The sequence below is a fragment of the Centroberyx affinis genome, unplaced genomic scaffold (assembly GCF_046629955.1).
Source record: "Centroberyx affinis isolate AG114_WGS23_722 - 3 ecotype Tasmania unplaced genomic scaffold, CSIRO-AGI_Caff_v1 ptg002234l_1, whole genome shotgun sequence".
Lineage (NCBI taxonomy): Eukaryota > Metazoa > Chordata > Actinopteri > Beryciformes > Berycidae > Centroberyx > Centroberyx affinis.
Window position 1 is genome coordinate 260474 of NW_027280531.1, and position 144179 is coordinate 404652.

At 43.5% G+C, this 144179-nt stretch overlaps 5 protein-coding genes across 10 annotated transcripts; 3 read left to right on the forward strand and 2 right to left on the reverse strand.

Annotated features, from left to right (window-relative positions):
• Nucleotides 1–12378: 12378 nt before the first annotated feature.
• Nucleotides 12379–54096, forward strand: ctbp2a (C-terminal binding protein 2a). 4 transcript variants are annotated; one of them, XM_071532694.1, is made up of 10 exons: nt 12379–12436; nt 19108–19119; nt 41572–41726; nt 45562–45706; nt 46698–46904; nt 48115–48329; nt 48949–49079; nt 49644–49771; nt 49905–50025; nt 52272–54096. In XM_071532694.1, the coding sequence occupies exons 1-10, from the start codon at nt 12379–12381 to the stop codon at nt 52453–52455; spliced, it is 1356 nt and encodes a 451-aa protein (XP_071388795.1). In that variant the 3' UTR covers nt 52456–54096. The 4 variants fall into 4 exon arrangements, with proteins under 4 accessions (XP_071388795.1, XP_071388794.1, XP_071388793.1 ...); XM_071532692.1 differs by lacking the exons at nt 12379–12436; nt 19108–19119 and adding exons at nt 20914–21753; nt 35778–35793; XM_071532693.1 differs by lacking the exon at nt 19108–19119.
• A 506-nt stretch (nt 54097–54602) lies between these two features.
• On the reverse strand, nt 54603–74675 carry zranb1b (zinc finger, RAN-binding domain containing 1b). Its single transcript, XM_071532697.1, has 10 exons — nt 74428–74675; nt 71758–72825; nt 66940–67127; nt 64511–64664; nt 63205–63276; nt 62180–62378; nt 60542–60662; nt 59894–60023; nt 57155–57384; nt 54603–56581 (listed from the first exon to the last, which is right to left on the reverse strand). Exons 2-10 carry the CDS (start codon nt 72728–72730, stop codon nt 56363–56365), a joined length of 2286 nt encoding a protein of 761 aa, XP_071388798.1. The 5' UTR covers nt 72731–72825; nt 74428–74675; the 3' UTR covers nt 54603–56362.
• A 760-nt stretch (nt 74676–75435) lies between these two features.
• Nucleotides 75436–85737, reverse strand: abraxas2 (abraxas 2, BRISC complex subunit). 2 transcript variants are annotated; one of them, XM_071532701.1, is made up of 10 exons: nt 85728–85737; nt 85157–85245; nt 83852–83942; nt 82630–82666; nt 82191–82257; nt 81095–81285; nt 80443–80562; nt 79816–79900; nt 79553–79670; nt 75436–79071 (listed from the first exon to the last, which is right to left on the reverse strand). In XM_071532701.1, exons 1-10 carry the CDS (start codon nt 85735–85737, stop codon nt 78491–78493), a joined length of 1389 nt encoding a protein of 462 aa, XP_071388802.1. In that variant the 3' UTR covers nt 75436–78490. The 2 variants fall into 2 exon arrangements, with proteins under 2 accessions (XP_071388802.1, XP_071388803.1); XM_071532702.1 differs by lacking the exons at nt 82630–82666; nt 83852–83942; nt 85728–85737 and having other exon boundaries at nt 80443–80565.
• eef1akmt2 (EEF1A lysine methyltransferase 2) lies at nt 85215–90658 on the forward strand. 2 transcript variants are annotated; one of them, XM_071532703.1, is made up of 6 exons: nt 85215–85441; nt 86224–86289; nt 86482–86596; nt 87141–87248; nt 88717–88933; nt 90314–90656. In XM_071532703.1, the coding sequence occupies exons 1-6, from the start codon at nt 85215–85217 to the stop codon at nt 90409–90411; spliced, it is 831 nt and encodes a 276-aa protein (XP_071388804.1). In that variant the 3' UTR covers nt 90412–90656. The 2 variants fall into 2 exon arrangements, with proteins under 2 accessions (XP_071388804.1, XP_071388805.1); XM_071532704.1 differs by having other exon boundaries at nt 85288–85441; nt 86224–86275; nt 90314–90658.
• A 3471-nt stretch (nt 90659–94129) lies between these two features.
• Nucleotides 94130–117563, forward strand: LOC139655322 (protein FAM53B-like). The gene is made up of 5 exons (XM_071532700.1): nt 94130–94257; nt 103927–104146; nt 106096–106150; nt 108450–109315; nt 116247–117563. Exons 2-5 carry the CDS (start codon nt 104066–104068, stop codon nt 116598–116600), a joined length of 1356 nt encoding a protein of 451 aa, XP_071388801.1. The 5' UTR covers nt 94130–94257; nt 103927–104065; the 3' UTR covers nt 116601–117563.
• The last annotated feature ends 26616 nt before the right edge of the window (nt 117564–144179 follow it).

The following is a 144179-nucleotide window of genomic DNA, read 5'->3' on the forward strand; positions in this document are numbered from 1 at the left end:
CCCCGTGTGTTGTTGCTCACAGGTGGCTGAGGGGTGTGCCTGCTGTCTTTAGCCGGCTATCTGTGTTTCTTCTGTTTGGTATCCACTGAATACCAGCTGCTGTCCTTGGTCAGGGAAGCATGCCAGTGTAATTAACCTGCCTGATCTACACACACGTATGCATGGGAGCAGGCGAACACACACACATACCGGCACCCAGGCAAGCAAAAACACACATGGACAGAAAGGTGCGCACACATACAGAAACACACACGCACATGCACACACTGATAAATCGGCCTTATTATAACCAAGCTATTAATTCACCAAGGAGCCTGAAAAGCGAAGTACTCTCACACAGGTGCGGTACAGAGACAAAACCTGCTCTCGCTGAATAGAGCTCCTTTCAGGTTGTACTGAGCTGAGACAAAACGCTGTGTGCAGTCGGTGTTCATAGCTTTCAGTTGGACTCAAACCATAATGCCTTGTAAACGAGCACTGCCTTGCAAGACGGTTTACCGTGAATAAACTTCTGTGCCCCATCGCAACCACAGCCTCTTTTCTCGAGGCTTGCTCCCCAGCCTTGCTCCCCAGCCTTGAACCTTTCATGCTGGGCAAGTTTCTCAGACTAAAGGCCCATTCACGTGTAGAACGATAACTATAAAGATAACTGTAAACTACTGTATAATAATACATTTTTGCTCCAGCATTCACACTACAACGATATCTGTGATAAGTGATAAGTGCATCGCTGCACTGAGCTACCAAATGCTCCCGCCCCCTTCTTTCTTAGAACTTTAATTCGATTAGTTGAAAATGTTTCATCGTTGTCTCTGCATCCAAAAAAATCACTCTCAAATCAAGCCAAAAATAGTTATACTTTTAGTTTTGGAAGCGGAAGGAGTGGGAAAACTGACTGTGTTTACTGAGAATGATTTAAATCTTTTTATAGTTATAGTTATCTTTATAGTTATGGTTCTAGATGTGAATGGGCCTTTACCCCCCTCCCTCCCTGGAGGCTGGATGCAGCCAGACGCCTGCCTTGGCCCTAGCTCCCAGCCGACACGTCTGTGTTTTTTGGTGTCCGTCTGTGTCTGTGTGTGTGTGTGTGTGTGGGCAGCAGCATTCAGCGGTGTTCTCACAGCCCAGCTGAACCTGACAGATGGAATCATTTCACACACAGACAGAAAGGCAGGATACAGGAAACCGGGGTGTGTTGAATAGTCCTGGCGCTGCTGCGGTTGGTATTAATCTAGGTCAGTGGTGTTCGGCTCATGGCTGGTCGGCGTCAGTGGCCAAGTTTGGACTTTCCTGAACCCTACTAACTCTAACTGATGATCTCCTTTTAGTCTAGTTTGGTGCTGAAGGAACAGTCTTGAGATTTCCTTGCTGCTGTTTAGCGTAGTGTGTTGGGCAGATTAATACTACATAGGGCTGGGCGATATGGTTGAAATCAATAACACGATAATCATAAGGATTTTTCTCAATATCAATATATATCACGATATGGTTCATGTATGCAAAATTACGTTAAATAATCAAATTAATGTTCATCTCATTGAATCGAATGGTAATGTTAGGTGTGATGTCAAACAAAACTGAAATATTCAAATAATATTCCTACCATACCATTTTATGAGAGTTTATAAGTAAAATTTGCTTGTCATCATCAATTTAGATAGCAGAAATGTGTGTCATGATATCAAAATATCTTCATATCATCATGATATGATTCCACTGAAAGACGATAAACGATAATATTGGATTATCGCCCAGCCCTAATACTACACCTGGTTCAGCTGGACTTGTGCAGTCAGCACTCAGTGGCTCCCACTAGCAGCTCCATTGGTTGGTCCCTCATAGTCTCCTGGGGACAATCCCTTGGGGACTATGAGGGACTAACCCCCGGGACCTTGATAACACACTCCAAGGTGTGACCGAGTGACCAAGTGTTTTGTGACAAGGTGACAAGTGACATTCACCTTGTCACCTTGTTCAAGTGACATTCACTTTCCTAGGCCCTATGGTCTGAAACCTCTGCCACTAGACGTGTGATGCTTGAAATTGAATTCTATAATTTGTACCTGATTTTTTTGATAAGTGAAATGGTGTCTGTTTGTTTGTAATTAAGTATCTCAATATTCGGTTTCAATTTGCTTGAAAAATAATTTCAAAATGACCATTATTTGATTTGGGAAATGAAAAAATACTTGATAAAAAACATTTCCTGTGTATTTGACCCCGGATGACAGCACAAGACAAAATAACAATAACTTGACACACAACACAAAACGCAATAAAAATATAATCAAATGATCATAGAATATACATGTCACTATCTAAATCATTGAAATTACCATTTCAAATTAATTCAGTTATCTCAAAAAAGATTAGATTGCAGATATAATCAAACTGGCCTCAAGCCTTCAGGAAAAAGAGCTACTGTCAAGTCTGTTGCATTTTGTGTTTCTGATCAGCCAAATCATAAGAGTCTCTCTCAAGCAATGGCTAAACAAATGCCCCAACAACCATGAGTAAATGTATTATGACAGTTGTCATATTCACTTGTTATTAATTAATTAGTTGCTGCTGGAGCAGAAGATAGTAGAAAAAAATAGTAGAAACACTTAGTGTATGAAACTGTACTTTACGACACAAAGTGATTGAAAACAGGGCTGTGGAAACTCTGTTATAGTGAGGAATACATTTTCCTGGCATGATTTGGTTCCTCTAAAACCTTTTGAGGGTTTTAAGTGACGGTGTCGGAGAGAGCATTGAAATGTAGCGAAACTCTGAAGCAAAGCTCATTCAAAATATAACGCATGCACTCACTTGGAAATGGTCTCTACAGTTTAATTTGCAGTTTAATTGCTTTTACAGTTGTTGCATATGCATCAGGTCCTCGCATTAGGTCCTCAGTAGCTAATTGGTGGGAATGGAGGATCATGGAGTTCAACAATGAAAATGTGCACTATCCAACCTCAAGGCACAAAGATGTACAAGTGGATCTAATTGGACTACAACTATTCTGAGAGTGTTTCATGGAAACGCTTTAAGATTATGTATCTAATACTATATGGAGACAGTGACTAAATGTGTCCAGTTATTATGTCTTACCTGATGGTTAATATTCAAATAGACATTTATTGTGGAAGCAGTCTATTGTCCATTGGGCAGGTGATAAGGGTGACACGGAAAGCAAGTATTCGTGGTTATCTGTCTTCTTCTCCTTCATGTTGTACCCTCATGTACCCTCACTTTACTCTTTAGTCCCAGAAGCAGTCGTTTTATAATCTCTCCTCGTTAGTCATGCTCAATGTTTCTTTGAGAATCCTAAATTTACTCCTGAAATGGGACTCTGGCATCCTCAGTCTTCAATCAGCCATTGGTTGAAGGAGTTTTTAAGAGTTTGGCCTTATTCCAGCACTTTCATTTCTTCATTACATTTTTTTTTTTGAAGTAAGGATTTGAAGTGCCATCTCCCCGATGCATAATTATGCCATAGCCCTAAAATATAATTGCATTTTTGTCAGTAGTCTTAGCTCTTTCCTTGGGGTTTCTATCATGCTAGGGCTAATTGGTTTGAAACATTTCATTCTTCGGAGGTGTAAGGAATCAATGAGGATATGGCTAGATATTATTTGGTAAATGGGAATAAATTGTTTAGTGGTGCCTTTGCTGGATGATGAGGTGTTGGTCTTTTTGCTCAGGCCTTGTGTTAATGAGCTGTTTGCAGAGGAATGGAGAGGTGTTAAAGAGCTGAGAAAGACAAGGTGAGATGGCAAAGACACTGGCTGACAACAGTTTCACACAGGCTGTGGGCTGTAATATATCACTGGAAAGACTGTGCGCCCTGGTTTTTTTTTTTTTTTTTTTTTTTTTTTCTCATTTATTAAAGCCGGTACACATGATCGCTGCCAAAATTGCTTTGTGCTGGCTGAGCCATTGTATTTCCAATGGAGCGAGCGGTGGCAACCACCTCAGAGGCAGCGCTACCTTTGGTGTTGCACTCCACTCAAAATTTCCACTCAGTTGCTGCACTGGGAAAAAAAAATCAAATTTAAATTTTGACCCAGTTTGCAGGTGACCTTTCAAAGTGCTTCCAATCAGATAAGAGCTTTATGTGATGTATGTGTCAATTTACAAAGATGGAGAAACATTGTGTGTCAGTTTCCAGAACTGTACAATACAACGTTAAAAAGCTACCACGATCTTGACTTAAAAAATAAGTAAAACAATATTGCATGGTGATGTCAGCAATCAGACGGTCTACCAGTTCAGTAAATTAGGCAGGTAGAAGAGATGATCTGGCGTCACCTTATCTTTTTATACTCTTATCTATGCTACTTGCGTGATTACATATCTACACCAATCTTACCTTCGACCTACTTAGCAGTGAACACAGTGCAGAATGATCATAATGTGTGGACGTCCTTAATTTGCTCTCATTTTCTTGCCTGGCACTTGTCCCAAATCAACATTAAGTGGGCGTGGCTAGTGAACGATTCAGGGACTTCGATCCAGACATTTCATATTCAACAAAGGCAGCGTACTGCAGCAGTGTTTCTTAAAATGTGAGTCGGGTCCCAAAAACTGGGCTGCCAGCTTGCTTCTGGTGGATTCCACCGTGGCAAGAGGACTGGATTTTAAAAATTTTTAATCGGTTCCAGGGAGAAACAGAATTTGCGTCCCTGGCTGAAAAGGCTTTAGATCCCCTGAACCACAGCTGTGTGCTGTAATGCTGAGACTAGGGACAACTGAGTTTTTTGTCTCTCGGTCCCGGGGTGACCTTGAAGAGATTTTGGCCCAAATCTCACCAGTGTTCAGTTCACATGTGCAAGGTCAGCCTGTGTATAGAGTTTACCCCTCAGCTGGTCTCTGTCCCTCAGAGAGAGAAAGGTCTGAGGTTAGTCCCCACCCAGGGAAGATGTTGAACGTCAAAAGGAAAGTGGAACAGGCAGATTTATAACCGCAATAAAGACATCACTGCCTTTTACCTGTCAGCTCAAGTACCGCAGGTTTTGGTGTGATTAGTGTGTATGTGTGCGTGTGTGCATGTGTTCTTGCATATACTGTATGTGTGCTAAGGGTGGGACGATATGCTAATCTCACGATACAATTCGATCCGCGATATGAGGTTCACAATTCAATACAAACACGATACAATGTAATAAATAAAAGTTCAATGACAACAAAGTCTGACAGAATTATGTTTATTTCTGAGCCACAAATCTTTCTAGCAATGGCATTGACTTGCTAGAATGTAAACAACAACTTAAAAATGTCATTTCAAAGAGCAAATAATATACTTTCGATGGAGAGCATGTGAAATTGTGATGGGCAAGCTGTCTCATTTGGCATTACAGTAGAATAAAATGGAGCTAATATTGCAATACATTTTTCATATTGTCACATTTTTTATTGCGATATATTGAATTTCAATATATATTGTCACATCCCTTATGTGTGCTTTGTGAATTTAGGAGTTTTTTTGTTTGGGTTTCTAGCCTTCTATCATACTTTGATAAAGTTAATGAAAAAAAAAACATACCAGCCTCATTTGTAGAGATGTGTGTTTATAATGCTTGCTATTTAATTCAAATATAGCCTCTCTATTGTTCCTCTCCTGCAGTAGTTTGTGTTGTGTAGGGGTTTTGTGAAGAATAAATTGCCCATTATCCCAGTGGAGATTTTATACCAGACTTTGTTTTAGTTCATTAGATGTAAGGAGCTGGAGAGAAGGAATGCAGGCCATGTCCAAAGCCTCAGTGGGTTAGGCTAACAGGCTGCCACGCACAATAATGCCACCATTATGCATTTCCTGAGTGACTTAAACAAATAGGCATTATTACAAAATTGTGCATTAGCCCAAGTCAGCAGTTAGTACTGCTGCAGTCCCATTTCGTTTAGAGTTGAGAGAAGAGGAGAGAAAAATGGAGAGCAGAGGAGGGGTGGAGAGGGAAGAGGGGAGGAGGAGGAGGAGGAGGAGGAGGAGGAGGAGGAGCGAGGGATGCTTCACAAAACAGGCGATGTAGAGGAGAAAAGTGGAATCAAAAGGAAGCTCTCTGCCAGAGGCGGGCAGAACGAGGAGGGAAGGGGATGGATGGAGAGACGCAGATGGACAGACGGAAAACCGGGGGATGATGAGGGGATGATGATGATGATGATGATGATGATGAAGAGAGGCAGTAAGAGGAGAGCTGTAATTGTCAGCAACCAGTGTACTTATGCAGTGGAGATATGGGCATGGGAGAAAGAGAGAGGCAGGCAGGGAGGAGGAAGGTGTAAATCAGCGGTCTGAGCGACAGCTTTACGTGGCCCTCAGAGCCCCAACTATCCGATTAATGAGAGAAGAGAAACCTTAACCGCCTTTCTCTCTCTCCCACTATTTTTTTCTGCTATCTTGCACTTTCAGGGACATAAATCAATGACTTTTAAGTAGTCACTCTGGGTAGCTGGTAGATTCCCGCTGTACAATTCCTCCTCGATTTTGAAACGTTCACTGTGGACTATAAGGTATCCCTGCTCAGTGATTTGCAGCATTAGAGGGTTTTTACTGCAGCTAACGAATACTGTCCATCATAACTGCATCTCCCACAAATAAGCCTAGCTTCTACAACTACAAACCGCAGTTAATTGCACTTAAATAAGGTAAGACACAAGGTGGGATTCAAAAAGGAATATTCAAACTGCAAGAGAGAAAGGAAAACAAACTGACTCCGATCTCTAAATTCTAGCAGAAGGCAAGAAGTAGGATTTTTTTATACACTACAAGTAAACAGGTTATTTCCATATTATCAAAAGGTCATCAGGTTTCCCTCCAAGTAGTTCCTACTTCTAGAAACCATATTTAGACAAGGCCACTTGTCCTTCAGCTGTGGGTTTGTTTGTTTGTGTGTGTGTGGTTGTGGTCATCAGGTTCACAGAGTTGAGCCAGTTCACTGAGGTCAAGGACTGGAAGCTTGGTTGATGATCTAAAAAAAAAAAAAGAGAGACTTTGTTCTCTTTCTGCAGGCAACATGAAAAGTCCTCCGTGTAGTAAATGCCTCCTCAGATATGTCAGGTATGTCTGAAATATGTTACAAGAAAGTCAGCGCTGTATAGCTTCACTTCATTCTGTGCTTTCTCACTTTTAGCCAAACCCACAGGTTTCTTACTCTGGAAACGGGCTCCCATGAGAGACGGCTTCAGTCAGTAAAAGACATCTCTCTCTCTCTCTCTCTCTCTCTCTCTGTCTCTCTCTCTCTCTCTCTCTCTCTCTCTCGTGCTATTACCAAACTAAACAAGATCTCCTGGGTTGCCCGGCTCTCACGTATTTTTCTTCACAAAAGGAGAGAAGAATGAGAAGCGAGAGAAAAGAGATGTAACATGAGAGCCCCGATAGAGAGAGATGCTCTCGAAAGTGAAGAACTTGCTCTCTGTGCTTGTTAAAAGTCTTGCTGTACAGAGTATCAGACATCAGACTGAGAGCCATAACATAATCATATAATGACTTGGGATGGATGCAACAGCTGCAACAATACGAGGTAATGCCCGCCACAGCAGTCAGACTTGTTTGTGGCATCTTAAAGCAAAGTGGACGGCCCTCTGTCTGTCTGCTGGACTGTCTGAATGAATGCAAAGTGAGACACAGTGGAGCGCTGTGGGACGACTCATGGGCTCTGAAACCGCTGCTTTATATGGGTAGCCAACATCTGTGTCTCATTTCACAAGTGTTATGAAGCTCTTTACTTTGAGCACCTCTCAGCTCCACGCTGATAATCTATGAACAGCGCTCAGCCGTAGTAACACTCTTTTGTGCCGCTGTCACTTGCAGTGTTCAAACCATAATAGCGAATCCACTGTAAAAAAGTATTTGAAGAGCTTTGTTCTTAAATGAAAGGTCCACCATTTGAAAAAGTTGGCGACTACTGCTATGAAATCTGAATTCATTGTTCAGTGTTATTGAAATTTTTAACTGTTTTAAGGCTGTATGAGGCAACTTAACAGTTTGGCAGCGAGAGGAATCATGTAATGTGACGTCAGTAAACTGCACACTCCTCAGACCTGCGTTTCTTCTTTTTAGCGGCTAGTAGAGGTGGAGCTGGTGGGGAAAAAACTCCTTTTGGCAGCAGCTTCAGACATCGTTGTTGAGCCCATCTTTTGATGTAGCGCGCTCGCTCGCTGCTGCTTAGGAGACAGCTTTGTATTTTACTCTTAAGTTTTGTTTTGTCACTTGCTGTGCGCCAAGAAGGTTTACTACCCAACACCAGAATTTCATTTGGGCAAACAGGGTGAATCTGCGGGTCTCAATCAGGGGATGTGACGCTCTTCTCAGCTCGAGAATCAGACTTTAAAATGTACCTAAATTTGTCTTGGTGTAGAGACACACACTGAGCACTTACTGGCACATGTGGCACAGGGACAACAGAACCTCATATTCAGTGCAAGATATAGTATAACAGACAGATGAATATATATATCACTAAACAGTGAGAATTGTATCACTTTGTGGATTCAGGCCTTGATGCATGCTGCAAGTTGCAGTCACAGGGGAGAGACCAGTAGTGCATGAAATACATGCATTTCAAAGGCAGGACGCAAATTCTGTTTCTCCCTGGAACCGATTAAAAACCATTTTTAAAAATCCAGTCCTCTTGCCACAGTGGAATCCACCAGAAGCAGGCTGGCAACCCACTTTTTGGGCCTAGACTCAATAGTTTAAGAATAATAATAATAGACTTTATTTATATAGCACTTCTCTAAACTGAGTTACAAATGGCATGCAAGTTCCAGCGGCTGAAGTGGTGTGGCGTGCGAAGACTGGATTTCAAAATGGCAACATTCGTGAGGATGGAATCGGCTGTATTGAAGAAATGAATGTCAGGATTTCTTGTAGTTAGAATGAAATGGAATGAATGAAATCCTATGGACTCCACACCAAGCCCACCAAGTCCAATTCCTGGTAGATGTGGATTTATTAGACAGAACAACTTCAGATTTTCCATCTGACTGTATTGTTACCTGTTGAAAAGAGCTTTGTTAGGTGGGCATCACTAATCAGAGATTCAATTCAATTCAATTCAAACTTTATTTCAGACTCACAAAGGGTCCATAGCATATAAAAAGAAAGAAAACAAGACATACAAAATAAAACCACAACAATACATCACTCAATTTAAAAAACAGTTCATATGTAGGCTTAATGTAGTCATGATCTGACTGGGTAACATTCACAGACTCATGAGGGAGCCTGCCAATACAAACTGTCCAGCCATAAGGAAGACTGTGTGTGTGTGTGTGTGTGTGTGTGTGTGTGTGTGTGTGTGTGTGTGTGTGTGTTGAGGTGAGCACCTGCCTTCTGGTCATTGAGCTAGACAGTCCCTAAGGTTGTGTTTTTCTGGTGTGTGTGTGTGTCTTTTTCCTCTCTTTTTCTTTTTCTTTTTCCTCCGCTGCAGCTCTGAGCATGTATTTTTCTCTCAGGTCAATCCCCTTATTGTTTAGTTACATAACAGCACTTAGTAAAGCTATCCAATAGCGATGTGCTCAGGGCTGCAGGATAACTGTACTTCCTATCCAGCGCTCCTCTGGCTAAGAGCTCCGCTGAAAGTTGTTGTTGACTTTTCAACCTGCTTAGTGGAGTCGACTTTTTATCCTGCGAAATGGAGTGGATCTCCTTGTCATATGGGTCATGTCAAGTCTCTGGAATTAATTTATGGAAATGAAGGCGCGCATACTGCAGCTTCGGCTCGCTGATAGAATTCAGTTTGCGATCTGCTGAGCGAGCCGTTTTCAAGCCAGCAGGGGTTTTGCCGTCCCATCAGCCTTTTTGTTGAGACCAGTAGTGAGGTCAGAAATGATTGGCTGTAATGTTGTGAACTAGATGTAAGATGGAAGTGTTGTAGATGAGTGTAGTTCTGATCAGTGTTGAGTGTGGGTGTGTGTGTATGTGTGTGTGTGTGTGTGGGTGGGGTGTGTGTGTCCCCAGTGACGTGTACCATCACTCCCACACCTCTTTTCTCCAACATTCAAGCTAGGTTTCCACAGAAGTGATAACCCAAAATAGTACAAGGAACATCCTATGTATTAATAAATGTTGTGTATTTTCAGTTGAGCAATGGGAATGACATAATTTTCATTAATATGTTCAGTGTGTTCATCAGATTCAGTGAATCATAGACACTGTAATAAGATGTAATAATCATAATCACAATAATAATCAATTTTATTTGTATTGTTTTCAAGATACTCAGACACTTTACATCAAATAGTATGAGCACAGATATAAACAGTGTACAATCCATACCAAATAGACCTAAGTATGTGATCTTATCTTATTATTCCCAGTCCTCATATAGTATAATCAACATTACTGTACATTATGATGTTGAAAATTTTTTATCCTTTTTGCAGCCACCTGTCTATTACCATGTATTACCATCGAGCCAGTGCTCAATGATTATGACAAGTGTATGTTAGGATGAAAAGAAGAGCCGTCGTTTATTTTTTAATATCAAAGTGGTCAGGTGCATTCCTAGTCATGACCTATCCTCTCTCTGCTCCACAGCACAGAGGCAGACATGCCCATGCATATCTCCTATCGTCTATTCATAGCCGAGGCGGCGTGACTCCCCCCGCCCTCGCTGTTGTTTCCTGCTTTCCTTCTTGCTCAATTACTTCTCCTCTGACTCCCACATGTGTGTCTTTGGCTGAAAGGTTTACCTTGTGGAGGAGTGGAAGGAAGCTGAAGCACAACTGATGGTGAAGGAGGCCGTAGCAAGAAATACACACAGTGTCATTCTTAAAGTCAGAGGAAAACATGAGTTCACAGCGGGGCGGGTGCAGTATAAATTTAGCACCCAGCGTTTCCTTTAAATTCATCATTTGACCATATTACTCAGCTTGCCTCCCACCCACAAGAAATGACAGTTATAATTGCAATTGCAGCACAAATGTCAATATATCATGATATAAATATCTGAATCCATTCTTCAAGTGCAACTCTTACTGGAACTGATTCTGGCTTGGGCCCACCCAGGGGTGAACCTGGGAAGAAACACTGGCACCCATCTATTCCTGTCTTATACTGTAGAATAAGCTACTACTGATACTTTTTTTTCTTTGTTGGCTGACTAGTGCAGAGCTGGTCTTGGTATTGGATGGAGAGATAATAGGAAGGTGAGATGGAAGTCATAAACATCAAGAAAGGTTGTGATGGGGTTATAAATGCTAGCCAAAGTGCTAGAAGAGAGAAAAAGGTAGGAGGAGGATGGCATTGAAGCACTGTACTCCATCCTGTTAGATGATGTTTTTCTAGTACTTTCCTCTCCCCCTTATCCCCCCCCCTCCCCCCCTTGTGTCTTTATTTTGCTGATACAACCTCCTCCCATCTGCTGACTAACTGACCCACATTCCTCTGTGTGACTTGCTGCCCTTAGGGTGTGTGTGTGTGTGTGTGTGTGTGTGTGTGTGTGTGTGTGAGAGTGCGTGTGTCTTGGTGTGTGGCTACAGCATGTGTCTATGTATTTGTGTATGTCTGCTTGTCATCTGGTGTGCCTGTGTGTGTGTGTGTGTGTGTGCGTGTGTGTGCGCATGCTTCTGTCTGTCTCTGTCTATCTCCGTCCGCCTGCCTTTCCCCCAAAAATCTGTGTCGTCTCCCTCCGGCTTCAGCAGGAACCAATTAGAAGATTGCTCTTTAGAAGAGCATCAGACACCGAGCAACACAAACGATTGGTGAAACGCCTCATTTACTCCTTTACTCCGTGTTTGTCTGTTTTCGCTGTGTTCCATTCACTTTGGGGGCTTCCAGAAGTGACAATCCCCAGCAGCTGCTCTCTGAGACGAGGCTCCCTCTAGTGGAGAGTAGTCTCCCTGCAAGCCAAATGTCTCCCCTGTGGATCAGATTTTGTAAGGCAGGACTCATGTTTTTAGTGGTCAACTTTTCCGGAAGTCAGGGAAACATGATTCACCACCTGGTATTTCATGTATTTATTTATTTACTTAAATCACAGAAGTTTTGAAGAGGTTTTGTGGGACCGAGGGTGATCAAACTTTCTCAGCCTATAAATGAGCATTGAATTGAATGAGCATTGAACTTAAAATTGTAAACTAAAAATTACAAACTGAAAAAAAATTGATGTTCCAAGGATTTCACACAGCAAGAATAATGGATAGACCAATTAATATGATATCTAGTGAGTATCCGTTACTGCCAACACCAGCTATGAAAATAATCTCTGTCCCTGTGTCTCTGCTTTTTTTTAAATTGCTATTTCAGGTGTGAAACGTCCACGTGGGCCCTGTAGGGCATTCTGGGTCGGCCAGCTAACATCCTGTGGATTTTGAGAATTTGGGAGTGTGAGGAGGTGGAGAGGAGGACAGAACATCAGGAGAGGACAGCGCACCTCGAGCTGCAACAGGATGGCTCTGGCCGACAAACACAAAGTGAAGCGCCAGCGGCTGGACAGGATCTGCGAGGGTGAGACAGACTTTTTCTCCTTTTCTCTTCTGTTTTCTCTTCCTTTTTTTGTTTTACTCCCAGTTTAGTTTTTCCCTGGGTTTTAATGTACAGTACCATGTGGAATTGAGATGCTGGTTCCACGTTTTCAGGTCACTGGACATTGTTTGTGGGAGTTGAGGGATGCTTGTGTCTCCCTCTGTGTGTGTATGTGTGTGTGTGTGTGTGTGTGTGTGTGTATGTATGTGTGTGTATAAGTCTCACAAGCTTATGCCTTTCCCCTGACCAAACAAAAAAGAAGCTGTGCAATGATGATTATGTGCTATGATGTTAGTATGTGACATGCTGCTGTTTCCTACAATAGCAGCACAACTCAGACATCACTGTTGTGACAGGCAGACAGGAGGGGTAATTACTCATGACACACACATTCACCCAGTCTCTCTCTCTCTCCCTCCCTCCCTCCCTCCTCTCACACACACACACACACACACACACACACACACACACACACACACACACAATGTGTGTTTATCTGATTAATCACATACTGTCCGGCACCTTTTATTTTTAAGGACTGACTCAGTCCACTGTTATGGAGGTGGCCACTAACACAATGCAGTTTCCAGCAGTACTTAAGCTTTGCACCCCACTGCTGCAACCTCAGTGAAAAGCCAGTGGGATTGTGTGTGTGTGTGTGTGTGTGTGTGTGTGTGTGTTTGTATGTCAAAGGGAGCCTTGGGACCAGCAAAGGCTCCAAACTGCTGCTTTGAAGGCTCTGTGAGAGAGCGAGAGAGAGGGAGGGAGAGAGAGAGAGAGAGAGAGCAAAGCTTGCTATGGTGTGAGTGTGTGTGAGTGTAGAGGGGTGACAGATGAGGTTGGGAGTGGGCTGATGGTTGTATGAGAGACTCGATCTTCGATGTTTCCAGATTGCTGGAGAGATGAAGTAGGGAGTTTGTAATAAAGTGAAGCACTCCTCAGAGCCCTGGGATTGATTATAGTGGGATTGATTTGTGAGTGTGTTTGTGTGTGTGTGAGAGAGACAGAGAGAGAGAGACAAAGGAAGAGATTTCTTTTCCTTCTTTTCCTCACTCATTTTTTACTTTGACAGGACCCACTGAATCACTGAATGTTTGTGTGTGTGACTGTGTGTGTGTGTGTGTGTGTGTGTGTGTGTGTGTGTGTGCGTGTGTGTGTGTTCAAATGCATACTCGCCCCTTGCTCATTCCAATAGTGCCTGTACGTAGTGCAAGTGTCCTCTTTTGTATTCTGCTCTTGCGTAATGGAAACAAGAGGAACCACAGGGTTTATTTTATAACCTGCAATTATTGTCATATTGCAATACATCATCGTTCTTCTCTGTTCTCTCAGGATAATCCCATTGAGATTACAGAATGCAGTATAGCTGATTCCCAAACGAAGCAGTGATGGCGTCTCATTCTCCGCCACATGTGGCATCTCAACCCTCTCCAAACCACCAACCCTTTTTGCTGGGAAACATATATTCTTTTAACACGAGGGGAATGGCTATGCTAAGAGGCCAGTAAAATAAACATCATAAAACGGCATGTTCTGATCCACCCCACTCATCCCACCGACAGCTTCGGCAGCGTCCGCGTCTCTTCTGCTTATAAACAATTAAGTCATTCCGCCAAGGATGATGGGGGATTTTTTTCTGGAGCAGTTAGTCACCACTGCTGCTCTTAAAAAATGTGAAGAAGTGGGTGATTCATATCGAGGAAGTTAAAAGATCAGAGGGTGGTGAATCACGCCGTTTTCACGGCAGCACTAAATCTGTTCAACCGTATAAAAAAGGGTATTTTAAAACCAGAGGCATGGAGCGTTCTCAACATAATGTTGAAGCCACCCACTATTATCTATAAACGGAGTGGTGGGACCGAGGCGTGAAATAGAAATCAAAGTTCATATCATTTGTAATAACAAAAACAAGAATGTTACAGAATAATTATGATTGCGATGTGGTCGTGTGTTGCACTTGACGAGAGAGGGAGAGAGGTTTTCCCCATCTCCATTTATCTTCGGAGGATAACTGTGTCAATCCAATACTTGCTTCACAGTGGAGTGCATTGATTACATCTTTACTCATCGTGATGAGTAGCTAACTGAGCCGTACCCGTGGCCCCAATTGAATTCGAAATGGTTGTCATTTCGTGTGTGCCTGTTTACTCCCATCCGAAGCAGTCACGGCCCTGGAATGTAGATTTTACTGGAACGCTGACTGTTACCACCGGGGACATCTGATGCTCTGTGATTCACTGTCCTTGGCTTTCAAGTTGTATTTCTGTGGTTTCGAAATGAGACGTGTAAGGTCAAAGCCACAAGGATGTGCTTATAGTCAAATAATCGTTGTTTGGATTGGTAAACTAGATGTAATTGCTCACCGGGTTGAATCGGTCCGCACAAATTACTACATGTATTCCTAGTTTAACAACATTGTTTGGGTTAGACGTCGGCTTTCAAAACGTATACGGTGCAATTGGCCCTTCTGTTGTGTGTTTGATAAAGGGCCAAAAAGTGTGTAACCGCAATAAGGGAACTGTGGCAAACATCTGTTGCGAGCATCAGTTCCCTTCTCTCTCTCTCTTTCTCTCTCTTTCTCTCTCTCTCTCCCACCCTATCTCTCCCTCTCTCTCTCTCTCTCTCTCTCTCCTTCTGTCTGCTCCATCTGTGTACCCAGCACGCATTGGCTTGGGCAGCAGCAGAAGTCGTTGCCACCGTCGTTTAGCCAGAGCTAACTGACTGATCTGGGCAGGGACGGGATGTGAGCGGCGCTGCACCGTGAACTAGGTCGCGGTGACAGCCAGTCCCTGAATGTTGATTTACAAGCTGTAAATCTGTGCTTGGATGCAAACACCACAAGGTGGGGTAGTGGAATTTGTCATCGTGATTCACAAAGTGTTTCAGTCGCTAGTTCAATAAATATGTTGTTTTTTGTTAATTCGTCTGTTCGTCATGTGTGTTCCTGTGAAGAAGCGGAACAGGAGGAAAGTGGCGAGGAGTGCAGCAGCACAGTAAATAATGTGCCCAGTCAAACTAAAATAGTGTTAACATTTAGACTGTAAATAATTCATATTGCCACATTTAACTGACCAGTGAGTGCACATTTCTGCAGCTACTCTAACAAAACGCTTCATATTAAACAGAGAGGGAGGCTGTGGAGGAAAGGGAGGGGTGTCCTGATGTCATCCTCCCCAGCAGGGGGGCGTCGTGTCCTGGGCTTTTCAACACACACCCAGGATCCTGATGCATCCACCTCTCCGCTTCTATCCCTCCCCCCCCAGCCCTCCCCAGGCTCTGGCATCCAGCTCCGGTATGAAGTCATCGGAGCAGTCTCTGGGTCTGGCCCCCCCCTGGGTGTGCTCCAGGCTCCTCGCCAAAACCCACGACCCCTTTATAGGCTTTGTGGAGAGGCAGGGAGGGGCATGAAGAAAAGGGGAGGAAAGGAAAAGAGCGGATAGAAAATGGGTATGAAGTGTTGTGTTTGGAGGGATGGACTGTTGTGGGGGCTGCGGGGTCGATAGGAGAATCAAATTCTCATAATCGTGCGTCACGTGAAGCTGTGTTTGGATGTGTTATTGAGAGTGTGTGTCTGCCTCTTGTGCACACTTTGAAGCGTTATATCCTTTCTTTTTCTTTTACAATTTCTTAGCCGTTTGTGTTTATCGTCTGCCTTGTTTGAGCTGGCGTGAGAGCGTGTAGCTAAAGCCGTAGCGGTCATCGAATCTTGGGAGTGAGTTTCTTGAAAAATCAAATTACAAAGTGAAATTTTCCGCTACAGACACTAAATATTAGAATGACCTGTAGCATGTCTGTATCGGGACAGAGACTGCAGAAGCAGGGGTTTGAGTTGGGATGATGGGATGCACTCGAAGGAGATGCATTGTGGGTAGAGGGATCTCTCCATAACACAGCTGACTTGGAGGAAATTCTTAGGTATTCTTAGTTACAGCTGTTGGGTTTTTCCAGCACAAGGCCCTTGCTGCTGGGTACACGGTATTGCGTTGTATACTAGGAACCTGGGTAAAACTTTGCGTGTTTATTCATAATGTTTCACTAGCTCAGTAATATGATTGTCATTTAGATAAGTACTCGCTTCATTGCCATCAACCTCCATTTTACAACCCATTTAGTCCCCATGGAGATCCGCTCAGAGAAGAATAATCCTATTGGAATCACATAACAGCCAGCGATGTACATTATATCTGTTTAGTGTGCCTTATAATGCATCTGACAGCCATATTCTTTACAGTGTACAGGCATTGTAATTCCATTTCCAGTTAGTGCCTCCTGCCCCGAGCTCATGCATAAGTCAATGTGTGTTTAACATTCAAATCATGCCTTGAATACGTGACGTGTCCGACTACTGGAGGCAGTTGTTTTTATTTCTGTTGCAGTGCGGTATTCCTTTCAAGTTGGCGTGTCATTTATGTCAGATCAAGGCTGTGGCTTTAGTGGCGGTTGGCGTGTCTGAATGAAAATGGACATTAACGAAGCGCCGGAGCCGCTGCTGTCACTGTTGCATGTCAGAAGATGAACAGAACAGGGTCAGAAGGCTCAGTGGGGATCCAGGGCCATGCAGGCCGAATATGTGCGAGTGTGTGTGTGTGTGTGAGTGGGCGGATGGATGGATGAGTGAACAGCGAGAACAAATTTCAAATGGGCTCATCGCATGTGAACCCTCCACCTCAAACACAAAGCACTAGCACAAGCACAAGCACATTACAAGCATGCACACATGTTACACAGTTAAAACATGTGCACACATGCATGCACACACACGCACACGTACGTATATCCATAAAGTGACCCACACATCTAACCTCTGGTTCTGTCTCACTGACTTAGCTGCATTATTAATGTGGAGGCAGAGACTGAGGGGCTGAGTGACGGGGAGATGTGGGGGGTTCATTAAACGTCAGCGTCTTTTCTGACAGATTAGCCACAGATCTGACTAATTGTGTCTTTTACTTGTGTCCATCATGTTGCTGCTAAACACAGACTGGTCACACCTCGATCTTCTCTCTGTACAGCTGAACACAGGGAGAGATGTGTAATCCTATAAAACAAAAAGCTATGTTACACCAGACTGTGATAAATGGGTGGTGTTTTCTTTAGTAGAAATTACAATAAAAATGTGTGTTGCTGCAGAAGTCTAGTAGCGGTTAAAAGAATATTGCGCTACGTTATTGCTGCTCTGCTGGGGCTTATCGCCTGTTTCTATATGTTGCAGTCCTTTCTGAATGTTTCACCAGTAAAATCTTGTTCAATGTAAGGTCTTTATAAGCTTCTGCTGGGGCGGTATTATATTTGTTCTAAAATCCCCAGCTTAATTCCTAAATCCCTCTGTTACAGTGAATCTGGCTTTGTGTGCATAGTCTGGCAAGTGTGGCAAATCGAGGAACATTAGAATTTGAAAGTCAAACAGTGTTTAGTTTTAGACAAACGGAACGGCGTGATTTACTTCCGTGTTAGGATTAGATCTGCAAACCCTGAGCACACACCTCTGCCCCTATCTCTATGTTTGAGGTTGTCTTTATGGGAATGTGTGATCTGGTACACTGAGAGCCAATCTCTCTTGAGAGCCAGGCTACAGGTAATGAGAGGAGAGGATGAGGTTAGGGAAAAGAAGAGAGGAGATCACATATACAGGCTGTTGCCCTCCCTTGACATGGATGTGTGTGCACTAATGTCTATGTGTGGGTGTGGGTGTGTGTGTGTGTGTGTGTGTGTGTGTGTGTGTGTGTGTGTGTGCGTGTATATGGTGGCAGAAAGGTCAGAGCAATTTCTCCTCAAAGTAACTAGGAAGCTACTTTCAAGTCTCACGAAGAGAGTCTATTAAACCGAGGACAGAGTTCATGCTAACCTCACTGCCATACAGACTAAGGAAGCCTTCACACCAAAGAATGATACAAGTCTATTTCATGTTAAGAAATGAGTGATGTTTTCAGTGGTTGGGTAAATTCAGAATTAATGACTGGAGAGATTGTACACTTACAGGTGATGTATTGCATAACATCTACACTAGAAATTACTATAAAATTGCATTCACTGTATAACAACAAAAACATTGTCTGTTTAATCAGTTTCAAAATGGACTTAAATGGGATTTTTTTCCCCCTGAGCTCTCAGCTTTTTATTTAATAGCTAATCTTTACTGGCTTTACATCTCCATGATGGCTTGCTCCTGCCTCCCTCCCTCTCTTCTTCCCATTTTCATTTCCTTATGTCAAGCCTATTTCAGTTCCCCTGACCTTACCAAAAAAGTGCTCAGTCATCTGCACAATTGGTTTGGAGCCACTGTCAATCCCTCTTTTCCTGTCATCCCGTGCAAACAGCAGAGGTGGCGCTTCAATACTCCGCTCCCTCTCTGATCTCTTCCTACTCTAATTACGCAGCTGTGATTAAGTAAGATATCAGTGCCAGCTGCTGACAATCCTGCACAGTTTCCCACAGGCCCACTATAAGCTATACAGTAACATTTCTACAATACAACTGAGAGGTTCATCGCAGCCTAAAACACATATTTCTACCTCTTGCTATGGACTGTTCTAAGATTAGGGCTGGATGGAAGTGGACACTTCCTCACCGTACATCAGTATTCATGCATTAGTAAGCAGGGATCCTCTATGGCAGGGATAAGGTGTCAGACACAGTGACATGAAGTGAGACAGGAAAATGGGTAGGTACATCTTCAGAGCCATGTATTGAACATAACTCCAAGTTCATGTATGGCTCTAGGCTTAGGAGTCTTCCCAGAATTTACAAAATGTGTTGGCATTGTAGAAAATGGCTTATTTCGCTATGGCATTGTGTTTGACTCAGGTGGAATGAGGTCCTGTTGTGGCTCCTGTTGTGGCTCAGCTCATTAAGCACAGAGTTTTTTTGTAAGGCAAAGGTTGTAGGTGCTTAGGATTAACTGCTGTTACAAAAAGTGTTGTTTTTTTCCCCCCAGTGTTTTACTCTTCTCTCCAAAGGGGTAAATCCAGATTATGGAGCCTCTCTGAGTGAAGGGGATCAGAGGAGCTTTGGGGGAAAACGGGGAAGGTATTTTGCTGACAGCAAGAAGCAAGCGGGAATACATATGGTTACACAAATGGCAAATAAAAGAATGTGGAAGCTCTAACTTTTTGTACAAATCATTGGTGCATTAAATCATAGATTCATGTCCATGACCTAGTTCTTAATCACACAGTTTTATTCAGTGTTTTACATCCTCTCCTTAAAATATACATGCCAGACGGTGATCTAATACTTCTGCTGATGATGCAGCCAATTTATATTTTTCAATTTTCTGCTTGACATGGCAATACTTTTCTGTGTGTGGGGGGGAAGAAATATTGCATGTTTCTTTTCTTATGCCTCCTACAATCTCCATGTGATCCGTGTCTCTTAATGTCCAATGTCTGACAGTTAACTTTTACAATTAGCAGGTTTAAGTGATTAGAGGAGAGTGGGGCAGTGACAGTGACCGTTACAGAAGCATCAAGGACATTTTAGAGTAAGTTGGGCGGCAGTTGCGTGGCCCTGCCACTAGCATGGGGCCTGGAGGATTAGTGTCCAATCAGAGTGGATTTGATGTTTACTGACAGCACATGGGACTTAGCTGTGAGAACTGTATTCATTTGTATTCAATGGACCTGTCCGCCTTTGCCTTTGCCTCCCCTCCCCGTGGCCTTCCGCTGCTGTGAATCTGGGAAATGAGACCGAGCGCTGAAACCACATTGACAACACCGTACTCAGGCTCAGGTAAGTGACTTCTCAGGATGGGATGGGTGGGGGCGGGGGGGTGCTCTCTTAATCATTGGCATCATCATCATCATCATTGTGGACGATACGCTGTTATCTGGTTCACATGACGTCACAGTGGGCAGTGGAATTAAACAGGCTTTATTTAGACGTAATCCCTCATAGCAATCGGCAGAGCGAGTAAAATGTCCCAGAGAAGGGAGAGATAAACCCGACTGGATTAGTACAAGCCCCTGCCCACCCCAACCTCTAACCCAACCTATCCCCTTCTTTTCCTTTTTTTTTTTTTTTATGAGTGAACGGTTGGTAGCCATCTCAATCAAGCACCGTGTTACTGTGTCTCCCATGGAGTGGTTGGGCTACCTTTGCTGTGGACGTGTGTGTGTTTGGTGTGGTGTGTTTGTGTGTGGTTTCCTCTTTCCTTGCGCACAACGAGCCGGCGTGACCAGAGATTAATTATTCAAGGATTGCCAGCCGAGGGGGGAGTCACCTGATAGCACGGACCTCAGGAGAGCCCAGAAAATATTACAACCTGATATCAGGTGAAACGATATACCCTGCTTCATCCTTTTTCTTCTCCTCCTTCCTCCTTCCATTCCATTTTTTGATGTTACTGTATCTGAAGACTTGAAAGAGAACACCTGCCAACACTGCCACAAGCTCAGCTTTTCTTCCTGTTTTTTGTTTTTTTTTGCGCTGTAAACGCTGTCTTCTTTTTTCTCTTTTCGCCAATGCTCGTCACCAGTAAGCAGTTGAGTCTCGGTCGCTCCCACAGTTGGGACACGTTGGGTGGGAATGAGGGTCAGTGGGACAGGGCTGAGAGTCTCTACGAGCAGCAAGCGAGAGTAGCGGGCCGGCGGAACTCTCTGTCATACGGAGAGGGAGGAGGGTGGTACGAGCCTCCACCAGGGGTGCGTCCCCCTGACCTGGATTTGAAACGCGACCCATATTCCTACCAAGACTCCCTGTACGGACAGGGTTACGCCGAGCGACACGACACACGGGGGATGAGAAAGGGCTCTGTGCCGGAGCTCAACCACTACGAACGTGCGCCCATGGCTCACCGGGGATCCATCCCACATCAGGACTATTATTCCCACGACCCAGCCATGACTCCCCGCCCGCCAGAGGGCTTTTACCGAGCAGAGCACCAGCCCCCGCCTCCCCAGCACCCGCTCAGCAGGTCAGGCTCCCATTTTGGGATGAGCCCTGGGGCTCGTGCTGCATGGGATCAGGGTCAGGGAGGGAGAGTGGGACCTCAAGCCCCTTCATCCCCTCTCCCTCCCCCTCCCCCTCCTCCAACCGCTCACGAGATGAACCGGGCTTATAGAGAGCCTGGTGCCGTAGCTGCTGCCACTGCTGCCAAGATGATGCCAGATGGCCAACAACGCATACCCACCCGAGACCCGTCTCCTGCTCACTATGGCATGGAGCATGCGTCTCCTCGGTATGCCAGCGAGCCTCCACCTTTGACTGGTCAACCGGTCTACACCGATGTTAATGGCCGTCCATTGGATCCACAGCAGCAGGCTGCTACCTGTCTAGTGGTGGACCCTGCCAGTCAGGGCATTATTATGAGGCACGAGACAGGGACACCCTATACCATCCAACAACAGCAGCAATTACAACAGCAACAACAGATTCAGCAGCAACAATTACAACAGCAGCAACTTCAACAGCAGCAATTACAGCAACAGCAACTTCAGCAACAACAGTTGCAGCAGCAACAACAATTGCAACAGCAGCTGCAACAGCAACAGTCCCTACCACCTCCACCCACCATGCCTGTCTATGACCCCAACCTTGGCATGGCGTCTCCACTTCCTCCTCCACCCGCTCCAGTTCAGACCCCAGCAGCTGTCCTAGGCCCCGCCCCTGCCCCTGTCCAGGCCGTTCCAACCCAGGCTCCCCCTCCCCCCACCTCTCCACTTCCCGCTCCTCCCCCCACTGTCCCTCAGACACCTGCGCCTGTGGACCCCAAAAAGACGGCTGACCCGGAGTTCCTGGCTCTGCTGCGAAACGAGGGTCTGTCAGAGAGTACCATCTCCTCACTTATCCAGCAGGGGTTTGACTCCACCAGCATGCTGGCCGTCATGGAGGAGAATGATGTTCGCACGGTAGCCCCCAACCTCGGCCAGGCTCGCGTGTTGTCCCGCTTGGCCCTCAGCTGCAAGCGGCCTATTGAAGCTCCGCCGCTCCCCTCCCAGCCACAGACACCCATGAGGGGCCGTTCCAATAGCTTTAGCCACCGCTCAGACATCTACCACCACCAGCTGCACCAACACCAACCACACCCTCCGCAGGCTTTGGGCATGGACCCTCAGCTGATTCCTCCACCGACCCCCGGGGCCATGCAGACCATCTCCCCCAGGATGGGAGAGGTGATGGGTAGGAGGCCCAACAGTGCCCCCTCGCAGCACCTCCTGGAAGCCTCTGTAGGATACCCTGGGCAACCACCTCGTACCCCGGGGCCCTATGGTGGAGCCATGATGCCTATTCAGTCAAGACCCATGTCAGCCTATTCCCAGCACCCCGGGGTGACCATGCCAGGGATGTCCATGCAGGGTATGCATATAATGCCGCAGCAGATGACCGGGTCGATGTCCGGCATGCCAGGATCTATTCACCCTATGCCAGGTATGCCACAGCAGATGCCTGTGCCCATGCCAGCTTTACCGCAGCCGCCACAACAGGTACCGAAAGCATACTCCACCAATTACACAGTTCCCATGGAGCTGATGAAGAGGGACAGGAACTTGCCTCCACTGTCGCCCATGCACAGTCCTCACCCCAGTCCTCAGCTGATGCGTAAGGCTGGAGGACCTGCAGCAGACAATTCCCTGGTCCCTGTAGGGGCCCCCATTCAAGGCCAGGGGGCCCTGGCTGCTAACCAGAAGCTCAGTCGACGCACTGGTCCACCCGTCATCGTGTCCAGTATGGCTTCTCCAGATACAAGTAAATCCTTCTTCTTTTCCCCTTCCTTCCTTATCCTCTGCTCTTTGTCTGGTTTGTCAATCTAGTTTAGTCTTGCTCTCTCTTGGCTGTTGGCCTTTGACAGATAAGAAAATAGCTTGGTGCTGCAGCTCATCTTTTTTATATGATTTGTGTTAGACACTATTTTCCATGCTCTCACTATTTTCCATTGTTCCACAAAGCAATGTTGCTGCATAGGCAAGAGTAATAACATGTTATTTGAAATTTGGCCATCATATGAGCAGCTTGGGCATTTAGATGCATTTTTTTTTCTTTGAAAAAAGATGTATTGTGAATCTATTTTTCATCCATCCTTGTGATGTGTGGTTGGTATATGAATACCATTTCTGTCAAATAAGTGGAGTGCCCTCTATTGTGTTTTGTGCAACCATTATTCAGTGAGGGGCTTTGTGTGTGAGATCTATTTAGCTGAGTGTGGTTACTGCTGTGTGTTGCACGGTGCTTAAACAAAGACCTGAAGAAGGGCCATACACACTCAGAATGTTGTTAATTGATCAAGATGTTTATTATTTTTTCTTTTTGGGCAGTACTATCCATTTGTTTGCTGTGCTATGTTTGTTTTCACTGCATCAACAGTAGATAAAAGATATCTCTTTTATTGTTATTATGTAGGTCAGTGGAGCGAAATCTAATGTTGTTGCCCATCTCTTTTCCAAAAAATGTTGTCAGGATTAGGATTTAATGCCCTAAAAGGATAACTTTTGCGATGACATTCTGGTAATCCATCCCCTGCCCTACTTTTTCTGTTTTGGCATTTGCCATGATCCTAAAATGATACTTATATTCCTGCTTTCTTGCTTGCTTATCTCTGACTTGTCAGAAATTCTTGTTCTTTATGTCAACTGTTTTTCATTTCCGTAATCTCCTGCAGTCTTATGTCAGAATGACGTAGCACACTATTAATTACAACACAGAATGGCATTGATGAGGCACAATACAGAGGATTTGGGTGGAACGGCTGTCAGTATCCATTCTGAAACCTCTTTAATTTTAACAACAGTGCACTGTCTTTGTGTCACAGGCAGTCTGACAGTAGCTTTATTCATGCAATGCAACCGTGAACAGTTTGCATTAAATCTGCTTACTCTTGTCGGGAAAAGTCAGATCTTGAGTGCAGTAGTGTCTGCTGTCTAGAAACATCAAACTAGAACAAGGTGTGCAGGTGTGTGTATGTGTATGTTCGCTTTTGCATGGGTGTGCTTGTGTGCACAGCATGTGTGTTTGTGTGTGCCTGTGTCTCTTTGGATAGATGCGTGTTTGTATCTACATTTGTAGCTCTTTTCAAGCCTGTGTTTCCCTTTACCCCTTGATAAGTAAATTGAAACAAGCGCAACAGCACAGGCTACTTGTTTAAATCACATTATCTGCCACAACCACAACATTCTGAGAGTTGCATAACGGTGATTGCAGCATTAATCTTCTGTAGCTATAGCAATGGTATCATTTTATCTGCAGCTGTATGCCGCGGAGACCCTCTCTGCTCTGCCACGCACCATCTCACCACAGCCCCCGAGCCCCTGTTGTTGTAAACATGGATGTCTTATTGCATTATGGTAATAAGGGCGCATCAGAGTAGCCTGGAGAGGCTTTAGAGCGGATCGGGCTACACAGCCTTCCTTCAGTCCTGCTGCTGTCAAGGTGCACCACTGACCTGTATAGAATAGCAATTAGCTGTTTCTAGTTCTTCTTGCACAGATTTTCCCCACAGGCAGCAGACTTTAAATGTGAACTGAAAGAACAGAGTTAAATTCAGTGAAATTAAAAGAAAATGGAATTTGAAGTTTGAATGAAAGCCAGACATTTTCGTTGGGTTTATTTCTAGCTTTAGAAAAGCTTCTAGTTTTCTGAAAATGTATTGAATTTAAATTCTTCTGCCAAATTATACTTCTTATTTTGATCTCAAATTGAAATGTATTCAATTGATGTTAACAGAATCCATAAACACTGAATTGACCCTTTGATAGTTTGCATCCATTTTGTGTGATCCACTGAATCATTATAATTTTGACACCCATATTAGATTGAAGCATTAATTCAGAATGTCGCTATATAAAATAATTTTTTTTCACCCACGGCCTGATAGAAGTGTATCTCAGACATCTCAGGCAATATGAGCTGATTTTTTCATCTGCACCAGCTCACCAGAGTCTGACTAGCAGCATCACTGGACAGATGAAATCGAATTACACTGCTGATGGCCGATGTGTGATTGTGTCATTTTCTCCAAGCCGGGTGTAATGAGAAGAGAGATGGGGTCTTTAATCCTTTAGATCCTCCTTTTCCGATGCTGCGCTAATCCATGGATTCTCTCATTCTCTACAGACCGGCCTCCTGGCTTGGTGTGAGCCTCTGAAGACTACATAGCCAGTAGGTTGCAATGGACTTTAATGGGGGCCGAGACAGACTGGGAACAAATGACTTAACTGAGGCAGTTTTGTTGTGCGTCTCTCTGTGATATTTAGGCCCAAGAGAGCAGATATTAAAGGATCCCCACTGCTTGGCTGTCAAAACAGGCTGCTGCCATTAGCACAGATGGACACGTGCTTTGGAAGGGATTTCTTTGAGTCTGCCACATACACATACGTGTACATTTGCACTGTTAACTCACACACACGTAGAAACACGCTCGCACAAATGTACACACACAGTCAGCAGAATAAGACCTCATTTGCATGTGGCTGACATTTGTTGCTTTGGTAATTTCATCTGTTAATGGACAGCACTGCAAAGCCGCTCTGAAAGCATATTCCTTAATTGTATGTTGCTAGGCAACCTGGGTTTCGGTGGTAATCACGGACAGATTTTCTACTGGTTAAAAGGTTGGTCCACTGGCAGACATCGCTGCAAATTTACATGTTACATTTTTTTTTCTTCCACGAAATGGTTGGCTGAGCTAATGCATCTAGAAGAAAGTATTAATTAATCGTATTTATTCACCTCCTTTCAAGTGGGATAAAGTAATAATTACGAGGTTTTAGTCACCGCTTTTCAAAGGGGGACATAGTTATTTACATTTTAGACCCAACCAATTATAATTCAACCTTCCAGCAAAATTTTCATGTTGATATTTTGTCAGGTAGAGAAATTACATTGCAACGGCAGCAATAATACATAATGATTTCACATTCCTCAAAATCCAATTAGTTGGGAGCTTATGATACCTCCTGATATGCTAACAACCTCAGACAATTCATTAGTTACACCCACAAGCAGACAGAATTTCCCTCTGCGTTAATAGCCGTGGTGTAAACGCAGTCGGCTTGTCCTTTCAATATATGATACTACGTGGAACACCCTCCGGCTAAACCCCGCCCATATATGGCCGGCTAGGACTCACTCCCCACCCCCCACACCCACATAATCACCATATATGGTAGTGTGGGACTCCCACTCCTTCAGTTCCACCCTGTGGAGTGCGTTGGCTCACATCCATGGACTCTGGCCAAGCGACCAGATGCCATCCCAGGTCAGTATGCTCTGCGTGACACACTAGCCGCTATTTCCTCCTGCTCAGGCCTAGTGTGATGATGGGGGGCGAGGTTTTGACATATTAGTTCTGGAGATGGCAGATTATGTATTGAAGGGGTTCAGGTCAGTTGTTACAGGGAGTGAGGGATTAAAGGAGAGAGAGAGAGAGAGAGAGAGAGAGAGAGAGTCCTACTACCGCGGCTGTGGTCTTGTAGTTGATGCTGATTGCTGGTTGCAGGGTGGGGGAGGGGCAATGGGGCGTAGTCAGCTGTCAGTCAACGGTGGACTCACCATGGAGATGAGGCTAGCTGTCAATATGGCATCCAGACTTTGTCAGGGTCAAAGTTTGGCCTTAATCTGGATTGACAGTCAAAGGTTCTTTTCTTTATTATGCTGCTGCGGTCAGTTTGTTTGAGAGCCTGAGAGCTTGGATGCAGCGGTGTGTATTTTCTTTCTGATCCGAGAGAATGGCATGACCTTGAGCACTGTAGGCACTGGATTAAATGGGTGTGTTGTAGGTCAAAACAACAAGCGACAAAAACATTATCTTAATTGTGTCTTTGAGCATGTGAAAGGCCCATGTTGTTTGTCTAGCTTTCTGTAAAATTCTGTCTACTTGCTCTACCTGCATTCTCAGATATGCAGGGTGTATGTATTTGCAGGTTGGTGTGTGTGTGTGTGTGTGTGTGTGTGTGTGTGTGTGTGTGTGTACACAAGCATATGTGAACTGGTGCTGGCAGGTGGCAGTGGTGAAGCCTGTTAAGGCACAGTGCAGAGTTCCTCTCCCCACCAGATGTTCCTCTTAATATCAGGAAGTGATTTTCCTCCTCACTAATGGCTGCATAAAGTCAATCTCTTTCTCTCTCTGCCTGTCTCTTGCTCCCAGTCTCTCTCTTTCTCTCTCCCTCTCTCTGCCAGGATTAGATCTATACAAACCATCACCACTCATTTTCTCTTCATCTCTTTCTCTGTAGCTCGCTTGCTGTTTTTCTCTTCGTTTAAATTGATCCCAATTTCTCTTTCTTTTTTTTTTCTCTCTCTCTCTCTCGTTCTTTCTTTTCTCTTGGTCTCTCCCTTTCCCCCTCTGGTAGAAAATGATTCTTTGTAGAAAATGATTCTACCCTGACTGTCCTGACACTCCTCCAATTCAAGGGAGGGAGAAAAAGAAGTGAAAGAGGTAATGGGAGAAATATGTTTCTAAACAAACTCCATATCCAGCTCAGCACATTCATTCATGACTGTGGTTGTGGGTTAGAGCCCGTCTGCAGGAAAGGGAGGAGAGCGAGGGAAGGGAGGATGGGAGGTGATTGAACCCGACCAAAGACGGCAGAACAGAGGGGCGCGAAGAGAAGATCGAGTGAGAAACACAGAGGAATGAAGAGAAGAGAGACACCGAGGGTCGGGTTAGACGAGAGAGAGAGAGAAAGAGAGACACATCGAGTGCTTTAGGGACAATGACAGAGGAGTGCCGGACGAGAAGTGTATGAGCAAACAGGAGATTAGAAAAATGGAAACTCTCTGATGCCATCTGTGAGCAAGTGAAGGCGGGGGGGGAGGGGGGAGGAGGACACATCCAATCCACGCAGTGCTGCGTAATCCCACAGAAATGAATGAATGAATGAATGATTATCGTGCCACTTATCCAAAGTGAATGGTTACACATAGTCACTTTTTCCCTTAGGTTTTTTTTATTGGAAGAAAACATAATATACTGTTTTTTTTTTGTTCACCACTGAACCATTGTAATGTCATATGAAAAACATCTTTAATTTTTGTGTGTGGTTCAGTAAACACACACCACACACACACACACACACACACACACACACACACACACACACACACACACACACACACACACACAATAAAAGATAAATGCACTCCCTATATTGCGAATGAGTCCAACTCACAACCTGCCTTTACCCTTTCTCTCTCTCCTGTAATTTTGTGTGAGAAACACTCCCAAGCAATGCCGTATTGAAATGCATCTCATTTAAAAAAAATACAATATTAAACACTCACATTGCCTCTGAGAGTGAGTGAAGGTACAGTGCAGCGATACCTATCTGGCACGTATCTAGACAAAATTATTGGCAGATGTAGCGGCGACTGTGTGTGCAGCGTACAGATAGCGATCAAAAAGAAACTAGTTCTTGAAAGGCAAAAACTCGGACCGCTCGGGCAGAAATCTCTTTCTCTGCATCCTTTCAGAGAGACTTGAAGTGATTAACTGCCGGTTCTGAGAGCAGACGTGAAGGAAGGACAAACAGAAGGGTCACACGCCTAAACATTTGCTGCTCCAAAAAAACAAAAATGAAAACAGAAAAGGAAAGCGAGGGAAATGAGAAGTTGAAAGCCCTAACTCACCCCCCCCTTCCCCTCCCCTCCCCAAACCTCCTCAACCATGCCACCCTCTTCTCTTCTCTTCTCTTCTCTCCTCTTCTCTCCTCTTCTCTTCTCCTCTCTTCTCTCCTCTCCTCTTCTCGCAGGGAGCCACCCTGAATTATTCATTCTGAGAAAATTGAAATCTTCATGGGCATTAAATTGCAGCGGGGAAGTGGCAGGGCTGACCGTGTTTTTGGGTACGCAGTGTGTGAGACTCCGTGAGAAAGCAGGCGTTGCGGGACAGAGCTTGGCACTCTGCTGGCTGTGTTTTATCAGAGGGAGGGGAGACATTTTTAGAGGTGCAGATGAATCTCATTTGCACCCAAGAAAGGTCTTATACATTTCTCAGCAGGCGCGTCAGTGGTGTTCGAGATCACATGGGCTGTCTTTGTGCTCCAGGTTTTTTTTGTTTTGTGTAGTCGAACACTGCATTTTTTTAATTTGATACCAAGTTCATAGTATGTTTTAGATGTTTTCCAAAAGACGTGTTTCTGAACAAGCTGAAGTTAATGCGCTAATACAAAAGCTCTGCTGGTTGAGTGAATATCCAGCATATAACAGGCTTTGCATTTGACTTTTCTTCAGTGGGGATTAGTCAACTCAGGTATGCAAGAGTGTGTGTGAGTGTGTGTGTTTGTGTGTGTGTGTGTGTGGGTGTGTGGGTGGGGTGTGTGTATGTGTGAGCCCATGGATAACAGAGTAAGCGGTATTTATGTTTTGCTGTAGGTAAATCCATTTCTAGCGTTTTGTGCTGACATCTCTGTGGAGAAGCATCCTTCCTTCAATTAGGATAGAGCCGTGTGTGTGTGTGTGTGTGTGTGTGAATTCATTTGTACACTGCGTTGGCATTTTTCATGCATGTCTGTTCACACCATATTTATCAAAGCCAGCAGCGCACATGAGGGGTGTAATAAGCAACACCTCTCCCCTCCCTCCCCCTCTCTTTCCCTCTCTCTCTCTCTCTCTCTCTCTCTCTCTCTCTCTCTCTCACTCTCTCACTCACACACACACACACACCCTTTTGCTCACTCACATTTCTCTTAACATTTTGCTCTTTCTTTATAATCAGGCCAGTTGGCTCATGTCACACAGAGAAAGGTGGAGGAGAGAGTGATGGTGATGGAGAGGTGGAGGGATGGACAGACTGGCTATGAATGGGAAAATGAGAATTTATGTGCTGAGGTCCCCTCCCTAAGAAACTCAACATCTGTTGTCCACCTGCAGCTGTGCCATCTCTCTCTCTCTCTGTCTCTCTCTCTCACCCTCTCATCTCACCCTTCTCTCCCAGAAGAACCTCGCTCGTGCTTCAATCAATTGGCAACAGCATGCCCTGTAGATCACAGGAGGCAGATGGGATGGTGGATTTTAGAGGTCAAATTATACAGTAGGCCCTTCTCTCTGCTGCGCTCTCTTTCATGAATGAGGCTTTTTACTACCAGCCTGGTTTGTGGCTCTGGTTACATGCTGTAACCAAACCTACTCAATGAAGCCATTTAAACGCTCTACGCTCCTATTGAGCTTCAAACGCGTAAAAAAAAAAAAAGAAACACTTCTGAAACAGAGGGCAATGATATGGCAAATATATACTTACAGCCTCAATAATTAAAAACTCTTAATTGCAGTTGGTTTACTATTGCAGCCCTTAGTATTTATAAACCTGGCTAAGTACATTGGTGCTCAATTTTATCAGCATATGAGTTTGGCACGCTCATTTTTGGGCAGATCTGTGCCCAATTTATGCTTTTTAATATGAATAATTGTAAAGTGCATGGTAAGTATGGTAGTTTCAAGGCTGCCTCCCCCTTCCTCATAGGTCGTATTGTGTTGTGGCTACAGGATGACCTGGAAGCCAAGACAGACTTCTTAACCTGCATCGCTAAATCCTGTTAAGGCATCTGTCAGGGAAGCCCCCGGTGCTAAAGCGGCTGGGTGTTAGGCTGCTCTCTCAGACTTGTGTAGTAGTAAACACGCTAATCTGTTAGTCCTTTGTTGGGGTTCAGACCTCAGGCTCAATTAGACTCCTGGAAGGATTTTCCCGAGTTGCCGCCGTAAGTTCACTTGCGGGAATGTGCTGTGTTTGTTTCTGCAAGCGCACACAAACACACAAACATGCGTGTGATGAGAGAGAAGCAGACTTGTCCCACAGAGCTCAGCGGCAGGTCTGTGTGTCTGCTTGTCTGTAGATTACGTTTGGGAATTGTTTTTGCGGCTGCAGGCTTTTCTACCAAAAAAAAAAAAAGAGCTTTTCTAGCAAAGCTTTTTGCATAAAAATGGTGTCATGCCCAAAGATTTTGTCATTCATTGCATATTTTTGTCTCCACTGTGTATGTCTGAATGTTTGCCTGTTTGTCCTTGTCAGTCATTATCTGTGTCTTTGTGTTTGCATGGAAGTGTCAGTCCTTTGTGCAACGTTGGCAGGTATTGATGTCAATATTGAGCCACATTCTTGCGTTGAACCCTAGAAATGAGGTACATAATGGCTCGTTGAATGGGAAAATCAATATATTTCTACTCATGTTAAAGAGAAAGGAGGCGACAGCGAGAGGGTGTTGTTAGCGCAGTGGGAGAGAGAGGGATGAAAACTGTAGAGGGAAATCACGAAGGAGAGTGAGTGTGAGAGTGAGAGGGGAAAAGGGGCTGGCGCTCTTAAAGGACCGTGAAGGCCAGATCACAAATAATAAAACAGAAAGCCAGGGTGGGAGGGAGAGCGAGCGCAAGAGAGAGAGGGGTGGGTGAAACGAAGGGAGGGAGGAGGAAAAAAAAAAAGAGCGAAGGAAAATATGTTGAGAGAGAGAGGGAGGACGGAGCGAATGGAAGAGGGAGTCGTACGTGTGCCAGGACCGCTGCACCTCTCTTTTTGACTGGTGCTCGTCAAGGGATTTTTTTCTCTTCCCTTCTCCTTTTTTTTTTTGCCTCTCTCTTTCTTTTCTGCTGCGTAGCTGTGGCTCCCGTTTTCTGTTTTCTCTGTCTTTTCGTCTGTTCCATTTTTCTGCCCCCCTTCTCTCTCTCTCTCTCTGACTCGCAACAAAGGCTGACGGAGTGAGCCTGACGTCTGTATGAATAGCCCAAACCCGGCGTGAAGGGAGAGACGAGAGGCAGAGCGGGGAAGAGAAGAGCAGGCTGAGGAGAAGAGATACAAGTGATCCGGCCGGAGAAGAGGAGAGAGGAGAGGAGAGGGAGAGAGAGAGCACAGAGAAGTGGCAAGCGGCAAGAAGCGATCGGCGGCTGAAGACAAATCAGGAGCCAATTTTTATTTTTTCCTTCTGGAGATTAAAGGGAGTTGAAGGCACCGCTTTCCCTTCAGGGTGACAATCAAAGCTCTCACTCCCCCCCCCCCCTCCCCTCCACATCCCCCCACCCCCCTCCCCCCTCGTCCCTTACCCCCTTTGCCACCTTCCATTTTGCCTTCACCAGTGCCAACGTCTTAGAAAAAAAATGGAGCTTCTGGGAGTAAGGTGACGAAGGAGGACAGATTTGGAAACAAGCAGTGAGAGAAGAGAGAGCGAGAGAAGGAAGACAGGGAAGAGAGAGAGAGAGAGGGAGGGAGGCTGGAGGAGGAGAGGATAACCCCAGGGCATACTGTGTGAGAATCCCCCCCCCTCTCCCCCCCAACGCCCACTTTTCTTCTTCTTTTTTTTTTTGTCTCTCCAACCACTTTGCCTCTGCCATGTGCAGCTCCTAATCTGAAGAATGTGGAGACAGCATTTCCCAGGCAAGGAGCATGTTTCATGTTGTCTCTTCTGTGTGTGTGTGTGTGTGTGTATGTGTGTGTGTGTGTGTGTGTGTGCGTGTGTGTGTGTGTGTACGTACGTACTAAGAATGGGTAATAATAAAGGGTGTCACGTGCGTGTGTGTGGTGGGGAAGGGGGGGGTTTGGCTTTAAGGCTAATGAGCCTCTTATGTTTTTGCAATGAAGTGTGTCACGAAAACAGTGTGTGTGTGCACCCATGTGTGTGTGTGTGTGTGTACCCATGTGTGTGTGTGTGTGTGTGTGTGTGTACCCGTGTGTGTGTGTGTGTGTGTGTGTGTGTGTGTGCATGAGGGCAAGCACCCCTGTGAGTGTGTGTTGCGCCTCAGTGTGTCAGTGTTTCCTCTGCAAATCAACATGGGGTAAGATTAGGCTTGTTGTTGTATGGAGGGCCGGAGGTCACTGAAGAATGGGCATACACACAAAGTTCATGTTTGCTATTGGGAAATGGCCCAAGTTCGGGAAGCTGGTGTGTGTGTACGTGAATGACATCAGTGTCAAGGTGTGTATTTGTGTATTTAAATATGGATCACATGGCTATTAGTTGATTTGGTTTGAGTCTACAGTCTCTCTCTCTCTCTCTCTCTCTCTCTTGCCTGTGTGTAGATAACAGTGCTTACATTCTTCCTTTCCTTCTGCTTCCAGTCGTGTGTGTGTGTGTGTGTGAGCTTGTGTGTGTGTGTGTGTGTGTGAGCTTGTGTGTGTGTGTGTGTGTGAGCTTGCGTGCTAGTGTGAATTAAAGCTGAAGTGACTGTCCACTGTTCATCTCCGGTGACAGCTGCTTTTGTCTCCGGCCCACCGATTGTTTCGAGCAGTGCGAGCCTCGCTGGTGAAGCACAAAGGACAACGTTTAGAGACGAACCTCTTGTCTTTTCTCTCTCTCTTTCTCTCTCTCTCTCTCTCTCTCTCTCTCTCTCTCTCTGCCTCTTGTGTGTTTTCCTCTATGATATCACTGTCTTTCTCTGCTCTCACTGTCCCATTCTTGCTGAGTTACTCTTTTTTTTACCATCATATCCTGATCTTTCTCCTCTTTTGTCGCAGCATGTTTTCCTCTGCTTTCCCTCTCTCTCTCTTTCACTTTTACTTGTTTTTTTTCTTTCTCTCCTCTTCTCTATCTCAGTTCCCCCCCCCCCCCACCCCTCTTGGCTGGACGTTTGGGTGGTGATAAGTTTGGAGGAGGGAGGCAGAGTGAGGACAAGCAGGGTCTTTGTGTGTCCACAGAGTGGAACAAGAGAGAGGCTGGGGTGGTGGTGGTGGTTTGGGGTGAGGGGGGGGGGGGTAGCTGGGCGCTGATAGGGTCCAGTGGGGGCCTGGAAAAGGCAAGTCTGCCAACAAAAGGAGATTACACCTCCCCTCTTTCTCTCTACACACACACACACATGCAAGAGGACATGAACACGCTCAAGAACACACACACACACACAAACAGACACTGGACTCTTGTTCACATGTACAGACAGAGCCACAGAAGATGGGGAATGTAGCTAATGTTCTCTGAGTCCTTGCTGTTTTGTACTGTACACAATAGTGTGCAGGTGGACATGCTGTCAAATAGTGATCCTTTACAATAGAGCTTTACAGTAGAAGAGAGCATTGGCATTGAGAGGCATGGGTTTGCTTGAACGTTTTTTTCAGCAGTATGTGCAACATCCATTGTGATCATTAATGTTTAACGTCTATGGGTGTGTGTGAAACCGAGTGTAGACAAACTGTGTATGTGTGTGTGTGTGTGTGTGTGTGTGTGTGTGCCGAGCTGTGTGTTGGCCTGCAGTAAGCCAGTTTGTGCTCCAGTGCCTTGGCCTCTCCCTGGAACCCTCCAGAGAGAAAACCCCCTCGCCGACTGACTGACCATGCTAGTTATACTTGGACGTCGTTCTGCGGGCCTCTCACTCCTGTGGGTTGCCAGGTTGGGTGGGCTGTTGCAAGTTGTCATTTCACGGCAGGATTTGATATCACGAACTGTATGATGGTGATGTGTGTGTGTCTGTGTAAATCCAGCTTTTCCTTTCTCACTCCTGCACTTGCCAGAAAGAAAGCCCCCGCAGGGTTATCGGCTCGGCCAATGAGAGGAGTTTGCCCCTCGCTCTCGGCCTATCCCGTCGCTGTGGCCCCCAGCTTGGGAGTTGCTAGGTAACCAGAACCAGCTGTTGGTCCTAAGCCCGTTGAGCCCATTTTGGCTCGGTGTCAGCTGCAGGGAAGCGGAGTAGTTTCTCTGAAAGCTCGCTGTGAACCCAGCGACCGCGGCGGTGGCCCTGACATCACCGTGCCATGGAAAATCCTCCTCACTTCCTTTTGTTTTCCCATTTTTATTGTTCCACTGACGGAGGGACTTGTGTGGGAGCGACCGTGGCATGTATCACACCAGCTTGAGTAATTCGGGGCTGTAGCTGGCCTGTGTTTCATCACCTCTCACACTCAAGTAAAGGGGAAGGAGGAGATGGGAAACGGAGAGAGAGAGAGAGAGGACAAGGGGAGAGTGAAAAGAAGGGGGCGGCGGGTGGTGAGGGTTTGCCAGAAGAAGTCGGCTAATAATGTATAGTCAGTTGAAAATTAGATCAGGAGATAAAGGAGAGTCTCCAAAGTGTCTCTCTCCTCTGTTAGTGAGGATACTAAACTGTTTCAGAACGCTATTAATGGAGATTCGAGACGGCAGAGTACACAGTGTAATTATTCAGGAAATAACAATAGAGTAGGTAAGTTAATACAACTCTGGAGTCCCAAAGCGGACCATTTCCCTCTCAAAGCCCAGGCTTCTGTCTGTTTCTGCCTCACAAACAACCCACAGCTAAATCTGAGGGGAGTACATTAACTTCCAAATGAAATCGTCTTCGTAGTCCAAATGAGGCATGTTGGAAAACCATGAAACTATAGCACACGATCCATTAGAATACATTGCAGGGAAATAGAGCCTGGTTTTACGGAGAAAGAAAGATAACCGATGTACTGTGACATTATTAAAGACAAATTTAAAGATCGGTTTCCAAACCCGAGGGGAGAAACCCTGGTTTGAGCAGGGGTTTATTTTGTTTCGTTGATTGTTTGCGCTCTATTTAGGAAACAATCCCTCTCCCTCTGAAAACTCTGACTCAGAGAGTCTGGCAGCCGAGCTTTTTTAGATCAGCCCGTCCAAACGAGAGAATTAGACACCACATCGTATTCACTGAGGAGAGACACTTTTCTAGGAGTGCTGGGTTTTTTTTTTTACATTTAAAAAGATCACTTCCATTTATTTTGTCAGAATCCAAAAAAGCTTTTTAGTTGTGGAACATCTGTAATCCATTTGTGGTTGAGAACGCTCTTGCCAGCTCTGCCAAAAGTTTTCATACTCGGCGGAGAATCATCCAGATTGTGATTAGCGTTGGCTAAAGCTTGGTACATCAACCTTAGTCCCTTCAGCTTGTCTTGAGGGACGACACCGCACATGACCTCTGCGGACCTGCACCGCACAAGACTGTCCGCTGCTCCGGAGCCATCGCACTCAGCAGGGTTCGCGTGTACCGGTTTGCCAAGCTGCTGGCTTTGTTTCTTTATTACTTACTGGCATGCGGACAATGCTGGCTGTTGTGCTATGATAAATACTTTGGGTACAATAACAGGAAATTGGCACAAGCCATTTGCGTTTCCATCTGAAAGACTATCAGCCAAAATATCCTACTGCCTAATGTAAACCATCTTTAGCGTTGTTTTTTCTGCTGCTCACAGAAGTGTATGTAGCAGCAAAAACAGCTATGTGGTACATTTGTCCATTTTCGCCCCCCCCCCTCCTAAGAGTGAATGCAGTGCTTTTGTCTGGTGTGGAGAGGGAGTCTTGTGTTTGGACAGGGCGAGTTCTGCCTCTGCTTTCATTTCCTATGGCCCAGGTTCTGGGTCTGGCTGGGTGGGGCTGTGGACTGGCTGCCAAACTAGCCGTAGTGGTGCCGACCCAGCCTGGGAGGTAGAGAGGGAAGCGGAGAGAGAGAGAGATGAGAGGGAGACCGACATAGACGAAGCGAGATTGTCGAGACACAAATTAAGTGGAGAAATCGAAGCGGATAGGCAGGAAGACAGGGGAGAGAGGAAGAAATAGAGAGACAAAGAAGTAACGGGACGGAGAGACACAGGCGGACAGAATGGCAGATCCAGAGTGTGAAGCGGTCCTGGGACCAGCTGTGACACGCATCCTCCAGGAGGCTAAATCAGTTTTCTCATGCCCTAGTAGCTGCTGGACAGGAAGCCTAGAAGCGCGGCCATGAGACCAGCTGTGGTGTGATGGGTGGCAGTGGGGGGTGGGGGAGAGAGAGCCACCCAAAACCTCATCAGCTACATCGTGATGGAGGATCCCCTTGAGGGGTGGGGAGGGTGAGGGGTGCGGGGTGGGTGGGTTGAGGGGGGTTAGGGGCATAACAGAGTCAACAGTCAACAAGAACAGCTGGCCAACTGGGCTGGGTCTGCTCCAACACAACATGTTTCTGTGTGTGTGTGTGTGTGTGTGTGTGTGTGTCTGAGAGAGATGTATTAAAAGAGAGAGCAAGAGCGAGAGAGAGCGAGCATCACAGCTGTTTGGTTACTTTGTGAATATATGGTCCGCCTAGCATTAGTGTTTTTCTGGACCTTTCAGGAGATTGTGTATACATGCAGCGCATCACATTGGGGTTATATAAATACATTAGCTCATGTACGGTAAACATACTGTCATTTTGTGTTTGCAGATGGCTTATTTTGCTTGGCCGAGCGACTTAGGGAAGATGCGGCGCTTGATGTCGAAAACCAATGAGCTCCTCAAATTCAGTGGCCAGGTACCGGAGTCATTAAGACCCTCATTAAGGGCCTCGTTAGGAGTTAATTAGCCGCTGATTCATCATGTATTTAGCGCAGTGCCACGTTCTGCCTTATTAGGCTGGAGAAAGGCTATTAGCCACCAGGAAATAATTAATCAACAGTATTTTGACCTAGTTCCTACAAGTGACGCCGCTTTTTTCCGCCAACTGCTCGTTGTTTGTCTGTGTATGTGTTTCTGTGTGTGTGTGTCTCTCTGTGTCGTACTCTCATTTTCTCTCTCTGTGAGTGCCTGCATGTGTTTGAGTGACAGTATGTTCCCGTGTGTGTGTGACTGATAGACTTGAAAGTATTTTCTTTCTCGGCCAGTCTGTGCTGTGATAATGAACTCGGCAGGAGTGTGAGGAGGAGAGGGAGGGAGGGAGCCACAGGTGTGTTTGGCTTACGGCCCCCTGCTCCCCAGAACGCCCACATACACACACACACACACACACACACACACACACACACACACACACACACACACACACACTATTCCCTCCAATGTGAAGAATGCATCCTTTCAGCTTCTCCATCTCTTCTCCTCCACCTATCTCCTCTACTCATCATTCTTCTCTTTCAGTGTGGCATTTTTGCTTTTATCAAATAGTATCTAAAAGAGTGACAGGATCGATGGGAAGGAGAGAATGAGGGAAGTACTACTAATACTTAATACTAATACCACTACTACTAATTATAATAATATTTACTTCTACAGCACTTTACAAAACACAGCTACAAAGCGCTTCACTGAGTCGTAATAAAACCCCCCAAAAGATAAAATCAGCACTAAAAAGTAAAGAGCAATGTAAGCAAAACAAGAAACATAAAAGCAGAGCAAGAACGTAAAATCAACACATAAAAAAGGGAGCTCAGGAACAACTAATGGAACACCATTACATAAAAGCAAGTCTGTAAAAGTGAGTTTTAAGAGGTGATTTAAAAGATGATACTGATTCTGCCAGTTTAATCTCCTCAATGTTCCAAAAATCTAGGAGCCTTGATCACCTCTAGTTTTTACGCTTTGGTTCAGCCAATATGAATCTGAGGCTGTTTATAGGATTAAAGGTTTGTGATATAGCTCAGCGCCAGACCCATCCGTGCTTTTAAAAGTGAAAACCTTACAATCAATTCAACACCTACTAGGCATCCAACTTGAGACGTTAAAACTGGGGGGAAAATGATGATACAAATGCGTTTCAGCTCACTGAGCCGCCGAACACCTCCGCTTTCTTCTGTCTCACTTTTTCCTCGTCTTTCTCTTGTTTTTCCCAACCATCATCCTCCTCCTTCTCACCCTCTCCTCCCTTCCCTCTTCATCCTGTTTCGCACCGCTCCCCTCCTCTGGGTTTCGCATTTCTTCATCTGTAATTCCCTGACTGGTTAACCCGACTCCAATATGTCACCTCTGCTTGTTGAGACTTTTGTACGACACACTTTTCCACCTCAATTCCTGTTTGTTTCCTCTGAGATATCAGGCTGTGGTTTGTCTCCCTGCATGGTTTGACAGACAGACAGAGAGTGAGGGAGACCCCCCCCCCACCACCACCACCACCACCACCACCACCACCACCACCACCACCACCACCACCATGTTATCAGATGACAGGAGGAATGGATTAAGGCTGAAAAAATACAGTGTGCCTGTCAGTTTGTCATAGCGATGGTATTGTAGACACGCTAGTTGTGCTTGATATTATAATACTCTTTTCTAATCATCCCCTCCTTCGTTTTTTTTTAATGTTTTTTTTCTGGGTTTTTTTTTTTTCGGATGGTGGACAGGCAGGGGTGGTCTGTAGTTCTGTGTGTGTGTGTGTGTGTGTGTGTGTGTGTGTGTGTTACTTCTAAAAGGTATAGATGGAAAATGTACAGTTTGTGTCATCCATAGTCTCAACTAAAATGTGTTTTTAGCAGGAAAAAGAACAAATAGCAAATAGAAAATTGTGATAATGGTACATTGTTGGTACTAATAGTGCCATATAGTGTCATTTTATTTTGAGTATATGCAAAGACTGGTGTAATTTCCATATAGACCTACATTATATTGACCAAAAACACATCTTGCAGCTGTTATGCTAAATATTGCAATTGCGGACATGGTTTTTTATACATAATTTGGTTTTTCTGCACTTGAGAAAATACAGTTTTGGTTGAAAAATGAGATGCTAATGCCATGCTAAGATTTACTTGGTTTTGCATATAATGAAAGATTTATCAAACATGGAATTTAAATTGTAAGTCAGCACCAGAAAATATCATTATAGGGGGGCCATCTAAAATACCTTTCCCTCTTGCAATTTGGATGGTGCAGTAATCTTGCTTTTTTCGATTAATTGCGCAGCACAGAAAAATTAACCTGCTGGTGTGGAATTTGCATTTGATAGTCCTTTGAATGCTGAATTGGGGAAGACATTTAACATGCACTTCTTATTTTTCCTATCATATCGATCCTACAATGACATTTGAAGTTCTATAAGTGTGTTGTGGACGTATAGTTTACAACATTGTCTTTACTCCCTGAAATTGGAAGAGGGAAGAGAGATGGAGAGAGAGATAGAAAGAGAGATGGAGGAAGAGAGAGAGAGAGAGAGATGGAGAAAGAGAGAAAGATGGAGAGAGAGAGATGGAGAGAGTGAGAGAGAGAGATGGAGAGAGAGGGAGAGAGAGAGAGAGCTTGGATGTCCTCTCCAGCAGCACAGATGCCACTAAATAAAATATTTCATAATCCTGCCCAAATCCTCTAATCACCATGACAACAGGCAGCAGGGAGCCAGGGAGTGGTGGTGTGTAGAACCCCCCCCCCTCCTTTTTTCTTTTCCTTTCCCTCTTTTTTTTTTCTCTTTTTTTAGTGGAATTTGGGTCCACACTGACTACTTTTTCTCATCATTATAGTAGTCTTTTCTAGTCATTTCTATTTTGTCTCTTACCTGATGAGTACATAATGTTGGGGAATGAGTCACTGGCAGAGTCAGTTGATTAACTGAATTGATGGAATCAATCAATCAATCATTCCGTCGGTCGAAGAAGATGCTCCAATTGAATCAGTTTTGAACACGTTTCTAGTTTCCACCAGTTACTGTTGTACCTTGAGATTTTGCTGTATTTTAAAGTGTGCTATATAAATACAATTTATTATTATTATTCGTAGTAGTAGTAGTAGTAGTAGTAGTAATATTGTCGCCAAAGGGAAGCCATACTGTAACCCAGTCTGAGAGCAAGCAGACAAGATGGTAGCAAAGACAAAGACAGAAAGCTGTGATAAGAAACCTGGAGAACTTTGAGCTTCATTTAATTATTAAAGAGCTGCTGCTGATTTTCTTTGGTATCGGAACTAGGTGGGTTTTGCTAAGTGAAGGATGGAACTGCAGTGTGTAAAGCAGGCACACACACACACACACACACACACACACACACACACACACACACACACACACACACACACACACACAAACACACACACATTGTAGGCCTGCCGGCTCCTGTATGGTGATAGGATAATGGAGGCAATGACCTCATGGGGTGAAAGGACCTGTTGCCTGGTAACAGTGTGGATAACAGCAAGAGAGAGGCCTAGTCATATCACCAACGGTGTGTGTGTGTGTGTGTGTGTGTGTGTGTGTGTGTGTGTGTGTGTGTGTGGGTGTGTGTGTGTGTGTGTGGGTGTGTGTGTGTGTGTGTGATGTCGACCAGTGTTGCCAGGTGAGGGAGATGATGATAGTGGTTGAAAAGTAGAAAGCAGGTCAATCTATTTCAGAGTATTGATTCTATTGAGGTGTGTGGGTGTGCGCGTCATTGTGTTCATGCGTGTGTGTGTGTGTGTGCGCGCGTGTGTGTGTGTGCGCGTGTGTGTGTGTGCATGGCAAAACACACAATACCGGCCCGTATAAAACCGCCCGCTGTGTCCTGCATTCCCTACCTACATATTACTGCTACTTCTGCTGCTCACTTGACTGTGTGTGCCACACATAAATAATTAACTCCCTCTCATCTCTCTCTGCAGGTATCCGGCCCCAGATTATGAATGGGCCCATGCACCCGCGCCCCCTGGTGGCGCTGCTGGACGGGCGCGACTGCACCGTGGAGATGCCCATCCTCAAAGACCTGGCCACCGTGGCTTTCTGCGACGCCCAGTCCACACAGGAGATCCACGAGAAGGTACGGACAGCGCTGGGGTCTTCAAAGCTCCCTCTGTCCTCTGCAGCTCGTATATAAAACTCAGCAGTTAGGATTCTTACTGGAAGAGAAAGGCGAAATCTCCTCACCTCCATTTTAGTGTCTTTACAGTGGTTTACCTGTTCGTTTCACAATGGGCACCAAGCTATTTAACCCCATATGAGCTGGATTGCAGCCTGAGGTGCAAGGGCTGCAATCCAGTAAAATAAGAAGTGATGGGTCTTTACCATTAAGGCTCCTAGACTTTAAACTGTGTTTGCGTTTATGTACTTGGCTTTTATTTATTGCTTTTGACTTCCCTTTCTTTGGTTTCGATTTTTTGTTTCTTGTCTTGCTTTGATATCTCTTTTTATATTTCTTACTTGGCTTTCATTTCTTTGCTGTCAGTTTTATGTTTTGTAGCTTAAAACAATCTGGAGCTCAGAGACTGTCAGTCCCAGAGCCACTGAATTTGGTGGATAGGTTTCAGATCTCCCCCTACTCGGACAGAAATAACAAAATAAATAAACAAAATAAAATGTAAAAATCGATTGGCCAAATGGTGGCACAATAACAAACAACTTTACATATTTGCCAATAACCTCTGAACCATATGGCATAGAATAATTTTTTTTCCTCAGATTCCTTCACTCATCATGAATTCACTGCACATACCGATTCATTTCTGCCTTGATAGTTTTCTGCCATTTTGAATGCAAAGCCTATTTTTCCCACAAAGTGCACCCAATCTCCTTGAAATTTTGCACACAGCATATAGCCTGTAGACTCGGCAGATTACAGCTATTACAGATTTTTGAAATTCCAAAGTGTTTGACTGTGACGCACAAACCAAGTTGATGGCGAAGATGTGCAAACAGGAAGTGAAGCATCAGTTTTATACGCTTTATTGGGATGGGCTCCAAAGTATGTCAGACCACATATGGTTGTGTTTGTGCTCCATAACGCCACCATCAGGCCATCCTTGCAATAAGGCCAAATTTTACACACAGCATATTTCAACTGTCTACATCGTGGCTATTGCATTTGGCAAAGACACACAAATGACAGCAAAGATGGACAAAGCTAAACATTTAAGGCAAGAGCAATCAAACTTCACAAACATATCTATGAAGAGGTTCCAACGTGTGTCAGATCACATTTGGTCGTGCTCTATAATGCTGCTGTGAGGACAAATTGGCAATTTTGAAAACTGTGATATCTCTCACATCATCATGCACACAGTTTGAGGTAGCAGGACTTTGACAGAAAGGATTCTTGATAATCTGTCTTCAGCTCAGAGAAAGAGAAACATCATCTCTTTCCTCCTCCCCCTCCTCCATCCTCTCCCTCCTCCTGCGTCTCCTCTGTTAGGTGTTAATAATATTGCAGCCCATTGGCTTGTCCCGCTCTCCCAGTTCATGTATGGTTTCATCACTGGCTCTAATTCCGCTGGGTGCTGAAGTGCTGCTTTGTTAAATAAAGAGGAGGGGGCCAGTAATGGAAATGCAGTGTAATTGTACTGAGCCAGAGTGCCGTGAAACATCCTTTTTAGTTTACTGCCTATACACTGAAGCTAGTCCGTAGCAATTTTACAATACAAGATCATGCACAAGCTGGAGGGTTTGGATTTGTGTCTTTACAGCCGAAGAGAGAATAGAAAGCGTTTGATTCCAAAACGCTTCAGGCTATATCCATTTTGAGAAAAATGTTAGCTTGTGTTCTTTGCTCAATATTTTGAAATACAGACACTAATATCCCCTAAAATGTCACTTTTTTGCAGGATTCTGCCAAAATAACAATTTTAGCAATATACAATAATACTTTATTTACATAGCACTTTTCAAAACAAATGTTACAAAGTGATTCACACAAACAAATAAAAAAAAAGCTGATAAAAGCAAAGCGAAGATAAAACATAAAACCATAGTCACACCAAGTGCATCAGATAAAATGTCAGATAATAGAAGTTTACATTAGGTTATATTGTTAATGTAATAATTAACAGTATAGTGAGTTTTACTTTTTTTCACATGGTGGATGCGTCATTCTGAAATAAACCTCATCAATTAAAGAGGGAACAGTCAGGTTAAAAGGAGGTTGACTGAAGCTAGAGGGCAAATGGGAAAAAATGCAAAAGAAATATTTTTTTATATATATATATATATATATCGCTCCAGTCTTGCTTGAAACATGACTTTGCCCCCCTGCTCCCCGCCTCACACACACCAAGCCATCTCTGTCCAATAAGATGTTCTCCGACTGAATACATTACACACACAGGAGCCATCTGGGAGTATGGATGTTGGCAGTGTTCCCACAACTATAACTGCACAGCAGAGGGTACAGAGGGGGCACTGCACACACACACACACACACACACACACACACACACACACATACAACCGCATTGGAAGTTTCAGTTAAGTACTGTACACACACACACACATGTGCATATACAAACTCACAGAGAGCAAGTAAACAAAAGGACATTCTGCTGTCTTTTTACATGCATTATCTGGAAGTGAGCATACACAGGAGTCAGGAGGGTCAGTATCTGTGTATATATATCCAGTATATCCATGTAGATCCAGTATCAGTATAGAACATCCCATTCCAGTTTTCTGGTCCTTTAATGAGAGGCATGGAAATGCAAAGAGAAGCTGAACAAAGCTCTAACACGCTTAAACCACAAAAAACCGTGTTGTGTTTTAATGAAACTGATGAGAACATTTAGTTTGTTAGTCTTTGTTTCACCATTTGAGCATCATTTTAAAGCTGATCTGACCCCACCAGAATTTGTGAGCGGCCATTGTTAACGCCTTTGTGTGCTTTGGATATTTATGATTCCCCGCTGTTGGCAATATCCTTGTACAAAACAAATGACAAGGAAAGTGACAGGGTTTTGCATCACGGCACACAAGCTCATTTTTTATTAACACAACAGAAACAAACCACTTGCTCACTTTTTCCACTTGATGTAAACCGACATATTGGTCAGCAAATGTCCCTGTTTCTGAACAATCCCCTACGTTGCCATGTCATTTTCCGTGGGCAGCACTGTGTCCAGCCAAGCCTGCTATTGGCTAGGGTAGTGCTTAGCCCAAGTAATGAGATGAATGCATGAGGAGAGCTTTAACCTTGAATTTAGCACCCAGCGCTGACTCCAGCTCGCTCCAATAAAAATGTTATATGGAAATTCACGGCTATGCTAATCCGGCTTGGTTAGGTTAATGCAGTTAGCGGGATGTGAATTTAAACCTGTTATTTACCCACAGCGGCTTCCAGGGGCTACTTGCTATGCTTTCTGGGTATCTGAGCAGCTGTCACTCTACTTTATGGTCCTGCCTGAATCCTCTCTAACCTTGTTTGCATATAGTCAGAATGAATGGATTGTGACAAAAACCAGCTTTGGCGAGCATTCATTATAAACACACACACAACCACTCATATTTTAGGGCACATAAACAATCCATTTGCATTTAGATGAAGAATAGCATACATAACCTTAGGTCGGGCAACATGGGGAAAAGAGAAGATGCATATACAGTCTCATCCATATTGACCACAACAGGTACATTAAAAGTTGCCCATACATAACGTTATGGAAGACTCATCTGAATATGATGATGTGTAATCATAATATGAATCCTAATTATAGTCATAAACAACATGAGGGACTGCGCAATAAGGCCAGATGATGAAAATATATTGCATTTACATTTCTAGACAGGTGGGCAATTTTCCAGCATCCACTGCTAAATGAATGTGAAGGAAATACTGACATCATGTGACAGTGATGATGATGCTGAAGGTGTCTGCCCCGTCCTTTTTCCCTCAGGTGCTGAATGAGGCAGTCGGGGCCATGATGTACCACACCATCACCCTGACCAGAGAGGACCTGGAGAAGTTCAAAGCCCTCCGCATCATCATCCGCATCGGCAGCGGCTACGACAACATCGACATCAAGGCTGCCGGAGAACTGGGTGAGACGGAGAGACGGAGACAGACGCAGAAAAAAAGAGAGGAAGACAGACGTGTAGAAAGCAAGGTCGTCCAGAAAGAGATAGAAATCATATGCTGAGGATGATGAGCAGAGAAGGTCGCATTTGCCCTTATGTCTTTCATTCTTTGAGCGTAGTGTGAAGTCTAAATGTTTTAGTAGTTCTGTTTCACCTGAGTCTTTGCCTACTCTCTCTCAGCCAAAGAACCACTTCACTATAACATGAGAAAAGAAAACAAAAAAAAACACTAAGAAAAAACAGGAATCATGCATTACAGATAAAGATAGTGGCAGTGGACAGAGTAGAGCTTTGGAGGGAGGCCAGACCAAACTCTGCTTGCTATATTGACTGTACATAAATAACATATGTAACGGGAATTATTACATAAACAACATATGTATTGCAAGCGATTACATATGCAGAGCAGATGCTGGAACTGATATGAAAGTCTCCCTCTCAGAGTCCCATTTGGCCCCTTCGGCATATGTTTGCTATGAGTGCAGGATTGAGTGTGATATCCTCATTATTGTCGTTTGCGTTAATAAATTTCAGTGCACTGACAAGGATTTTTACAGAAATGTACTTTTCATGGGCATAATTAGCAGTTATTATCCTCTTCTCCTTCACAGTATTATTCTTCACACAATGCATCTTTAGTCAGTTGAAATATACTGTAGTTACAGTATTTGGATTCAAAATATAGCATTATTTTTTTAAAGAAAAGACATTCCCCAACAATTATTAAGTGACATTATAGAAAATACAGATGAATCCATCTTACAAAAAGCTACACTAATTATAGCAAATAGTTACACCCAATAACTAAATCAATATTCCATCAAGTAGTCATTTCATAAGAGTAGCTTCCACTTGGAGAATGGAGAATATAATCATTGCTGAATGAATAAAACTCTCCATCTGACCTTCACTGTTTCTCCGTCTCTCTCTCTCTCTCCCTCCCTCTCTTTCCCAGGCATCGCGGTGTGTAACATCCCCTCAGCGGCTGTAGAAGAAACAGCGGACTCGACGCTTTGTCACATCCTCAACCTGTACCGGCGGAACACCTGGCTGTACCAGGCTCTCCGGGAGGGCACGCGGGTCCAGAGCGTGGAGCAGATCCGCGAGGTGGCGTCGGGCGCCGCCAGGATCCGGGGGGAGACGCTCGGCCTCATCGGCTTCGGTGAGCTCTGACTTTTTCCCGTGGGTTTTTTTTTTTTTTTTTTTTTTTTACTGCGGGGAACGCTGCCACATTCAGTGATTTGAAACTTCAACGTTAAGTGGTGTTCGGAAGAGCTTCGGCGGCTCCTGGGAGCAAGTGTCAGCATATGTGGGAGTGTTTGTGCTGGAGGCAGAACTTCAAAATTGATGACTGAAGTTGACCCAGTTATTGTTTTTTTCTTTTTTCTTTTTTTTACTTTAAGGAGAGTGGGCAGACATCATTCAGCAGTAGATTAGTTTAGAGCTGCAACGATTAATCGATTAATTGATTAGTTGTCAACTATTACATTAATCGCCAACTATTTTGATAATCGATTAATCGGTTTGAGTAATTTTTTAAGAAAAATAAGTCAAAATTCTCTGATTCCAGCTTCTTAAATGTGAATATTTTCTGGTTTCTTTACTCCTCTATGACAGTAAACTGAATATCTTTGGGTTGTGGACAAAACAAGACATTTGAGGACGCCATCTTGGGCTTTGGGAAACACTGATCAACATTTTTCACCATTTTCTGACATTTTGTAGACCAAACAACTAATCGATTAATCGAGAAAATAATCGACAGATTAATCGACAATGAAAATAATCGTTAGTTGCAGCCCTAGATTAGTTTTTGTGACAGTAAAGTTTGTATGTGATACATGTACAAGGCAACTTGAGCCACCAGGGTCTGTTTCAGCCACCATTTGAGTTTCTTATCTTATCTTATCTTAAGCTTACCTTATGGATTTATAGTCACATTTATTCATCTCATCTGTCTCGTGGTTTGTAGCAAAAGTATTAAACATTATCACAAGATGGTCTGAATGAAAGGGACACCTTGATTTAGGGATTTCAAATTTTTGTTTTTCTTCACCTGGCCCTTTTCACAATGTGCGGTGAAAGATTATTCAGCGGAGCTTCATGTTTGCAAGGCATCTCTTTGGTTTGGAGCTAGCAGCACCTATTGATTCTGCTTAGGAATGCTAAAAATGCTTTAATGTAAGCTGTGTTTCAGATCATCAGAATTTACTACACACTTCAGTCGATACACGTATGCATTCTTGCTCAAGGACACCTCAACAGGGATGGATGCATCAGCTGAGGATTGAATAGTACAAAGGTTTGGTGAAGGAAAACTACTCTAAATGTCTCCTAATCCCTGCTGTTGTTCTGCCCTGTGTCTCCCCCAGGTCGCTCGGGCCAGGCGGTGGCGGTGCGGGCCAAGGTGTTTGGCTTCAACGTGATCTTCTACGACCCCTATCTGCAGGACGGCCTGGAGCGCTCGCTGGGTGTCCAGCGCGTCTACACCCTGCAGGACCTGCTGTACCAGAGCGACTGCGTCTCCCTGCACTGCAACCTGAACGAACACAACCACCACCTCATCAACGACTTCACCATTAAACAGGTAGGGCACCCGGGCATTCATGTAAACATATGCAGACTCACACTTTCACACTCAGGCACAAAGTGAGTTTTGCAAATTTGTGTGCACAGCCTCCTAGTCTTCTGTTGATCGCTACTGCCACCTACAGTGCATTTAATGAACTGCAGGCTCTGTTGCACTCAAACATCAGTGTTTCAAGTCTTTGAATCATGAGCAGCTGTTGAAACGTGCACAGGGCCTGTTCAAAAAGAATTGTGCTATCTGCTTTTGAAAGAAAATCAAGCTGAGCAGAGCTCGTGTGTCTGCATCTGTTTCGTCAATTTTTTACTAGTTTCTTCTATGCCCTGAATAATAACAGGTTCTGTGAAGATGAATGGATTACTGTCATCTAAATCCTCCACTTCTTTGAAAAGTATTTTGTTCTCTCCTCTTTATTTATTTCCTTCTTTGAAAATAATTTGTTCTCCCTTCGCTGCGTCTTTGAAAAGCAGTTTTGCTCCATGTCTCCTGGAACATGCAGCTGACAGTGGCACTTCAGGATGGAATATCTCAAAGCCACACTTATGTTGAAGGATATGTCGCAAATGAAGCCTCTTATTCCCAGGAGGTTATATTAAGTGTTCTGTGTCTGTGTGTGTAGATGCGTCAAGGCGCTTTCCTGGTCAACTCGGCGCGGGGGGGCCTGGTGGATGAGAAAGCCTTGGCTCAGGCCCTGAAAGAGGGCAGGATACGGGGGGCCGCCTTGGACGTCCACGAGTCCGAGCCTTTCAGGTGGATATGATCATAGTTGATTCAGTGGTTGAATTCAGTGATTTAACACAGTTTAACTTTGGCATACATGAGAAGAATCACAACTTGAACAAAGACAGTGTTAATCCATGTAAATAATTTAAGAAGATACATGGCTAAATCCCATTTTGATCTAAAGGCTTATGCTTAAATGTTTGAAATTTGTTTCTTAGACAAATATAAATAATGAAGTTGATGCCTATGTATGAATTTCTTTCCAAAGCCTTTGCCTTTCCATCAAGGCAAACGGTGGCTACTGTAAAGAATCTAAAATATAAGATAGTTTTGATTTGTATAACACTTTTTTTTGGTAACTGCATAATTCTATTTGTGCTATTTCATAGTTTTGATGTCTTGACTGTTATTCTAAAATGTGGAAAATAGTAAAAAAAAAAATAAAGAGAAATGTGGTGTGTCCAAACTTTTGACTGGTAGTGTAGAGGATAACTGAACAGAAATCAATTGTCTATTCATTCTCTCTCTCTCTCTCTCTGTCCCTCTCTCTCTCTCTCTCGCTCTCGCTCTCTCTCGTTCTCTGGTGAACAGTTTTACCCAGGGTCCTCTGAAAGACGCCCCCAACCTGATCTGTACGCCCCACACCGCCTGGTACAGCGAACAGGCCTCGCTGGAGATGAGAGAGGCAGCTGCCACCGAAATACGCCGAGCCATCACTGGTACGCAGACATGACACACACACACACACACACACACACACACACTATACTGATTCATAGTCACACATGAATCCACGCTGACATATGCAGACGATTACTCACCTCGCTGACCGCTTCCTCTCGCCCGATGCAGGCCGTATCCCCGACAGTCTACGAAACTGCGTCAACAAAGAGTTCTTCGTCACCACAGCACCCTGGGGCATGATGGAGCAGCAGCAGCCTGTGCACCCCGAGCTCAACGGCGCCGCCTACAGGTAGGAGGTGGATTTATGAGAACCCAGCAGGCTACTGGCATAGCACAGGGTTCACCTGTATCTCTCCCTGCTGGTCACTGTCTACAATAGATGAGGTTTAACATGTGGGGAGGAGGTAGTCTACATGCTCATGTGAATGTTTGTCACAATTCTGTCTTTTTCCTAAATATTCGGGTGGGTTCTAGTGTCTTTATGGCATATTACAAAGCCTTCATAGAACATGGCCCGAATGAATTTTATCCCCTGTTAGTTTCAGCTATTCATTTCTCAGTCTCTATATTGTCTCAACCAGACTGAACTGCTTCTCTCACACAGCCGAGTGAACCAAACTATGGTACAGGCCATAGCAACGGGGGGAATGCAAGACAAATTATATACCTAATTCTCAACCAGGTAAATAAATGCTGCTACCGCTGGCCCACAGGCCAAGGCAAATATGTAATTGTCAAACTACATTGTTAATAAAAACAACTGAAAACTATAGTCTGTTTCTGCTTCACATCCTAACTCACCTACACTGTACCTACCCAGCCTCCCATTGGATCCCAAACCCCCAACCTGAGACACAAAGACCGAGATAAAACACAAAACATCACTCTGATGTAGTGCGTTGTTTCAAGACAGAACTTTTTGAAATTCATATTTTGATAAATGTATTTACACATTTTCAGTTAAATATTAGGCATTTAGCTGACACACATTTATCCAGAATGCAATACTATAATAAGCTTAAGTTCTTAGTTCACCAACACTGCAAGCAACAAACAGTAAGGAGTGCAAGGATCAAAGCCACTGAGTGCACTGACTATATTTGTAAAAAATATCTCTGCATCCATACAATGATTATATATATAGAGAAGTAGGTAAATACAGGTAAAGACATTAAAGGACAATAGCAGCGTGATTTGAGGTTTTGCTCATTTTTTACATTTTCCATCCTGTTAATGTTAAGTGTGACTGTACATGCATGCGCCATGATTAAAGTCTGTAAGATTAAACAGAAATTAAAGCTTGATTTTACACAATTACTGCTTAAAATTGCCCCCCTCTTCTTTACTGGGAGTAACTTGTAGTATTTAGACGCCGTTTCAAAATTTTTACTTTGAAAAACAGCTAAGATGAGGGAAAAATAGCAAATATCTCATAATGTGATAACAGTACTGGAAAACTATCTATATTGGTGTAAAAGTGAATGCAGGAAATGACCAAAAAAACTTCTGTAACACTGGAATTGTCCTTTTAAAAGCCAGGGAGGTTTTATTTATTTTAAATGAATAAGACCAGAGCATTTTCAGTGAAAGTAGAGGAGGAGGACATGGGGTGAATCTGCATACTCACAAGGTCCTTCCGTTATTGGGGAGTAGGGAAGGAACAGAGTGGTGGCCAGGTGGAGAAATGGCCAGCTTTGGGCTTGAATTTCATATGAGATACACATACACATAAGCAGATACGCAGGCAGCCAGTGGGGGGATTTGGGGAGGAGTGGACCTCCAGGATCGGGTTGTGGCTGCGATGTGGACCTCACACCATAGTTGTTTGTCAAAGAACATATCTAATGCAGCTTGGATGTAAAACCCACAGTAACTGACTGTGTTTTGTCTGTAATATCGGTTTGATTCCACCCTCTTCACCTCCCTGTCTTGAAGTCCTCTCCCACTCCAGATTAAGACCCCTGACATTCTCCTTTATTGCCTCCATGCTGTATTGCTCCTTGCCATTTTCAACCCTGCACCATTTGTAAACACTTCATTACACAGTGGTGATGACGCTTGGTGACCACACCAGACCAAGATGTTTTATTGCTCCCATGTGTTTATGAGTTTCCCAAGGGCAACATGCCATTTTCTGTGGTCATTTTGAATTCTCATTTGCCTTTTTGGAGTTACACAACTTTACAGATTTGTGATGTTACGCTATTCCCTTGACTGATCATTTAGTTAATATAAAATCCCAGTTTAGACTGTAATGATCAGGAGCGATGAATTTCAGTTTGAGTGTTATGGTGAAAAAACATTGTCAGTGTAATATTTTTAATATTCTGGCAAATGACCATATCACTGAGTGGCAGTGATCACCATGTCACTTTCTGCCACAATTGTGATTATCCACAACTATTATATTTTCCAATAATTTTATTTATAATTTTGCAAAATCTAAAAACATACTCCGTGACCAAACCTCTCAGGTGAACTGGTTGCTGTGCTGTTCCTGCCATGCCTGTTGATGTGCCTGTGTGCGTGTTGCAGGTTCCCTCCTGGTGTGGTGGGCGTAGCTCCCGGTGGGATTCCCGGGCCGATGGAGGGGATGGTGCCCGGGGGAGTGCCCATCGCCCACGCTCTGCCCTCCGGCACCCATCCCTCACAGGCCCCCTCCCCCAACCAACCCTCCAAACATGGCGACCCCATGAGAGAGCACATGACCGAGCCGTAGGACTGCTGAAGCCGAGCAGGGGGCTAATACCCATGTATACTATACCCAGCAACCTACCAACACAACCATCCAACTATACGCTTGACCTAGCCATCTGAAACTACCAGCAGACTGCCTGCCGGCCAACGTTTCACACTTTTTTTTTGTATGAAACAACCAAACCCAAGTGAGGACAAGTGGGTATCACACATGCGCTGCCACTCTCAAGGTGGGGACTGACTGTCGAACTCATGCGCAGAAGATCTGACATTTTTTCCCCCTATCTGTTATCTTTTTTGTTTTTCTTTCGTTTAAGTGATACTCTTGTTTTGATCTCTTTAGTTTTTTCGGAACATTTTACCAGGAGGTTCCTCCTGAGTTGTGGGACACGTTGACGATACCGCGTGCAGGACGGACATCCCGCCCCGCCCCGCCCCGCCCCACCCCACCCTGGCTTACCTACCAAAGGGAGCGCTTGGAAGGACAATGACTTCATATATTACAGGACAAGCCTCCTTTCCCCCTCCTTCCCCATCCATTTCACCCATTTCAGCGCAAATGTGTCTGTGTTATCGTTTGTTGTTTTTTTTTTTTACTTCGGTTTATCTTATATTCTGTGTCCCTGTTGCAAGTGAATGATATCTGTCTTTCTGTTCCTCGGTGTGAGAAAATGAATGGATTTAAAGTTACACATATATTTAGCAGACAGTTAGGAAAAGTCAGCTGATGTCCCCAGTGGCGTCAGCAGTCTCCATAGAAATCTGGACCCCATCTTTGCTCGTTTCTCACTGTCTTAGCTGGTGGCCCCTGAATGTAAAGATGTGGGGCGATAGATGTGGTTTCCAGATCCAGGGAGAATATTTTGGCCTATGAAATAAATTGCCCTTTTAAACCAAAAAGAGAAAAAAAACAGTAAGTGAAACAAGGACTGCCATTCGTAGTTAGATCTATATTGTATGTTGAGTGATAGTCACCTCAAGTAAATATTGCTGTTGTGATTTATCAGACTCTATTGAATTGAACTGAAGTACTTATAGCATTTGGTTGTTATTAGGAGAACGCCACCTAAAATATTATCTGTCCACATCCAAAGGACCTACATTGCAGCACCAGCTAGCCAGCCAGTCAGGTAGGAAAGGGTTTGGAAAAAACAAAAGAGTAAATCTCTTACTGACTCAGGAAAAAAAAAAACTAACTTTTGTCAGATGTATCTTTTCTCCCCCAAATCTGTCCAAATCAGAACAGAAACACAAAAAAATAAGTCTGGATTATTGCTTTTCATGTCTCCACCTATTTCTCCATTGTGGTATTTTTTATATATCAAACGTATGTTTTTTGATGTTCAAGGTTTTGCAGTCCTGTTAGATTTGTATTGCCTTGTTAAATGTTCTTATAATCATAGTCTTATGTGAACCGCCCTCTCCTCCTTATAGTTTCTTCTTTGTTTTCTGCTCTAATGAAAGCCAGCTGCAGCTCTCGGAGGCATCGCGCCCTCAGTGAGCAGCAGCAACATCCATCCCTCTAGACCTGTGACGTTAGCAAGAGAAGGCTGCTAGCAGATTGTTTGGTTTTTAGTGTGAGTATTTGTATTTGTTTCTTGTACAAGGTGAACATATAGCATACAGTGCAGCTGAAAACAATAAATAAAACATACTGTTCTAATGACAGGCTCTGTGGAAAGTTTGTGGGATAAAGGAATACTCCGCTTCCGTTGTAATTCATAGGCAAAGCTTTGACTGCAGTTTCACCGCAGTGTAACAGATGTTGTTGGTGTATTGGAAAACATCAAAAACACATTTAACAGGAGATGTGAGGTTTTTGCAGGGCAGAATTCTCTAAACTATCCTCATTCATATTAATTACATGCTCTGTATGTACAATATTTATGGAGATTTCTGTCTACAACTCCATAACCTTCAACTGACCCTTTTTTATTGAGAAAATGTATTGTCCACTAGAGGCTGCTACAAACCCAGATGAAGGCTGTGTCATGTTAGAAACTTGTAGCTCATTGTAGTCTGATATTTGAGCTTGTATAGATAAAAGATATAGCTTATTATATAAATGATTCATTTATTGTGAATTTAACAGCCACACCAAATACAGAAAACTATTAAAATGGCAGTTAGCCATCTCTTACTGCTGACTTCCTTTGAAAACAGGTGTATTTTACTGAATTACCATTATACATACAGCACATCATTGGTATCCAAGGGAAATCAGAGAGGAAACATTTTAGTTGGACATTCAAAAAGGTTTTCCTTTATTTTTTCCTTATTTCACCTGTCCTTTGTGATACACTCTGTATAGTGAGGTCAGGCCTAAATCCACAAACCATCATAGTCACAGCTGCAACTATTGCATAAATACAAAGCAACATACAGGTGATGCTCAAAACATGTGTATGACTAGAATGAAACACACGAAAAAGAGGTTACAGTACGCAATGGCAAGAAAAACCAATGAAAACATCATTCACGGCAAAAAAGTATTGACAACTCGTGGGTATTTTTTTTCAACTTTGGTTTTATATGTTGCAGTCTCTCACAAAGACCTTAATCAAAACTTAAAGATGGTTTCACATAGGCTAAGGACAAGAAACAGGCATTACAGAAGAGAACTGACATGTACCATGAGGGTGAACTTGACAACATATACTATAGGAATAAAGGGACAAAGAAGCGGGAGATAACGACGAGACAAGTGTGACTCTGGGTTTATGCCGACAATGAATGCGTATCACTCTCACACGCACCTGCAAAGAAAGCACCAGATTTTAAACATCCAAATGAGGTACTAAAATCACACGCAACAACAGAAGTAAACTTTTCACTGATGGTCGTGGTTGTTTCTTTCCTCACAGCAAGAATGTTTCTGTGCAACATAAAAGTCTTCATCAAGATTGAAAGAATAAATGACAAAACCACAAAAAGGAAAAAAAAAAACAATATACAGAGAATCAAAGCTCTTATTAACTCAAATAAGTTCCCAAACAATAAATATGTAGAATAAGTTTGGAGAAGAAAAAACACACACCCACACACACACAACTTTTCATTCCAACCAGTCTGGAAAAAGGTAAACTAAAGATCCAACATGAATGATCTGTGTGCTAAACCTTAGTGACTGTAGCTTTGACTTGAAGAGGGAAAACCTCCCTTTTCAAGAGCTTCATATATGACCTTTATTCAAGCAATTATATTTATATAGAAATTTGTTTTTTAATAAATGTGCAGTGCTTAGTAATAAGGATTAAAGTCATATTTATTATTACACAATCTCTGGTTTTCCAAAGGGCCTCCTGACCCAAAGATATGATATTGGCTTTGTCCCTGCCCATCCAAAAACAAAAAGCTTAACAAGCCAACTCTTTTACAACTGGAAAAAACATCAAAAAAGAACAGTAATTTGGAAGTGTGCTTTTGTCAGTGCCCATAATAAACTGATATAAAGTGTTGATTTGAATCGATGCTGGTATATTTCCTTATACTTCTTTTTTTTTTAAACAACCACATGCATTTACATCTATGGATAAAGACTCCTTTTTTTACATTTGAAAACAAAAAACCAATCAAAAGGTCATTAGCATTCGTAAACTATGATCCTTTATTTCTCCGTCATCCCCAGATCCGTGTTTGCAGCAGTGGAGTTTCTTTGTCAGTCTCAGGTTTGTCCGGGTGATGTGTTGAATGCGTTTTATGTGTATGTAAGAGTGCCGGTTTGTGTGTGTGCTAGAACGGTAGCAAATGTCTTCTGCCAGAAGTGGGAGGTGGGTGGGGGCTTGTGGTTCCCTGTCCTCTCCTGAAGGCTTTCACAGTTTGTCCGTGTCAGGAAAGGAAAAAACAAAAAACAAAAAAACAAAGAAAAACTGCGTGGGAGAGGGGGAAGAGTCCTGCCCCCGCGGACCGCCTCCCCCGCTCCAGTTTTGTCACTCGTCGTCGTCGTCCTCCTCTTCCTCGCCGTCGGAGAGAGAGGCACAGGGGCGGATCTGCCGGTAGCCGTCCAGCCACTTCTCCACCATCTGGGTAACCAGGGGGTGGTTGCGGCGGCGCGAGCTCTTCTGGAGCGCCACCAGAACGCCGCCCTCTGTCACACAGCAGTCCAGCCACTCCCGCAGCAGCTTCTCCTGTTGCTCCTCATTACCCATCTGATGGGGGGGGAGAAGGAGGAGGGGAGGAGGGAGGAGGGAGAGAGAAAGCAAAGGGAGGGAAGGCGCGGTTACATCTCATTACATATGACCATCAGAGGCAGACATATCACTAGTGCTGACATATGGTGTCAAAAACAAATCAAAAACATTGTATTTATCATCATTAGCGATCTTATAGACAGGCTTATACTGCTGAATCCTAACTTTATACCAACATAATTGTATAGGAGTTTATCATTGACAAGGTGTGATGAGTAACTTTGTCAGGTCTAGATTGAGGACTTTGCATACTCATCTTGAACCACCAATCTATTATGTTTGCATCCTATAAAGTAGTCTTGTCACAGATGGTGTTTCTGAAAAAATCACTTGCACATCAAAATAAGTTTATGTTCATATGAATCACCATCAATCATTCTCTACTCTCTTCCTTCGGTAACAAAAACACACTGATCTATCAAATGACAAGCAAAAATAATACAAAATTTGCTTTGACCAAACCATCAGCAGAGAATTTTCACAGCGAATAAATAAAAACGGGCCATGCCCAGATGCTGCAGGGGTCCTTACCTCCTGTGCTGAGAGGAAGTGAATGTGAAGCAGCTTCCTCTCGCTGTCGACCAGCGGCAGGAATGTGACGGTGACGTCGTCGTCCGTGTTGAGGTTGGCGCCCGCGCCGCGATTGTCGAAGCCGTCGTTCTCCATGGCCACCAGTGCTGAGAAGTGTCCCCGCGTGTAGCCCAGAGCGATGGGGCTCTTCCAGCAGAAACTCTGCTCCCACAGCAGGGGCAAGTATACACCTGGAGGGAGAGGGAGAGGGGGGAGACAGACAAGGGTTTATAGCAAAAGAGACATTTTCCAGGAGAGCGAAAACAAAAGTGTAAATGATTTTTTAATCAAAACGAACCATTCATGCTTTTACAAAGAATAAGATTCAGAAAACTGATATTCCATATAAACATATTTGTTAAATGGAGGGTTTAGAGCAAAAGGGACAAAAGTGACATTTTCCTAATTTTCCAGGAGAGCAAAAACATAAGATGATTTCATCTTTTTTAATCAAAGTGTAAGAACATTCATGCTTTTACAGAGATCAAGATTCAGAAAACTGCTATTCCATATAAACCTATTTGTTATTTAAAAAGTTAACATTAAAAGTCAACATTAAAAACTAAAAACTGTCTTTTTCACACCAACATATTTCTTTTTCCATTGCATGCCTATGAGCTTATGGCATAACAAACATGTTTCAATGAAGTGATACAACAGAGATTTGTCATGTTAATTACATTTTGCTATAATAAATCCTCAAGGTGGACCAACAGAAATAAAAAAATAACTTGCTATGACTGTATACGTTGTAAGTTGTTCATGGTAAGCTAAAATGATTTATGCAGCATCATAAGTTGTCACTTTATGTGTTGAATAAAGTGAAATGTCTAGTAATCAATAAAAATGCATATACAGCAATACAGACAAGGTATATTACATTATAATCCTTGTCATGCAATCTGATTCAAAACTAGTCAAGAACATAAGACACGAGTGCTTAAAATTCATTTGAAGTTACATAATCAGTTAACGTAATGATATGTTAATGTAATGACAGTTAATGTAATGATATGGTAATATTAGCATTGTTGCGTAATTTGCATTGGTTAGGCCTATGTGTCCAGATTCTCTCACCCAAGTTCTTAAATAAGCAGATTGATGACATATTGATTACAGTTAGGAATAGTGGATGGGTTCATTTATATCATGAATGTTTCAAAATAATCATAATTAATTCACCTTTGTCCTGCTCAAGTTACCATGATTGTTATGAACTAGTGCCAGTTATGCTGGAAAAGAAAAACTAGAAAATCTGCTTCCCAGTGCAAATATGCAAATCTCAAAAATCTGCTCTGTATCTTCTTTTGTGTGACATTTTAGTAGCTTTAGCATTGCTGTGTAGCCATACTCATCACTCAGTGTGAAGAGGGCGTATGTACACTATACAGATTATAAAGTTTTCTTCAGAATGGAAGGGGCGTAGCTAAGTCGTTACGCCCTTGTTGCATCAAACACTGTAGGGTTTTCACTTGAGTCTTTTTGTTTTCCCCTTTATTTAAGCTTTCCAATGATATATAAATCATTTCCAAAATGTCACTTATACCCCTTTCGCACCAAAACCTCAAAATGGTAGCAAGGAGAACAGAGCAGATCTTGGATAAGAGTGGAGGCAAAATCAATAGTATGAGGAAAGAGGAAAACTAAATTGTCAGAGAAAAAGACTATTATAGGGGACTGATGGATAAGGAGGAGAAAAGAGAAGTGAGAAGTGTCATAACACACTGACGTCCAAGTCTGCGGAACGAGACAAACGCTGGTTATGCTCAAAACAATTTGCCAAACACAACACAGACTGTATTGGCATTTCCCATTTCTTCAGTTCCATAATACACAAAGCAGTACACACCTCATGACTACCACTGTAACTGAAACCACAGTTGGGCGGTCTCTACAACAGCTACTCTCTCTTCCAGCCTCTCTCATAACAGTCTACCATTGTGTTTTTACTGGGTTCACCTAGCTTTCTGCCCCTCCCCTCTCCATAGGGGCCCATATGCAAGTCTTCCTCTCTGTCTTTTACTCCGGCCCCTGGCAACAGTAAATCACTCTTCCATCAGGCAGGCATTACCACAAGCGGCCGGCCCTTACAGAGCACTTTCATCATCCCCTACACAGGCTCACTCAGCAGGCAAATTAAAGCCAGACTGTTTTTACTGGGAGACTTAAAGGTGGACCCTGCTCTCTGCACTTATTGGACTGGATGACTTGGGTTGTGATGGTTTACATGTGTTCAAATTCATGTGGATGTGCACGTGGAACATGGTCCTGCATTGCAATGCTCTCCAGAATATACTCATGGAAGGGGAGTCTTTTTTAGCAGTATTCTTTGACTGGTGTGTGCTGAAATAGCTTTAGCAGAAACATGTAATATGGAGTCATGCGATACTAACACGGCCCTTAAATGAAAGTCACTGCACTGATATATGTTGTAATTACTGCCAGATGAGTTCTACTAGGAAAGAGGGACAGTTATGCCAGCTATGTCAGTTATGCAGACACATGCAAGCTTGAACTACTTCACAATGAGAGTCAAGTATTTCTAGGCCCAGTGGAGAGGAGCTGCAGAACATAACTACTGCACTCATCCCTGATGTAAACACCTCTCTCACCACAGTGAACAACATCTGATCAGAACCATATTAGGCCAAACAGTCACACTGCAACTATCCCAGTCTAAAGCGAACAAAAGATGCTCACCTTGAAAACGGGTGTACCCGAGTGTTTCGCCACGGAAACTTTTGTAATACTTCACTCCGTAGACGATGATTGGCCTACGAAGTATGTGTGCAAGAACGAAAATGTGGGTCTGCTCCAAGCTGGCCCCTGGCTGCAAGAGAAAATACAACACAGATGAAAAAAAGGCACAGTTGAAAACCTGGGGGCGGTGAAACTACAAAGGGAGGAATTAGGCAAGATTCTTGAATTCCATGCATTCCCTCTGCAAAGTTCCCCCAGCGTACTCACAGCCAAATTCTTAAAAAATAAAAAAACAACACAATTACTGTACTTTCACACACCCCATGGGATATAATGACAGCCCGCCCACAGCCTTTGTTGTTGCAAGCCGCACAAGGCTTGAAATTAGTGCCCTCTGTTACCAGTTACTGTGGTGAGTGAGAATAATGGTAGAACAGCAGTGAAGTGCTGATGATATGCAGGAGGCACTTTCAAAGGGCTTTACAGGTTTTCCTATACTATGCTAAGAGCAGTATAGCTTCTTGCATAATTCATACATCATTAGTGTGTCACATTTTAGCACATTACATTGCTGACATAAAGCTCCTGTCCTCCCTCTTTAAGAGTGTGTGTTTGCGTGCGTGCATGTTTGCGTTCATGTGCACATACCTGACTAGCCAGTGAGAGGATGAAAGCCCAGTCTTCCTGCCACTGTTCTTCTCGGAGTGAAAAGTGCAGGCCGAAACTCTGGGAATACCATGACTCCCACTCCTTCCAGCGTGTGTAAAACCTGCAGACCAGACAATAACCACACACACACACACACTTTTGTCAGTGACACTGTTTGACCTCCCTGTGCAGACAGGCAAGTGACTTGTATTCGCCACATTCCTCCATCTCTGTTGTGGTTTTAGGGTGGATGGCAATTACTCATCGTATCTAAACAGTAATTTTCTCACTCAAAAACCCCAATCTCTTAGGGCAAGACATGAGTTAGACAAGGCTATTACTTACACATACAATCCGTCTCGGGGCTTATGTTTTGTCTGTGCTTCCAACTTGAAACTAGAGCAGGAGTTTGTATAAATCCCCTCAGAATTCTGTCTTCTCAACCCAGACTAATGCTCAGTCTAATGCTCTCATTCCCAGACGATAGTCTCAGTCCTCAGTATAAACCTGCAATCACAACCTTGGACTTTGGCACTATATCCCAACCTCTAAACTACATGTCAAAATCCCCAATATAGTCAGGCAATGCTAAACAAAAGCAAAAACTTCGGACTCTAAAAAATTAAGTTTCTGACCTCCGAGATACAAGGGGAGTTAGGATAGTCTACTGGTCAAAGAGAGCATCCCAATACCGAAATGTCACATTCCCTGAAATATGTGTACTGTCAAAGTGTCCTTGAGCAAGACACTGAACCCCTGCCTGCTCACATATTGCAAGTTGCTCTGGGTAACAGTGTCAGCTGAATGCCTAAAGTATGAGTTTTGTCATAGTAGCCTAAAGCTGCACAAGGCAAAAAATACACCTGTCTCATCGCTCTAAATCACATATCGGGGCTCTGACAGAGAAGAGCATCCCATTCCACCTAACTGAGGAACAGTATAGTTTTGCCCTTTTTGCCCAAATGGATTTCAGGTATTGGTTATGGTCACTGGTGGGAAATCTTCTCTGCACACAGTAAGAGACAAAACAAAATTAACAGCGAAAGATAAAACTTTCTCCTAAACAGCAGCGAATGAGCACTCCACCCAGAGAGAAAGCTGGAATCACTAACAACAGCTGAACCTGCTGCCATCTCAACCCATTACTAGCCACTATAAGAAGAAATTTAGGTCAGAGGAGGGTGCAGTTTTCTGGTGTCACATTACATGATTTCTGGGTAATGAGGTTTCGAACTCAAAAAAAAAAAAAGTATCTCCTGCTGCCATTTGGGACAGCTAAAGTGCAAAGTTGTCTTGCACAACTTTAAACTGGGACGTTAAAAATGTGTACTGTGCATTTGTTGCAGCTACCCTGAAGTCTCTGGAACCACCAGTCGAATATCCCTTTCATACTGGACTAATGACCCCAGTGTGAAAGAGACAACACAAGTAAGGTGACCCTGTAAAACAACCCTGGTCTGAGCATTGAGACCTGGGTGTGAAAGTTCAGTGTCTGGAGCATCATGTCATCAGCCACGTTGAACACAATGTAAACATGCCTGCTGCTGGACCCACACAGGCCATAATATCCCTGCGTTGTGTGTGAAAAAGGTATAAAACACCTGTCCCTAACCCTAGTCCCCGGTCCCCAGGCCTCACCAGTGAGAACAGTCGTGCAGGCTGTCATGGAGGGTCTTGCGGAGCACTGAGTCCTTGTCATAAATGCCCCAGGTGGCCTGCAGCACGGAGTCCAGCAGACAGTCGCCGGCCGTGCGGTTCCACAGGGCGTACAGTCGGCTATCCAACCTCGTCCCCAGCTCCAGAGACCAGTTGATGATGGGAGACTCCTCTTCGAGTTCTGAATGAGAGGGAAAACAAGTTGAGTGGTGTTACTCACTGCTTCAGTTGGAACTAAGTGCTTGACGTCAAGAGAACAGACTGTACCAAGAGAAACACGCGGTGGCGGTGTGGGGGGCAGATGATGAGGCCACTGTTTTTTTTTTTTACAAGTTACAAGACAGGTGGTGGCATTTGAAAGGACTATGTGGTCCAGTGCAATAACTACTATATCCACACCTGTCAAACTAGCTTTGTCCTAGCAGTGAGATAAAACTATGAATGTGATCTCAGGTTGTCTGTCTTGCCTAATATTGGACTGCTGTACACAATGGGCTGGTTAAACAGCTCACACAACTAAACAGGACAGCTAAGAAAGGGAAAGTTAGAGCATTGTGGAAAAAAAACGGCTTTTATGTGTGTTTTTTGTGTTTGTCTATGTGTGTGGGCTGGGAGGAAATACAATCATTCAGCGGGGGGGTTCAGAGAAATCCCTAAAACTCAATTAGCCTGATTAATGCAGGCGCAAGTGACACACACGATAAAGACAGACTGACTGGCAAAGTGACAAGCAGGCAAGCAGAACACCCTGTTGGCAGTGGGGAAAAGACCTGTAACATAACACTGTTAGTATCTGGGAGTGTTTCCATTATAGTATATGAGAGGGGGCTCCACCCGCTTGCCAAGCCACCAGACCACCGTTGTCATCTTGGATCTGGTTTCTTTCTCTCAGAGCAATTGGCATTTATATTCAAGCACACCCTAGTAGTAGTGACTGAAATAGCATTTGAAGGCAAGAAGGGGTATTACAACACTAAATCATGAAGTTGATGTAGTAAATATTCCACCTTTCTGTACATCTCGATCCAGAACCTCATCAAACAGTTTTTCCTGAACTGTTGGGGGCAAGTCCTCGATGTCTGCAAACAAAAGGAACAAAAAGAGGAGAACTGAGTGAGAGCTAATCAATTGATTGGAGAGGCATAAAGGCATAAAAGCAATGCTTCAAATAGGAAAGTGAGTCCATATCAACCACTTGATCTGCACATACCACCTTCAGGTTGAGGTGATTAGGTTTTATGGTTGCAGTACTCTCTCCTTAGGCCTGCATTGGAACTGAAAGGACTGAAAAGACCAACTAGAAAATGTTTGTGCCATGGTCCATTTCAACTCAAGCCATGTTTTATTTTGTTCTTTCTACAATAGCTACTGGTTTCTCTGTGTGCTCGGGGCCCTTGACAACAGTAGTGTATTCTTTAGCTAAAATAAATGAATGCATTGACTTTGTGGAACTGAACAGAATGGCTTTCTATAGTGGCCAGAAGCCAAGGTCCGCATTGTGCTGAATACTCTGCATAACAAAAATCCTTAGCTTAGCTACCGGCAATAGACTAGACCACAATAGCTATTCCGCACAGTGAAATTCAACAGAAATAGCATTGTGTGCATGCAATCTCTCATATTTTGCACAGAGACATTGGAAAAATGCTAAATATAATTTTGTTATGAGCAAGAGACATGCATTGTTGGCGGGCTAGTATACTCAGTATGCACGAACAATATCTAAACGGGGAGTCAGAGTTGGCCTCCAACTCCAGGCAGTTGGAAACAGACAACCGTAGCATTATGTCTCTTCAACATCCCAACAACAAGCAATTTCATATGCCAGAAGTAAACAAAACAAGCATTCTACCACACACTTGGCAAGCCAATGGGGATGGGTAGTCTGGATTCTTGAGCTACAGAGCTGAAAAACAGGCTCCGTTGATACAAAATAGAAAAACTACACAATGACAGCTGTGGAAATTCATGATATGCTGATTACCCTGAGTGCTATCTTGACACCTCCGTGTCACAGACTTGGCATGGTCAACCTGCCTGGGGATCATAGCCTATTATTTTCAACTGATAAGGTTTATGTTAAGAGGCCCGTTATCTGACCATCTGATGCATCGTATGATTAGGAATGTCTTTCAATCACATGCTCTAAAAAACTGTCAGCTATCTTAGGAGTGCTTGCCTTTAGAGGATTAAGAAAATATTTAGGGGTGACCACTGATATAATAGGTCTAAAACCCAGATGTAACATCTTCAACGTGCTCCAATAGGCTGGGGAGCATACTCAGTTGAAGAGGAAGCTGAGGAGAGGCTGACCTGCGGGCAGGGTGAAGGTGACCAGGTCCGTGAGGAAATAGCAGGTGAAGTCTCCCTTGCGCTGGTGCAGAGAGGCTGCCACCTCACGGCGGATCTGCTCCGTCAGCTCAGGACACACCATGGCCGGGATACACTTGGCTGCCTGTTGGGACACCTGCAGAGAAAGAAGAAAGAAGGGAGAGGGAAAGCAAAGGACACGTGAGGCTTGTGTTTTTCCAATGCATTCAGTCACCCTTATTTATATGTAGACCAATGCTGAGCAGGCTAGAGGATATTTAATAATAAACTTTATATAGCCTATATAGCACTTTTCAAAACAAAGTTACAAAGTGTTTTACAGAGTCAATAAGCTAGCGATGGCTGCTGAATTTCAATTTGAGTACTTCACATACGTAAACAAAGTGGCTGGAAGAGAAATTATTGCACTTTTGGACCCTGAATATTTACAAAAGCCAGAGTCAGTGATCTGCCACGACAGTCAGGTCACAGCTAACTTTACTCACTAATCCAATCTAGGCTACCTCTAGGACAACAGAAAGGGTTCAAACGTTTCAGAAGTTTTCCAGCAGTTCTCAGCTATGTGCCGTTTTCGGGGCATGTTTCGATTAAGTGGATGACACTCAATGGCCCCTCGGATAACAGTGGGACAGTGATGGAGTGTGAGAGCGAGAGAAGGTCTGAATACAGATAATCTGGGATCATAGAGCTGGGATCACAGTGCTGACGGCAAAGCTGCAAGAGATCTCAAACGTGCACATTGCAGACACACACACACAATCTCAGTGAGCCGTGTTGCTAGACCAGTGAAATTTAACATTTCAAGATAACAGTTGTTTACCAAAATCAATAGACAGAACATAATCAGTGTGTATATAGGGGAGGCTATCACACTGGAGACCAGGATGTGAAAGTATTATATAATGCATAACTCCTTAAATCCGGCCTCCTGTAAGCAAGACAAAGAAGGAAGCACAGGCCGATGAGTGTGTGGCAAAATTCCAGTCCCATTCCCCTCTGCTATCCCTTTTCCCTTGTGACTCCTCCCTTTTGACCTCATAGGATTTTGTCAGTAAATGAGTTAACAAAACAAAGCTGCATCATCTCTGACGCAAAGCAAACACTACTGTAATCATACCTTAATCTGACCTTTCAAGGACAGTAATGGAGGGTTAGTTAAGGGCAAAGGATTGGTTTGTGGTTTACACAGTAAGCTGTGACATTTGGGCCTAGTCAAACCTACACACTTGCCTGGGGTACAGTGAACAGGAAAAGGACGCATTCTGTAAATGTGCCACACCCTTGTGAATGGTCCTGGCCAGCTTTTGCCAAGGCTGGGATTCATGCTTATAGTGTTGGGTTTTGAGGTCAAACTGAGGCTACACCGAAATGAACAGAACTAAAGCCACAATAACACTGTGTGCTTTTTGCCATCTTTACGCTGTCCCAGACAATTTTTTTTTACATCGCTGACAAAATCTTTCATCATGAACGATGATCAGCAGTCTTGGGTTGTTCAGTGAGGCAGGGTCACAAATGGCTGATGAAGTGCCTCTGTCCTGTCCTCAGTCCTGTCCTCTGACAAAGTACTGGTAGTGTCAGAAATTTTGAGGCATACTATTGCAGTATGCCTCACGGGTGCTCCACGGTGCTATGAAACTCTAAATTAGTGTGCCATGCTAATAACAAGTTCTTGTTTTTGCTTCCACTACACATTTTGAAACCACATGTTGCGTGTCATTGGCTGACAGAAGCCAGCCTCATCTTTTAACCAATCGCACAGTGACGGCAGCACAGCTTTCAACTCACACCAGATTCTATCTCGATCACATTGCAAAATCTGACATACAGCCTAGACAGTCTGTGCAGGGGTTAAGCTGAACACTGGGCAAAGTACTGGGGCTATGTGGGAGCGGGCCTCATATGGCCCCATGTAAAACTACCAACCAAACCCCAATGCAGCTTAAAGATCCATCTGGATTATTTCTACAAAGGACACCAGGTCACATTTCAACACACCTCAGTGGGACTGGAAATAGTTTAAATAAAATACCAATGGGGGCATCTTGGGAATACAAACAGAGACAAACACATACTCACACAGGCAGACAAACACACCAATAAATAAATCAAGAACTCCTCCCAAGTCTTTGGCAATATACTGTATATAACCCACCGTTTTTTCTCTCCCTCTACAACTATGTGAAATATTCTCGTTATGTCTGCTGACTGGCTGTGGAAATGATTTTGCTCCTTGAGGACAAATAAAGCTCTCATGGAATCTACAATCTACATTGTAGTGTTTATTAAAAGTGGCTAGGTAGAGTCTTAAATGCATCAAGATTGTAAATGGAATAGGGGAGAGGTAATGTCAGACACTATTTGATGGGAGAAAGAGTAGGCTTATCCATCCATTGGTTGCCCCCACTGACCTCAGTGAGCAGCACAGCCAGCATGTCCTGCCTCTGGAAGCGGATGGCTAGGTGCACCAGCGTGAAGCCGTCGTCAAACGCCGAGGGCCGATTCAGTAGGCGCACCTCGTCTGATGTTAGCTGCCGTGCGATGTCGCCTCCCGACGACTTGTAGGCCTCCACAGCTGCCAGGTCACCCTCCACCACACCTTATAGATAGAGGGGGGGAGGAGTCATGTTAATAAATGCCTGTGTAGAAAAAGAGGACATTCTGTGCCCAACCAAAAATTGTGTAAAATAAAGAGATTGGAAAGTGCTTAATCTCTGTGGGAGTTCGAACAGCTCCAAGACTTCACTGACTTTGAAGTCAAGGGGAAAAGGCAATTAGTGAGACACTTAGTAATCAGTTTTTTATCTTTGGGCTGAGATAGACGTTAGCATTTGGGTTGATGGATGTGTCAGCCTAGACAGAGGGAGCTGGTGGCAGTTTTGTTTTTTACTTTTTTGGTGGAGAGAGCAAATACTAATTAACTGACCAAAGCAATTTAGGTCAACCACCAGCATACCAGCAAAACATCTGACCTATCGACCAAGGGAGTTCAACCCTAGGAGAAGTGTGTTTGTATACACTAGAAAACAGATCACAGCTTTTGCATTCAAGTCTATGAGTTTCACAAGCAAGGCATCACTGGTAGAAAAACCGACCCATCACTAAATCATTCCCATTGAACACAGCCTGAGTGACTTTAGAAACCATGGCCTTCAACATTTTACATCCATGGACTCACACACATTTGATATTCAGACATTAGTATTTTTTGGTTTGTTTATGTAAGGAGTGAAAAAGGGTGAAGTGATGAGTTCATGCAATAGTGAGCTATCCTGAGAGGCTAGAAGATGGGGATATTTAGACCAATTCCTAAACCAAAGCAATACACTGATGAATATCTCCTGAGAATGAAGTTGTGTAGACGGTTACATAATCAGCTCAACACAAAGAAAACTATGTTTTCTGAGGTTTCAGCACCAATTATTGCCTCTACCAAAGGGAAATGTATTATATGCACTTTGAGTAGGCTATAAAATGAACCTCAGATGAAATACTGATCAAATCAGTAAACAGTGAGATAAATCCAAAACTATTAACTACTGGAGAACAAACCTCCAAGTGGAGAATAACTTTCAGTGCTACTACAAGCTTCCCAAAATTTCTCTTTCCATTTCTAGCATATACATGCACATGTAGTAGTCTCTCGTACATTAGACAGCATTATACACTGTTAGTCTTTTGTTCTCACGTCAAAAGACCACACACAATGCTTAGCTGCATAATCTGTGTGTGAGTGAGAGAGAGAGAGAGCGAGAGAGACATGTAGTGGGTGGGAGGACTTGCTGTGCCATGTGGAGCTGGCTAGCACAGTGAGAGATGAAGAGAGAAACTACAAGATAGCAGCGCAGTGTGACGGAGAGGGCTCACAACCACTTTCCACAAAACAATCCATTAGTGTGGGTGTGCCTATAGCCCTGCAGTCAGTACTGTACTCACAGATCCTTTGGAGAATACAAAAGGCATATACGCATACAGGCAAACACTTTGAGACAGACAGATGAGAGGGAATAGTTTGGGCTAAAGTGACGTTGGTCTTTTTCCTCCACAGTAAATATTCTATTCTTTCAATTGCTCGGGAACACCAGAGGGTAATCTGTATCAAAGCGGGATATTAACACCAGACACCAGACAAATGCAGGTACATTTTGGCTGTGGTTGATGTACCAGCCACTGTGACAGGTGGACAAAAGAAGCTTCCTACTCTGCCCTGTGTGCTTACTCTGGTAGTAGCCCAAAAATTGTTTGGCTAACTCAAAGGTCCACCCCGGTTATGAATTAGACTTGGCTTACAAAAACAAGATAACAAACACTGCCAACAGTTTCTGCTCCCAACAAAAACTCCTTCCTCTCCCCCCTCTTAATCTTCCCCATCCAGTCCAAATCTCTATTTGATAGACAGCTTGTAGAAGCTTTTATGGGGGAAACAATTTGAGTGAACTTCTCTTTTACAGGAACACAAATCAATGAAATAAGAGGAGTACAGACGACTGGATATGTGCTGGCCTGTCTGCTGGTATTTATATAGGAGCTCTTGACTCTGATTGATCACTGAGCGAAGGGCAGGCTAGCAAGAAAGCCCCTTCAACAGGGCTGTCAGCGGCAGTATAGGGAGGGAATGGCAGCAAGTCTCTGACCAGACCAACAGTCAGCAATACTGCCTTCCTGACATGGTGATATATGCATTAGTACTGGAGCTCCCAATTGTTTTGACAGATTTCCAACCTGTGAGGCTTGGCACCATCTGACAGATTTTCTCCACAACAGAACTAACGTGTGTGACAAGTGAGACATGTGAGAGAAACTCTTCAGAAAGAGGCTGAATGCCAGCTATACACAGAAATGCATAGAATTTAGTTAGTCTTAGTTCCTCTCTCGGTCTCTCTCCCAAGTAGACTAAATTTGAATGGAGAAATTTAGGTGGGGGGTGGCACGGCGGCTCAGTGGTTAGCACTTTCACCTCAGAGAAAGGACTCAGGTTTGTTTGCTGGCCCTTTCTGTGTGGCGTTTGCATGTTCTTCCTATGTTGTGTGGGTTTTCTCTGACCATGCTCTGGTTTCCTCCCACATGTGATTGATTGTCTAGCTGTGTTAGCCCTGTGATGGACAGGCAACCTGTCTCGGGTGTTTTCCTGCCTTCCACCCACGTATGCTTGAACATGCTCCAGACCCCTATGACACTGAACAGGAATAAGCAGGTAAAGAAAATGAATCAACGAAACTATCAATCAATTAAATCTAGGTAGGAAACACAACCCAGACCAGGTCACTGCTCTTGTTCTAAATTGATTATTATTTTTATGTGCTGACTGGGCAGAACCTTGATAATCCAAAGACGTTCTTCCAGAGACACTAAATATAGCTTAATAATTTCTTCATTATATGATAATTTAACGTTTTTTTGGTGAGGCTAGTATAGGGCCAGGAAACTGGGTCACATTTATTCTTCTTGCTGACACTTAGCCAATATCATTATTTGCTTATTTCATTCATTCAGCAGTACCACATAGATCTAATGTAAACACTCTCTCTGTCCCTCTAGACGGGCAATTTGCAGCACACCTCACCCTGTCAATGAAAAGTCTCTTCAAGTAGTAAAATATGAGAAACTGGGCCAATAAACCTGCAGTGACACAAACGGGTGGGTTGTTAAAGAGAGTGAGAGTCCTCTCAGTGAACCAAACAGCCTGTCAAAGGGGAAACTTGTGGTTCATCAAACTTACAACTCCAAAGCCTCAGGCTTCGGGAACGATCAGGCCGATGAGGCCCATAACATAAAACCGTTCCCACATAATGCAATTCAATGTTTATGAAAGAAACTTTTACAGTGTGGGGGTAATTATTAACCTATGCCTATGCTATGTTAAGGCTTGCCTTTAAAAGCAGCCTACTGAAAGCCCCTCCTTTGAAAAGAACACAAATCTGCATATAGCTTAATAACGAAGTGTAGGAAAGTGATGCATTGGGTCACTGGGTTGAAAAGAGATTATTGTTTCAACAAGTAAATGCCAACACAAACAGTCATGTAACATGTAAGCAACACCAGTTGAGTGTATGTAATAGGGCTATGGTCATCCACACTAGAGGGGCGAAGGTCAGTGCTGATGTGCAGACTTGTTTATTTTTGACTTCTGCTGCACTAGTCAAGCTATTTTTAGTGCAGCAGGTCCCTTCGGCAACTAGGCCAGCCACCAGAACGCTGGGGCCACTGTTTACAAGCCTGTATGTGTGCGTGTGTATGTTTGTATGTCAATGACAGGGAAACCTCCCTGGCAACAGAGGACAGGCTCAGCCGCCTCTCCTCAACATAACCAAGGTATGTACCCCCTCTCAGACTGTATCCTCTGTGACTGGGTCTCCTCTGCTTCGAGGGACATGGGGGAAATAGAGGGGTGAACCTAATCAGATAAACTGAGCTACGGCTTGAATACGCTAAAAGGGATCACACTCACCCACATCACTGACATTCTGACCAGACTAGCCTTGGCCCCAAGGGGACAAGCCACGCAGACAGAGGATTCCACCGCGTCACACGGAATAACAGACTCAGTATAGGACTAGCAGCTAACTAACTACAGGGAGCATTCTCCGACCTTCTGACCGGATGATTACTCTGCTTTGAGGGATGTAGCAGCAGGGAAAAATACCATCCAACTCTTAGTCACCACAATGGCTACACTGGGCTGTCAAGTATGTGCTGGGCAGTCTAACATAGGAGAATATCTGTCAAAGCGATAGAAGTTGAGTGGGCGTGTTGAACAAACTCTATGTACAGCCCCGGTGAAGGTAGGAGAAAGAGCTGTGCGTGATGGTAGTGAGAAAAAAGCGATTGCCAGCTGTTCCCAGAATGCTCATGCTCCCTCCCACTCCTAGCTCACCAGTCTACAGTGTGGGTGGCCGGACGCTTGCTGCTTGTGCAGGGAAGGTTTTCACTAGCTGGCTGCAGAAGATTTCTAGGCATATATCAGCATCAGTAGGAGGCAAACCAGAATCATCTGGACTCTGCTATATAATAGGATTGCAACTAATAACCTTGCAGATGCTAAAGCCATAATATTCATTCACACTAGATTTGGGAAATCCCATTTCACAGTCACACTGTGTTGCTCTTTTTCTAGTCCATTGTGTCATATGGGTCATATGGGTGACTCAATACCCACCTTCACAACAGACAAATTGCCAGGACAGGTTGAATATTTTTTTTAGTTAACATCATCCCTTCTTGCAACTCACCAGCACAGGCATTGAGGAACAACCAATCAGTCCTTCTCATCCTGTTCTTAATCTGCTTCAGCTTTTTGAAGTCCACCTCCAGCTCCTCTTTGCTCCCGATCCCAGCCCCTGATGCCAGTTCGATCCTCTGAAAGTCCATGTTTACCTCCGACTCCCGTTTGGAGGTCGGAGGAGACCTCCTTTGGCTACTGCTGCAACCCCCTAACCCACCTACCACACCGACCACTCCTACCCCGCCCACAAGCCCAACAACACCCCTCCTATTGTCCCTGTCCTGCTCATTGAGTATGGAGGGAGGTTGCTGGCTCTCAGGCTCAGACGCAAGTTCAATAGGTTCAGCCAGCAGGCTGTTTGGCCTGGGATGGTCACACACCACGCACTTGAGTGCCTTGGGCCAGTTCTCGTAAGTGCAGGCAGTGCAGGTCCAGTGCTGGGCACGGGTGTTGAGCCTGTTACGGTCATTATATTCCTCACAGGGGTCCGTAGGGGTGGTCGGGGGAGCGGAGCGGTATCCAGAGCCTGAGGTCTGGGGTGACTCTGTGGGGCTGCGTGGCTGCTGGGTATGATGTCCTTGATGGTGTTGCCCATGCTGCTGCTGCTGAGCCTGTTGCCTCTGGCACAGGCACTGGGTGCAACGGATGGCACGAGGCCAGTTCAGGTAGGTGCACATGTGGCAGGACCACTTGCTACTTGTCTCGGGTACGTCAGCAATGCGGACGCGGGGTCGGGCACTGGAGTCAGGACAAATGAGTAGGCTGGAACCCCCCTGGGGTGGGCTGTTGCTGTGGCTGAGGCTGGCAGGGTCCCACTGGTGCCGACTGGCGTCCAGACCAGGGCTGCTCTTGAAGGGCTCCTCAGTGATGATGGCACCCCCGCTGGGTCTCTGAGCACGACACATGGTGCACTTGATGGCTGAGGGCCAGTTCTCGTATGTGCAGTATTCACAGGCCCACTTGGCACCCAGCTCGGTCATCGTCGCGCCGCCGCTGTGGGAGGCTTCCTGGCGTTCAGAGGGGCTCTCAGCTTGGCAGTTACACTCTTAAGGAGATCACACAGGCAAGCAGGACTCTAGGGTGGGGAGAGAAAAGAGGACATTTTACACAACAATTCTATAAAAGACGAAGTACTCTCATAATAACGGTTAATGGTTAACAATACAAACAATAAACTTCAAAGAGATGCTTCTGCATTCAGACAAAAAGAAGGGGTGCTTAATTTTCCAGGTTTTCAGTGGTAAACCTCTCCAACAAAGTACAAAAACCAAAACAAAGTGGGCTTCACTACCGCCACCTATGCAGCTCAACCTCTGGGTCATTAATTGTCAAACACTGTCTGGCAAGCCCAGTAAGGGAAATACAGAAAGACTACTGTAGCACCCGCGTTCATGTCAACCCTGCTCAGAAAGCTACAGTGCTGTGTACTCTTGACCCGGTACTAATGTGTGGCAAAGTAAATCAAAGCTAGCGAGAGGGAGTCTTTTGTGTGCAGCTGAGCCTCACAAAGCAAGGTGCCAGGACGAAGATGCCTAGCCTGCAACGCAATACTGAGCCTCTATGCCCTGTAAAAACTGACACTACCTTTAAACACACAAGTTACAGATACCAAGGAAATGTGCCCTACAACCTACAACTGAGCTGGGTAACAGGAGACAAGGGCAGATGAAACCAGATACCCAACAGTGAGGCGCGTGACCGGTAAAGACCCTTACCGATGCATTGAGATTGAATTCGCCCCAGAGCCTCTTACATACATATGAAATTTAATTATTCAAACCAAGAGTGCCTGAGCGATCTACTGTCTACAGACAAGGTCTTACAAAACCATTTGATTGAAGACTTTCTGACAGAGCAAAATTAATCACATATCTGTAGCGAATATTATTTGCTAACGAGAGTGCTAATTTATCAAACTATACTGTGTGTGCTGTTTACAAAGGCCACCTGGTGTGAATAAGATGCTGGTAATTCTAACTGGAAAGGTATGGACGCAAAGTGACATGTTTAAACTTACTTTGGTTAGCTAACTAGCTAGCTAACAGTTGACGTTACCACAGCTCAGCGTAGATGAGTTATTGATAGTGCAACTGTGTTTACACCACGCCTCTAAGTTTACCAACATAACGTCAACACAGTCGTGAGACACGACCCCCAGAGTTGCTCTTTTTGCTGGCAAGATTAACTTCGACCAAAAAATACTGGCCACACAGAGACCTTGCCATGTTTACACACAAATCGCGTCCTACTGGTTAACGTTAGCTGAGCATTGTTCTGATAATGTAGCAAGCTGTTGCGTTAATTCATAACATTCGTGACACTGGCTAAAATAAACTACAATATGCGCATATTTTAACGTTAATTCACATGGATGGTCGTCGACTTTCTTGTGTTCTTTTTCAGCTAACGTTAACGTTACTTACCTAACTAGCGTTAGCGTGTTAGTAACGTTAGCTCCATGGAGCGAGCTAGCTGACATGACAACTAACGTTAGCTACGTTACTTTCGTTCGGTTGCCAGACAGGAATTACAGCCAGCTAACGTTAGCTAGCTGGCTGCTCGCTAATGTTACAAGATTATGTTTTGCTTTTCTCCGTTGGTAAATTAATCGGTTGAGAGGCCCTTGTCAAATCTACGAAACACAAGATGGTCAGTTAAATCCAATCCATGGCCTTACCTTTGCCTTCCTGTGTTTACACTCCTCAGTTCCCAGCGCAACCACAACAAACAGAGCTTCCCCGACCTCCCCCCAAAGAAACCCAATCCAATCCTCCTCCGTGAGTTCCGAAGTCAGGCTTCTCTCACTTGGTCGATAGCCGCATATTTACGTTTGTGGGGCTCCGTTTAGCTGGGAGATAGAGTCCATACAACGGAGCGACAACCCCCCCTCGTCCCTCAGCACTCTACTTTGAAGCTTTAAATCATTTTTTATCCCGATTCCCAAACACCGAGCTGACGGTCTTTAATGGCGGCACAAGGGAAACAAGCGAGGCAGGCCAGGCAGGGCTAAAAAACACACTACGGAGTAGATAGCCCTCGGTCCTGTGTTAGACAGAGGCAGGATTTACCACCTGAATCTGCCGGCCAAGCCGATTGGTTCGTTTTTCTGTATCCCTTCACACTGACCTATCAGATTCTACGTCTCTCATTCCCAACTGTTAAAAGGTTTCATCAAAGCTGTCTCGGATGTTACAATAATAACTGCAATTCAGTTTCGGGAATCTTTTCTTCTATTCAAGGAACCCGGACAGCTGCAGTACAAACGTGTTTTTGTTCTCGAGCATCGTGATTTGTTGCATCTTTGGCAAGCAACCTCGTGGTATCTCCTCAAAGGGGATAAGGGGTGATGTCATCGTAAAAATACTGCAGCAAGCAGTCTGCAGTAATACATGACAGCTTGAGCAGCAGTTCCCAACGCTGAATTAATAATTCGACTGACGTGCATGATAACTTACCGAGAAGCCGTTGCTAGATTTTACTACATAGTTTAACGAATAATTTACCCGAGGCATTAGTTAAAGTGGACATGTAATAACAGTATATTTCTGCATGGATGCAACTCTTTATTTGTTTACAGGAAAGCCCGTCCCACTTCGACGTGACGTCATTAATACACGACCACTCACTGCACACTTCTTTGCACTGCCCAAGTCCCTACCAATGCCTGCAAGTAGAGATGGCAGGAGCAATACTACCATCATTTTACAGGGTTTATGCTGTTGTTGCTAATTTATGCTCGGTTATTAATACACAAAACACTTAAGTTCTCCTCCACTTTTGGTTTCAAGAAAAAAGGCATGAAAGCAAACCTATACATTCTAATTTTTAGTGTGCACAAACCACTTCCACACTTACTAGAATACTCAATTGACCTGAATAAAACAACAAAGACACGGCATATCACATAAGCATGTCTCATTTATTATCCCCCAGTTTCAGGACCATATTCTCTGTGTGCAACCAAGCAAAACCCTTGGTCTACTCTTGTTCAGTACAGTACATTTCCAGATAACGGCCCAAAAGATAAAGGCTGCTCGATGGGACTTTGTGCTTCAGGGAGAAGGTGATGTCGCAACGACCTCTTTGGGAAAGGGAAGGGTCACCCTGGCCTCCAGTGAGAATAGGCTACATGAGTGTATATTTATGTTGGATCCTAAAAATGCTCACCCTCTCATGCTCTCTACACCACCTCAACCCTCAACTGAGACAGGCTTATAAGTGCTGTTTAAATGCTAACCCCCCCCTCCCTTATCTACTATACATTCATTATTTGTTTCCTCATTATTTATATATATTCCAGTGCTCAAAAGGGAACCATACTTGTGTAACTCGTTGATTTTTTGTCATTTATAAACATTTTGTGATTGTGTTACCATGGGTGATTATTAAGTCAAGTAACATTTTGAGTGCCAGTTCCCGATCAACGATGCATTGGCTTTACACATCAGAGCAAATAAAATGACCCTAAGGCAAAAACATGACATACAACCGGACCGTGAAAAATAAAGCAGTACTAGTTCACAAGGCAAAGCTTCTCCCGCCCCATTTCATCTCCACAAAATATTGTCTTGATCTCCAAATTGAGTGCAACCTGCCTATCACCGTGTTCAACGCCCTCCAGCTGCAGTGCAAGTGTCTGTCCATGTGGAATACAACAGTAGTGTCTAGGCTTGACCTGTTCATGCAAGGAAGGTGTCCTACATTCAGCACCCGATCTCTCCACATCTCTTGTTACCGAGCTCTCTTTAAAGTTGCTGGCCCAGATGTAAAAAAAAAAAAAAAAAAAGGAAGTAATTTGCTGGTCTTTCTCTCTCTAAACAAACGGTCACACGCATCATACTACGTTTGCCTTGCAAGGTCTATCGGTCACTGAGCAGATTCCCTCTGACTCTCTGACTGTACAGTTTATCAACATGGAATTCCAGTTTCAAATAGAGCAAAGCAAGCAAGAAATTTGAAAAGCTATAGTAGCAACTATGGAATATAGGTCCACTTAGAAGCAGTCAATGAAAGGGTTTAAAGTAAAAAAAAAGAAGTCAAAGAAGGAAACTAGATACTATTAGGAAGCAGCGAAGAGGGTTTCAGGCAAGCAAAACACCACATTATATACGGGGAGACATAACTGTAGGACTAAGGGAGTTGGATGTCAATTATTGCAAACACAGCACAGTTTTGGATAATCTTACCCTCAAGAGAGATCTTTGAATGTGTTCGGTGTGCAGAAAGGAGCCTGCAGTACTGTCCTGAGTGGAAGGCACTGTATACTGAATCGAGGTCAAGCCGTTTTCATCACATTATCAAGGTCCATACACATAACGTTGTCCCAACCAAGTCTGAATGCATGGGGCCTACTGTCAGCTATGCCAAGACAGGAAGGTGATGTCTCTCTCTCTCTCGGTTCCCAAGGTTACAATTCACACACTACAGGGGGTATAGGCCTTACATCATGACTTTAATATAGACCAAGTCAGTGAGAAGTGAACGGAGAAGTGGTTATATGGTTACTGTCAGTAGTATTGGAGACAACAAGCAGTGTGAAGTGGAAGTAGCAGCCGGGTTTTTAAATGAAGAACAGACAGATGCACAGTTTCTTGTTTTAGTGGTAGCTCTCTGTGTTGCAGCAGCGGAAGGGAACTTTAAGCATAATATGGTTAGTAAAGCTACAGTACATTGTGTTTGCCCTGTGAACCCCATACAATGCACAAAAGCTGAGCCGAGTTCTGCTCAGGGTGGTCAAAGAGGACTACTCAAGTGGCACAACATGACAGCATTGGTATAGCACAATAATAAAGAAATCTTAAATTTTGTTAAGTGCAGCAAAGCGCATACAATTTCAGTGTTATCCAAGAAGAATGAGATATTGACATCCTTGTCAATCAAATGAGATTATTACCTGTTATTCTGACAAAAAAAAAAAAAAAATATATATATATATATAAAGCACCCATTATAGTAGTGGCAGAGTAAATTTTGTTTGAAATCTATTCTTCATCATCTAAACAGGCAACTGTATGATTCATTAAAGACATTTTGTGGATTGTTTACATGGAAATGAAAATGTAATAATGGACAGTCCAAAAATCAAATGTCAGAACTGTGCAGGTTAACGAAATTATAGTTACATATATATCTCTTTCTTCAAATTAAAATTAAAGTTAACAACCACTTGCCTACTTTGTTAAAAAAAAAAAAAAAAAAAAAAAAGTTTGAAGGCCGCAGAATATTTTCCCTTTGCTTTTCTTAAATAAATTGTTTAAAAGAAGGCAAAAATAGTGCAAGAGGTAATGGTACAAGTGGGTGCTCAGAGTTGGTGATGCACATGTGACACAGAATGATCCAGAGAGAGTGGAGGAGGGTCTGTCTTGTACGGAGCGGGCTGGCCAACCAGTTGGCATGAATTGCGTTGTAACATCCACCTCCGACACTGAAACCAGACACATCCACAATCAAGTGACCAGATCGCCCTAAAAAAAACCCCCACAAAAGAACAAAACACAGACAACTTCTTCCCCCAGTTAGACACTCCTGTTAAGCCTGCAAAGCCTAGCGAGCTTTCCCCTTAAAATGGAGACCAAACTAAGACAAACAGAAATACACACAGCGGAACACCACCTGCGCATGCCTTTCACTTTCAGCACTTCCTTTGTCATATAAGAAATGTCTATCTTTGATTGCTTGAGATGCCCACCTCTCCAGGTGCGTCACGTATTTGTGTCCCTTACACACCTTGTGGCATGCATCTATGAGGTCTGTGAGCCACGAGCGTCCCCATCAGGACTGAGGGCAGCTGGTCGGCCTTGAGCTAAAACGCTGGCAGAGACCACCGGCAAATGAGCGGCTTCGCTCACCAAGTTCTCGTACTCGCTACTATCCTCATCTTCGTCATCATCGTCGTCATCATCATCATCGTCCTCCTGCCCTGCAGCTTGTCTGTCTAGGGAGTCAGAGCTTGATCCGTCCCCGTTGCCAAGGTATGGAGTGCTGGGAGCGGGGACGGGATTAGAGCTGGCACCGAGGCCGAGCCCCAGCCCGAGGCCCAGGCTCAGGCCCATGCCCAGTGGGCCAGGGGTGGGGTGACCTGGAGAGCCCACAGCCTGGGGCCGTGGCAGCAGAGCAGCACTGGTAGGGGAGGAGGAGGAGGAGAGCAGAGAGTCATCCTGGGACAAGAGGTCAGCATAAGAAGGGGGGTTAGGTGAGGTGCCGGGCCGCTCTGGGGCAGAGGGGGTGTGGAAGGCGACCCTGGACAGGAGAGAAGTCTCAGAAGGTTCTGTGTTCTCCTCTGAGGTGGGATGAGACTCTGCATTCTGGGCCTCCCGCAGCCCTGAGGGACAGAGGAAGATATATAAGAAGACTGGTAAAAGGTCACTGGTGCAGAGTAAAAGTGAGTGAATTACTGCACAAAATGTGAGCATATAAGGTCAAAGCATATGAAGTTTGACAGGTTGACCGTCTGATGAATTATAAAAAGCTCCTCAGGGGTGGGGCCTCACCAAAACTGTATTATTACTGCACAGTATGCATTATATTTTAATAGGTGATTCCACTTTTACCATACGATATGATTGTGTGTTGAATGCTGAAAAAAGTGCTGTCAGCTGTAACTGTTTTTAAGATGCAAAACAAATCTAATCTAATCAGGATCCCTGAAATACTCACTGCTCTACTTATGGCAAAAAGGCATGCTAAGATTAATACGATCGCAAAAAAAAAAAATCTTTGCTGAAATTGATCATAGGCCAGGATGCATTTGGAATTTAAGTGTGAAATGACACCGCTTTATGAGATCCCAAACAGTTACATACTTCTCTCCTCGTCTGCTGTCTTCTGTTTCCTGAGAGCAATTTGTTGTTTGAGTTTGTTCACATCCTCCTGAATTTTCTCCTTCACACGTTCACTTTGTTCCACCTCGCCACACACAGCCTAAAAACAAGAAAAGGGAAAAATATGAAATTCAAGGATCTTTCCATGAGTAATAATCCAAATAGTTATCCAGAAAAGCAAACGGTTTCATTTATGGTGTAATATCCCTCATGCAAGTCCATTACACATCCATTATAGGACTCACCTGCACTTTATCTTGTAGTGCACTGTAGACTTGGAATATCGTTCGGATATCCTTCATCACACCGTCTTTGTCAAAGAATTCAGCCCTGGAGAGATTCCATATTTCCATTACAACATTCAAGACATACAATAAAACCAACACAATGCAAACTCACATATGTGTGACCCAGTTTGCTTCAAAGATCATACATCAAGACACAAGAGGCACTAAAGCAGTACAGGTGCATGTTGGTTAAATGATGGATGCTCGCTATATCAAAGCTTGCAAACAAATGCCACCGACTGCCAAAGATATCAGTTGCATTAGCTGGAGTGAAAATAGAGTGATCTTATCAGGACCTGGATAGACCAGCCTGGCTAAATCCCTTTAAGTCTAAGATGACATTGACATCATAGCATTCAGCCCAGCTGAGACAGAAACAGTGGGGCTAAGTTTAGCCACAAAGACACAGAAAAACAAACATGGGAATATGCAGGCTGTCAGACACCCTCCTTCCGGCTGCCCACATGCACCAGCATTCACCCACAAATCCATGCAAACATTACTCACACAGTGTCAAGTGTAAACTAGGACTCTTGCGCATGTACATGAAAACACCCACACACACAGTTGGAGTCCCAACCTTACCCGTGCTCTTTGATGACCTTGGCGTAGTTGAGTGAGGTGTTGGGCACTGAGGACACTTTGTATTCCTGCTGGCTTGTGTTGCCTAGGTTGGGGATAGTGAGGGTGATCCTCTGGTTGTACCTGCTGAGTGGAGAAACACATTTACTGACCAGACATAATTTGACAGGATACGTACGAGTGCAGCTACTGGAAGTACTGGAAAGCAAATAAAATGTCAGAGCATATAGAAATCACGTCAGATTTGAGAAGAAGTCGACTGGTGCATTAACGTAGACGATAATGCCTTTTATATATTGATACAGTCCACTTTCTCAGTAGTGGATGGATTGCTGCTGCAAGCACACAAAGCCTGGAGGGTCAAACAGTAAACCGGTGTGACCCTTACACAGAGTGACAAGGCTGCACATGTTGAGCAGTAGTGCAGGAATGAGCCAAGAGGTCAGAGGCTCAACAACAACGGGCCATATTTATTATATTGTCATATGTTTGGCATGGTGAAAGATAATGAAACCCTGAGCTGAAGTATTTGAAAAATACTTTTTGTACAATTTGTACTTGTTTGATTAATGTGCCGTGTGTATGTGTGTTCTCATTTTGATCAAAATGCGTGTGTGTGTGTGTGTGTGTGTGAAAATGTGCACGCAGTCATTACCTGCGGTTAGGTCTGAAGAGCACATACTCCAGAGCGTGTGTGGAGCTGTTGGCCGTGGAGATGAAGCTGAACAGGAGGAAGACGAGGTCAGGTACGCCAAGCAGCTGAGTCAGCTGTTTGTGGATGATCTGTTCCCTGAACGACATCTGCTGCTGCGTGTTCCTCCGGAACCGGTACCAGCCAATGACGTTCTACATGGACCAAGGACACAAAGGTGGTCATTTAAAATCTGTCTAATTAAGAAGAACCTCACAAATCCCTTTCGGGACAGAAGTTACATGCATTTGAAATGCTTTTAATTAAACAAGGAAATGTCACAATCTGAACACAATTAATAGAATATTATTTTTGACTAGGGCTGCAACTAACGATTATTTTCATTGTCGATTAATCTGTCGATTATTTTCTCGATTAATCGATTAGTTGTTTGGTCTATAAAATGTCAGAAAATGGTGAAAAATGTGGATCAGTGTTTCCCAAAGCCCAAGGTGACGTCCTCAAATGTCTTGTTTTGTCCACAACCCAAAGATATTCAGTTTACTGTCATAGAGGAGTAAAGAAACCAGAAAATATTCACATTTAAGAAGCTGGAATCAGAGAATTTTGACTTATTCTTCTTCAAAAATTACTCAAACCGATTAATCGATTATCCAAATAGTTGGCGATTAATTTAATAGTTGACAACTAATTGATTCATCGATTAATCGTTGCAGCTCAATTTTTGACTCACTACAAATTTTGTTGTCTATGTTGTCTTGTTAGGCAAAATCTTGAGCTCATTATTTTGAGGCACAGTTAACTAAGGTTCAACTCTACTTATATTTCCTGATACAACAATCAACATCACACATTTATTTTGAAGTCACTAAATAGATTAAAATAATAGTTGAGAAAAAAAAATAAGGTCTGATATCTTAAGACTAAATTTTAGTCTATCATTGGCCTAAAGGTAACAAAAGGACATCACTGAAGATGTTCATTAGATATTATTGTGTGGGTAAAATGTAGCCCACAGACCTCAGTCAATATAATGCACTGGTTAAAAAGACAAACAAATTTTGAGTGTTCTCAGGCCAACAACAAAATTCATACTCACTTTCCGCCTATCTTTAAGAATTCTGTAAAGATTTTCTTCATTGACTTTGCCGGCGTAGTCGTAAAAGCTGGAGAGAGAAACCAAAAAACAAGTGAGCTTAGACTCCTTCACCTCTGCTCCTATTCCTCCTCCGTCTTAGCTTACTCATGTCATGTAATCTTGTTGGATGGAGCCATCTACTGTCCAATGACAATTAATTCAGGCGACAATACCTCTTGAAAAGTATCAACCAGGACACCAAGTAAAATATTACATCAATCTACTTTACCTTTCTGAACATGTGTTACAGGAAGCTTTTTCTATCAGGTTTTCCAAAACGAAAGAGTCATAACAACGACATTTCCACAGAGTGGCCCTTCATGTCCTCCTACAGAGGTAGCCTATGTGTGCACAACAATCAAAAATATTACTTGTTTAAGAGTAAAGGCTCATATCTTACCTAAACAACTGTGCACAAGGTTCATGGTTATGGATTTCTGTTGGAAACAAATGGTGACAAATGTTTGAATTATATAGCACAATGTCAGAAAATGTATTAACACCATATAAACACTAAACCTGAACCTGCAATGCAGAACTGCTTCAGTTACCCATGACATTACACTGGTTTATAGTGTACTATTGCAATGTTGCTTACAAACCACTCTTATCTTACACACTTTACAAAAGAGGTCATTAGCATACATCTGCACATATCTTTGAAGGACTTTGAAGCAGAAAGACAAGTGCTCAACAAAAAGCTGGTTATCGACAACACAGCTAATGCCCATTTTCCTTCCCACAGTTGGATTTCATACACAAAATCAATCAAAACAAGCTTCTTGTGATTGCACTGTTAGGGCAGATGAGAAATTCAAGAAATCGGATCACTGAGCTATCCAGATAAACTGAAAAAATCATTATAAGCCATTGTAAATGTTTTGAATATTTTGTCCAATTTTTGTCGTTGATGACGTCCTGTAGCCATACTAACTGATGATCACTCATTCTGACTTGCAAGTCATTTCAAGATTAGTTATCTGGCTAGCTGAGTAATTCTGTTTTTTTTTCTACTTTAATTATCTCCTGTAGACATCAGTCTGATCCTCGGAGTTGGTTATGTTGACTACTTGGCTGTACAAGATAAGCACAAATATGTAACAAATGTATCTAGTATGTGATTATGGCATGCAATTTGGTAAAGCACCTACATCATTAAATGTTTATCTGTTCAACACTAATAAGTAATTTACAGTCTATAAAATACATGTGTACTTCTAGTCTGTGCTGCACTACATGCCAGCATTATGACTTTATGAGTGATGCCCCTTTTAAATAGGTGTGAAAGGATCTGCCTTGGGCCAAACGGCAATGATGCTCACATTGGAATCAAGATTACACCGTGATCCTGTGAACTCCTTTTTTCTGCACCAAAAGAGGTAAATGTTGACCCTGCCAAAGCCCATGAGTGGAGAATGCTAAGCCATAGGTGAAGTTACATCCTGACATTTACGTCTTCAGTGCTGAATAAGAGGCCAATTTGGTCTTAAACCTGCTGGTCGAGTTTAACAAAATTCCTCAGAAACTTATGTAAGTAGTCACAGACTAACATTATTCAGTAGCCACTTATTGCTTAACAGGTTGGCACAAATTCTTTGCATTGTGTATAAGTCAGGCCTTACCTACTACCTGGAGCAATTCTGCACTGCTGATCTGTGTGTCACTGATGCTGACAGTCTCTTCTTGCCTCACTTCTCCTAACAGGAAGCCCTCCTGTACAAACACATTTTGACAAAATTGTAGTTAAGCAGTAACTTATCTGGGATAAGATACAGAATCAGGACCTGCCAGATGGAGAATCCTTTCATGTAACTGCTTTGAATATGATTCAGTGCAACTATAAGAAAAGTATGGGTATCACAACTATATCATAATCAGACAGATTCTGTGAAGCAATGTGAAGTAACGAAATTAACATTTTATTCTGAGTAAATAACCACGCTTGTTTGGTAGAAAGCCGCTTATTTCTAACTAGCACTTAGAAGTGACACCAGCTGACCTAATGGTAAATCTCCTAGTAAACAACTGCGGGTGTCTTGTTCTGTCTTTCTATGTAAGGAATGCAGACAAGCTTATACAACTATCCACCTGCCTGGCCTGACTTGTGATACTCTCAGTGACAAGAGGAAAAGGCATTCTGATAGAGTTAACTTAGCTTAACGACGAAAGTTAACTCTAAACAATTATGAAAGTTTCCTCTCCCATATGCAGGCCACAAGGCCCTTCTCTTCGATCGTGTGTCCCGCAACCTCTGCAACAAGCTAAAGCTACAAGATACAAATATGTTAAAAAGCGTCCCAGTCACTTAATTTGACAGGGCTAACTTAGGTAGCAACTAACGTTAGCTGGCTAACTGGCTAACCTAGCTATGCGGAAACGACAAAAACACAAGAGACAACGTTACATCGTTAGTTAGCTATCTGGGTTAACGTTAGCTTCTAATGTTTTATGACACACTCGACAGACTATCAGATAGCTGGTCGAGATGATTGCACATGTTATCGACACCGACACACGGAAGTCACTTGACTTGGCAGCTTTGCTAGCCTGCTAAGTAGATAGCCACTGACTATTTCCTGGGACCCAAAGTTTCCATATAACGTTTGCCATTTGGCGTAGCTGATATGACAAGTATCGCTGTTTGTAGCTTGAGTGTAATAACTCGATACCTTACTCGAAAACAAACTAAACCCATGCGATTAACTAAAGATCACAAGTTGTGCCTACATGTTGTTGTACACTGTCTGACTAAACTATCACATGCCGGTATATAGACGTGACCAATACCAGCTAGCCAGCAACAGGATGATGACACAGGAAAACAACACAAACTAACGGCGTAGAGGAACGATCAAACACACCGCTGAGCCCCGCACACAAAAGCAACCACTACACCTTAGTCTGCCAACAATATTTTCCACACTTACATGATCGGCGTTGCTGTTTGCGCTGTGATAACACACAGAACTAAAAGTATAACCCGAAATGGATGCCGCCATGATGGAAACATCCCCATCTATCCCACTGCCCCCTGCGGTTGCACGTTCCTCAAGCGCAACTTGTTGTGGGAACTGTAGGCAGCGACCTGCCAGTCTCGCCAGCATGGAGGCTGCCACAGAAAGCACACATGGTTGTGGAAACACCTCGGAACCAGAGGAGGACAGAGGCCCGGAAGATGATTTCAGACCCTCAGAGCTCGGAACGAAAGAATAGTAAGTGCTGTGAATGGTGACACGTAACGTTAGCTCAAATGTAGATAGTTTCTGGCCCAAAACATAACAGCAAGTAGCTTTCAATGTAGCCACGATACGTAACGTGCCGTGCAGTTTTCTCATGTACAGAGACAACGTCAAGACACAATTTATTAAACAATCTGTCAATTGATTGTGATTTTGTTTATCGGCAAAGGTACATATCCCTTAAAATATATCTCAAGACCTTTTCTGTATCCTTAGGAGCCACTCTTTAGTTCGGCATTAAGTTCACACTGCTCGCTACCGCCCACCATGGTGTATTTTGGTAGAAGAAACAAAAAGATTGTTGAAATTGTATTGAAATAAGTGCTGATGTATGGATGGTATACATGCCGAATTAAAGAGTGGCTTCTTTAGTAAAAGATACATAGATTTAGCCTATTTTTATTATCTATGTAGTATGTACCTTTGCTTATAAGCAAGGTCACATTAAATTGCCACATTTTTGAATGGAGGTTGGCGTGACGTTCTCTGTATACAAGAGGGAGCAACACAGACCTTTCAACGTTGATGCACAGGTTTTACTTGACAGACAGCGAAACTTAACAACCCTAACTGTGTGTTAGAGTTGTTGAATACGCTGGGGTATTTACCAAAAAAACGCCTCTTGTGTCTTTTGCAGTTGACAACGTATTCTCATTTATTGCAATTTGTCTGGTTTCTCTGACTTGTATTGAATGTCATCTTCTGTGCTTATTTTCTTTACTGGACCAATTGTTGCTGACTGCCCTCTTCTGCAGCTGGGATGATGCATATCAAAGAGAACTGGAGACATTCAAAGATATTGGAGATGTGGGTGAGATATGGTAATGGGCCTGCTCTCTGACACATTCTCTCTTTACAAAATGCATGCTCTTTGTCAAAGATAACCACTTGTCATAGCCTAATAAGAAAAGCATAATGATTCATAGCAAGAGACTTGATTGTGCCTGTATTACTGGTGTCTGGCAATAGAATATTTAATTACTAAAGTCTGTATTTTTCCATCTTCTTGTAAGGTTTGGTGAGGAAAGCATGGACCGTGTGCTTCGATGGATGGACAAAGCCAAGATCCCAGAAAATGCTGCGATTCTTGATATTGGCACCGGAAATGGAGTCTTGTTAGTTGAACTGGTGTGGAGTAAAAATAGATCTGGGGACTATCATGATGTTATTTAATGCGCATTTAACTGAATGTTTATAATGGGTAATTTGTAAATATAATCTGGGATCATGGTGATGGCCCCGTTCACAAACTTAAAAACTTCCCATTTCTGTGACAGTTGATTAGAGCTGCAACAATTAATCGATTAGTTGTCAACTATTAAATTAATCGCCAACTATTTTGATAATTGCTTAATTGGTTTGAGTAATTTTTTAAGAAAACTAAGTCAAAATTCTCTGATTCCAGCTTCTTAAATGTGAATATTTTCTGGTTTCTTTACTCCTCTATGACAGTAAACTGAATATCTTTGGGTTGTGGACAAAACAGGACATTTGAGGACGTCATCTTGGGCTTTGGGAAGCACTGATCTACATTTTTCTGACATTTTATAGACCAAACAACTAATCGATTAATCGAGAAAATAATCGACAATGAAAATAATCGTTAGTTGCAGCCCTACAGTTGATAAGCCCTGTTTTTTTTATCTCCTTTGTTTTTGTTTTGTGTGTCAAGGCTAAACATGGATACACAAATCTTACGGGTGTAGATTATTCTGCAGCCTCGGTAGAATTGGCCAGAGGAGTTCTGCAGGCCGAGGACTTGACTGCTGTGATTGTGAAGGTGGGTTCGTTATATCTACTGGATATCTTTTCCAATTGTGATTTGAAAACTTTGTGTGGATAATGAGACTGGAATCATGGAAACAGGCAGGCCAGTTGGGCATTCGCATTATGGCAGATTATGAAGTATAAATGATTGGCACTGGTGTTTATGTAAACAGGGGGAAAAGTGCCTGACAGTACATTACTGGTGACACTGATACTCTTATTTGATCAAGAAATATGTCTTGAATTCCTCATTAACTGTAGAGCTATGTGCACAAGATGAATCAACATTTCCCACAGCACTTATATTCACTCCACTTCAATGCTGTGATATTATGTTTTAGTGCTTTGGGTCTGGTGGATCCCTGGCCATGGACAAATCAGCCATTGATAGTTAGCCATACATTAATTCCCTTCATCCCTAAATGCCAGTGATACAATACAGCTTTCAGCATACAGAGGGCCTACACCCTAGCTTGGGGCTGAAGCAGCTAGAGGAAACTCTGCAGTGTTTACCCTGTGGGACAGCAGGAAGGCCCTGAAAGTGATGGAAGTTTGCCCGGCATTTAGATTTAACCAGCTCAAGCCCCAAATGAATTGGCAGGATTTAACACATCTGCTAACGTATACATGCAAGAAAAACAGGTTTTAAATGCTGGTCAGGCTATAAGGAATGTGCCGATGAGTGAGTTTTCCTCCCTTGTGTGCATATACAGTTGCATATAGGTTATATGCAACACACACCTATGAAGGTGTGTGCTTTGCTTGGGCAGAGAGCCTGCTGTTGAAGTCAATATTGACCTTAGTCTGCCAGTGGCTGGACTGGGGTAGCAATGGTGTGTGTGTGTGTGTCAGATGGTATGTTGGCATCTTATCCATATCCCCAGTGTAGCAGAATTCTAAAATACTTTGTGTGGATGTGTGTGTTGTTGTGTACGTATGTAGCCTTGAATGGAATCTGGAGGAGTGTGAGGAGTTTCAACCACATGATAAGAAAACTTCCCCCAAAGGTCATTCCAAGTGTCACATCTCTGTCCAGCTCTGTCTCCATTTCCTCTAGTTATTTTCTTCCACTGTTGTGACACTTGACCTTCCCACATCCAGCCCTCAACGTCTTCCCAGTCTTTCATTTTACAGGCCCACACACAAGTCCAAATCAAAGTCAGGCAGTCACACCAACTTATAGACATTTCTGTCTACAGTGAATCACTGTTGACCCTCCTCGTAAATCTCAAATCATGTGACCCCGAGGTGGTGATTATGTGGCTCTTTGGCTCACCCCAGAGATCTAGTGTTCTGCTCTCTGTCTGGATAAAGGGGTCCTTTCACTGCTGGAAGGTCCACAATCTTCACAGTGGTGACATTAACCCCTGTCATGTGGGCAGCTGGAGTTTAGTTGTAAAGCAAACCAGTGAGGTATAAGACATTCCAGCTTGGCTGATGCCGAAAGATTATGTTAACATGTTACTCTTTCTTCATTTCAGGAGGTGGACTTTTTGAGCTGTTCTGGGGAGCTGAAGGGTTTTGATGTCTGCATCGACAAAGGAACGTTTGATGCCATAAGCCTAAACCCAGACAACACAAATGAGGTCAAAGCACGCTATGTCCAAGCACTAAAAGATGCACTTCAGGAGGAGGGATTCTTTGCCATTACTTCCTGTAACTGGACAAAAGAGCAGCTGCTACAAAGGTTCAGTGAAGGTGAGAGGAAACTCAGGGGGGGATCATTGATCTAATAAGCTTTTTAAATAGCAACTTTGAGACATCCTGTGGTGTAGTAAATGTGTGTTGGTAGCTTAAGGCCTGTGTTTTTGGAAAGCAAGGCTTGGCCTATATGATCAGTGACGCCAAGTGCGCAACCATGACTGCTTCTGACACTGCTGATGTTTATGATAGTGTGCAGGCACTGTGATGTTTATAGGCTTTATGACTGAAGTGAGACTAGCCATTCTCAACCTAGACCCTATTTTTCTATAATTTTCCATCATGCAGATCGATTGTGACAGAAATCTCATCAATTGCTTCAGTATAGAGCTACTTATGTTTTGCTTGCCAGGGTGTGTGGCTGTCCAATACAGTCCTACAGGACCAGTGGACACTCCAGGAATCAACCCCAAAAATACCCAAAGCATGTCTTTTCAACATATTGACACACACTCTGTAATGAGACATTTATGTATTTAATTTTCAGTTTAGCCATGACTCGACCACTTTAACAATTTTGCACTACTTTACACAGTGGCACATGTAGCTGGCTGGCAAGGAAGTGCTAAAGCAAGTTGGAATGAAAACTGTACAAGAAAGTCATGACTATACATCATTTTCAGTTGCATCTTTTTACCAACATGTGTTAATACAGAGCAAGAAATCATTGTGTTGAAAAAGACATGCTTTGGGTTTTATTTCTGGAGTGTCTATTGGCTCTGTAGGACTGTATTGGAGAGCCGTGCACCTGGCAAGCAAGACGTAGGTAGCTCTATTGTGAAGCAATTAACAAGATTTCCGTCAGAATCGATTGTTATGATGGAAACAGAAATGGCAGGAAAGTGGCAGGAGTTATGCTTTTAATGCCCATCAGCAAGGATTACAGTTGCGTCTCTTTGTTATGTTACATATTAATATTTGGTGGTTTACATTGGTGTGTGTCCTTTAATCAAAACACACGCTGTGACACAAGCGAGACAGTTACCTGGCGGGTTTTCAAGCTGCAGGCAACAACAAAAGCAGCCTTGTAAAGCCAGTATTTAGGCAAGCTTCCATTGGCTGTCACTCGTCTCGGTGCAAGTCAGAACTGTGGAGAGCCTGCAGGGGGCCGAGGGGCCGCGAGAGCTCATCTGTCACACTGACAGCCTGTCTTCTCTCGGCCCAGGGATGCACCACAGATGGTGGATGGATGGGTCTTGCCTCGCAAACCTTTCCAAACCACTTTATAGCCGGGGTCAGCAAGATAAAACTCTAGGCATCTATGTGTAAGGCGACATGTTGCCGCTCTACAAACTTGGATGCAGAACAGTGAAATCTTGCGTAGTCTACATCATGCTTGTTTCTTAACCTCCACATATTTTCTGTGTTGCCTCATAGGATTTGAGTTTGTACAGGAGTTACCCACACCCCGTTTCCAGTTTGGTGGAAAGACAGGCAACTCTGTGACAGCACTCATCTTCAAGCGACTACATTGATTCACACGATACCAGAGGATGTCATTTTTTTTTATTTGTTTCCCCTCAACCCCCTTTTTTTGTTTTATCACAGGAAATCATACGATCTGTTCACATAAAAGACTTTTGTAACAAGTGGCCTGCTCGTCTTCTTGATTGAAATTTGTTCTCTACGTTCATTACATCCTTTACTTTCTTGGTGCCATATTAACTTTATACTGATCTATTGTAAATGCAATTGGCACCTGTTTGAACAGACATCTATTGAGTTATAATGTATTTTTTGCAATGCATTCATCAAGCAGAAAATAAAGAAATTGGAATGGAGACTGCAACCAGTAAGATTACATCTGCATATTTCATTCAGTTTCAGGACAAAGTACTAAAGTATTTGAAGAGATGCACAAAACTGCAGATGAAAATTGGCTCTAAGCTAAATCAGGTACAATACAGCAAATGGTAACAGTTATGTTTAACATTGTACATGGTCTGTTACAAATAAATTAAATGAATAAAAATCTGAAGACATGCACAATATGAAAAGGGATATATGATTAACAACATTATTTGACATGAAAGTAAATTAAATATAGAATAGTATTGAAGTTATTTGCTATCCTATAACCTTTGCCTCTAAAAGATTCAGCACAAACTTCTGTAATTGCTGTTGGATCGGAACACAAAGCTACAATCCATCCTGTTCACTGAAGAATATTAATTTCACACTGGATATATTTTAAAATATCCTTCCAGGGTGGGGCGCCCCGGTGGCTCACCGATTAGAGAGCGTACCATAAGGCTCAGTCCTTCCTGCAGTGACCCGGGTTTGAATCTGGCCCGCGGTCCTTTGCTGCATGTCCTCCCCTCGCTCTCTCTCTCTCTCTCTCACTATATCTGTCCAATAAAGCATAAAATTCCAAAAATAAATATCATTCCGGGGAAAAATCAGCAAATCAATTGAATAAGCTTTGAACAACACAAACTGCTGATACAGAAATAACTTGAAATTTAACTTTGGATAACATCAGATATTTTCACATGAAACCTTTCATCTCTGATTAACATCAATTTCTTCTGGGCCTTGAAATAATGCTGCCTTGACGTAGGCTCCTGTGTCCTGTGGCATCAGGAGACTTTCATATTTGAACTCTTCACCCTCGTGCACCCACTTACACCCACTTGACTGTAATCTTATTTACCCAAGGCTATTTTGCGGTTTCTGCTGTCTGTTTTTGCACAAATGGTAATGATATACATGTATCTGTCTGTCTATCCATCTATCTATTTGTCTACATATGCCTGTGTGTCTAGTAAGATTTATTACCGTCCATCCATACGTCAGTAAGATCACTTCTGTCCCACTTCCATTTCCCATTCACAGTTTTCCTCTTCAGTTTAACAGTGTAAGTGGTTCCCAAAACTGCCATTTTTCTATCCTACCAGGTAAATAAGTAAGTAAAACTTTATTGATATAGCACTTCACAACAAGAAGATAAAATAAAGAATAAGAGAAGACAAACCCTTAAAAGCTATCTTAAATAATCAGATTCACCTCTCATCCCATGCGTAAAATAGTCCCTGATGAGATGGCTAGAATGAAACCCAGCAGGCCTCTGGGACTGAGAACCACTGGAATACACACAGGGCGTGGATTCTGTGGAAGAGAAGATTGTCTGCCATTTCCTGTCTCAACACCCTGTCATTAATAACTGCCAACCTCTGGGTCCCTAATTGGAATCTGGGCCAGTGGCCCAATGGGAGCAGTCGATGCTGAGGCACGCTGTTGAGTAAACACATGCAAGCTTTACAAGAATTACTGCCTGGAAATTTACAAGGCTCTGGATATCCTGCCTGGATGTGCATATTATGCCCACGTTTACAACTCAAACACAGACTTTCCCATGAAATGAGATATTGCTCCAGCTCAATGAAATATCCTCTCCCTCACTGCAATCAGGATTGTTCCCATTCACTCCCTCTCTCTCTGTTCGAGACAAGACATCTTGTTAGGCTTCTTCAAACAGCTCTTGTGTCTTTTGCACAGGAACAATGCCATTGTTCTGCATGGTTTAGATTGCATTATGGACTGAAGTTCCCTTCTTGCATACAGCCCACTCATTTCCCCTGCGCAGGTGCTGTTGCTAAGAAACAGACACACCACAATCCTGTTTGCCTAAGTCAGGTCATGAGTTGTTCTGTCAATTTTTCCATGCAACATCATGGATCCTGCAATGCTACAGAACTGAAAGTATCCATTCAAAAAAAAAACAAACACTATTTTGCTTCTAGTGAAGTCGTTATCCATTAAAAGTTCCTTGTTAATAGATAGATGTGATTGATTAATGATGGTGTCATGCAAAATCTGCTCTCATAATATGAACCTGACACCATGAGCTGACAGTTTCACACATGTTCATTTGTTACTTTATGAGGCTGCAGACATATGTGGAGTGTGTGTGTGTGTGTGTGTGTGTGTGTGTGTGTGTGTGTGTGTGTGTGTGTGTGTGAAGTATGTCTCTATGTACAAACTGATTGAAGAAGTCATTAAACTAGACCCAGGGATTTGAGGCCCTGTTGAAACGTACATGTTACTCAACAGGGAAGATGAATCCATTTCTTTCTGTCGTCTTAAAAAAGTTTTCTATTATCATCTACCTGTCTAAAATAAAACACACGATTGTGAACTTTATCCCTGTGCTGAACTGAACTTTACAGTAGACATGCCATCGTCAGCACATTCACCGCCTTTGGGTTGGCGCTTGTGTGAAGCTGCACTTTTATTCCACTCATAATGTTCGCCCAATCAAAGGTTTCAGACTTGATGCCGTAGCCTCCTTGCCACCCTGCCACCATGAATACCATGCTTTCATTTTAGCCTCTCATGTGTGATACAGCAAATATTTATGTTTTTCACTCCATCTCCTTGGAAACACGTTTGAAGGTCTCTTAATAGGATTTTCGGGGACTGATTGAATTACTGCACCATGTAGCAGTGCAGTTTTCCATGGCAGGAGAGCCAATGTGGAAGTGGGAAAGATTCCTCCTTCGCAGCATTTCAGGCCTTTTCCAAAGTCCAAAGATTTTCACACACTGCCTTTTCAGTATTTAATAATTACAGCCAAATGCATAACTATAAAGTCCAATAAGTGATTTATTTTTGATTGTCAACTTTCTGTTTCAATTTGAGGGACAATGTTTTAATTACAACTAGATCTGAGGTGTTTTACATCATGGGCCCTTTGATCTACCAAGAGAGACTGTGGCAACCTTTTTTTTTAAGACAATAGGTAAAAATTAAAATGAGTATTAATTCTGCTAGCCCTTAATTTTGATGCTGATTTGCCTCATTGACAATGAAATGCATGGTATTACAAAGTAGTAAATGATGATTATGTAGTAAATGATGATTATTGTAAATGCTTCAGGGAGGACAGTACAATGGACCATACCAAGTCACAAGGGGTGGAAATAAAGACTTGGGCTATGTGTAATGGTGAGTTTGGACATATTTGTGTTTTAAGTTATAATAACACCAGAAAGAAAGTTTGAATTGCATTTGAGATCGCTCTGACACTCCTGGTCGTCTTGTTGGGGAAAATCAAGTGTGCCACTCGCTCACTCCTCTCTCCATTCCCCCCCCCCCTCCCCCTCCAAATGGTTTGGCTGCACGCGGATATTGTTACAATCAATGTTGGGGCTATAGCAGCAGCCTCCGCTCAGATGCATGCAGTCCAGCTCAGTCCTGCGCTCGCAACGCTGAACTGGCGGCTGCAACTGTGAGGAAACTTTGTATGTTTTTTTTTTTTCTGGTCCTTTTGTTGCAGAAGTCGAAGATGACTTAACTTCGAAAGCTTCTCTGCTGGCCAGGTAGTAGGGCATTTGTTCAGATACTTTATAATGATACTTATGTCCAGGCATTCATCTTTATTATCATCGTTTCTGTCTGTGCAAAGTTGATTACATTGTGGAGTAGGGTAGTACTTTGTCTACGGCTGGGTTTCTGCTGCATGTAACTTAAGAAATTTGCTAGATGACAACATTGTGCCTCGGTTTGGGGGCGTAAAGGAGACAAATGTGTTTGTGTATTTTTGTTGAATACACGCTAAAAGGCAGTTTAGCGTTGCCCCCATTGACTTTTATTCGTAATCGCATCGCCTCACTCATTCATGCTCTGCTGTAACCCATAAACCCGAGTTGGCACAAGAAAAGTTGTGGTGTGTAGTGTAGTAGTGCTTGTTAGCGTTATTACAGCGTTATTGGGCTGAACCGAGAAACTGCTGTGGAGCTTCCAAGTGAGACCTATAGTGGTCTCTAAAGAGAGACAAGCTGAGTGAGAGATAGTTTTCTGTGTCTGTGTGCTGTGCTCGGCCAAGACCAACCTGTTGCTGTATGAAAAGCTTCTGCTTGATAAGCTGCATATTACCCCCCCCCCCCCCCGCCCCCGTGTTTGAGCCACTGTACTCCTCTCCATCTCTCAACCGAGATAATAAACCTAAAGCCTGTTGTCAGGAACCTGTAGGTGGAGAGACAGTGTGGTTGCCTTGCAACTCATATTGACACACTGCTCACCACAACCTGTGCGAAGAGACTGAGAGAAGCTTGAGCGCCTTGAGTCACAAGGCCTGGTTGCATATATCACTCACCAATCTCCACAACACATTTCTATTTTTTTTGTATCCCGATGAGCTGGTATCTGTAATTAAAATCATGCCTCTTATTTGTGGTTTGGCAGAGCTGGGTTCTTTTTTTTTATCCTTATGAGGTCTAACCATGAGTCACTTTGTTCCTAATTTTTGTTTCTGTATTCAGATCAAAGATATAGATAGGCCTGAGAGAGTAACTGCATCCTTGAACAGAAGTTGGTATTGAGAGAGTTAAATATAAATACAGCCTACAGTGTTATAGTCTATTACAACTCTGACAGGGATGCAGTGAAGGGTAAACTCACCTAAACTCAGTTTACTCATGATTACACATTTATGAATCAGAGCTTACCCACCATTCCTAAACTGATATGAGCGTTTCCTAAAATAAATTCATAGTATGTGCAGTAAGTACAATCAACCTACTTCAAATGAAAACATGTTTTTTTCCCAAGTGAATACAATTAATACTATTCACTCTGGTTTGTATGTGGATGGGTGTATTGGCAGTTTTGTGTCTTATCTTAATCACTGGCCAGGGTTCATATCCTTTTTTATAACTGCATTATTGCCTTGTCAGTAGTGCAAAATGGAAACCAAATACACTCTGAATATGGAGCATTGTGAGAGTGATGCACTCGACTACTGGTTTGTCAGGGGTTTTTCTTTTCCTTTGGGAGTGAGGAAGTTACTGTCGGTGCTTGTGTTTTGCCCTTTCTAATAATGCATGAGAGTTGGTTGATCTTTGTGGACACCATAAACGAAATACCAGGAGGAACTTGTTTGGTACCAGGATGGCCAAACTGAAAATACCTGGAAATGTTTCTTGCAGCCACCATAACACAAGTTGTCCTTGACTCTGGGATGGCTGGATAGTGTGGTTAATAGGAAGTGCAATAGTTGTTTCAAGAATCCCATAAAACAAATGGTCTCACAAATGCAAGGTGTAGCTGAAGTTCGGGTTGCACGTGAAGCAGAAAGTCAGGCAAAGATTTAATCAGATGCCAGCTCTAGTATCTAATTACAAAGGGGATGTTGATAAGGGTGCCTCACACACTATGGGTTGTTCAGGTTTCAGAGAAACCTGGTCCGAGCGTTTTGATTCTGCTTTAGATGATGGTGGTGTTTCTAAAATTAAACCACTGTTTGAATGTTGCAGCTTGGTGTCAGAAAGTGGTTTGAAATTTTGCCAAATCTTATTACTTTAACCTGCCAACATGCTTTTTGCTGTTCTTGTTGATTGGCTAAAAAGAGTTTTCTCAAATCTACTGTGAAAGGGCCAATCTCACCCTGTTTGCCTCAGTTCCTGATAATTACTTTGTACTTTTAATGTTTTTATTAAAGTAGAACTTGATGCACTGCAATTGTTCCATTTGAGGACTAGTCTAGTAAGATGGGGTTGTTACAGATAGATGGGCTAGTCTGTAGACAGACAAGAGAGACTTGTTTTGGACATGGGATAGCCATAATTTATGGAAGCAATTAAGGCCAGTTGGTTTTTAAGGGGGATCACTCTGTGCTCCAGTGTATGCTTAAGACGCACACATTTGCAAGGCCTTTGTGTTGTAGGCAAAAGGCCCTATTAGAGCTCCATTCTGCCAGTGGGCAGCTGTGTGCCTGTGTGCTGTGCAAGGCACTGGACCATTCTCCCTCTGTCTGTGTAACTCTCACTCATTCCACACACTGACGCACACGCTGCCACCTTCTCTCTCCGTCACTTTCTCTCTTTTTGTCTTTCTCTGTATTTCACTCTTTGCCCATTTCTCTCTGTTTATGTGGGTTATCTCTTTCTTTCTCCAATACGATGCCTTTCTTTTTCTTTTTTCTTTCTTTCTTTCTTTCTTTCTTTCTTTCTTTCTCTCACCCGTTCTCTGGCCCAAGGCATTATGCAAAGCTACCAGAAAAGGGATTGTTAGCCATGCCTGTCTGTGCCTCTATGCTGCTCACTATTCATTTTAACAGCTTCCCTTTCTTCTCTGTGACCTGCAGTCATAACTACTGCTTCAGACAAACTGAAACTCTCACCACTTGGCCACAGGGAATCTAAAACAAATAACCTACTGATTTCACTTTGTCAATATATTGGTGTGGATGCTGTTTTTTCTTGTTGTGTATATTCCTTCCTCATTAACATGATAGATTTGTATGTCTGGCGTCTCGACGCCCACAGAGCCAAAGACCTGCAGCTGAAAAGAAAAGAAAAGAGGCATTCTCACATACACCAGAGAAACACTCCCCAACCCCCCAAGACAGGCACCAGACTCTACTTAGAGATGAAAAGCATTCTGGGATGCAATGGGAGTCCTCCCATCAGCACGTCCCACTTGTTATTAAGTGGTCTTCTTCCTTTGCCTCCTGTCCGTAGACAACTCTGATAGGCTAGTTAGTAGGCCAGTTAGATGACAGGAGGGGATATTCTGACAGTCTGTTTCTCAGACATGGATTAAGCCTAATCTCAGACTATAAATTGTGATATTTATTGAAAAATTGTGCAGGTCTTTATCATAAATCCTTTCTCTGTTATTAGAATAAAGATGTGACTGACAGCTACTCTTGCCACAGAGTTTTTTTTTTGCTGTGTTAGGGATTTAGGAAGAGAACTTTCTGTGTGGTGATGATGAGGAATCATCTCAACTAAAAAAAGAAGAAACAAAAATAAATTTGTCTCTAGTGGTGTTTTTTTTTTACAGTCTCAAGGGAGTGACTATACCCTCAGGGTTCTGGTTTTATCTCGACCTGAAAAAGAGAAAGCACTTCACTTGCATAGATTTGTTAGTCATAGTTAATTTGCATATCCAGTGTCTGACTGGTGGTATTGAAGTGTTGCATGCAAAGGTTGTGTGTGTGTTTGTGTCTGTATGTGTGCCTGTGTACACTTCTGTCTGCATATGGCATATTGGAAACTTCTTTTTCTCCCAGTGCTGGAAGTTCCCCATAGTCCAGAGTGACCTCGTGTTTTGTCCTCTGTTGTCTTGTGTCATCATAAAACTGCTGTTATGAACGACAATGGTTGGCATTCTTCTGTTTATTTTCCTCAGCTGCCTTGGATTGGCTTCTCAAAATGTCCTGTTCATAACGCCATCACATAGCTCCTGTGTGAATCATGCAGGGTTCGGATAGCTTCTCTGTAGATCCAGTGTAGTTGCTAATCCCTCAATTGCACCCCCAGAAAAAAGAGAAACGAAAGTTTCTGTTGCTGTTTGGCACAGACAGCCTATTTTGACGTATTTGCAGAACCTGTTTTCCACATCTGTGACAAAGCTTAAGCAGTTAGACCAATTCTACAGTAAAGCATGATGGAGTTGCCTCACATAAACCTGCCGTTTAATGTGTTAAATCCTCCAGAACTGGCTCTTGTGCAAGCCTAGGCTTGAGAACAGGGCCAGTGTGTCTTGTCAATCCTGCTTGCATCAAGTAGGCTTATTATCATGGCGACAGTGTCATACCTCTTGGCTCTAGGCCTCTATATTTTACTTGTTGCTCAGTAGTTGGGCTTGAGTCAATCAACATGTTTTACACACACCTGCAGGTCATTGCAAACAACAGCGCAAGATTGAAAACCAGCCGGGAGGGAGATTTGCAACCAATTACCTTTTTGGCAGCCGATCTCCTGATTCTCTGCAGTAGGTCAGACAATGTATTTAGGACAATACAGGTGGAGATATAATGAAAGTGTTGCACTAAAGAAATTGAAGTCATTCTCAAGTTTGCCTCAAAATCTACATCAGGGCAGATAATATACAAGTCAGACTGACCTCCGGGTAAAGGAAAGGATGGATGCATAAAAAGGCTCTTGCTAAAGCTCTTGTTCTCGCAGCCCAGCATATGGACCTTATCATTACACACTATACTGAGCAGTCAAAGGGTCCATATGGTGGGTTTAGCCTCTCATGAATGAATGAATGGACCTATGGAATGCCGCTCATAGTTTTCTTTCTGACATTCTCCCACCCGTCCGCCCTCTCACCTCTCTCTCAACTCCGATACGCATCCACAATATGAAAAGTATGCCGTTATGTAACCGCTTCAGAGGGCAGTGTCACTTTATACATTGGCTGTTGATTAGTAGTGACAATCTATATAACGTCACCTATTTACACAGTATAGGAGTGGTCCCCCTGACAGAGCCGTGCGATGGGGATTGCTGGCTCGGTCTGGAGGCTCCCATGTAATGTATCCCTGATGGATTAGGGCTCTGGTTAGTGTGCACAGAACAGAACAGGCACTCATGGGTAATGGAAGAAACCACAGGCGGAAAGGCATGGATTGATGGGGTGGGGGGTAGTGTAATTAGTGGGGTACCTGATGTATGGAGGGTCCTGGCATGCGAGGGTCACTCCAGGGGGCAAGAGGCCCCATACCTTCCTTTGCTCAAAGTGAAACACCTGATCTTGCTGCAGTCAATTGTGTTAAGACTGGAATTAACTAAGGTTTGGTCTGACACAGAGTGCGCTGACCCTAAATAAGTTTCAGAGTGTGTAGAGGAACTGTATTGGTTTTGCTGCTTGCATGTCACTGTATAACAGCTTGGCAAACAGCTTGGCCTTGTTCAAGTGTCCAGTGTCTTAACACTAACTCTAACACTAACACACTCCACTGATAAGGAAATGATGAGCTGTGCACACATTATTCTTTATCGGCTAGGTGATATGTCTCTGCCTTTTTCACATCACCAGTTGTCAGCGTTATCCTCTGTTATGTATTTGGTTGCTATGGCTACCTATTGAATTCATAGAAACTCTGGACAGCTTAACAACTGTTTTTATGAAGTAATTCAGGGAGAAAATGGCCCTGAGGAATAGCTGGGAAACCTCATTACTTTTTACTTGCAAAAATCTATTCATACTAGCTTTCACACTGCATGGCGTGAATATCTGATTTTACACTTGTGCATTACTTTTCTAATCTGGTCTGTGACAGCTAATTTTACCATATCAAATATGTTGGGTTAGCCTTATCTTAAACCAATCACATATAACATACTGTAGGCTAGCTGAAGCACTCCTCATAGAGCATTACGCACACTTGACATATTGCAGCATACTTAAAATGTGGATGTGAAATCATGATGGGATGTGATGTTTGTTGCACTAGTTGTTCCTCCTTTTTGTGAGGAAGAGGGAGTGGTCAGTGTGGCATATATCTGAAGTAAAATAGTTTTCACAAGGCTTTGTGGATTTCCTTTGGGGTTTTCTCTCGTCACATATTTGCTAATGAAGTCAATGCTTCTAATCCACACCCAAATAGAGCAGCAACATGTGACCACTGGGGAAGCAGCACCCTGCTGATACACACTGTAAGGGGAAGTGTGTAAGCATATAATACAAATGTTTCTGCATGCTAATAAGATCGAGAATGCTATAATCAGGTTGAATTACTTAACCGGACTATCAGGTTTATTAAGGTGTATTTGAAGTTCTTAAAGTTTTACTTCCTCCTCTTTTCATTGTGCCGCTGTTGTTATGGGTGATGGCTCGCCTTTCAAAGTTAAAATGAAGTGAATGATCTTTTTAAACTGCTCATCAAGTTGGGGGTTAAATTGCTGGCAGTGTTTGTGCCGAGGTTCATGGTCACTGTCGTTAGAGAAACGTCTAGGGGAATCTGCTGAAGGAGGCCAGAGCCTGACCACTGACAGGGCATAAAGTTTGACTGAAAGAGCCCTTCATTGTTTACACACTTCTGAAGATCTAGTTTCTTGATGGTGTGTTGTTTTTGGACGGAGTGCCCCCGGCAGCGGGTGCTAGGGTGATGGTCAGAGGATTCAATGGTATGCTTTGACCTCACTAGGACCATTTTTACGACCTCGGCCTCAATATATGAGAGAGGGGCGGCTGGGTGTTCACTATGAATCAACCATCAACACTGCAGACGTTCACAAGAGAAAGCCTCTCACTTTCTCACCCACCCAGGCTACAAAACAACATGATGAGTGTGCAAAAGAAAAGTAAAAACATTTTTTTTTGCCTGTTTTAATCTCCCATGACCGTATCCCGCAGGTAAAACAGATGTTAACATCCATTTTTTTTGCCTCCGTGTGAAACGTTCTGTAGCACATTGACTATCTGGTTACAAAGTGTCTTTGAAGGGCAGAAAACTTTAACCCTTATAGTTTTACTTACGCTTTTGAAAATTAGTATCTGGTATGCATGTCATTTTTCCCATGTGTCAGCCGTATTTGTTTGTTTGGTCCTGATTATTTCATTAGCATGAAATGACTCCATTCAGTTGCAGCCACCGATCAAAGGCTTGACACCAGACGCGCTCCGCACAAGTATGCAGTAAGCAGAGCCAATTGGTGATGGACACCAAACACCCCGTCACAGGACTTCAGGGGGCCCCAAATAGGCTTCTATTCATCTGCCTGTACAAATCTCAGCCTGGGCATGGAGCCATATTATCTTAGCTGTCCTTTCTAGTGCCCTCCTGAGTCATTGGCTATTGTGAGCCAAGGGCTGCTATTTGCACCCCAGTTTATACAAATGAAGAAAATCTGGTTAGGATTACCATTAGGTTTAAGTCCACTTTGAAACTCACATTTAGTTGCTTTCCCCTACAGCGTCTTATAGGCCCAAATGCTTTTATTATTATTATTTACATTTAGTATGAAAATTTCCTTCAGTGTACAAGAAAGCTGGCAAGTCTGCAGTTTAGTTAGTCTGCTCTAATTAAATGTGATATGAAAACTACAGAAGTACAGGGACCAGGTTTAACACACTACATGAGTAAATGACCATAAATGAACCACAGTTGGAACCTGTTGAACAACCTGGTTTTATTATCTCCAGTGTCTTTCTGGAATTTCTTTAGTATAACAGGAAGTCAAACAATAAAAGTTTGCAAACAGTGCAAAGTTGCCAACAAGGAGACTGTGAGCAGTGAGCATTGGATCAGTAGTCTGGTCTGCAAACGTGCTCCTCAGCACTCTCTCCATTAAGCTCCGGTTTCTCCATCATAAGGAGTTGGTTCATTAAGTAAGCATGGCTGCAGGGTTGAATTCACACTCGGTTTGCCCTCTCCCATGACCCCACTTGCCAGTCACTACACACACACAAATGCAGGTCGGCGTACACATGCGTACACACACACACACATTCACGCTGTAGAGGTGCTGTTCTGGCCCTGATGGAGCATGTCACACTTCCTAACTCCATCAGTCAAAGAATACACTGTAACAGCCTTTACACATGACCTTCACACTCCTTCATTCCTGCTCTCTTAACACACGCACAAACACACACACACACAACCTTGTTGCTGCATTGACGCACCCATAACTCAGTGTCACTCCTAATCAGTAAAGTAATCTGCAAAACTGATCAAGAAGAACATTCCCTTCTCGTCTGACTCCCACCACCAGTACCAGCCCCTCTTGCCTGTGGAGGCCCAGTTGTGCTCCACTGACTCTCCAGGATAAATGGAGATAATGGAAGTCATATGCTAGCAGTTGGTTTGGGGCTGGCCTACATGAAACATTTGGAGGCTCCATGTAGTCATGGGGCTGGAGAAGAGAGGAAAGGAGAGGAGGGAAGGGATAGGGATGACATGGACACGCCCCAACTGACTGAAAATTGTCTTATCCAAGCCCTGTGTGGAATCCATCTTTGTTTTAGGATGTCTCTCTGGCGTCCATTTCTTTCTTGACACACATGCACGAGTTACCACACTGTCCCGCAAAACTGATGCCCAGTGCACACTTGCTCTGCAGCCTTCACCGTTCACCTTCAAACCATGTTATATAAGCCCAACAACCATTGCTTAACTTAAAACCACACATTACAGGGGCAGGATAACCTAGCAGGTCTGGAAGTCCCATTAGCCTCATGTGTTGCCCCGCAGTAGAAAGCTGTCATTAGCAAACAGTTGATTGGAGGATCTGAACCATGCGGCTGGTACTCTCTAATTGGTTGCTGTGCAATGTGTTTGGTGGTCGGCTAATGAAGGGGATGAACCCCAAGTCCAAGGTCACTGCTGCTATTCCTGCTCCGCTCTGCCTGGATTAAGGATGAAGCGCAATGTGCTTGATCGTGCCCATCATTTACATAGTTCTTCTTAAAATACTTTGAGTTCTTCTTAGTATGAACTTCAAGTATTTTAAGAGTTTGTGTTTACTGCAGCTACTGCCTGTGTTCTACTTATACCATTTGTGGGTGTGGATAGTCAGTGATGCAACCTCAGCTCCCTATATGTTTTTTTTTTTTTCTATTTGTGTTTCTTTGCCACATCTGTAGTCATATGATTGATGTCTTTTCCAGGATTAGCTAAACATTGCTTTCTGCTCCACCATGTTTAGATTCCCTGCTGTTCTGTGGATTCTGTCTGATGTGTTAAATGTTACATTCTTTACAGGGTTAAAGAAGTAGTTTTAGCATATGGCGTCCTGTTTAGTTTGCAAAGACTGTAAATATATGCTTGTAACTATATGAGTTGAACATAAGTCAGCACCTTTTTATTTTATTACCCTATAATATTGTCCAACTAGTGTATCAGCAGTGAAATTAAATGTATGTTCTTTGCTGGGAAACGTGACCCCTGGGGTTGCTGGACCTCACTTTGAGAACCACTGCTGAAGGCTATGTAGTCAAACCTGAGTGTGTGCTGGGTTGTGTTTAGGCCCGTCTCCTCGCCCTGCTTACCTGCCAGCCTGACACACCCAGAAGCTGGAATCCTTTGTCCTCCACACTTTGCACCTGTACACAGTGTGGCATGGTGGAAAAGGTCTTGTTCTATAACGATATGGTAACACAATGTCCTATATGTGAAGTGGCATTCAATACTTGGCAGCTTTATATCTCCATTCTGATGTACTTTAGAATAATATGTTGTGTTATGTAAATACATATTTATCTTTTTCTGTTCCTCTGTCTCTCTTTGTTCCCCCCCTCTACCATTTAAGGGCTGCTCTGCAGATGGGAGGTCGTCCACCGGTCGTCTGTTTCGCCCAAATGCGCTACCTGCCCCGTTCCCACATCTAAGATGGCTGCCCATGGCCTTCTCCTGCACTGGAACAGACTGGAGCAGAGCTGTGTGTTACCATGGTGATCATTTTCTCGAAAACACTGGAAAAGAAGAAGGGTGTCAATGATGTAAGGTCCAGGAACAACGAGAGACTGCTGGTGAGAGAAACTCTTTACCTTGCGACTTTGACTCAAAGTAAACTGTTGTTGCTGTCTAGGATGCATATGGTGTTTCAGATGTGAAATCTGCAAAATGAATAGGTCAGCGATTACAGTACATGAGTGCATAACCACATGCCACAGAAACCAGCTGTAATCACGGACACTCACTTGCACAATGTGAGAAAGCACGTCAGTCCATGATTTAGCAGTCAGAAGTCACCTATTCATAATGTTAGTGAGCCATAACTAAGGCTGGCTGTGGTTTCCCTGCTGTCTTTAAAAGTCACAATGAAATGAAAAATGAGTTCTTCACCTCATTAGCTAATTATTTTGTATCATAACATACACATATTTAACAATAAATTACATTACATTATTATTTTCTCATATTTCTTTATTAAACTTCCATTAGTTTTACTTCCTGGGAAATTCCAACCAATAACACCATCACATATTTTTTACCAACCCCTCCCCTCCTTCACTGCTCCCATCATATATAACCTGCAACTTTACAACTTTCAAAATGACACGAGTAGCAACACGATATGGGTGGTGCATTTTGGGTGTTCGCCTCTGAGAATCCCGTTTCCTTTTCCTATGATACCGTGTTTGTGGTCGCGGTGGCTAGAATTGATTCATTTTGAAAAATCTGAAATTTGTCAGCTCAAGATTGAAGCATGAAGCATTTTGATCTTTTGAACACTTTTCAAACAGTCCCTCCCCACATGATATCCTGCCCCAACATCCTGTTTCAACTGGAAATACATTAAATTACACCAAGACACCATTGAAATGCTCTTTAAGAGGGCATCAGCTTCATTAGTACTTCAACCAGGAGTTAGAATATAGAATATAATACTTAGTAAGAATGACTAATCTGATCAAAGCTTTCACTCCCCTCACTGTTATCTCCCCACCTACTGTACAAATTCTGTGAAATCCAATCAAAACAAAAACCTCCTAGATGGGATAAATTCTTAAACATATGTCTGTTGGTTGGCACATATTTAGGGGTCCCTGGTGTGAAAAAGTATAGTAACCCCTGGTCTAGACCATTTTAGGCTCCAGCAGACAGGCTAAACCAACCTTGCAGGTGCTTCAGTCTTACTCACTCTTTCTCCGTCTCTCTAACACTATTTCTCACTCTGTGTTAACCTTGAGAGCTTAATTAGGTCAGAGTTTGTGTCTTGGCTTCCCTACAATACAGACTATTGTAGCGTTTGGCTGGGAACTCCAAGCAATCAATGTCTGAACCTTTTTTGTATGTTAGTTCACCTTAATAGACCAATATTTCCTCTTCACTCAACAGCCCATGACATTAAAGAGCTGAGGTTTGAGTGTGCTAATCGGGTGAAATATCCTCAGATGAAATTGGTTTAATGTAATCAGTCTTTCGGAGTGATAGCCTTCATTTTGGACTCGATGGTGTCTAGTATCTCAGGAAACATTGTTTTGTTGTGGTGATAAACTGTAGGTGACTCACAGCAGTGTATCATGGCATTTTCCTTTTGTCCTTTGCGCAGTCAGCCACCACCCTGCTGTAAGAACTGTGAGTTCTTGTATCGAGAGGGTTAGGTGTGTGTGTAGACAAAACTGTTTTATACTCCTAAAGAACAAAGGTTCTCGTGGGGTTACAAGTTCGCTAATATGGTTCTCAGCAGTTGCCTCTGAAAAACATTTTTTTTGAAGGTAAAAGGGTTGTTTTCCTTTTAAGTCTTTCAGTTACGGATGGATTCTTTAAGGTATGAGCTGCTATTTGAAAATACGCTTTTTGGATCATCCTTAAAGGTAACAAGTAGCTCTTTTTAATCTGGAGTGTATACTGCCTAATCAGTCAGTATGTTTATGACTGGGGTGAACAACTGAAGGCTTAAGGTTTTGTTCCTCATTTCTTATTTTATTTTCATCTCCCTGACTGTCTGTCCCTCCATTTTGCCCATCCACAGCGTGAGCTCCACACCATGAGCAGAGGGACCACCCTCTTCTCCTGTGGAACTGTGGGTGAGTGGATCCCTCGCTCCTCTTGTCTGTTCTGTCTGTGTCTTTCCCTCTTTCCTTCCTCTCTCATGCACTAAAGATTCCCGTCATTCTCTCCTGCCCATTTACTCAAGATCTGAACGGTGAGCCAGTTGAGCTGGGAACTCCCATCTTTTGTGTATCTGTCACTATTTCTGGTAACGTGACATAATCTAATTTCACAAACGTAATAACATAATGCATTGCCCCTCTAATTTCTTGATAAGTAGAAGTAGTAAGGCTGAATGACCCCATCTATAACCGTCTTTTTGTTTATCCTCTTTTGTCACGCTCCCCCTCTCACTTCTCCCTTTCTCCATCTGTCACTCATCCCTCTCTCATGAGCAGGGTGCACCTGCCTCCACACAACGTTGCACACTACTCTCATGGGAATTAACTGTAATTGAATGCACTGTTGCCTATGTCAACAATTTCCCTTTGGCTCAGTCAGTGTTACAGTCATTTCTCCCTGTGTTAAAAGACATGCTACTGTAAATACAAGCCCCTGCTAGCACACACTATCATCTTTTACTTTAGGGGGAGAGGTGGCAACATTGCAGGGAGGAGAATGGACATACTATTTCTACTGTTACTGTTGACATTAACACTGTGTAACATATCTTGTTAGTTCAACCAGCAGTTTGTCTTTGATTTCAAAGGATGACCTTTTGAAGTTCATCCCTTTATCCCTTTGTCAAGTTGTTTTCCTAACATTCCTGTCAGGTCGTCACTGTAGCCCCCGTACATTGTTTGTCAGCCCGAAACAATGATTTCCGTCCACCAGTCTGTGAGAGAGCAGGCCAAAATTGGAGACAAACATCCCAAAGGATGGGATTTGGATCAGCAAAGCGGCCTTTTTGCCAACTGCTTCAATAGATCCCCGTGTTAACCTCTTGGCTTGATTAGCTAGAGCCACTATGGCACTTTACTGTAGGTGTATTATTGCCCACGGCCGTGTGATACATTCCTTTGTTCGTATTGCGAGACAGCTGGCATACTCATTTCTGTCATCTTCAAACCCAAGGCAAGTCAAGTCATATACTGGTAGGCCTATCCTGCTAACCAGTTGACTAATGGGAGTGACTTGCTGTCACACCAAGAGAAATGTGCTAATACGTTTCACTGGCTGATGCTTATCTTAGTGTACTGATAACTCATGTTTTTGGAAACAGGATTCATGCAGGTCTGGAAAAAATATGAAAAGTGAATTTGATACATTCCAGGTTTTAAAAAGTTCAGGAATGTGCACAAAAAGGTATGGACAAATATTGTTGTTCAGTCCCAGTACACATATTACTTTGTAAGCCCACAGTCTTTTAACATTTTGTGATCTTTAGATTTAGATTTAGTTTTCACCCGTTAGCTTGTTTGTCTGTGTCTGATGGCAGGATATCTCAAGAAATTATGAAAGGATTTCCATGAAATTTGGTGGACAGATAGGCCACTGAATTGTGAAATGACATTGTGTAATGGGATGCTTTGAATTTGTGAAATGTCATGACAAGTGAATGGCAGTTTTTAAATGCCAGGCCCACTATGGTTGTAGAAAGTGACTTTGTCTGACTGTGACACGCACTTTCTTTTTATCTTGATGTCAGTTTTGCTTTTGTCTTTCAGTTTTCAGTTTATCATCAAAGTTAATCCACCAGTAGCATAGATTTGAACCTGGGATTGACTGCAGTGTTTATTTACCTTCACCCTGAGGCTTAGTCATGCCATCTTCAGCCAAATGTTCTATGACAAATTGTTTTCATAAAAACGCAATGAAGCTGATAACTTGCTGATGAAGCTGATTTTTCATTGCCTTTTTTGCTTAGTTCATCATGTGAGGTTGTGTTGTTTGTCTTAACTCCAGTTTTGCCACAAGGCTAACTGCCCCAAATGACCTGAAGTGTATGTTCACTTTCTTCTTAGCTAAATAGCTCCCTTCAGTAGCTGGTAGATTATGTCCTCTATGTTCTCCCTTTTTCTCCCTAACTAGTCCTCACATGGACCTGACTGCAATCATTCCCGCTCCTTTGTCTGTTTGTGTGTTTGTGTGTGTGTTTGCACATTGAACTTAACTTATTCCAGCTTCCTTCTATTCCTATTATCGTTTTTTCTTAAAGCTAGAATTCATCATGACATGGCTAAGATAATGTAGCTATTGCCTCACTGTTGTACAGATAGCTAGGTTCCAGAGAGTCAGAGTAATATATGATTAATATGTTACTGTCAGCAATAGCATCCACTGAGCGGCTATTTGTGTGTGTGTGTGTGTGTGTGTGTGTTATGAATATTGCAGAGGCAGATAGGTGGCTGGACCTAGGGCGAGGCTGTGCCGTGCAGCGGGGAGCTCCCTGCCAGTCCGCTGCCAGTCTGGAGAGTCTGTGGGACGTGATGCCTGAGCATTGCCAGCCGAGGAGCCGGCACTGGAGCCAGGAGGCGGGCAACGCCACTGCCATCACCAGCCTGATTCGAGACCTCAGCCTGGGGGACGGCAAAGTGGGCAGCTCCCGCACCGCGTCCATCGCTGCAACCACCAACCACGCTCCCACAGCGCCCCCTAGCAAACGTCAGTGTCGGTCCCTGTCGTTCTCTGACGAGTTCGGCGGGTGCCGCTCACCGTGGCGGCCCCAGGGGTCCCGCGTGTGGACAACGGTGGAGAAACGGCGGTGCCACAGCGGGGGGAGTGTCCGAGGAGGGGGTGCAGGGTTTTCAGGTGGCCATTTCCCCGCCATGCAGCGCAGCTCCAGCTTCAGCTTGCCCTCGCGCTCCAGCATCCCTACAGACGGAGCCCTGGAGCTGCCGTGCTTCACCCAGCGACTGCCCCTCCACCCTCTGTTCACCGCCTCGCCTGTCTCCCCTACCTCTCCTTCCTCACACCATCACCACTCCCGCCATCACCACTTCCTCAGGCCCCTGTCCCTCTCCCACGAGCAGATCAGCCTGCCCGAGCTCCAGAGGGAGGAGGCTTCGGAGGCCAGCTCTCCAGACTCCACCCCAGAACTGGGGAGGCGAGCTGGGCAGAGAGCCGGGGGTACGGGGGGTCTGTCCCGGAGCAGGTCCCAGCCCTGCGTGTTAAATGATAAAAAGATTGGTATGAAGCGCAGGAGGCCAGAGGACACCCAGGAGCAACGGCCCTCCCTGGACCTGGCCAAGATGACTCAGGTCAGTGTGGAAATGTTGAACATATGTTGAACTTATTAGAAATGAGGGATGATTAGACTTGATTTTGATGTGTGCTAGTATGACTGCACCCATCTCACCGAGTTTGGTATCATTTTCTTGTGTTGATTGAACGTAAATCAGCCATCAGCTTAGTCCTAATGCTCCTTTAATGCCTTGGAGTGTCCTCTAATGCATTAGGTTGAAGCCTGGGCCAAGCACAATTACAGAGACAAATACCTCTCTGTTCTTAGACATGGGAGTAGCTCAAGAGCCCTTCAAACATAACTTGGCCTCACTCACTCTGAGTCTGATCAGGGACAGGATTAAATCAAGCTGAATTAAGTTTTCTGGGTCGTCGGTCCGAGGCTTCAGAGCTAAGTGATCTCAGGCTTTCCTCCCTCCAGCTTGGGAAGTGGCTCTTACTAAAGAAGCATTCCTTGTGTTCGGTCACGCTGCCTAGCTCCATGCTCTAGCAAGCCCGGCTCCGGTTATCATTTCATTTACTCTGTTGGGTAAACAGCCCATCCAAAGGTTGAACCCCTCGCTGTTCATTTGCTTCCTCTATGCCCCTCCTCCCTGTATTCCTCCTGGATCCCCTCTCCATCCATCATTCCCTCCATTGGTCTATCCCATCCTCCCTCCCTCTTTCTAATATCAGGCAGTTAGGGCAACCAGAGGTGATTAATAGTGGGGATATTTGGGCACGCAGACCTATAATTTTTTCCACCGGATTGCTTTCCCCCACGACAAGAGCTTGTTTATTCTTGTGTAAGGTCAGAGGAAGCAGCGGAACAGCCATGAGATTATAAATGACCCCCGGAGAAACCAAAAATAGAATGGTAGAAGTATTTTAATGACATGTACTGTTTTGATGTTTGGCAGTGCTCTGATGTTTTTACTCAGCCCAGAGAGATGTTGATTTGATTCAAGTACCACTCTGTTAATACATTTGTACGCTCCTGTAATCCTGCAGAGAAGCTATACCGCCAGCTATACCACCAAAACCAACGACTCAGACCCAGAGACAATGTAGTGCTTTAAATGCTTTGCTCATCTTTCCTTCTGTCACGGAAAAGCTCTTAGACAGAGAATTCCCCTCCCTCTCCCCTATTAGAAAGTACCATCAATTTCTCCCTCTCCCCTCCCTTCCTTTTCCCAAAGAATTGTGTTCCCAGTCAGTCACCCTCAGGATCTAGCCAGGGTTGGATCAACAAGGCTTTGGTAATGGAGCCTAGCGAGCATGTTTCCTCTATCCATGCCAGCCACTAAGAGGGGAAAATCAAGCACGTTGATCACACAAACATACACACGGATACACACACACACATACACAAACACACACGCAGTTTTACCTTACCTCCGGTCTCAGGAATGCAAGAGCACACCTTTCCAGTAGCTATTCTTTCGGCTCTGAGAGGTATCTGCTCTCAATGGTTAACAGGCAGAGCTATTGTTTCGTACTTTTTTTTTTTTTAGCCTCCTTTTTTGTTTTTGGCCTGAGTTGCTCAATTGTGCCTGGTGTTGTTAGGAGTCAGGTGGTACAGGTTAGATGGGTCATTTCAGATCGAACTTATGTTTGCTTTCTCACTCTCCTGTATGCCTGGAGTCACGGACGTTAGCACAGTGACACAGTATACATACTTTCACACATGTACTCTCTTTCTCCCTCTCTCTTTCGCTTTCATTCGCATACACTGTTAGTTACATATTCCAATGTACTCAGCATTTACTTAATATCTTTTTGATCATCGGCAAGATCAGAGGCCGACAAGAGGAAATTCACCACCACCACAACCACCATCTTAGTGTGTCTATGTCCCTAAACAAGCAATTTGTTCTACATCACCCTGAACAAAACAACCTGAAATAGCCTGAAATTACCTGAACACAATAGAAGCACCTAGAGAAGATTTGAATAGATCTTAGGTCTTATAGGCTGATGAAGATAGAGGTGGTTTGTCTCAGGCAGAGCCAAGGGAAAGCTACTAGCTGGCATACTGTCTGGAAAAGGAAGTGATAATGTAGAAGCGAGGGGCCGGTTACAACCTGTGCCTGCTCCAGTGCAGACAGAACACAAGAATTACAGTCAAGGTTGGGAACAGATGAGATTTTACTGCGTCTTGTGGGAATTCTTTACTTTCCACGATTCTTGGGAGGATTTTTTTTTTCATCCTCCACTTAAAAATGTCAGCCTCGCATCACTTTTTGTGGTATTTAACAGGGTTTGACTTTGGCTGTCCTGTGCAGATGAGTTCAGGGATTGATTTTAATAAGCTTAATTGCCTGAGAAAGTGATTTCCCAATTGTAATTGCCAGAAAAATGAAGCCATCCTGTCATGGCCAAACAGTTTTATAAACTGATGCTGACAGTCTATTTTTTAACTGGCCCTCTCTCTCCTTTTCTCTCTCTGTCAGACTGCCAGTGGTGTACACACACACACACACACACACACACACACACACACACACACACACACACACACACACACACACACACACACACACACACACACACACACACACACACACACACACACACACACACCCTCCCCTTCCTGAGCAGTGGGCTGGTCTGCAGCATGACACTCCCGGGCTGAAAATCAGACTCTGGCCCTGCCTTAAGGTGTAAATTAAGAGTTATTGCTTTTTCAAGTATGTGAATTGATATAATAGGCCTCATCTGAACACAATGACATTTAGGTCACACACATCCCTTCTCACTCCTACACACATTTGTCAACACACACCTCTAATTGATAGGTGTGTAGATGATGAGTCAGAACAAATAAGGTGCAAGTGAAGCAAAACAAAGTGGTTGCTGCATATATACTGTATGTATAGAGTACACTAATTGCTCAATATCATGCCGGCTACACCTGAAGGAGCGCCAGTCTGCTACAGAGATGTTTATTATAGAGAGTTTTTTATCTGGTGGACTGTCCACGTGTCGCAGGTTGTAGTACAGTCCATTGGTGGTTTGGGGTTAAGGATTGGGTGGGTCAACCATGTAACAGGTCCCCAGGGCCTGTTGTCAGTGGAACATGGTGTAATTTGGCCTCTAGATCCCTCAGCCGCACCAATGAAGCCGGGTGTGAATTCTGGGGATGCATGTCATGCTAATGGGCTATAGCTTGGCTACCGTTGGGATTTGTGAGTGACCACCCCCAGAATTCCTCCAATATCCTCCCTGTCAGCCACGTACTGTATGTCTGTCCACTCCTCCGTCCATCGCCTCGTTTTAGCTGTCGTCTGTGTCTGCCCGTCTGTCGTTGTTTTTCTCTGAGTAGTTTGCTGAGCAGAGAGCTGTCAGTCGGGAAATGTTATCTTTTACAGTCTGATACTAGGTTACTTACTAAATGACTGTTGATGCAGCTCACATGTTGCTTTTGAGGAAATGGCCTGTATGTGGCTTCCGTGGCAGTTTCCCTCTGATTGTTTGCTGCCTGTGTTGTCTTTCCAGCCCCAATTATCAACTTCAGTTGGGTCGTTATAAGTGTTAAAGAAAAAATAAACAAATGAATACAAGCTATGTTTGGCTTTGCTGTGTCAGTTAGTAGCAGCAGCAGCGGTGGTTGTAACAGCGGTGTGTGTTCGGCGCAAGCCCGAATGAACGTGTGTGTGTGGGTGTCTGTGCATTCAGGAGAGAAATAGCAGGGTGAAGAAGGGGGTATTATTTCTGCAGGGAGGCTGGCGGACAAACTCCTCGCTGCTCTCTATTAATATCTACTCGCTGGCCCAAGTTCAAGCTCCTCTCCTCTTCCCCTCCTCTCTCTCTCCTCTGCATCTCACTCCATTCCTGGGATGGCAGACATGGTGATCATTGCTGAGTGGCAAGCCCCGCGGGCTTGTGGGAACAGCTAGGTGGGTGTCTGGAGGTGCAGCGTGTGTTACGACACGCTGCGACTTGTCCCATACATGCTCCATGTTACAGCCCTACCATGTAGCCTATATGACTGCATATCCTTTACCCCAACTTAACATGCTGGTCTTTTTTGATCTTACTTGAATGCATTTGCTCATACCTGCCATACATTCTCACTGCAGTACAATGGATATCACAGGCATATACACAGGCCAATAAAAGCATAGGCATTCACACACAGACAGGAGCACACAGACAGACACACAGATAATTGATGAGGAGGTGTGCAAGTATGCAGTCTGGCTGCCAGGAATGAGTTAACTTCTACTTTCCTCGCTTGCTCCCTCTCCCCTCTTCTGTTTTAGCACTGTTTGCTGTAGGAGGTCTCTCTGTCTTCCTCATAGCAAAGTGTCTCTGGGTGTTGTTTATATGACCACACTTCAGCATGGAGCTAGTGAAAAGAAAAACACTCTGATCAAATACAATCTGACAATTTTCAATATGAAGCTGCTGTATTTGGCTGACTGTGTACATAGAGAGTACTGTAGTGTGTGCCTATGCATGTACCTATGTGTTTGTTTGTGTGCCTGTGTGTGTGTGTGTCTCGTCAATGATTCAGAAGTGCACAGCAGGTCCTTTGCTAACAGGGTGTTGTTTGCAGTGTTTGTTGTCAGCCCTAATTAACAGGGGGATATTTCCCTAACTTCTTAATGCCCTTCTACATTGTGTTTGTCTGTCCCACAGCTGCTGCCCCTCTAGCCTATATCGCACATAATGCTTTTGTAGTGGCAGTGTAGGTTGTGGTGACCGTGGCTGGGCAGCAGTGGATCATATGTCACAGGATAACAGTAATCTGATTCCATAAAAAGGTTAGTTTTTTAATTTTATGGATTTTGGATGCAAAGTAATTCAAAAGTAAGTAAAGGCACCTGTTACAGAGGAATCCAGTGGATTAAGCTGCTGATGAAAGTGACACATTTATAAACTGGATTAGAGTTAGAAATCTTGATTATGGTGGGAGAAGGTAGTGGGTTGTGTGAGACATGAGAGCATGTTGGTTGGTGTGCCTGCCTGTGTGTGTGTGTGGCCCTTGTGTATGTTGTTAATGTGTGTGTGTGCGTGTGTGTGTGTGTAGGGTCTGGGGTGGGGGTGTACTCAAGTAAAAACAAACACAAGCAAAGCGGGGTACATTGCAGAACCCTCTCCCACCCCCCCAACCCCCAACCTACCACCACACCCCACCCAAATCCCAGCCTTAGCCTCAGTAGATTTAATAGGAAGCATATTGTGGAGAAGCTGCCTCTCCCCTTTTCTCTCCCTCCTTTCTCTCTTCCTTTCGTCTCCTCCTCTGCTGTGATAATTAGTAGTGGGGTAATACAGGGGGTTGAACAGAGAGAGCGAGGGGCTCAGAAATCCCCTTTTCCACTCCAGTGGGGTAACTACAGCAAAGCCCTCGGCCCCCGGCACTCACATGATCACCTCAAGTAGTTGCACCCGAGCAAGGCTCAAGATGAAGCCTTTCCCCGGTCTCCTGTGTTGAGCAGCTTACATGTAAAGTTAATCCAGCCAGAGTGAAAAAACCTTTAGCTCAGGCAGTGAAAACCCTGAATTGTCTTGTTCTTTTGGACCGCGCTAAATCTGGCCGGAAAAAAATGAGAAAGAGCCTAATAAACGGAGACTTTGGGAAGGGAGACTCCCAGCGCATTGTAACAGGAAAGGCGATGTCCTAACGCACGCTAGGGAACATTAGAGGTGTCCGTCATGTAAGCCGAGGGTCAATAGAGAGGACCTCATCTCTATTCACCTCCATGCCTCCAACATCTGCTGCTGGGGCACCCGAGGATCATTAACCCCTTCACTGCGCCGCGCGAGAGGAATTCAGAGAGGAAAGAGAGTATGAAGGCAAATGGGAGCGTTAAATCAGTTTGAGGTAGTTGAGGTAAAGAGTGTTTTTTTTAAAATGCAAGAAATTGCGGGTAGTGAAGTACGTTTGAAAAATAGCAGTGTGTTTGTGTGTGAGTGTGGGGAGGGTGTTAATAGAGGTGAAGGTCAAGTGTTAACAACTGAAAACCAAGCACATGGAGCTGTAGTTACACACACACACACACACACACACACACACATAGAAACTGGCCATCTCAGTCTAAATTACATGCAGACACATATTACAACTACACACACACAAGCAATATCAGTGAATACTTTCACCCTTTCAAATTGACCCCAAGTTGCATTTGAACAGATTATTAGAATGACACCTTTGTTTAGCCTAACACACACACACACACACACACACACACACACACACACACACACTGGCACACACAGATACACTGAGATCACACACTGTGTAAACCTAGATCCACTCCAGAGTCATCTTTCCACTCCTGAGGGCTTGTGACGCTTGTGCTTCTTTGCTTGTACGGACACAAGCGCACACACACACACACACACACACACACACACACACACACACACACACACACACACAGATTTTCCCCGACTCTCCCCAGAGAGTCGAACTACAAAAACATCATAACAACTGTGAATAACAATGGTTTGAACAAGAAATACTCCACTCCTATACAAGGCTGGGTTCCCTGTGATGGCCTGTGTGCTACACTGTGACTCGCCCTCCGGTGCAGCAGGACAGAGAGAGAGAGATAAATAGGCCGTGGGGAGAAACAGAATACCTCTGTGGTTTGCAACTCATCTCAGTATTTTGTGTCTCCACCAGCCTTTCTTCTCGCACAGTCCACAAGATTTAGAGTGTGTGCACGTGCTTCTGTGTGCTTGTGTGTGTGTGTAATTGTGCGCATGTGTGTTTACATGCAGCCGATGAGTGCGAGGCAGAGTTTGGCTCCCCGAAGTGAAACACAATCTCAAACCGACATGCTGGAAAACCCTGAGCACAAATTCCTCCCAACAAACCCTCCTGCTTTTATAGCTTTATTAGCTTGAGATAGATTTAAATATAAACCTGGGATGCGAACATGGGATAAGGTGTACAAACCAACATTGCTTTTGCGCTAACTGTTTTTTCTCTGTCTCTTTCTCTCTTCTAAACAGAAACTTCAGACTTTTCAGAGCTTGAGCTGCCCTGGATTCTCCGCCGCTGACAGCTGCCAATCAAGCCTGCCCCCTCCCTCCTCCAGGACTAGCAGCCAACCGGATTCAGACTTCGCCCCTGTGTCTGAGCTGGGTTTGGAGTCTCGGCAAGCGGTGACCAGGGACGACGAGGAAGAGGACTCCTCCTACGAGGAACTGGATAGCGACTCGGCGTGTAGCGTGGACTCCAGGCCCGGGTCTCCTGCAGGCGTGGTGGGTGGCAAACACACCCTCTGGAAGGGTGACTGTGGGACACAGAGGGACATTTTCCAGCTGGGAGGGGAGCTGGACCTTGACCAGATCGAGAGAAACTGAACATTTTGTAGGAGAATTAAGAGCCTATGTCTGGACTGCTCTAGAGTGTTACAGGATATTGAGAAAAGTCGTTTGATGATGTCCCAAAAGATGGCTATTAAGAGGGTCTGTGAGCAGAAGGAAAGGAACGGAAGAAAGGAAGAAAGGAGAAGTATTTTTGGAATCTTTTAAAGGGAAAGATGTTGGAAAGACGTGAGGAAAGTGATATAGATGATAAAGGACTAAGTATGTTGGATACAGGATTGGGATGTGTGACTGTAACGGCTGGCTTCCTTGGCTAACTTCTTAATGACACACGTTTGCCTTGAACATTCTCAAAGTCTGAATCAAAAAGCAGTGGCCTTAGTTGTCTTTCATTTGGTATGTGGCTTAACTCAGGAGCGGGAAAGTGAGGGATAGTCTTAAGAAAACCTCCCAACCCCCTCTGTCTTTTCAACCTGACGACCTTTCCAAAGTCAACTAACCTTAAGTTTGTAGTACTGTAGCAGTAGCAGTAGCTGGGCTCCCCCTGTATTTAGCTCGAGTTTGTTTTTACGAGAAAGAGGGGGCATGAAGGACGGGGTGAAACAGGGAGGGGTAAACAACGGGAAAGAGTAGCTTCTCATAGACTTACCCTTGACCTTTCTCTTCATCTTGTACGCACACAAGAAGATCAGAATTTGCTGAATGTAAATAAGCTTTAAGAGGAGTTTGGAAAATGACAGACAATGCCTTCTGTTGGATGCTTGCTCTCCCATTTCACCTCAGAAAATCTAGCCTCAGCCGAAGCCACCTTTTCTGACCTTTTTTTGTAGTTTCTTAATATGCAAAATGTATATTTGAATAAAAACACTGAATCTCAAGTTTTCAGTTCTAATATCAATGTATATTTTTCTAAGTGTTTGTTTTTTTTATGACCTGTTTGTGAAGGAGCAAAAATACAAGGCCTTTCTTTTAACAGAATGGACATGAAATAAATTTACAAACTGCAGTCTCTTGTCTTGTTTGCCTTCCACAAAGCTAATTATCTTGCACGAAAGGTTACTTTAGGCTAGATAACTTTGATGACAGAGACACTTCTACAGATCGAAACTCTGAATAAGCAGCAAGTTCCCAGGCACGCCTGAGCTGTTTTGCAGCCGCTCTCCCACACTCGCTTCCAGCGTCACATTTCCGAACCATTTCGTAGAAGCTTACTCATCCAAACTTCATTGTGTTGAATATCCATAGATGTGTTTTTGATGTCCCTTGATTGTTTATGGAGCAAATGGAATTGGCATTTAACTTTCAGAGTTGCTACGTAAGCTATTTATGCCTCTCGATGGATACGGCCAGTTAGGTAAACATCCGAGCACTGTGTAATGCCTTTATGTTGCCCACCAGCACCAAACAAAAAGGCAGGAAGTCTAGACGTGGAATATCCCTGGCCAGTAACCTTGTAGTGACCGACAGGAGGTGATGTCAGAGGAGCTTGTCCCGGGACCTGGAAGGCAGACAGACACGTCAGCCGGCCCGTCTGCTCCTCCCTGGGATTTCCTGTCATGTGTCTCTTATGTCTGTCCAAAATGCTGAAGCAAACTGAAAGCACCTGCCGCCTTGATAGCACTTCTATAGGAGTCTCTTTTTAAACTGCGTTATAGCCTCATGATTACTGGACGCTGGGGAGGCTGATTGTTGAAATGAAAGTGATAGGACAGATTGTTTTTCCAACATGGGGAGGAAAGCGTTGGCTGCCAAACTGTGTTTACCTCCAAAACAGGATGTTCCAACCAGTTGCGGCCTTTCCTTCGATCGCAGCCTTGAAGGAAGGTGAACTCCGACATCTCAACCCTGAGGTGTTGGCTTACACACACACACACAAACACACACGCATGCACGCAGCCAAACATGCACACACATTCACTCTCATTCAAAGGCCCTGAAATAGATACTGACTGTGCTATGTCGGTACACACAGAAAACCTGTCACCTGGCCTGGAAAAACTGTATTTTTAGCTGCCTCTCTCCCTTCTTCTCCCTTTGGATAGATGGGAGTTTGTATCTTTCTGTATGTCAGAATAAGAGGGCTGGGTTGATTAAAAGTAGGACAGAGGGCTCATTTTTAGGGGATGAAAAAGAAGGATTTGCCAGAAGGTTTTAGCTGCTGAAAGGCTCGGACATCTGTTCACACTTCACTTCTCTGACTTGACACTAAAGGCTGGAAACACAAAATCACATTGCCACAAACAGTAGTCTGGTCACTGCTCACTGCGCCCAAAGGTCAAACCAGACACACACAGACGTGCACACACACACACACACACACACACAGACGCACACACACACACACACATTTCCTTTCTGGCAGGAAGTGGCAGGCTAAGCGGGAGAGAGTTAATATCTGAGGTAAAAGTTCTATAAATAGGGAGTATTGTAGTCGCTGCTGGCAAATGTAGACATTGGAGAGAGGGAGAGGGGACGGGCCACTACAAAAATTTGCAGCCTCCTGGGCTGCATGGCCTCGATTACATGTGAGAAAACACAGGCTCCGTTTTCAAAGAAAGGTGTTTTCACACAGTCAGCAAAAACGCTTCAACTCCTCTTTGAAAACTTTGTTTGAAAAAAGAGGAGCTGGCTGTAATGACGTCATTCATATTTTTATCAACCTTTTAACGAGTCATTTATTTCTAGTTGAGTGGGGCTTTTTGTGCTCAAAGGGATTCAGTGCTGAAGCTCATGCATCATCAACATGTCTTCTAGTTCACTGAATGTACATTTTGTACTTTTCCCATTTCAATGGTTGGACAAATTAATCTTTGTGTCCAGGACAGCTGGGTTTGTATGGGTCTGTATGTGTGCATTTGTGTGTAAGTGTGTGTGTGTGTGTGTTAGCAGACACCTATCGTAGTTGGACAGGTGGCCGGCAGTGTCACATGTCACTGATTGACTAGCTCTCCACTCAAAGGTCAATGGGATCCACCGGTGCAGCCCAGCACTCTGTCACCATAGTTTCTACAAATCCTACACCTTTTCCCACCACCTCCACATCTCAGGGTGATTTACATCTTTGTAATAGTCTGAAATGAATGGGCTTGTCTGGTTTTATACCACCCACCCAAGTGTCCCTTGAGCTCCCCGTAATATATAGTCTTAGCTTTAGGTTTTCTTTAGGTAATGCTGAGATTGTATATGCAAGTCACATATTCCAAAACAGTTATGCTCCTTGCGTATGCATAGCACAGCTAATGGTGGAAAAGATTAAAACTCCAAATGTCATTCTTGCAGGAATTAAAAATGCTTTTTTTTAGATTGATGACAATGTGTTTTTGAAATCACACAATGGATTGAAATATCACAGTGGGCATTAAGTTGGATTCATGGGCTCTAAAATAATCAAAAAATCACAATAAAAAAAACAGTCACAAATTGGAGTTTATAGGTTCTTATCTGACAGTAGCAAATTAAGCTACGCATTAGTCAGCCATTTTGTCATCCTCTATCAACCAATCACCTGGCCTACATACATTCATGTTCTTATTGCTCAAATACAATTCAGATCATTACCCTGCATACACACTTTCAAACATTTGCTTGAGGGGGATGTCGCTCAGATGACAGTGTCTGTCAACACTGTTAATTACTGTAGCTACTTATGATGTGGGATGTCCATTTAAGAGTTAGTCGTCTCACATTTGTAGCTGTCACCCAGGATGAGAGAGGGAGAGATAGAGAGATTACAGAGAGAGAAAGACAGACAGAAGGGAGAGTGAGATAGTGATGGTGGGAGATAAGCAGCAGCTGAAGGGTACAGTTTGTTGACTCAACCGAGATAAACCCCTGAAAAACCCAGACTTGATGTTCCACCATTGCTAATAAATCATGCTCAGTTTATGAGGAGCAGATGGCGACATTGTTTGGCATTGATGAGCTTCACAGTATTCACAGCAACTCATTCAAATCAAGTGTTTCTCAAAGCACCGATGCTGCCAGTGTTCTCTTATTACAAGAAAGAGGAGTGCCATACGACCTCTGACTATATGACAACAGATATGCTGCCAAGCATTTATTCCTGGAATTGTGTTGTCATGCCACCCAAACATTCCCCATTCGGGGTGTGTGTGTGTGTGTGTGCGCGCGTATACATCTGCCAACTTGTGTGCATGTGTGTTGCGACTGAGTGAGTGTGTGTGTAAGAGGAAAGAGGGAGTAGGGCAGTCTTACTCAGTGGAAGGACACGTGCTGAGAGAGAGAGGAAACACATGCCCTGTGTTTTTCCCATGAATCCTCTTTCTTTTGTGAGCAAAAAGGGGAGTACACACAGGAGACTGGCTGTTGACTTGCTACATGCACAGTGATGACTGAATGCCAAACAATGGAGGACTGAAATAGACATGTGCATGCAGTGGCTGGGTCCACATCCATCCATCACACTCGTCACATCTGGGTCGACTAGTGCTGCCTGGAACCCTTCCTCCTGGTCCCAGTCCAGGTCCAGAGTGGCTGCTTTCTCATGAATCACAACAAGACATGGGCCATGCACTGGAAATTCAAGTCTTAGTGAATAGCTACAGAACATAAGCAGCAGTTTACGTACATGAATCTACTGTGTGACAATTTGCATCAACAGTCCAGTTGGGAAGCCAGCATTTGTCCGATCATAACAAACTAATTGACTATAGAATAGATGTGCTTGTCTGGTTCTAAATAATACATTGGGTGTGACCGACATCAAGTTTGACTGCAAAGTGCTTAGTAATCTGTGAAACACTAATAGAATGAACAGAGCTGCTCTGTGACAAGAGCTGTGTCATTGGCCTGTCCACAAAACCAACAATAAATACCTGATTGCACTTACACAACAGTTTTGTGTATGTAATGAATACACTGCATGTTCATTGTATATGCCAGCCTAAGTGAACCCTATCTATAAGACTGTACTACACAAAAGGCCCAGAGCTAAATCCCTGGATCATGCAAAAGCGAGTTAAGAGATCCATATCACTGCATCACAAGGGCTGAGCAGAGCCACAAGACAGTTTACTGATGTTTGCTTTACAATTGCAGTGTGTGATCTGAGTGACCAAAGCGGGGAGGGCTGAATAGGAATGTCTGTACTGTAATCAAACTGAAGTCAGTGATTAGACAGAGGCTGCTATCAGGGACAACTTCAGAAGTGAGAAAACACACTCAGCCAATACAGCTGCTGCCTGCCTGCTTACCTTTGACCTTGGGGGAATGGGGATGGAGGTGGGGGTGGGTGGTGGGTGGGGAGGTCATGTGTCAGGAGTTTTCCCTAGTCATGGCTAATGGAGGTTGAGTTGGTGTGACTACCACCTGGGGTGATAATGGATGTGGTACAGTCACAGAAATGACCCCTGGTTTGACAAAATCATTATTTTTTTTAAATGCAACATTAATCGCTAACATGCATTTATAAGGCAGTGATTGATTATAATAAAAATAACCTGATTAGGCCTACTGCAGTAGTGGCCTTGTGACATGTAACTACACACACCAGATTTTATTGATAGTGGTGTTGTCTGTTGTTGTTGGTTGAACAAATGTTTACAGAGGAACATATTCAGAACTTTTCCTATTTTTTTCTCCTACTTTTCTATTTTTGTCACTAAAGGACGCCAAACAATTTGAAACATTCTGCACCAAGTTTTCAATTCCACTCTAACTCATTCCACCTTAAGAAAAAGTTTACAGGCCAGGAGGGCAGACACCTGCCCATTATCACGTTTTGAAATCTGACTCCTAGACAATAAGACACAGTAAACACATTTCACCTTTGACCCTGATCACCTGCTCCTGGAGGAACTATGCGCTACGAACTCAACTGAATGACAACAACAAACAGACAATAATCACAAATGGTTGCACAGGGCGTGTTGTGAATGGAGTCAAAGAAGCAATGTCTGAGGTTGTGGTAGATGTTGGTGTTGTTGTTCTAATGGTTCAAAGTATAATTGTATGTGGTCACACACCTGTACATGTACAAACAGCGTTCTCGGGTGTTTTCTGTGCATACATGGGGATGCCAGATGCTTTACTCTTCTAGTCTGTGCCATGTGTCTCTGAAACCCAGTATGAACTTCTATGGAGAATACATTCTAATTCTCAGATAACTTTTCACAATCCATCTTCTTCAGAGAGACTTCAAAGGGAGCAGATGACCTGCACTGCAGCCATTTTTCACTGATAATCTACAGTGTAACACATGACAGAGCATAGGCATGTGGAGATAACATTAATAAGACTATCTTTATGAGCAACATGGGAAGCAGGAAATCAGGCGGGAGGATTCAGTTCAGGTTTTCAGTGATCATCACAGTCATCTTGGATCCCTGTGGCCCCTCACCAAATCCCCTTGTGGAGAGAGTGCTGCAACTCCAAGCCCAAATGCATTTCCCAGCTCATCAGTATTACAGTGCACTCTCAGCTTTCATATACACCCTTTGTGTCGGACTCTGACCTAGTCCATGATCCTGTGATACAGTTCCTGCTTTTACACTATTCATGAAGAACATCCATTAAACATTGAGAACAACTGAGCTGACATGCGTGCACAGTACCTGCATTACTCAACAGGCCTGTTTTCTTAACTTTGAAGTTTTTTTATTTGGCACTACCACTGTTTGCTGGCTTGCCTTCTCATCCATCTATCTGTTACAGACGTTTGAAAATCATCTATTACCCAACATATGTACAACAGATCTATACAGGTATACTATGTACACAATCAGAATGAGAATGAATACAATACAATCACACAAAATAATAAACTAGTATGTAGAGGATGAAGAGGGTTTCCATTGATATGTCCAATATTATTATGAGTCCCACACACCCATCCTTCCACTCTGCCAGCCTCCAGTTGGGTCCTTTGGGTGCGGGAACAGGAAAGCTGTCCGGCCTGCCACACACTAACACGTCTGTAAACATGGGCAGACGAGGAGGCAGTGGCCGCCGATGTTATCACCACAAACATTAGCCACTGGGCAGATAACAAATGAAAAGGAAAACGCTAATTACGTTCACATTGAGTCCCTGGATAAGTTGGTTGGTAAGCGGCCAGCTGACCAACAAACACAGCTACAACACAATGTCAAAGAGGTATACATCCACTTTGCACTTTTGCTTTATAGTGCAGTAAATAAAATCATAACAGTATAACAATTCCATCATATTACATATTGAGAGGAGGAGGATGTATTATTTACTGAGACAGAAAATGTTCTCCTGGACAGATAAGAGCTGAACCAGTCTACTGCTGAAATGCCAACCCAATGTTTAAGATGATCGAGTAGAATTGTGATTGTGAAAAGAAGTGATTTAAAAGACGTTACTGTAAGCCTGATCTCCTCAGGTAAGTCATTTCAAAGTCTATGGGCTCTAGTAGCAAAAGCACAACTGTCCTTTGATTTTAACCTTAACTTTGGAATGGCTGAGAGCGTTTTGCCCTAAGATCACAGGCTACGGTCTCTCTTAAATGGGGTTAAAACATCAGCAATATGGTCAGATGCTGGAACCAGCTGTACCTTAGAAATAATTGTAAAACCTTATTAAAAGTGTAAAATCTTAAATCAGAAAATGGATCAGAAAATGGACTAGCAACCAGAGTAATAGAGACTAAACTGGTATGATTGACTGATCTGACTGTTATAAGAATCTAAATGATAAATGCTTTCTCTAGCTCAGGCACAGAGACAACTTTGGTGAAATTGATTTTCCAAGAACGATTTGTACTACAGTCATCAGTTCATTAGATATTTGGGTGGTTATTCTTTTTTTTTTTTTAATTTTAATTCATTAAAACCTTTTTTCCTGTAAGACGTATATAATTTTTTTTTGTCATTTCTGTGAACATTAGTTAACATATGGGGTGTAATATGTGTACACTAACCAACAACAAATTCAAACTCACTGAATTTCAATAATTATCAAAACAAAATGAAATTGTGCAAGACTCTTTTGAAATAAATGTGAGAATACGCACATAATAGATAAGCTTATTCGGTGAAGTGCCCCTTTAGCTACTGTGGTTGGACTCAGTTTGATAAATGTTTTCATTTTCTCCCCAAAGTCCGAAGGGAGGAGGAACCAACAGGATCTTGGAATGCTGTCAGATCCTCTGGGAGAAGATATTCTGGATGGTGGCTGGTTTCAGTGTTCCAGGTTCCCACCAGTACTGATAGATTACTAATCTATCTGAGCCGCTGTTGTTGCTTTGGTGTGGGTCTCTGTCAAGGATAGGCACAGATAGGCCTGTTTGATCTAACTGGGAGGAAAGAAAATGAAAGTGCTCAGAAAATCCTTGGTAAAGTTCCACCAGCATGCATCTCTGATGAAGTAACACATTGTGTGTCGCACTGGGAATTGAAGGGAAACTTTGCTGATTTTCAACCAGCATTGTATCATTACAATATGGGTAGTATATGCAAATGAACAATGTTTAACTTCCCTCCATGTTGCCTGCACCCAGAGTTCCCTGATCATTTGCCGGCAAAAGTCCGCCGGCTGACGTAAAACTTGTCATCTAGCGGACTTTGGATCGGCCTTAGACTAAAAAACTATGTTTCTGCATTTTCTGTAGTGGTGCGTTCAAGGACGGTAAAATGTAGGTCTCCCAAAACACTCCCGTCCCATGCTACGCTAGTGATAGGGAAAAGCAGACACTGAAATATCATACTACTAAATACTTTAAAATATCAGTATATTTGGAATAAAACTAGTTTCATGATACAAGGCCGAATATCGCGCTGTTGAATCAGACACAACAGAGTCTGGAAGAGGAAGTGACCACCGGACCGGAGCGACGTTTCAGCCGCAGCTAAATTAAGCTAAGCTGCTAAGTTTCTCCGTGATTCATCCAGAAGAGCTGAATCTAACACAAAAAAACAATTAGCTTTACAATATAATGTCGGGGCAGAGATGTGGCGCCACTATTACAACTTATGAGGCCGAATATAGTGCTGTGGAATCAGACAAAACAGAGTGTGGAGGAGAGGGCGACCACGGGAGCTGGAACAGCGTCAGCCGAGAGTGCGATTTATCCAAGACTCGATGAGGAAAAACGTTTTGTAAATGAAAATAAGCCTCAGTAAAGAGATATAATGCTGCTTTGTCTCTGCTAACTTTGTCTTTGGTGCTACACTGACCGTGAACACACCATCAGAGTCAGTGACGCGCGCAATGCATTCTGGTTGTTGTAGGATTCCCCCTTCAGAGCGATATGGGGAATCTACAGCCGTTTTCTCAGTTTTCTCTGGTCATAGGGCTCCAATTTCAAAACTAATTGCACATTTCTACTACATGGGTGACCTAGTTTTAATAAATCATCATGTTCACAGCAGGGAAATAGACCTTTAAGATTCAGTTTTTGCTTTATGTGAACGCTTTCCCAGCAGTGTGACATACCTGGAGCCGGGCCATCAAGGTTAAATTGAATAAGGCTTTAATTTTATTCATTTTAACTATCCTCCAGACCAGGAACTTGACTGACAGAGAGTGGAGAGGGTTAGCGAGGGTTAGAGGGAGAGAGAGAGAGAGAGAGAGAGAGAGAGAGAGAGGCGTATGTTTATATTTGTCTGTCCGCAGCTTTTTTTTATGGAAGGGTTTGAATCTCTTTGTAAAGCCTCCACTGTTGTGTCTGTCTTCTCATGTTTTCACATTCCCTCACATTCTCAGGCTCAATCACACACACACACACACACACACACACACACTGAGGGACACACTGAGCTAAATCAGTCAAATCATCAATGTTAGATGTCTTTATGATAGATAGATGGACATCTATGGGCTGGTGCCTGCTGTTTGTGTGTCCCTGTGGGTTTGCATGTGTGTGAGAAAATGTACAAAAGACAAAGGCGTCTTCCCATGTTAGCATTGTGTGTGCATTTCACTGTTTGTGTATGACTTGGCGATTCAATGATCAAACAGTGCAGTCGCCGTATGAGAGCCAATGTTTGTGTACTGCAACAAGTGAGTCAGTGGATGCACTTCACGCCTCTCTGAGATTTGGACGTTCCCTCCTTTTCGCTCTCTTTATCGCTCCTCCCTTCCTTTGACATACGCTCGTAATCAGCGCTGGTGAGATGAAGGGATGGGAGGAGGGCCAGAGGGGGAGCAGAGATGGGGGGTCTCCTCTCTCTCTCTGCTCTCCATCACCCAGACGTCCGCTCCCTCCCTCCTGGAGCACGTGGCAGTTCTTTCCCAAGGTTAGGGAGCAAAGTCCATTCTGTGGGGAGGAAGTCGAACTGTCACCGGCGCTCCAATTTATCAGCTTCCCTTTGAGATTTACAGCCCTATCGGAGCCTACTCCTCTGCACAGGAATCCACAGGGTGCTATGGAGAGTGAGTCACAGACACACTATATAGACACACATACCACACCAGTCCATCATGTGAGCCTATATGCATGCACACTCAAGCACACTTCTCTCTTAGGAAAGAGGAAGGGAAGAGGAGTTGTGAAATATAGGGGAGGGTTGAATAAAATCAAAGCTGAGGAACTCAACCAAGAATGCAGCCATTCAAACAGATTCAAACAGCTCCTATTCTACAAATGTACAGTCCTGGGAGTCAGTCTTTTCACCAAACACCAGTGTGAGAAAGCCACTCAGTCCACCGAGACATATTTAAACTTTTGTCCTCGTCACATGTTGGAGACTGCATGGTTTTTCAGCAGGGGCAAATATGGGTAATTTCAGCACAATGAAGTGCACAAAGGCCTTGTAAGGAGTTAGGGTTTGGAAAGCCCCATAGCATGCTATTCATTTTCCCTTCTCCGTGCTCTCCAGCCCACTCCACCCGGCTATTATGGTGGGGTTGCTCTCCAGGGACCCCCAACACAGACGTGAGTTTGGAAACCCCAAGCCTGCCCGACTGCCTGCATTTCAGCACAGAAAAGGGGGAGGAAAGGATGAAGAAAAGGAATGAGCAACACTGTTCCTGGCTGCATCTCCCCGAGTCTGTGTTTTCCACCCACTGTGGAACGTAAACAAACAAAGACTTGAAAGGGGAAAACATGGCTAGGATGGAGAGAGAAAAAAATATGAGGAAGAGAAGAAAAGAAACAGGCAGCAGGCAAAACATATCTTGGCATGGGGCGTGAGACACAAGTCACCGACTCAGCTATTGGTACTACTGCCAGACACTGAGACAAAAAACACATGCGGGCAACAAAAGCTGACTTCTAGACACACTGGCACAAATAAAGGGCTTTCTATGAAGCCTATAACAAGGTCTTAACATTCTTCACATGCATCACTTTTAAGTTTGGTTCAGTACAACAGTTGCAGGACGGAAAGTTTTCTGAATTGAAGCTTTGACAGGTTACAAACATTACAGCTATAGCTTGCAGGCCCATTCATCTGAATGGATATATACAAATGTGGCCATTGTACAGGTTCCACTTTTTACATGATTGATGCAATGTTTCACCTCAACAAGGACTTGTTTGGGAAATCCTGCAGCTCTAATGAAGAAGAGGAACTTGTACATACTGCATATACATGTATATACAGTAGCCTATATGAATCATAAAGTTAAATATATCTCTAGGCTGACAGTTAAACTTGAACACTGCAGCTATACATTGCAGGATGACTAGCCTAATTGATGGATGAATTATTGATGGATACCTCTATACCAGTGAATCATCAACTTAAGTAAATGTGCACAATGTTAATAATGACCAAGCACTTGTCAACTCATGACAGTTTTTGACATCCAGCCTTGTGGTGTTATAACGACCTGTTACATAACCAGTGCAGAACAAAATGGTACCATGTGAAAAGGTCTGTTCGTGGGCGGACCTCTGCACAGAATGGGAGTTGTGGGACAGATTGATTGGGTGTCAGGAGAGCAGGGGGAAAGAGCTCTTTGAGTTAAAACTGCGGTTTCTGTTTTAGACATTATTCACTCATGCATGCTCTCTCTCTCTCTCTTTCCGTTTCCCTCCACCTTCTCTCTTCTCTCTCATCGTAGGCCTATTAATAAAAACAGGGAAGTTCTCAGGGTTTAGAGGTAATTTGAGTAAAACCTGATGTGTAAAGTGTTTGTGCAGCAGTGATAACTAGACAAACACTGTCTCTTTCACCATCAAAGGGGGCCTGTTTATTTCCAAAATAGGTTCACTTTTCACGTAAAAAGGGGCCATAATTGAGTTTTCGGTTGTTTCTCCGCCAGCCCAGACGTCCCATTTGACCTCTGTAGATTGAGATTATCAGATTTTGCTTTCCTGTTCTGTAATATCCTGCACTGGGGAAGTATGGCAAACATATAGCTGTCAATCTAAGCCAAGGGTTAAAGCACTGGGTAGACACAAAGGCTCTCTTGGAGAAAAGGGAGGGTTCACTCAAAGCAAATTTCCTTCTTTTCTTTCATTTTCTTTGCTCCATTTTATCTTCCCCTGGTGCATACCATGGGAGCTATAGTGGTGTTTCCAGCTGCCAAAACCAGCCACAAAATGCTTTCAAATCTATGTCATATGGCCTCTCTACACTGCACGCTCCCCTTGGCCTTGCCACTTAAAAAAAAAACCTGTGGCCTCACTGACATAAAGGCAGAACATACTGGATGTTCAACAACAGAGTACATGTTTTGTTTAGATAGATTGGACATAAACATGGTAGATCTGCTTTGTGATCTTTACATATCTGTAATTTAGGCGGATCTAAATATTTACCACCAGCTTCCTTCTATTCAGATGACACAGGATTTCATGTTCACAGGACATGAGGCAAAAATCCCTCCCATGTATCACATTTTGGAAGGTGGCCAATCATTGAAACGGTTGTTGTGGCAGGTGATCCTGTAAGGCATACAGATACAGGCAGCAAAAATACCCAGAATGCCGGGTGGTGTTGTGGTAATCTCTCGGTCGTTTTCTCTGTGTGTCTTTTCAGTCTTGCAGTGTATTCATTCTGATTAAAATGCAAAGAACTTAAAGGATACCAAAGCAAACAGTGTAACTTTAGTCAGTATTACCAATGCAAACAAGAAATGATTGAAGCAAATACTTGAGGACAATAATCACTATGACAACAGATGAACCCTTGAAACAAAATATGGTGACAGAATACTTAATCGGAACATAAAAATGCCTTTGGCTCTGGTTTTATTTCTGTTTCTGTGTTTGTTTCCTTTGTCTGTCAGTCTCTGTCTTTCTCCTTGATTGGACGCTCTCCAGGCTTGCGACACGGCTTATTTTTGACCTGCCTGTGGAAGGCTGTTATTTTCCTTGCAGGGCTGCCGTGAACGCTGTGTGTTTTCTTTGGAATTACCTGAACGCCATCTAGTCAGGCCCTGGATTACTGAGCATGTTTGCCCGACAGAAAAGTGTCAGAGAGGGAAAAGCATTCAGTGCTGACATGGAAATTGTGGGGTTACGAGAGAGGGAGTGATCTGAGGTGCAAAACAAACATCACTCTTCCTTCTTTTGTGAGATCGTGGAGGGAAGTTTCACCACCTCGTGCTCACTGTTGAACTGTCATTAGTAATTCAAAGATCATAAAGGCAATCCAAAATTTTTGCAGTCAACGGATACAGCATTTGGACTAAAAGGGGTTGAAGATGAACAGGTTGGAGTGCTATCGATCAGACCAGCTTTGAGCATTACAGGCAGTCCTGTCCTCCCCATGATTGGTGTAATGTTTCTGCTTGCCATCTGTCAAGCTGCATGGCCCACCACTGTCCTTTTTCCCACTGGTGGCAGTGTTCAGTAAAAAAATTAAATGCACAGAGAATATTGTTTTTAACCTGGTTACTCAAGTAACCTGGTTTTGGGTCAATGTATTTAACATCATAACTCAGAATAACCCAGTTGAGCTCATACTCCAATTGCAAGAAACCTGATGAAGATACCTGGCTTGGTCTGATATTAAATGTGTTACTGTGGCAACAACAAAACATGGTGGTGAGGACATCTTACTATTATTATTATTTTGATAGTATCATTTCTTACCCTTGTATTCGAAGTAAACTGCTGCTCAGTCAAAGAGGGTAGGGTTTTGCTGACACACTTGTATTTGTGTGCGGGACACTACAGATGGACGGGAATATTCTGTTAACTGGTTTATTCATAGTAACAGGGTGAGTCAGTTGCAGGGTAACAAAGGTTCATGTAAACAGTTTAACCTGATAAAACCTTAAAGCTGAAATCCAGGATTTCCCCCAGTTCCCTGCTTTGTCTCCCCCTCTGATAGCAAAAAGCATTTGAAATGATGTTCGGACAACAACCAAACAACCATGAAAGTATTATATTCCCTGTGTTGCTTGTGTGCTGTCAGCTCACCAGTAAACAGTTCCCACCCTAGTAAAAATGGAATCCCCGGACTATGTAATTTGACTTTTATTGTAACTTTTGTAATGTAAGTAGGCTAATATGACTAACTAGCTTGCGATACTCAGCTACCCGGTGCAGGTAACCTGTGTTGGGTAACGTTAATAGTTGGCAGACTTTCGTCCTAACCGGTCGAAAATGTCAATAGCGGTCTATGGGGAGTGTCTGGTAATACTGCCAATTGGTATTGTGTAACCTCACTCCAGTCCAGATGGATAAAACAACTATTTATTACTGGAAAAAAGTCCCAGATTCCAGCTTTAACTGGAGTTTGGCCAATAGGCGGGTAACTTTGTTCATGTAAACATAGTGACTAAGTGAGACTAAGTGAGACTCCTCTTTTGAGGCCTTCTGACACTGTAACATTTTTGGACTCGCTCTCTGGGTCCCTACAACACGTTAGGATGATGATGATGAGGAGCATCCAGTATCTACTGCAGTGGTTCTCAACGTGGGGCCCGGTGACCACCAGGAGTCCTTGAGGGGGTTCCAGGGGGTCCCCAGCAAATTGATGAATTGTTAAACGTCACCATTATTTAATTTACAAGAAGTTGACACAATTAGAGAATGTAGAGGAATGACTATTGTCACTGTTATCTCTCTACTTACAAAACACATAGTCATGGAATTCTGAACAAAATCATATCGAACAATAAAAGTATACTCAAGGTTTGAGTCCAAGAGACACAGTCTCATCAAATGGGGGTCTGTGGCCCTAATGTGGACTAAATTAGGGGTCCTTGATATGAAAAAGGTTGAGAATCACTGATCTGCTGCAGTGTTTTTACAATTAGGGAAGTTTACCTTTCCTGTTGCGCACATAATGTATGGGCACATCCTTGCACATGCACATGCACATATAACAAATACAAACACACAATACAAAAATAGGGTGGTGTTTACCGCAATTCCAAGCGGTTATCTGTCAGGCAGGAAGTGTTCGCGTAATGAAGGAAGCCTAACCAAAAGATAAACACACCACACCTCACACTGTCTTGTCCTGTCAGATCCTGTCTCACTCTGCCTGGCTGCTGCCTCTGTGTCAACGGGATTGGCAGCTGCATATTGCTGAGTTCATACCTTGCTACACAAAGGCTTTTATTCTCAAATCTGTTAAAATCTTACACAGTCCTTTGTGAAGAGAATGCTATATTCTTGGGCAAATTGCTAGAAAATGATGGCTATAAAGTTATAACTAGGTGTGTTCAATGTGCACAATTATCTCCACGTAAAGGGAACTACTTGTGCTCACAGGAGGAAGATGCCCTACTTGACACTCCTTAACCATACTCATAACCACGAACATGTTATGTCATCATTTCTTAAAGGGCTCCTCCTTGGTGAAACTCCACATTAGATCAGTTTCACCTGTCACACACACACACACACGCACACACACACACAGAAAAGGAGACAGTAACACAAACAGAGAGAAGCAGACAGATGCAGTTGGAGACAGAGACACACAGATAGAGAGTGACAGAGACGGAGCGTGGTGTGTTTACTTTATCAGCACGTCGTGGCATGGCCCGAACAAAAGGCCCGTTTTCGCCACACAATACTCCTCGCAGGTTATTTCTGGTGCCCCGGCACTGGAGAAGGATGAAAGCCCGGCCACAAAGGAAAGAATGTGGTTCCTGTTGTGGTCTTGGGGGGTCACGGGGCTGCGGGACGTGGGGGTGGGGTGTCTGCCTTTTCACATTGGGTGGCCCCTGGGGTGCATGAGTCAAGGTCTGCAGTGGGGAGGAGGGGTGAGGGGGGCAAGGAATGGGGGTTTATAGGGTCAGAGGGATGAGTTATAACATGAGAACGGGACGATACAAAGGATGTCACCTCAGTACGACCGGGCCAAAGCTCAGAGATCGCTGAAGGAATGAAGAAAGTCATGCGTGCCACTGATGTCATGTTCAAAGTGGCAGAAGAAACGGTGTAATCTATCGTCAATGTCTCTTTTTTTCATGCTTTGCTTTTTTCATGTAAGAGACAATAATGGGTGAGAGAGCATAGCACATAGCACAGTCTTCCTAAAGTGGACTGACACTGTACTCAAGTCCTGACAGATTCCCTAGAGGGACATCCTTATGTCTCTGTGTATGTGTGTGTGTGTGTGTGAGTGAGAGAGAGAGAGAGAGACAGAGAGAGAGATAAAGCGTGTCTGTCTGAGCATGTCTATGCATACATGAATGTCATACACATAAATATGCGTAGGTAGGTATAAGCAGTACTTCTACACGCCATAACACACACACCTGACATCCTGTTGCCATACAGTGTTTGCATGTGTGCACAACACCGTGAGTGTCTCCAGCAGCCTGTGTGTATATGCTCTATACTCCTGGCAGCCTCTCATAACAGACTCCCAGAAGCGCTGCCTGCCACAGAATCTTGTTCTGCCACTGTCTGTCTGGCTGCCTGTGTGTTCACTACAGCCACAGGACTTTTGTTACCACCCAGAAAACCCTGTCATAATACGCAGCTGATGACAGCACATTACGCCCGCGGGCAAGCAGGCGACTTTTTTTCTTATTGACATAGAGATTCTGCTCTGATTACTGTGTGTAGACTAGGGCCAAGGCAGTTGAAAACACACAATTCAGGCAGAATGTAGATTATAGAAAGGCACAGATAGCAAGCTTCTCAATAGGGACTGAATGAGCTGTTTACCCAAGGAAGTGAGACCAGGCCTACCTTTTGAGTCTCTTTTGTGTTCCCACTTTGACTTTTTATTCGTATTGTTGAGCAATTAGATGTATTGAACCGTGGCAGGGAATGAAAATGAGGGAAAATCTTTTGTGATGATGGAGGAGGACAATGGGAATGAGAGGAGGAGAAAGGAAGAAGAAGAGGGTGGTGGCGGAAAACAAAAACAAACATCCATATTTTCAGTTTATGTCTCTTTTTAACATCCCTCCCTCTCCATGTGGTTGCGTGTGTGCAGTCTAATTGGCAGAGTGGTCTGGGACCCGGTGGCTGCCTGCCTGGAAGACTGGCACAACAGCACAGGAAGCCAGCACTTATCTAGAGGCATGAGGAGGAGGACTCAGCCTACGAGCCCAGAGGCACAAAGAACTACCCTGGCTTTCCCATAAATGTATTAAAACGAAGTCATCTTTGTTCAATTAGAAGTCAGTGGAATGAAGACAATCTCCGTGCAAGACAGCGTGTGGGAAACCCAATCCCGGGCAGCAGGCGAGGGTTGTAGCGGGCTAGAGGATGTTTAGAGTTTAAGCTGACCGTTGGTTTACTGATTGTGCTGTCTCTCATTACTGAGTGTGTGTTGTGGCTTTGCCTGGCGATAACAAGCAGGGGCTTTGCTGATGTATATCGCCCAGTGTACTGTTGAAGTGAATGGGATGAAGTGGCCACTGAAGGATGAGACAAAATAAGAGGCAGCCACTGGCATTGTTGTACAAGTTGATATTTAGTCAAATCTTTTGTGGACTGAAAAGTAAGAGAAAACTTGAAGAGCACAGGAAAAATCAGCTCTCTACTCTCTCATTCTATTAAAATCATTCAAATCCAAATGTACACACACACACACACCTCATGCCTGTCTGCAGACTGTATTCTGACAAGGCTTGTAGTACAAACAGGGGTCAAAGGTCAGCAGGTCGCACCATAGATTCTGAGTTTGCAGAGGCCTTCTCAGACTCTGTCAGCCTCGCTCTGTGTAGGAGAATGAATTTGTTCCCCTTTGTTTTGTCCTCCATGTTCCTTCCTCCTTTGTGCATCTCTCTCTCTCTCTCTCTCACACACACAAAGGTTAAAAGTACTAAACTACAAAAAAATAAAACTACAATTCATCACTGTATATTATATAACACAGAGCTCTTACTTGATCTCTTCCCTTGCACCACTCATTCTATTTAGAGATTACTATAATTAAACTGGAATGTTTACCACAAAGTTATCCATATTCGCATTAGCAGTTCTATGCTGCAAACTCCAAGGGGATTTCTTCTTTTTGACACGACCGCTGAAACTAAAAACAGACAAACATGCGTTCCTCAGGATCAGCTCCAGGTGATGTTGAAAGATAAGGATTCATGGTGATTACTGAAAATGATTTATTAGACCATAAATAACACAGGTATAATGATATAATTTTAGCAATCATTCCTCATGTGTCCCTCTAAGGCAGCACATAATTCTGCTTCAAATGTTACAGGCAAAGTTTTTTAAGGTTGTACCTTGATTAAGGCCAAGTTAGACTAAACCAGACCTGCAAAGTGTCTCAGAGGAATGCTCATCCACAGTTTTACCTTGAACACTGAAATGAACGACACTGTCGAGCTGACCATCTTGTTCAGCACTCCTCACTCTGAGACACTGAAAAGCTGGATGAATCTGGGCTCCAGAAGCAAGAAAGCTCCTCTGAGATAAGAAAACCTGTGGAATTGCTTTGCTTGTGCAATTTCCTTGTAGATGAGTGTGTGAAACATCTCCAGACAGATGGATTCTTTTAATGTCCTTCGAAACAATGGAACATGGATCGAATAGACTAATGTTAATGGAAAAAACAGTACACATTGTGAGTGTTACATGTGGAATAGACTCTGTCCTTCAATTTCAGTTTGCAGCTCTGTGTATAGATCAGTAAGCACTAAACCTTCCATCCATCTGCTTATCCATCCATCCAGTCCTAATAACAACTTAGTCAGCAGGACCCACATATTCCTTCAGAGCTTCACTGCCTGTTCACATAATATACACAAAACTGGAGCCATTAGACCCATCCCCAACCAAGCCATTCCCCCCCCAAATTCACCATAGCAGATAGCAAGATGGCTTTATCTGTGAATGACAAAGAGACTAGGTACAGCTCTTCCCAAACCCCCATTAGGCCTCGGGTTATCTAATAAAGAGAATAACATATTTCTCCCCCTCAGAAACCCCCTAATAGCCCCTCAGAATTTACTCTCACTAAACAAAGTGGTTGCACCATTTACTTGAAAGTCTGTATAATGGGCACCAATAGCACCTAATAGTTTCTAAATGTAGGGGAAACAAGACAAGATAAGCTTTTGAATTCCTGATTTGATGAAGGGGTCTGTGTACAAGAACAGAAAATAATCTCAGCTAATCAGCCTGTCTTTCCCCTCAGGGTTAGCATACACACTGAAGGTGATCAAGGAAGCAGACCAAATACAGCAAGGTTAAACAGTGTGGGGCAAGGCAGCACATAACTATTTATGCAATGAACCATTGCGTTTGCATCTGGCCTTGAACAAATAAACAGCACATTACAAATTGCATTCAAGCGCAATGTTAATGTACACGGAAACACAATATATTTACAACTAATGTAATCTCCCTTCCAAACATTCTGTTCTGATACATGGAGCGTCGGCAAAACCCCACTACATGCCTATCCTGGACAACGATAGGAAATTTGAGAAGCCATAACCAAACCAATAAACCCAGCGATGAGTATTCAACACCCCAGCCGAGAGGCAGCTGTCTGGGATACGCAGTCAAACATTCCCCATGTCTTTGAACCTGAGCACAGCCTTAGTGGGAGTAGATTAGAGCTGGGTGGAGAGCTAGGCCGATCTGACCTCAGCACGGCAGCTGTGTGTGTGTGTGTGTGTGTCCCGTGTGCGCACTCTTGCCAATGTTTGTCACTTAGACAGTGATATAGCAGTTAACCTTCCTTCAACTGCCACCTGAAATGACCCAGTACAACACTGCTAATGTTTAACAAACACAGGTGAGAGGAAAACTCTGTGTGTGTGTGTGTATGCAAGCGCGCGTGTGTGTGCGTGTGCGTGGGACTGTGTGTGTTTATATCGTTTGATAACCCTATCCTGACCTTTCTATCACAGGCTCGTCTTCTAATAGTCCTTGTCAGGGCCAGTAATTATTTCACAGTGTTGCACAACACCTTTCACTGGCTCCAAGGAACAAGCTGTGCTGCCAGTGACGCTCATATACTTAATAGAGGCATCCAGCAGCCTCCCAGCATATACACACACACACACACACACACACACACACACACACACACACACACACTTGCTCATGCATACAGGCCACCACATGTTTTTGTAATTCTGGGTTTGAGAATTTTGTGCTAGTGAGTAATACTGAACATGTAAAGGCTAAATCAAGCCCAAAGTAACCCAAAGCTCATCATGAATTTCATGTAATTTGTGGTGCTCACATGATCTGGGAAAACACTTGGGGAGCACAGGGCCTCATGACAGGGTTTAAACACCAGATGGCGCTATTTCACTTCTGAATTTGCAAAAAGATATGAGTCCAGCTGGGGAAATACTTAGTTTACAGCACAAAATGCACAGCTTTCTTTTAGTTGCTACATGGTGACTATGACCTTACATAATGACTTTCTGACTTTCATTCAGTATAATGATTTTGAGTCACTGAAAGTTTTTATCAGCCTAAAAGTCAGATTTACAAATGGTCATTATGCATGAATTAGTCGTTTACTGATTTATGTCACAGATGCCAATATCTTTTTTATTTAACCTGATCATATTTATCAATATTAATCACAAAAACACATTTTGATTAATGTCGGAGAATCTCAGAGAAACTCCTTTGAGGAAAACATGTTCAGGTTGAGATCTCTGAGGTGACAGCACCCTCTTCTGACACAAAAAACTTCACATAGCTCGTTCCACTGGCTGAGTCAAATATGCAGTGTTGTAGATGTTAAGTACATGTCAATAAACTATTAAAACAGCGGGAAACGCTCAGAAATTAGAATCAAAACAGAGATAGAGGGAAATAGAGAAGTGAGGTGTTGGATTGTTTGGTCTATGAAGAACATCAAAATATAGTGAATGCATTGGAAAACAAAGGCATTCTTTAGGGGTGCTTGGGAAAACTTTGAGGTGTCTCACAAATCTGAAATTTAGAATGACATAATTCTAATTTTAAAAAATGCTGTTCATTTTCTTAATTGTGTAACTGTATTTTCCAAAGTCAAATCTAATAATGTAATAATAATTCTCTAATAATTGTATCATTTTCAGCTCCATCACCAAGTATAGGAATACTGAGTTGACACAATCATCAGATTTTGTATTGAATAGTAGCCTACATTTAAATGACAATTTTTAATCTTAAGTACAGTACTGATTAATTGCCATTGATGGCCATGAGAAGCAGCAATAACGAGTCAAAGCCTGAAAAAGATGAGTTAAAATTTGACTGTTGATCCCTTCATTAGTATCCTATTGATCAGTAGAGTTTCTTGACACACTTAAAGCATCCTTCAGAAATTTTTTACTTTCTACACAGTACAAGGTTCAAAGGTACAAGAGGCTCCAAAGTGGAAAGAGGAAAATGGAGTTGGGCCCAGAGTTCCTTCCCGTGCATAGGGCCCATAATTCCTAGCGACACCCCTGAGTATACTGCCCGTGTCTCAGCATCTCCTTGCGGCTTCTGTGGTCCCAGAGGTCTTGTCACTTGCCCTCCTTGTCCCTTATACTGCCCTATTTGCTGCTGACTGCCACCCGCCCAGATAGATAGAGGTCTAATAGAGAGGCCGGCTCTGTTAAGTGATTGAACCGTAAATACAGATTGACCTGAACTAAGACTCTCATCATCTGTAAACTCATTCAACACTCCGCGTCCTCTCCCTTGACATCTGGGAGCAGAGTACGAAGCACTTCTATCACTCAGCAGGGGGCATCTCTGATCATGAGATAGAGAGGGAGAGCCAGAGCTCATAGTATGTATGTGTGTGTGTGTGTATGTGTGTGTAAATGTGTATGCAGGGTGAGTGCTGGAGCGTCAAACGACAGCCCCGAGATGATCTCTCCATCGGCTCACAGAGAGAGCGGCCATTGTCCCAGACAGTATTTATGGACATGGTCATAAAACGTGAAGACTTCAGTAATGGGATATGTCGATAAAACCCGCGGCGGCACAATCTATGGCAGTTTACTGAGGAGATGAGTGGCCCGGCTGTTAGACAACTCAAATCTAATTTTCTCGATAAAGGCCTCTAAGTCAACAGCCCTAAAGGTTCCATAAATCATAATATATAATACAAAGACCCCCAATGGGAGGGACAGATTCATCAAGAGGGTATTTATTGTTATGGCAAAGTGCCACTGCAGCATTAATAATAGTGATCCTATTACTGTGTGTGCCGTAATGGCTAAATTAGCTCTATTCCTTACTTGAAAAACAAAGCTAACTTGTAATGTGTATCAACTTGCACACATACCAAAAACTGTAACCTTAACCTTCACCATACACTAAACCGGACACTAAAACCTTAATTATAACTCAATGAAATGATGATGATAAAAAAACATTATAGGCCCAAGTCTCATTTAGGTAATTTGTTGTTTCACATCTAAAGAGAATATGACTTTTCTTTTAGAAATCCAAATCAAAACATACTATTACAACTACACATCTGATGAGCAAATTACTGTAATGATAATGTCTCTGAAGGAAGTAATTTAACACACGTAGTGACGCGTAGTGACAAAATAGAGTTTAGTTGTATTGTGGCTGACGCATCCCTTTAATTGAGATACTGTAATTAAGTGACAGATCTTAAAGTGAATCATTTCTCAGAAAAGGAAGAATCTGTTCACACACGTAATGATGACCTTCCTCCCTCGGTGGTTGCTGGCTTTTGTGTGTTTAGTATGTGGGAAAAACATGGGGCTGTTAACACTGTGAAAGTGAGCGAATAAATCAGTCAAACCATATAGATTGCCGAGAGAGGCACACACATTCAATAAACACAGAAAGGCATATACAGTGAGCTCAAAAAGTATTTGGGCAGCAACACATTTTTTTTGGTGCTTTACTTCCTATTCTGTACTGTAGATATGAAATCAATAAGGTTAAGCGATTGCGATCAGCTTTAATTTGAGGGTATGTCCAGTCATATCTGATTAAAGAACAGTTAAAGAACTACAGCGCCTCTGGCAGATGATCCCCATTTCAGGATGCCAAATTTATCGGTGATTCAAGAGAAGTCATTTTGAGTATTTAGTCAAGAATTCTTAATGTCTATTGACTTCTGTAAGTCTGTAATCTCAAAACATCGCCACTCTTGACCTCTTGATACCCTCTATTCTTCCAGTTTTCATGGATTTTGTTGTATTTTCATGAGAACTATAAAAACTACACTATGCTCTAGATAACTCATTCAGTCTTTATACATGTTTGGAGATGAATTGCAGTTATATAACAAAAATGTGTTATTTGATGGTTGTGGCTGAATCCAGTCATTGATTCACATTCACCTGAGTAGTGCATCATTGCCATTTTGCCCCAAAATTGTCCCCCCATGTTTTCTTCTGCCTCAGAGTCAAACCTCTGGCTGCTGGTGGTGGGTGCTCCACATGGGCAGTGATGCCTGCAGAGCCAGCCATCCATCCAGAGCCAGGGGAGGCATATGAAAGCAAGCGACCCCTCCCCCCAGGGAGAAGAGAGGACCCACACCGTTTTACTAGCACTGAAGGGCAATAATTGCTAAAGGAGAACAATTATGCCTGAATCATTTCCGATTCTTTCACAGTCATGGGTCAAAAGGGTCTGAAGATCAAGGTTACAGGGGAGTAGAGGACAACTGTGACGACGGACCAAAATATCCAATAGACTTTATGTTTCAAAACTAGCAGAAATATCCAGCATGAAGAAAGTGATGTTTACAATATTACATTTCAGTGTTTTTCGGTCAGCTGATATCTCAATCATGAACTTCAAATCCCTTTGCTCCCCTCTTCTGTTGGAATCAATATCAAAGTAGCGTCATTGTGGTGCAATAGGGGAAGTGCAGGGTGGGTCAAAGTGCAAAGGTGCATAACACAAGTTGATTATTTAATGACTCCACAGCATTTCTGATGTCTGGTCGATTTGATTTTGCTTTGGGTACTAGGGGGAAATTAGTGTGCATACGTTGGTGTCTCTCACCTGACACCCTCTCACTCCTCACTACTTACTAGAAGCACAGGTAAGACATATTGGGACAGACCTCACCTCCACTTGTCCCACTATATATATATATATATATATATATATATATATATATATTGTTATAGGTAATTAACTGCAATGTTTAAGCTCATAAGAGGTATAGTGGACCTGGACAATTCCTCTGTCCATGGCTCAAACCATATTCCAGTTTCCTCCACAGGGCTAAATTACAACTCATGGTGGTGTTTTGGGGCTTATTTGAGTCTGTGCACAGAGTCAGAGGTGAAGCTGCTGTGGGGCAGCTAGAGCCTGGATCGACAGTAATCCAGCTCCCATGGAGGTCACAGTGTAGTTAGGAGGGAAAAGGTTCCTTCAGCTGTTTTCAGCCCGACTTCCATTAGCAATCTGTTACCCGCAGTCCATTGAGAGGGAGGACTGGAACACAAGCTCCTGGGAACACACAAACATACAAAGACACACACACACACACACACACACACACACACACACACACACACACAAACACACACGCTCACGGCACAGACCTTGTTTGATGAAAAAGAACAATTAGGGGAGAAATGAGGGAGAATCATCAGGGGAAATGGCTGATGAAGACTTTATTGATTAGAGCAGCTCCACTGATCCAGCTCTCACTGTAGCAATTACCACTGGCTGCCTGCCGTCGATGGGGGCCTCACGGTGCAGGGCCCCACTGCTGAAGACAGAGACTGAAGAGGCATTTTTGGATTATATTTGACTGAACTACCAAGCGCATTAGCCTGTGCCAAATTTTATATTAAATTGAAACAAAAGCATATGGCTGCGTTTTGCAAACTATAATAAGTCAAATCGATTTTTCATTGTAGTAAATTATAATTACACAATTGTTAGATTGAATATTCTAGTATAAAATACAATTTGCTTATACTTCCAATCAACAATGGTATACCAATTAGAAGCAAAGAGAAGAGCGGAGAGTAATAATAGGGAGAAAGCAATGAGAATGGTAATGAATGAATGTAAGAGTTGCTGGGAAAGGAGAGTTTGGCTGGAGGGCTTTGGGCTGATCTGGTCCGGTGGGTGGGTGGTGCTAGCTGACATGGAGGTGGAGGATGGGGTGCGTTTGCTGTGTAGGATCTGCCCTTCATTCTCATGGATAGTTCCCCTTTCCCTGTCACTTTGTTTTAGCACATTCACCCACCTCTGGCCTTGTGTATTATGTTAAACACACACATAGGAGAGTGGGCTGAGCTTTAAGTATGACAGGGAGAATAAAGCTGTCTCTTTCTCTCTCTTACACACACACACACACACACACACACACACACACACACACACACACACACACACACACACACACACACACACACACACACACACACACACAAATGATTAATTCAAATTCCCTGTGAATAAAGCAATAAAGCCTAATGGTGGTGCATCTGAGTCAACATGCCTACATACCTACCAGAGAGGCAAGTCTGATCATTTCAATTAGTTTGTTTGCTCAGCTAAGATGGCATGGTATTTGTATTTAAATTAGACTGCTGTCTTTTCTCAGAACAAAGGCACCGTGAGGCAATTGATGTGTACATTGACTTACCAATGCAGTTGTGTACTTAGCAGACACTTACATGCGTGGCTTGTTTGGAGTGGCATCTTCTATTAGCATGGTGATAAGTTGTATGCAGGTGCATCCTAACCCTTGCATACCAACAAGACAAGACATAGGCTGAATCTCTTGATGAGAGGGAATAGTTTACATCTCATTGTGTCACCTGATATTGCCACCATGCACTGAAATGCTAGTCTATGTGCTGGATTAGAAGGAGCTTCCTAGTCCCCCATGGCCAAGATACCAAGTTCAAAGGTCAGATGAGGTGACATTGGGAGAACCTAGATCTAATTAGAGGTGAAGGGCCCAGATTTAATTAGAAATTTGACCTGGCTCCACATGACAGATGATGGTGTTAACAGAGCGCATCTTTACTCTTTTGGCTGTTAAACTGACTGGATCTTACAGACTGACCCAAGGTTGTTATAATAAACTAAAACTAAAACCAGAACCAATAAACTGATAAAAAAAAACACTGTCATAAACTCAAATAAAAATAAAACTAGACATTGTGAAAAAGACTAAAACTGAACCAAAACTAATGTGCTTACTGCTAAAATGAAATAAAATAAAACTATACGTGTTTTAAATAAATAAATGTTTTTAGTTTTTGTCTTTTTGTTTATGTGCAGGGTAAAAAAAAGAATGAATTTTGGGTGGAGAATTTTTGGCTATTTTTACAAACTAAACTAAACTAAACTAAACTAAACTAAACTAAACTAAACTAAACTAAACCTACCAAACTTACACTGAAAGCTAACTAAAACTAAACTGAAATTGAAATAAAAAATAAACTACACTAAAACCCCCAGCCCAGAAGTCAAACAAGCACCTCTGCTGGGCTTTGATGGCATCATTTTCAGTCTGGGGATGGATGAAAAGCCCAAGTGGTCATGAGTTATCAGTATGAATATGAGAAAGCAAAAAGTGATAAGACAGTTGACTGAGTGAAGTGATGAGATGCAAACTCTTGTTACATTTCTATAGTGTTGAATATTTGGCACTGCATCTTGGTGCTCCAGCTACATGTAATACTATACAGCCATCATGCTCTCTTACTGCAGCTCACTAACTCCAGCCCTAAAGTCTCACAACCTGGTGGCCTATTTGGCAAGGGCACAGAAACAAAAAAGAGATAACGGTCAATGGAGAAATATAAAGGGACAAACACAATCTGTTTCTGCACTAGATGGAGATAAATGGTGCATAATCCACTGCCTTCCATCACGCCTACCCAGCCTGCACCACGGCTGCTCCCCGCTCAACCGCAATGATGATTAATCCTAGACCCACTATTTATATTTCCTAATTGTAATTAGCACGAATTATCAATTACGGTTAGTGCCTAATTGCCCTTCATAAAGACAGCTCCCCAGGTTTAAACGGGTCCATTTAAATAATGTAACTAATAGCTCTTGCCTTTACGTCGCGGATACATCTTCATTGTTCCATGCGCGAAGCGTGATGGTTGCTCGTAATTTAACAGGGCAATTGAGTGAAGGAGTGCAGGTGGCACCGCGGGACTAATTATTGTTAATGAATTATGATGTGACCTTCTCAGAACAATGGCTAATCAATGCTCACGTTGAGTGACAGTGCGCCCTGCGCAGATGCCAGGGAACACATAGCTATTACTAGCAGGCCTCAGCCCTATGGAAAATGATCAGCTGCAGCTCTCTCTCTCTGTCTGTCTCTCTCTCTGTCTGTCTCTATCAGTGTACACTCACTTCACCACAGCACT

What these genes read in the sequence shown, in the direction of transcription:
- ctbp2a (XM_071532691.1), top strand. Translation starts at nt 20,914, where the DNA reads ATGCTCGTCACCAGTAAGCAGTTGAGTCTCGGTCGCTCCCACAGTTGG. An exon ending in GCTCGGCCTCATCGGCTTCG is followed by an intron (nt 46,905 to 48,114) that starts GTGAGCTCTGAC and finishes TGTCTCCCCCAG; the next exon opens with GTCGCTCGGGCCAGGCGGTG. An exon ending in CACGAGTCCGAGCCTTTCAG is followed by an intron (nt 49,080 to 49,643) that starts GTGGATATGATC and finishes TCTGGTGAACAG; the next exon opens with TTTTACCCAGGGTCCTCTGA.
- zranb1b (XM_071532697.1), bottom strand. Translation starts at nt 72,730, where the DNA reads ATGACCGAGCTGGGTGCCAAGTGGGCCTGTGAATACTGCACATACGAG. An exon ending in CACCTTCACCCTGCCCGCAG is followed by an intron (nt 63,277 to 64,510) that starts GTCAGCCTCTCC and finishes TTTTGTTTGCAG; the next exon opens with ACATCGAGGACTTGCCCCCA. An exon ending in CGGGTACACCCGTTTTCAAG is followed by an intron (nt 57,385 to 59,893) that starts GTGAGCATCTTT and finishes CTCTCCCTCCAG; the next exon opens with GTGTATACTTGCCCCTGCTG.
- eef1akmt2 (XM_071532703.1), top strand. Translation starts at nt 85,215, where the DNA reads ATGGATGCCGCCATGATGGAAACATCCCCATCTATCCCACTGCCCCCT. An exon ending in GAGCTCGGAACGAAAGAATA is followed by an intron (nt 85,442 to 86,223) that starts GTAAGTGCTGTG and finishes CCTCTTCTGCAG; the next exon opens with CTGGGATGATGCATATCAAA. An exon ending in TGACTGCTGTGATTGTGAAG is followed by an intron (nt 87,249 to 88,716) that starts GTGGGTTCGTTA and finishes TCTTCATTTCAG; the next exon opens with GAGGTGGACTTTTTGAGCTG.
- abraxas2 (XM_071532701.1), bottom strand. An exon ending in AGAATTGCTCCAGGTAGTAG is followed by an intron (nt 82,667 to 83,851) that starts GTAAGGCCTGAC and finishes TGTTTCCAACAG; the next exon opens with AAATCCATAACCATGAACCT. An exon ending in CTCTTCAGACCTAACCGCAG is followed by an intron (nt 80,563 to 81,094) that starts GTAATGACTGCG and finishes TCCACTCAGCAG; the next exon opens with GTACAACCAGAGGATCACCC.
- LOC139655322 (XM_071532700.1), top strand. Translation starts at nt 104,066, where the DNA reads ATGGTGATCATTTTCTCGAAAACACTGGAAAAGAAGAAGGGTGTCAAT. An exon ending in CTTCTCCTGTGGAACTGTGG is followed by an intron (nt 106,151 to 108,449) that starts GTGAGTGGATCC and finishes TGAATATTGCAG; the next exon opens with AGGCAGATAGGTGGCTGGAC. An exon ending in ACCTGGCCAAGATGACTCAG is followed by an intron (nt 109,316 to 116,246) that starts GTCAGTGTGGAA and finishes TCTTCTAAACAG; the next exon opens with AAACTTCAGACTTTTCAGAG.